Source organism: Xenopus laevis, chromosome 9_10L, assembly GCF_017654675.1.
Source record: "Xenopus laevis strain J_2021 chromosome 9_10L, Xenopus_laevis_v10.1, whole genome shotgun sequence".
NCBI lineage: Eukaryota > Metazoa > Chordata > Amphibia > Anura > Pipidae > Xenopus > Xenopus laevis.
In genome coordinates this window covers 86977276-87099171 of record NC_054387.1, presented here as the reverse complement: position 1 = coordinate 87099171, position 121896 = coordinate 86977276, and the positions used below count along the sequence as shown (strand labels likewise).

General features: G+C 38.4%; 2 protein-coding genes across 4 annotated transcripts; one reads left to right on the top strand and one right to left on the bottom strand.

Moving 5' to 3' along the window:
• Window positions 1–207: 207 nt before the first annotated feature.
• itgb2.L (integrin subunit beta 2 L homeolog) lies at window positions 208–35457 on the bottom strand. 2 transcript variants are annotated; one of them, XM_018234050.2, is made up of 16 exons: window positions 28691–28811; window positions 22614–22674; window positions 22042–22130; window positions 21070–21253; window positions 18434–18604; window positions 17338–17579; window positions 15618–15773; window positions 15283–15378; window positions 13201–13290; window positions 11926–12063; window positions 10869–11053; window positions 10202–10446; window positions 8286–8499; window positions 7408–7616; window positions 5848–6014; window positions 208–2405 (listed from the first exon to the last, which is right to left on the bottom strand). In XM_018234050.2, the coding sequence occupies exons 1-16, from the start codon at window positions 28691–28693 to the stop codon at window positions 2340–2342; spliced, it is 2316 nt and encodes a 771-aa protein (XP_018089539.1). In that variant the 5' UTR covers window positions 28694–28811; the 3' UTR covers window positions 208–2339.
• A 6774-nt stretch (window positions 35458–42231) lies between these two features.
• On the top strand, window positions 42232–113416 carry fam207a.L (family with sequence similarity 207 member A L homeolog). Of its 2 annotated transcripts, NM_001092427.1 has the most exons (6): window positions 42283–42454; window positions 43651–43759; window positions 95315–95377; window positions 100455–100617; window positions 109232–109300; window positions 113073–113416. In NM_001092427.1, the coding sequence occupies exons 1-6, from the start codon at window positions 42296–42298 to the stop codon at window positions 113197–113199; spliced, it is 690 nt and encodes a 229-aa protein (NP_001085896.1). In that variant the 5' UTR covers window positions 42283–42295; the 3' UTR covers window positions 113200–113416. The 2 variants fall into 2 exon arrangements, with proteins under 2 accessions (XP_018089833.1, NP_001085896.1); XM_018234344.2 differs by lacking the exons at window positions 100455–100617; window positions 109232–109300; window positions 113073–113416 and adding exons at window positions 97854–97922; window positions 99076–99528 and having other exon boundaries at window positions 42232–42454.
• Window positions 113417–121896: the final 8480 nt, after the last annotated feature.

Here is a 121896-nt window from a genome sequence, read left to right as displayed (position 1 = left end):
GTGAATTTGCCCCTATATATTACATGGCCTTTGCAGTCCCAGGCCAGCAGCAGCCTGATTGGTTGCAGTCAGCCAATCAGGGCTGACTCTGCCCTATTTAAGGCCAGCCCTCTGAACACTCCTTGCTGGAGCATTATATGGCCTTCCTAGTACTGTGGCAGTGCCCCTAGCTAGGTTGTGCCAGCTCTAGCCCTTTTCCCTTGATTCTACCTTGCCCTGATCTGCCTTGTCTTGCCTTGCTTTACCCTAACTTGTACCTTTCCCTGCCTTGACCTGACCCTGCCTGTTCTTGATTCCTGCTTCTTGTTCTACCTTTTACCTTTTCCTGCCTTGACCTGACCTTGCCTTGCCTGTTCCTGTTCTGCCTTGTACCTAGACTGTCTCGCTATCCTGTCCTGCCATTTCTTCCACTATCCAGTCTGATCTGACCTATGGCCGCACCGTCCTGTACTATCTTTCCTGATCTACGCCCACACCATCCTGTCTCATCCTGTTCTACACCTGCTCCATCCCCCTTCTGCCCAGTCTGCTCATGAATTGACTCCTCGCCCCCTTCACCTGTTCCAGTCTGAGTCGTCGTCCTCTTAAACCTGTTCCTGCATTCTCTTTACGTATTCCCTAGTCACATGCAGCTCCTGCCTCAAGGATTCAACCTTCCCTCATCAGCCTCCACAGCGCCCCATACCAAATCCTTGACACCCCTGAAGGCGGAGAAAGTGTAAGAAGGGGGTGTTATAGTTCTAGCAGCTGAATACTACCCCATTAGTTCATCCTAAGAGCCTTATAGAACGGATGGTACACGCTGTGATAGTTGTGAGCGCAAAAGGGAAAGTAGGTCAACATGCTACACTCAAGCTGTAATATGACATGTACCTCTGATATTGATGATATTGGTTTAAAAGTAGTATCTGACGAAAATGTATTTAAATTGGTTCATGCACTGTGGTGCTTTCCTATTTTATTTTTTCTTATAAATACTCTAAGGTATTCTTTGGAACCAGAGCTGCCATGTTTGCCATCTGCTGCCATAGTATCTACTCCTCAACCAGTATGGTTGATATTTTATTAGAGTCAAGGAATGTTTAGCATTTTGCTGGGTTAGCTTTGTATGGGACTTGCTAAAAAAAATATATATTGTCTTTCATAAAAGAGTTCCTTGGGAATAAGCAAAATACTAAATAATACATGATAGTATAACAAAAGCAAATTAATATTTTTGCATTTAAATGAGGATAAATGTGGTTGATCACAAGGTCCCATGCCAGACGCATGCACCAGTTCTATAATAATGTGTAGAAAGCACAACCATGGAATAGCCAGTGTGACTACCTTTCACATTAGAAAGAGGAAAGTTTAAAGAATGTTAAATTTAGTTCTACTCCTTGGGCCAGATTGAATTCAGTGAGAAAAAGTTATCTCACAGTTTATCACATGAAACATTATGGAGGAGATTCAATTGGAGGAGAAAAAGTTTTCTACAAATTCAGTTCGAATTTTTGTCCATAGACATAGAGTTTTCACGTGATAAACAGTAAGATAATTCTGAATTGAATCTCGTATTCACATGATAAACCTTTTTTGACGCTAAACTGAATCTAGACTTTGTCTGGTACTGACCTGCTGCATGCCATGGTTCAAACTCTACTAAAATAGGAGCCCAGCACCATAAAGATGATTTGGCCCATGTTTCATCTCTGTGTTCCTTCTTTTATGGTACATTAGGAGTAGAAATTCTGATGATTGCTGCAACAGGACAGACATAATTCTGCTTTGTAACAAATAATTAGGCCATAACACAGTAACTAGTATATATCATAGAATCAGGCGGCAACAGCTCACGAGGTACCAGGGGTGAAAAAATCTGCTCCTTGTAACTTTAAGAGCAGAATTTCCGGTCATTAAACCGGAAATTTGGCTCTTCTAGTATCACTCTCTGCACTAGTGATGTGGCCCCCCCCTGGACCAACTCCTGTGCAAAAAAGGTAAGCCCTGGGGAGCAGGGGGGGCAGCATCACAGGAGCAAATAGGCATAAAATCGCCCCTGCATAGAATGATCCTCTATAATTATTGGAAGAAATATTCTGCAATTATTCCTGCCTTTAAGAAGAGATAAAGGCAGAATGTTTTACTGTTAACAGTAGGACAGTGGGAGTAACGCATGGCACATAATCTGTTTAGTAATTCAAACTATCACTATCATTCAAAAAGGTTTTGTTTGGTTTTTTTTAAATTGTGATTTATCCTATTTCATCATCAATTGGTGTGCCATGTTAGCTATCACAAACTCATTACAGAACACATATTGATGTATTGTTGCACTCCTTTGAGAAGGTTTTCTTTCACTCTCCGCTAAAGTTGGGGTTTTGCACAGTGGTAGTAGCATTATGATACAAAGGATTATGTCCCTACAAAAAAAAAAAAAAGTATGTTAGAATGAAAAGAACTCAAAAAAATATGTTTATCAGATAAACTAAAGTTTAACTATATACTGTATAAAGTGTATATATATATATATGCAGTATTTAAAGCAAGTATTAGGGCTTATGTACAAACACAACTACAATTGCAGTCATGTAAAAAGGGATACAGTTGTTTGGCATACCCATTAAAGGATAAGTAAAGTCGTTTAGAACTTGGGGATGCCAAATGTTAGGCACCTCCAAGTGAATATATTTACTTACCTTAACCCTGGGCCGGTGCTCTTATCAGCAGAAAACTGCAGTGGGCCGGGGTTATTCCAGCGAGCACCACGGAACGATCCTCTTCTGTCTTCCTCTTTCTTCAAATTTCCCAGGGCAGACACATGCGTAGTAGAATGAAATAGCCAACTTTTTAGTTAAAGTTCGGCCTTTCACTCTAATGCGCTTGTGCAGCCACGAGAAGAAACAAGAAGCCGGAAGAGATGTGCTCCGTGGTGCTTACTGGTATAGCCGGTGCCGTTTTCTGCTGATAGGAGCACCACCCCGGGGTTTCAGGTAAGTCAATACAATCACTTGGGGGTGCCTAACATTTGGCACCCCCAAGTGCTAAATGACTTTCAAACACTTCGAGTATGTGCAAGTGTGCAACACATTTGCACTATTTGTGCGAAGCACTATTGCGCACCAGACAAGTAAGTCTGTATGGACTACACACATATTTGACTACCATGTAGGTGGTAGTTATTCCAGGATTCCCACTGCCAGCTGTTTCAATAGGCACATTGATTTTCAACAATGCAAATTAGAAGTCAGCACTCACCCATAGGGTATATTCAATGCAGGTGCAGGTCTGAGGTGGCCACTTCCACCCGTTCTGTGAACAATTTCGGTAAACAGACAGCACCACACTTGAGGTAAATTCTTAAAAGGCCTTTATTCCAAAAGGGCTTATTTCAGGATAAACACACAGCAGCGACGTTTCAGGCTCACACTCGCCTTTTTTCAAGCTACTGAGCACACATTGATGCAGGTATTTTATACCTTCTAACACACCGCCATCTAGTGGCTAATCACAATGTCAATGACACAGCTGCATTCACTTACAATGATCATATATATCTACAATGTTACAACTTAAGTATAAAACAATGTATCAAACACATCCATCTTGTTAAGCTATTGGGACCTGGCCACTGATACATCAATCCGCTTGCCTGTAACGACAAATGTATAACAAAATAGTATTTCTTAAAAATTATTATATACAATAAAAAGCTAACGAAAGATTTTATGCAATTCATGCTCTCTATTTAGTCCAGAAGGGGTGAGAGTGCCTAATGTACGAATCCACATGGCTTCCCTCTTAAGTAGTTCTTTTTGTCTATCCCCCCGTCGGTGAAGTCTGGGTACCTGATCTACCACCTGGTATTTCAATTGTTGGACCCCATGTCCTTTCTCAACAAAATGGCAGGCAACTGCCTGTTCTATCTTTTTGGTTTTAATCGCGGACTTTTGTTCGCGTATACGATCTTTTACCATGCGGGACGTTTGCCCCACGTACTGCAAGCCACACGGGCATTTAATCACATAGATCACGAATGTTGAAGAACAGGTAAAATGTCCCTTAATTTTTATCTCTCAGCAACCCCCAGTGTTTCTGCACGAGAGGGTGGGCGCTTGACTTTTGTCTCTAGATATAATCCACTGTCCTCACATATCACTAAGATCGTGCAGAAACACTGGGGGTTGCTGAGAGATGGCATCCCTAATGTCCGAGAATTTAAGTTACTGCCAATTATGGCCTTTAAAAAGAGTAAAACAGTGGGGTCTAGTGTAGTTAGATCAGATATTGGAGACATTAAGGATACGCAGCAAGTACTTAGACCTGTAAAAAATGGCACTTTCCCCTGCTTAGCATGCAATTGTTGCTCCAATTGTCAACGGGGTGAAGTGATTTACCACTCACACAAGGGTACCCCGATAAAAATTAAGGGACATTTTACCTGTTCTTCAACATTCGTGATCTATGTGATTAAATGCCCGTGTGGCTTGCAGTACGTGGGGCAAACGTCCCGCATGGTAAAAGATCGTATACGCGAACACAAGTCCGCGATTAAAACCAAAAAGATAGAACAGGCAGTTGCCTGCCATTTTGTTGAGAAAGGACATGGGGTCCAACAATTGAAATACCAGGTGGTAGATCAGGTACCCAGACTTCACCGACGGGGGGATAGACAAAAAGAACTACTTAAGAGGGAAGCCATGTGGATTCGTACATTAGGCACTCTCACCCCTTCTGGACTAAATAGAGAGCATGAATTGCATAAAATCTTTCGTTAGCTTTTTATTGTATATAATAATTTTTAAGAAATACTATTTTGTTATACATTTGTCGTTACAGGCAAGCGGATTGATGTATCAGTGGCCAGGTCCCAATAGCTTAACAAGATGGATGTGTTTGATACATTGTTTTATACTTAAGTTGTAACATTGTAGATATATATGATCATTGTAAGTGAATGCAGCTGTGTCATTGACATTGTGATTAGCCACTAGATGGCGGTGTGTTAGAAGGTATAAAATACCTGCATCAATGTGTGCTCAGTAGCTTGAAAAAAGGCGAGTGTGAGCCTGAAACGTCGCTGCTGTGTATTTATCCTGAAATAAGCCCTTTTGGAATAAAGGCCTTTTAAGAATTTACCTCAAGTGTGGTGCTGTCTGTTTACCGACATTGATTTTCAACCCATGGGCTGATCTGTCTCATATTGTATCATCTGCACACATATATGAGTGGCTAAATTGCACTACTCAAAGTGATCATATGAATTACTGCTTAAGCAAAGCATATTCCTGATGGCCATACTGATTGAACAGTTTGATATTGTCTGCTTTGGTCAAATAGCACTAATTCACTTAGTTAAACAGATGTTGCATGGTTATGTGGCCTTGTCACTTTAATGGCCTACAACCCAAAATAAGGTGATGCAATAAACAAAAATACTTAACTAATCAGTTCAATTCAATTAAATTTGCCCACTCCTCTGGAAATACCTTTATCTAGTGCTAACTTTATAGCACACATATTTTATTCATGTGCTCTTTGTCTGTTCCCAGGAACATGGGATAATGGAAAGTCACCTGCTCTGCCAATGCCCTGCCCATGTGTGACGGGAGGCATAGCCAAAGCAAATTTTCTTTTCAGACAGACAATCGACTACAATCATGACAGAGCCCATACTCGCACATGATTGGGCAGACAGACAGAAATAAGTATAACCATTTCTAAGCATATTTAAATACATTTGGTAAATGGGCCCATGTGTATGATGACTAAACTAGACTTTTGTTAAGCATAAACTTTATAATCTGTTTCAAATGGCAAACAAAATACTACATTTTGAAGAGGTACAAAATTGTACATCCTTACCGGATTCCATTTAGAGTTCATTCTTTCCTTTTCAAACCTCTGGTACTCATTTCTGTCCTTTATTTCTGTAATAATTTTCCAGATGATCAGACATGCCAGTCCAATAAATATCACACCAGCTGTGGTACCACCCACTATTGCCACAAAGTTGGGGGCTTCGGGGCATTCTGAAGAAAGAAAGAAATGTAACACTGAAGTAGCATGAAACACAGTGATATTGGTATAATTGGTTGGCATTTTGTGGCAACTATGTTACACTAGCTTTTAGCTTTACCACTATATTTGTTCTGGATGAGAGCTATTATCTTGAGGGATGAGACCGCGCAATGGTGTGGAGGAAGAGTGAAATATACTGTAAGCAGTAGAATTTCCAAAGAATGAGCACTAGTGGTTCTTGGAACATTAATCAGAACTGATTTATTAGAACAAATTCAAAAAGGAGAATATAGTAGCGATACATACTCACAATTAAGACTATTAACAGAGCAATCCCTCCAATAGAGCTTGAGAGAGGAGTATCATACAGTCCACCCTCTGGGAAAACCTCCTAAATGGAACCCAGGTGGGAATCTACTGTATCTAATCCCTATAACCTGTACAATAGTTCCCTGACTAGGGCACAATGCCAATGGGTATCTATTCCCTTCTAATAATCCTTGGTGGAGCCAAGGACTACTCATATAGGTAGCCCTAAACATGGCTATCTCTCCTAGAGAGACCTATTACAGGATCTAGCTGCCCCTTACTAGTCCTGCACTAATGATATGCTCCACAGAAAACTACCTTCCACTTAGGGGAGTCTTTGGCAAAAAGAACCTCTAGCTGCATGGCTGACCCTTTTATATTAAAGCCCACTGCCACCTAATGGTCAAACTGGGGAAAGCTAGGGGTCAGGCATTGACCCAGGAAGGGAAGAATTACTCCTTTCAATAGACTAAGGGCCTCTTTAGTGACCAAAGTTAGGGGAATGCACAATAAATTTACTGGTCCCCTACATACACATATTCTTGTGTTATCTCAGTTGATTCATCTTGCCTGGCTAGTAGTCCCTGACAACTTTACAGGAAAATCTGCACTAAGTGCATGGACAACCATGAGGGAATTGGGTGCCGCTGGCATTAGTGGCAACATGAGAGTGGTGCAGAAGCCCTGCATTAATAGGATGAAGTGCTGTGTTGCTATAAACAGCTTAGAATTCAAATATCCTATAATACTTTAGCATCTAGCTTATAAAATAGTGCAGAAGTTCTGTTTGTGTGTGCATGTGTGCATATTCTTTGATCAACTTAAGCTTTGGAAGGGGGTGGTATGGAGGCTGATCATACTAGGGGCTAGCAGTGTTTCTGTACCTTAAAAAATACACAGAATCAAGGGTGCAAGTGCTGGCATGCCAAGGGATGCAGAATGCAGATTTCCCCAATTATGGCTCCATTCACTTGTACCCAGTGGCTTCACATTTCTAAGCTCGCTCTGCACTGTGTCGGTTGCAGTAATATGAGTGTCAGTATGCAGGTATATTCCTTGATGTGGCAAAAGTAAAGCAGCAGAGCTGTCCTTTACCTCTCTTTAACGTGTAGGTAATAGTAAATTTATCTTCTCCATCATCTTCTACAATTATATACTGCATCCAGCAGTTATTGCTGTCCTTCTCCTTGCACACAGTCTCACGTTTCAGTTCTTCTACTCTTTGAGCTCTTACACCAGGACACAGATTTGAACAGTTCTTGGGGCTCTCATCTTCTTGAGTTATATAGCATTCAACACAGGGTCTGGCACAAAGTAGAAGAGTGGCATGGTTATTTTTGTAAGAATGCAGGGTGGCTTACCATCCCCAATGAATTGAAGTAGGTAGTTGGTTTGGTGTCCAACCAGGGGTGACTCTAACTCCCCTGCTGTCCTGTGGTGGCTTCCATGCTGCTGCCCCCCATCTCCCACTCTTAACATTCCGGGGGTCAAGGCTGCTATTGAAGAGAGAGCAAATTTGTGTTCTCTGCAGTATAAGAGATGAATTTCTGGTTTATTTGGTACTTAAAGTTACCAGGAGAGGCTTTTATCTCAACTCACGCATTGCCGCAGCATCCCTGGGTCCAACCAAACTATGCGATCTTTGGTTGGTTACAGGGACACAAAATAAGTGATTTAGTGACTGTATCATGGTTGTAACCAGGCTGAAGGAACAGCTTGCTGTGCAGTATGGCCACTCATGTATAAAAAATTATATATCCACCCACCAGGTTTGCGGGGAGGTAAGACATTTTTTATGCTGACCCATGTGCAGTCAGCTTTACTCTGACAATGAAAAAGGATTTGGGGATTTGAAGTCCTCCAAAATGTGGAGTGCCAAATGAAAGTAACCCTGTCCTGTGCTAGTCTGTGGCCTCCATATATAAGCTAGCTTGGATGTAAATACTGTATGCAAGGAAATAAATCACACTTACCCAAACTTTGAGCAGGAGGATGGACACCCAGGGCAGAACTCACAGAAAGGTTGCAAGTATCCTGGCTTACAAATGCAGCTGTTACATTCACATTTGCCCCTTCCACTACATACACTTCCCCTTTGATTCTTACAGTTGGATGTTGATTTTTTGCACTGACAAGCGCTACCTTCAAAACCTTCATTGCATCTGCAGACTCCACAATCACAAGCTCCTGTGTTCAAAGAGACAAGGAAAAAATCAAAGGGTTAACCATGCACATTGCGAGAATAGAAAGGGACAGGCAACTAATGGAAATACATTTACAAATAACTTAAAAACCATGGACACATTTAATAGATGTATATTGCTAAGTTGCTCAGAACTATGTTTTCTTTTCTTAGGCAAATAATGATTTTTTTGGCTTGACATTCCCTTTTTGAGATATGTGTGTATTGCAGAGTAATAGATACAGATACGAGTCATTTGTTATAATGTGCATGGTGGGTCAGTATCCACTTCTTTTCGGCTGAAATTTAATGTTTCAAAATTCAGTGCCTTTCACTTTCTTTAATGTGCTTGTGGAGCTAGTATCCACAGGGGCGCTCCGCCAATGAGGCGAATTGAGCAACTCGCCTCAGGCGGCTGCACCAGGTTACCAGAGGCGGAAAAAAGCCTGTAAGAGCCAAATTTCCGTTTTTTAAACCGGAAATTCGGCTTTACTAGTGCGAGAATGCACTATTGCGCTCTCCGCACTAGCGTTGCTGCCTCCCCCTGGAAAGGTCAGCGGGCAGGGGGGGGGGCGCATTACAGGAGCCGCCTCAGGCACTATATCTCACTGGATTCTCTGGATCAGCTAGCAATTTAGACAAAAGACTGAACATCATGTATGAGTTTTTTGTTTCAGGCTGATTTACTATTTTATTGAATCACTGCATGTAATGTGCTTGATTTGTAACTAACTCTCACTGTATACAATAGTCTTGGAATGCCAGTACCCACATCTCTCTCTCTCTCTCTCTCTCTCTCTCTCTCTCTCTCTCTCTCTCTCTCTCTCTATATATATCGCAAAAGTGGTAATTTATTTGTTTAACAATGTTTCAGTCTCAGCAAGGACCTTTCTCAAGGTTACAGGACATGAACAAAAGCAGACAGGTTGCCAACACAGTATACAATATTCTTGGGTTGCCAGTACCAATTTTCTCTCATCAGATATATCTATATATATCTATATATATCTATATCTCTCTTTCTCTCTCTCTCTCTGGCTATATATATATATATATATATATACAGTATATATATATATATATATATACAGTATATATATATATATATATATATATATATATACACACAATCTACAGTTGGTAAATTAACTCCTTGGTGACTTATAATGTCTTTGTAAATTACAGTAGGGTGTACATTATCCACTATATACTGTGACTGGTATGTCAGTACCCATTGCCTCCACTGTATATTATGTGCTTGGGTTGCAAGACTCACTTCTTTGATTGTATAATGTGATGGTAATACCATTACCCATTTCTCTCGTGGTATAATGTGCCGAAGATGACTGACAACATACACTAACTGCATGCCAGAGTTCTACCTGCATTCAGTATTAAGTTCCAACACCCACTCCATCTGAGCAGCATTGCATTTTATCTGTCTCTGTCAGTGCTCACGGCTCCATTTTCAAGGCTTAAAGGTGGCCATACACTCACTCAACTCACATGTACTGGCAAGGATACAGCAATTCCAGTGCTGCTCAATCAGAAAGTATTTTTGCACTTGTATATATTCCACAATGCCTGGCATTATAGATTTAAGTGAGCCTGAGTTAATATGCTACATTCACAATGCATACAAAATACCCAATGAAATAAAGGGTTGTTTTTGTGTCTGTAGCTATAATAAAGCTCAGACAAACTCACCCTCTCCTGCACACAGTTTGCCCTCAAACAGCTCACAGTTCCAGTTGTCACATTGGCAGTATTGACCATAGATCTTTTTTGAGGGATCTTCATTTGTATGGCAGATGCACTGTCCACAGATACAGTCCCCTGATCCAGAACAGACCGCAGAACCGTTTTCCTTCTTACAGGTCTGCTCCAGTTCTTGGCTTGTTTTCCCCCCTGTGCGGCATTCGCAATTCTTCCCCACAAAACCTTCCCTGCAGCTGGGAAGGAAAATATTACAGAGATCGAAGGATGAGCCAAGATTTTAAAGAAAAATACTAAAAATATATTTTCTGTATTAAATGCATAGCAATGTTTTAGGGCACACTACTTCTTCATTTGCTTTAAAAATAAAATGATATGCTTGGGAAGCCCTTTCCACCAGACCCCAATGTGTAGGGTGAACTACAATGCTACAATGCTATTATGGCATAGGGATATTTGGGATAGTGGGCTGCTGACTAAGTGAAGAGATGCCAAGTTGGCAGCCAATATCTGTCTGTGTATAAGCTCCTTAATTAAGACTTTTTTTTAGCCATTAAAGAAATGCACAGCTTTGTGAGACAGTTTCTATTTACTCTACAATTTGTTATTTTGCTGTTTTTCTAATAATAACATTGCAGAGCTAATTTTGGGGAATTACCTGCAGATTCCACACTGTATGTTCCCTTTTGAGTTGCAGTCTTCTGGTTGAGGAGTCTCATCACACTCACAGTCACAGAGAGTTTTGACGCTCACAACCAGTGTGTCAGTAAATCCCAATGGGCGAATCGCAAAGCTCTGTGCCTGGAGGCACTTGCTGGCTGTCACTTTCACTTTGAATTTGATCTGAAATAGTAGACAATACACATGAAAACATACCATTACAGCCATACATCAGGTGAGGAGCAAGTTGTCAATGTGTAGGCTGGAGGGTAAGTGTAAGATTCACAAATTTATGACTCCTGCCCCCTTGGCATATCCTTTCCTGGCAAAAATGGCAAATGGGGATTCTATGTGATAATCCCTCCACCCAAACCATTAAAAGTAGGTTTAGAAACACAAGGTAAAACTTGTTACAACCAGTTTTGCAGTAAACATTTAAGAAAACCTCTACCTGTCCAGTTGCCTTTAACTTAATTCTAATAGATACTGTATATCATGACCTGGATAAATGAGAATCTTCATAGACATTATAAATGTCATTTTGCAGTCACAATGTATGCTTACCATACCATATTTTCATACCACTTACTTAAAGGACAAATTTTTAGATGTTATTATTAAAGGGGAAAATGACAATTTAATATAAGCTTCACCATACTGTAATAAGAAACTTTCTAAATACAACCAATTAAAAATTCTGCATTGTTTCTGAATTAATCAAGTTTATATTCACTATTCCTCTCTCAGCATCTATTTCTTTTCATTCTCTCTTCGTGCAGCATTTGGGTGTCCTTTTGCCTAGAAGATGTATTAGAGCTCACTCTATTAAATTCACCAGAAATCATGTCTCTCTACATGCAGAATTTGTGCAAAAGATTGTTAGATTTTGTTTAAACTGGAATCAGTTATTTTAGTGAGCTCTAATACATCTGCAAGGAAAGGAAGCCCCTCCCCCATAATATATATTGGATCTAACTGTCATGTTCCTATCCAGCTCATTCAAACCCAGCTCTTGCTTTTTTTCCTACATGGCACTATTCCTGGAATAGCCTTACCTCTTCCCCAATCTTCACATTACTGCACATGCCCTTCAGCTGGTTCTCTGTTTTATCTCCGGAGCATATAGAATCATACAGAATCTCTAGAAAATCTGGTGTGGTCCCATGGTCCAGAATGACCTCTGAAGATAAAGCCTGTAAATGAACAAGGTAAGGGAAATTAACACATGCAAAGGTTTTTTACATTAAGGGGCACATTTACTAAGGGTCGAATATTGAGGGTTAATAAACCCTCGAATTCGAAGGATTTACCGCAAATCCTATGATCGATTCGAAGGATTTTAATCGATCGATGGAAGGATTTTCTTTCGATCAAAAAAACCTGAGAAAAGTAATGAGGAAGGTCCCCATAGGCTAACATTGTACCTTGGTAGGTTTAAACTACTGAAGTATGTAGTCAAAGTTTTTTTTAAAGAGACAGTACTTCGACTATCGAATGGTCGAATAGTTGAACGATTTTTACTTCGAATCGTTCAAATCGAAGTTGAAGTCGTAGTCGAAGGTCGTAGTAGCCTATTTTACTTCGAATCCTTCACTCGAGCTTAGTAAATGTGCCCCTAAAGGTTACAATTACAAAACATACTGATACAGGCAAATAAGCAATTTGTCTACTTGGTGTAATACACCATGAATCCCGTTTGTGGTTTAAGGCCAACTCCTGTTTGAGACTAGTGATTGTGACTGGATTTTGTGATAATGACATGTTCCTAATATAGGAATCTTGAGAGGCGTAAATAGAGTTACCTCAGATCCAGTGTAAAATAATTTTAGGGGTGCCAAAACTTAAGGAAGACATCTTGCATTCTCAACCAATGTGCCCTCTAAATTCTTTTCGGCTATGTGCGCAAAAAATGCTTTTGTGCGTACATCTTAAGCTTGTGTGTGCAGTTTTTAAAAAACTGTGTGCTCTGGCCTCAAAATGTATGTGTGTGCACGAGTGTGCACCTTAGAAGGTACATTGTTCTCAACATACACATACATTGCTCCTCTACACTCTTGGGTCCACCACAAGGTGCAAATGTTGCTATATCATACAAGGCCCTTGTACTTGACATCAGATAGTGTTACTCGGTGCACTATATACAAAAGCAATATATAATGTTGGCCAGGTGCACCCACAAGTGTATAGATTATAGTAGAGATCATACCAGAATGGAGTACATAATAAAGTACAATAAAATTAATTAAATCATAATGACTATTCACACTAGTGAAAATGGTTCTGGAAGTGAATCTAAGTGCTTTGAGATTGATCAGAGACATGCATTATACCTGGTAAGCATCTGTGATCAGCTGCACAACGTTTTTGGAATCTGAGGATAACTCTCCAACAACTGACTTGGGGATTAATTTACTGAGATTCTGCAAGTGAATAGAATAACAATAATATTAGACAATGACAGAACTATATTAATCCTTTTGAGTTGCAATGAATGAAATGTGTAGTTTATCTTTAAGTTAAAGGGATACTGTCATGGGAAAAAATGTTTTTTTTTTCAAAATGCATCAGTTAATATTGCTGCTCCAGCGGACTTCTGCACTGAAATTTGTTTCTCAAAAGAGCAAACAGATTTTTTTTTATATTTAATTTTGAAATCTGACATGGGGCTAGACAGTTTCCCAACTGCCCCCAGTCATGTACTTGATTCAGGATCGTAGGAGAAACATCAGCCTGCCAGAAAGCAGTTCCATCCTGGATCTTTCTGAAAGCAAATGACCAGGCAAAATGACCTGAGATGGCTGCCTACACACCAATATTACAAATAAAAAAATACACTTGCTGTCATTTGGACCAATTTGACAGCTTATCTGCCCCTGTATGGGGTCTTCCGACGGGTCTTCCCGATCAATATCTGGCCATGATATTGATTGGGAAGGTTTGATTTTTAACCGACCGACCCGTCGGAGCCCCTTGGCGTATCGTAATTCGATCGTTCGGCCATACGTTCAAATTACCCCCCATATAGCCATGCTGTTAGTGGCATATCGTGGAAAGATCCGCTCGTTCTGTTTTCTTTAAGTTTGCTTCCGTTCTCTCCTAATGTTCCAGTCTTCTAAGGTTCTCTGTAGCTCTACAGTGACATCACTGCATTCCTACCCTTACACACCCCCACTGCCTGGGGCACAGTTCCATAGTCTCCAACTGTGCGCATGCTCCTTATAATAGGCTCTTTTCCTCTTTCATTGCAGCCATGCGGGGTTAAGTATAAGCGCATGCACAATAGCTGAAACATGCCAGGAAGAGCTCACATGGAGGTTAGAGATAGAAGGGTGATTTATACAAGTTCAAATGCCTTAACAGAAAAAATGAACTAGCAATTCCCTACACTATGAGGAGAATTAACATTCTATCAAACAAGGATAAATAAGCTTTAGTTCTCCTTTAATAGAGAACTTCCCCCAAAAAAAACATTTTCACAGGAGTTCGCCATCTTGGATATGTTCAGGACATGCACCTAGGGTTGCCACCCGGCCTGGTATTTTACCAGCAAAACACCTGCCAAGGCCGGGGCCGGTATTACAAATTTACCAGCAATGTAGTTGCTGGTAATTTGTAATACCCTTAGCAAAAGCCCTTGGCCCTCCGGTGGAAACGTACCTTTTCTTCGTTGTCTGGCCATCACGCAACGTGGCCCCCCATATCTGGCACGACCACCACTGCTCCACCCCTTTTTGCAGCATGATCCGCCCCTTTAGTTCCTGCGTACACCACTGGCCGGTAAATGTTTTTTGAAAATGTGGCAACCCTACATGCACCTGTCAGTGACACGCACACGTTCAGTGTGATCTGGGAAGCTGTTGAGAACCTAAGCTTAAGGGTCAGCCCAAATCATCAAGCAAAATGAGGTTCGACTGTCATATAAGCTAATGTTGACTATTAATCTCTGATGATAATTGTGCTAGTTTCTATTCTACCATATAATGTGAATATGAATTAATGACTAATTAGCCTTGTATCGTAACATTTCTATATATATACAGCATATTGTTATTCAGTCCCAAAGCTCAGTAAGTGACAGCAGCACAGAGCATGTGCAGTGAATCAGCAGAAAAGAAGATGGGGAGCTACTGGGGCATCTCTGGAGACACAGATCTTCCCTGCTAAAGGATTGTAGTTGCCTTGGGCTGGTACAGAAGCCCAAAACATAATGTGTAGTATTTCTACTGTACTTCTTTATTAAACTTTAGTTCTCCTTTAAGAATTACTTGGCAATTTGTACTTGCATTTGTGGAATATCATCAGGCACTGATAACAATAATCTAGCTCAATAAACCAAGTATGCATTTTTTTAATGCAAAAACAAACTATTATTTCATTACAGTGTCCCTTTAACCAGTTCATATTTCATTTACCTTGTATGTCTGGACCATATTAGACGTGACAGCAAACACAGGCTGAATGTTGTTCTCTGAGAGCTTTTGGGCCAACTGCCCAACAGATGGGTAATCCTATTAACAAGAAAAATCAAGGTTTATTCTTAGGATCATTTCTGATGGAGTCTTTTAGGAAAGGCATTTTTTAATTAAGTTGTTAAACTCTTGATATTGTTGAAACATAAATCCCAGTATTATCAAAGAGGTCATTTTATACTCAGTACTAGGGCACATTTTACATAGTGAATGTCCTTTCCCTCAAACCTAAGTGAGGTCAGCGATATCATTTAAATTACTTTCTTTAGAGCACTTACAAACTCGTTACTTCTTTTGTACAGATTGTCCTCCAGGTGACATTGGCCATCATTGGGAACAAGAATGGATGCCAGTTTACCATCTCCAGCCATATGGAAACCATCGTCAGTTGCATATACCAGAAGCCTTGTAACATTTCTCCAGCCTATTTTATCCTGTGCAGAATAAAGGGGAAGATTATAATGCTGTTTTTTTGTCCTTTCTTAATATCAAGTTGAGAGAATATTAAAACACGATCTAAGCATTAGCCACACCCCCAATTTTGCAGCAACAGAGCTTTCTCTTCTGTTAGTTATCACCGCATGCTCCACCTAGTGGCAGAATGCAAAACATGTTTGTAAAAATCAATATTTTTTTTAAAGTTATATGTTCCTTTCAAAATATATACATAAATTGGAGAGGTTTCCAAACTAAGGGGCTTGCAATCATAGGTAAAGGTATGTAGGGAATAAGTGCAAAACCCTTGCACTTATCCCTGTAAGCAGAGATCAAGCAGAGAGCCTGTGTCTGTGTGCTGTAAGCTGTTACCTAGCAACCAGCTGTTCAGTGCAGTAGGAAGTGACACAGCAGCTAGTGAGTGGCGGGCAGGAAAAAGAAGTCACAGATACTGGTAAAAGAAAAGAGCCTGACATAGAGAGCCGCATGGTGGACAGAGAAAGAGGCCAGAGAGCTGCTGGTGGGCCCAGAGAGCTGCAAGGCTGCACCAAAAGCATTCATTTAGATCGCGCTGGCACAGGGAAGCCACATACTGTGCCTGGAAAGACAGAGAGTGTGAAAGGAATACAGACTGGAGGAACAAACAGCAGGAGATTCCTATCTGAGCATCCAAAGGGGTAGTCGCACTTTATGCCTGACTGTGCTGAACTCGCCTGAAGAGAGCTCTAAAGTATCAGAAGAGGATTTGTGTGAGTATCCTGTTTAAAGGGACAGTGCCCTAAAGAGCGCTGAAGATAAACAGACTGTTTATTAAAGGACATTACAGAACTTTGCCTTTTTAGTTAGATAGACACATTAGCAAGTTAGTTAGTGAGGCCCTATTGCCACCGGTTAGGAGTGCTGCATGTTCTAGTTGGCCATTTTTTTTTAGATAAACCGTTATTCAGTTTAACCAATACTGTGTGTGTGTTATTACTGTATTCCTAGCGGGGCCACCCGTAGGTGCATTCCCGGATCCCACTAGGTGGAGGCACTGCGCTAATAAGCACCAGGTACCCAGTCTCTCCCCATACCACTGCGGATTGGCTCAGGTTTGTCCTGTGTCATCAGGTAAGCGCCACACGTGGAGTGTTACACTGACAAAGGGGTGTCAAAAGGGTTACAGGTATATGGTAATTCACATTTGTGGATATTAAACTGAACAATATGGCACAGTTTTCCTTCTTCTGCATTGTCATGAGCTAACTAAGTGCCTCACTAAATGCTGCACTGCAAAGGGGATCTTGAACCCAAAAAGTCTGGCAGCTGCTGTCATATTGGGTGATGTATACATTTTTAACCTGTCTTATACTTAATATGCATACAATGTTATGTATACTCTATATTTCTTTTAGCAGTTTTCAGTAGGCCAAATAAACTCCATATTGCTCATTACAGAGAATCCACATCTGCGTAATCTTGAGATGTGTAGTTTATAAGCAATTGTCCAGATGTTTATCCCATGCCATTTTTGGAAGAGCTGTCAGGTCCAAGCTTTGAATAAGTTCTAGTTATTAAACTTACCCCACAAACGGCCACTTGCATCATAGCGTCAAGCCCTCCCTCTGGGGCATCTAGATTTCCAGAAATGCCCTGCTTGCCAACTTGATCTTGAAATTCCTTCCCATTCGCTGTGAGGTTGAGGATGTGTTTGAAAGAAAATGGGGGCTGACAATTTTCATTTTTCTCTGGGCATGGGTTCTTCAGTTTCTCGGGGTGTGTGTTCACAAACGGCAACACAGTTTTATCCACAAATGAACCGAAACCTTAGTAAAACACATAGTAACTATGTAACTATAGTAATAGGTTGTTTGTGACAGTTCAGCTACATTTGATGTTGCCTTGTTCCAACAAATACTTTAAAGCAGTCCTGCTTCTAGTACCACGGGGTGTAGTTTGCCAGGAGAAAGACCCACATACCTGCTTCAACCAAAGAGGATTCTCTGGAAACAGACGAGGACCAGAGATTGCAATGGGAGAGTGCACTTAAATGTGAACGGTGCTCAAAAGTGGTATATTGGCCTAAAAGTTATGTTTGTTTATGTTAAAGGGGTTGTTCACCTTTGAGTTAAAATTTAGTATAACGTAGAGAGTGATATTCTAAGGCATTTTGCATTTGGTTTTGGTTTTTTATTATTAGTGGTTTTTGGGTTATTTAGCTTTTTATTCAGCAGTACTCCAGTTTGCAATTTTTGCAATCTGGTTGCTAGGGTCCACCGCAGCCTTTTTGCTAGGATAAATTGGACGATAACAACCAAGTAGCAGCTGAAATTCCAAACTGTAGAGCTGCTGGACAAAAGGTTAAATCATTAAAAAAAAAAAAATAAAAGATGAAGACCAACTGCAATTTCCCTCAGAATAGAACTGTCTACATGATATTAAAAGTTAATTTGAAGCTGTACTGTTTGCCTCCATAGCACCTCTGTAGAAAGAGGATTATAAATAGAACCTGCTGTTCTAATAAATGTATATGAATAGTTTGATCTCCCTTACAGAGCTGTTCCTTGAAAATTTTAAAGAAGACACAAGAAGATGAAAACGACACTTTAAATTCAATATATTCATCTTATACCTGTATCAGTCACCCACGTACAAGATAGTACAGCCATGAAATAATCACCTATCTGTGCTGATTTTGTGATTCCATTCAAAGCTTTCAGGAGGTCGCTTCCTAAACTCTTCACATTTTGAAGATCATCTAACATAGAGTAGGAAAGGTCCATCAGGTAGTAGAGATCCACTGGATAACCTTGAGCCCGTCTAAAGGTGACATCAAATTCTGCAGCTTTGCCTGCAAAAAGAATATCCAGGTAAACAAAATTATAGAGCTCATTAACAGTGCCCCACACAATGTGCAAAGTGCAAATAAGGTCCACAACCGGACATTTTATTTGCACTTTGGCCAAAATGTTGGGCATTGTGCAAATAGCCACAAGCCTATACACTCCTTTCAGCACAAAGCCCTACTGTATGGACTGCGGTGTTAATGGAATGCTGCCTGTGTTAGGTAACGCTACATTCAAGAGGGGCAGGGGAGGTACGTAGGCATCCCTTCTCCCATTCTCTATCTGTCCTGTACCTTCTATGACATTCAGATGTGCAAAGTAGGAGAGGCAGGAGATACTGCTCCTGGCACTACATTCATCACTGAGCACTGCATTGTGCTCCCAGCACTTCTGTGCAGAGTTTAGCACAAAAGGGCCCCCTCTTAGTACTCTTGCACTTGGGCCCCCGTGGGTCAAGAATGAACCCTTATATGTTATTCTCCTTTGTATCAGTAATGACATATAGATCATAGGGAATTTCATGATAGGCTTTAGCTGTTGCTGAATGCTGGGAACTATCTATCGTTCAATACTTGTCAGTGTTTTTCAGTGCAGTACAGACATCAGATTGGGCCACCATTCAGAAAAAGATGACATACTAAAGGTCTGGTTCAATAAAGTTCAGAGTAAAAACAAAACTGGGTAAATAAAAAGGCAAGGCAAAATAAAAAATATGTTTAATTCAGTTAGTCTAATGTAAGAGCCAGAATACAAATTCAGTTAGTCAGTGATTAGAATGAGAATCTAACTGAACAGTTATATCTCATGTGTCTCCCCTTCAAGTCGCTGACTGACCAACAGGTTAGAAAGCTGCAAAGGAGGAATTTGTATTCTGGCCATTACATTAAATATGAAGGCATTAGTTCAGCAGTTCCAGTTCACAAACAGTAATGGGCCGATTCACTAAGGGTCGAATATTCGACTAGGAATTAAAATCCTTCGACTTCGAATATCAAAGTTGACGGATTTAGCGCAGATAGTTCGTTCGAACGATCAAAGGATAATTCCTTTGATCGAACGATTAAATCCTTCGAATCGAACGATTCGAAGGATTTAAATCCAACGATCGAAGGAATATCCTTTGATCAAAAAAAGTTAGCCAAGCCTATGGGGACCTTCCCCATAGGCTAACATTGACTTCGGTAGCTTTTAGATGGCGAACTAGGGGGTCGAAGTATTTTTTAAAGAGACAGTACTTCGACTATCGAATGGTCGAATAGTTGAACGATTTTTACTTCGAATCCTTCGATTCGAAGTCGTAGTCGAAGGTCGAAGTAGCCCATTCGATGGTCGAAGTAGCCCAAAAAAAAACTTCGAAATTCAACGTTTTTTAACTTCGAATCCTTCACTCGAAGTTAGTGAATCGGCCCCTAAATGTTGCTCTCAAATGTGTAAAACCTGTCCCATGGTACTAGATAGCACACTTCTCACATGGGTAAAGTGTTGTAATGAAGTGACACTGAGTCATTAATGCAGGGTATGCATTAATAAACTGACACTATGCTAATAAAGTGTTCATAAAGATAAAGCGGTCATTTACATTTACAAACACAACCTCCAGTGTGGATGTTCTAAAATGTGCACAGAGCATATTGATGCAATAAGTACAAACACACTACTGCTCCGCCAATGCATCCATTCTGCCTCTTCTGATAAATGGGGAGCAGCTGTGCCTATTGATGCTAAGTAACACTGGTGCTACAGACACCCAGAACCTGGTGGCAGTTCCAGAGATCCCACTGTGACTTTATAACATCACTACCAAAATAAGGAAATGCTGATCCCGGGATAAAAACATGTTCACTTCCCATTTTTTATTAAAAATTTTCACACAAAGAAGATAAATGATTCCAATGTTTACAAGAAGGGAATATCTCCTTGCTCTATGAGGGATCAGATCATCAGAGTCACCTGCATTATCATCTACACCATCTAAAACCCAAGTTTTTCCCCCATTCTGGTTCATGAGAATGAGGAACTAAAACTACTGTATTATGATCCTTGACTCATCCACATCCGGTTTTGTCAGAAAATAGACAAAACGAAATGATTCACTGAAATGTGTTCCCACCAACACATAGTTCATAGCTAATGGAAACAAGAGTCATACATTGTAGCTTATTCACTATAGTGGTGCTTCAGCCCTAGGAGTATCCAAGCAACCATGGCAGAACTGATCCCTGCCATCAGTGCAGCATTGTACCAAAAACAAATGCAGCCCTTCTTTTTTGCTACAGACGTGTTCATGTAAATGACAAAACATATCAGTAAATTACCCCGAAGCAGCTTCTAGCCCTGGATCGTGGAATGATGTTGTGTGTGTATATACACATATATACATACATACAGTATATTGACAGATTTTTCTTTTTTGTTAATATATAAGTGTTGGCACATAGAAAATAAGATCCTGAATTTATGATATAGTCACCTGGTCTCAGGTCAAGAGAGATCATTCTTGGTATTAGCTGTACATTGTCACTCAGCCTTGTCCGATCTGTTCCAAAAGAACGACTATCGGGATAGACAATATCCACTTCTTTACAGCCTCTCTGGCCCAATATCTCGTCAGTGTCACAGCGGACTGAGTCTGGCTCTCCAGCATTGGTGAAGTTCTTTACAGGAAAATAAACATATAGGTAGTACCAACCAATAGACAATTATACAGAACATAAAACAATTTTCAATCTGATTACATGATTTCATTGGTATATATTTAAAAAGCCTTTGGAACACCACATCTAATTTTTAGCTTTCAAATGTTTTTTTCTAAACCATAAAAGTACAAGATTATTTAAGGAAAGGGTGGAACTAGCTGTAGCAGTGTATTTTTCATCCTTATTTACTATTATATGAAGTAGAACATTTTCAATTAACAAGCGCCAAAAAAAGCATAAATTCCTGCTAACCCGTAAAATCAGGGAAAGAAAAATACAACTGTTCTACTGTAATAACAACTATGGTCTTAGTCTTCTATTTAAGTCTAAAGAAAGAGTACCCAAGTCTAGGGTAGGAGAAGTGTTAGCTCCTGTTACAGGTGAGCAGACTAAAATAAAAAACCTGCAGCTGCAGAAAATGAGGTATCCCTGTTGTTTAATGCAAGGATAATAGACTGTTACCAGATCATATATTTAACAACCAAGGAAATTTCAAGAAAATCATGTTAGCACATGGGGATTTCAATAGTTTTATTGGGTAAAAATGGCAAACTTCACACCTGTTATTTATCATACAGTATCTATTAATAGATAATCTAGATTCTAGACAGATAATCTAGGCTGCACTGAGTGTACTTTATTTCTTATAACTCATTGATTATAACTGATGACATCCCAAAGCATCAAATATAAAGATATACATGGCACCAACAAATTAAATATACAGAAACCTATGGGCTACTTACAGGTTGCTTGCACCAGGCACAGAATGGGCCAGACTGGATGCATTCCTTACAGTTGCTTACTTTAAACTTGGTGCAAACTTTAGAAGGAGCTGTAGCAGAAGAGAAATCATTTGTAGAAATTAAAGTCCAACAATACAACATGGTAAACAACGTGGTAATGTCATACTGTCGCATTTCAGATTACAAAATGATGCTGTGCTTGCATAGATCATAGATAACTTTTGTGGCAGCCCCAAACATGACAAACAGTCCTGTATGGCAAAAGGTACATGAATGTATATCAGCTGAAAAGCCACTAGTAAACACCCTGAAAATAATTTACATTAGCTTGTAGGCTATGGATCTGCACACATGTATATTTATGCAAGGAATAAATTAAATATACAACAGAGATGTCGCTGTCACAGAGCTCCAGATCCAGGGTAGGGTAACTTCCTGGTATTACTAGGAAGAAGAAAGCAACCTACATATAAGATACAAGATAAACATAGAAGTCTGATCCTGAACCTAACCTCAAGTCCCTGTTCTTCTCCATCCCTACTACCAAGCAAAATACATGAATTTGTACTCACCTGCTGGAACAATGAAAAAAACATACAGCACCACCAAGATAAGATATTTCCAGCGCATTTCCTGAAATATACAGAAATGTATTTATTGGACGGATATCTGGCACTTATCACTGGCATTGCAGAAAGCTAATGACATGCATTAAATCAATCTTTTCTCTTTCACTAAATATAGATGTTTACTTGGAGATTAGTTCTCTCTATTTAGTCAGTTTTGAATAAATGATTAATTAGTATCTGTGCATATATGAAACTATTTGGCTGATGTAGCAAGAGTAAAGCTGGGCACATAACTAGATGCCCAAATGGACAGATCATCGGCCAGGGCCCCTAATATCTTCCTGTGTGTATACTCCTTGTTTAAACACTTGACGCAGAACACCATGCAATGTTCAGGATAACCTAAGAGTTCTGCAAGAAATATGCTGTTGCTAACACTTTTAACAAACGTGTGGTTGTGGTTTACTGGTTTATAAGCTTCCTTTCTCTTTCAGTATTAAAACTTTAATCAAAATCTACATCCTGTGTGTTGGTCTCAGAAGTATATGGTTACAAAGCAATTCACTAACTGGCAAATTATGTATTTTAAATGTACCTTTACTTTCAATTTATGGGGCATTTTAGATGAAACCCATGAATGTGTTTAATGCTAGGCCTAGCAAAAAAAATAATGGACCAGATTTAAAAAAATCAGCACTGGAGAAAGTAAACCAAAGATTTCCAGCCAGAAATTGTCCCAATTATTCTCCAGCACTCCTCCCAGCTCTGCAAAAAGGCAGTATGTAGCCTTAGTAAATATTTGTTAATACACATTTTAGTAATAAGAGATTTTTAATTGTAGTGAGTATATTGTCTGACTAAGGGGGTTGATGAGAGTCTAGGAACTATGGTATATACAGTAGCAGTCAGTAGTAGTATAACACCCACAGCTTTGGGTGCCAGGACCCCTAATTAACACCAGGGATAAGGGCTATTCAGTTACAGCATCCAAAATCCCTATGACAAGGAAATTGCTGCAAATAGAGACCAAATATTCACAAACTCGTAAACCTGTGGGGTTGAGTAGTGACTATTGTGTCACTTGCTTTTTCTCCTGAATATTAAGGGAAGTGGGTGACTGTCTGTTAACCTATGAGCAAGTGCCCATACAGGCACAAATGTGTTAAGCAATTTATCTATGTCCAAATAAAGTTTTTTTTTACTTTTATCAGTACTGTTTTGGAATATTTTAATGAGTGTGTTTGTGGTGGCTCACTTTGATACAATGGGCTCAGTGCAATATCCGCTGTGTGTCCTGTCCTCCTACTCCAAAGCCCAGTTTTAGATAATTACATTGTGTTTTGCTCTTCTGTTACCAGGCATATAATAATTGTGCTATGTTATAACATCTGTGTCTTTAAGTCTCTCCATCCCACATTGTGTGACACCGGCACGGATGCACATCTGACTCATTCTACACATTTTACAAAACTGTGAAAACTCACAGTTTCAAATGCCGTATGCTCACTGTGAATTAGCTCTGTGATATAGAGGACAGAGTAAAATATACATTTCCAGTCTTTCGTATGTACCAAGCTTACAGTACTTTTGGTCTCCCTTATGACACACTCCAGTAGAACATGGGCTACATTTCTGGGCATGGTACCGACCTGGGACATACTCCAGCCCACATTTCTCAGCTGTTTCTCGGCTCTTTTACTGATTTCATTGCTGTAGATACTGGCCTCTCTCTCCATAACACCATGCAAATATTAATAGACTGTTGTCCTCCAGCCTAAACACCTCACCTGGACTGGACAAACGGGTCTTAGAAATATCTCCTTGTTTGCAGATAATAGAGTGTGCGCCACTAGATTAATGACTTGTTGTTGTTACTACTGTTTTCCTGTATATTAAATGACCAGTAATATTAAACAGTAAAAATTGTATCTGATGATCCAGCACCTAAAAATAAACTGTTGCTTGGCAACGAATATCCTATTTTGTATGTCAAATGTTTTTATTATAACCCTGTAGAGAGCATTGAATGCCATTTGACCTCTGTTTATCTAATTACCTAAGAGCTAAACCCATTGTAGTCTGCAGAGCTTTTTTGTTATCTGATATGTAAACATGAGCCTTTTTGTCATATTCAACATAAATGGCTGCACCCATGGCTAGAAGGCAATTTTATATACAAAATAATGTTTTTTAGTACAGAACAATGAACAAGGGCAGAATAACACTACTTTATATTTAAATGCATATAAAATACTTTGGTAATACAACTACTAATAAGAATAATAACATAATAATATCATAATAATATGATCTTGAAATGACTGCCACTCCTTTGTTGATCTCTTTAGTACTATATGCTCTGCAATATGTAAGCTGCATATTTCACATCATTTGCAACCAGGAAGTTTCCGGCTACACCCTGATATCCCCCAACCACACCAATTTTAACCTAGGCATGTCCCTGATACAGACCCTTTGCTATGCTTCACCACATTTCTGACCATACATGGGACTGTCCTGCTTAAAACAGGAACAAACAGAAAGGATGGAACTTCACACAAATATTGCAAAATCAAATGTTAGGTGCACTTTTGTATCCGACATAGAAAAAAACCAAAACGTAAAGACAAGGGTGGTTTGAAAAACTAATCTTGGTCTGCTCTGGGTTTAGCCTGACAATCCGAAAAATTTGGGTTTTTAGGGCTATAGCTAGAAAAATTTGAGTGATTCGGGAGCAAAGTCCAAAAAATTTGTACAATTTCAGTTTTAGCTTGAGTTTTCCCAACCCAATGTTTTGAAGTTATTTTATTGATAAATAAGATAAAATCGTGGATGGGAGTTTGGTCGAGCTTGGTTTAATAAAAATATGAGATACATTTGAGTTTTAGTAAATAACCCCTTAAATGACTTGATCCTACACCTACATGGAAAATTCCCACATAATGGGAACATGATCACCATGTTAGTCTAATAATAACAAACTCTTCCTAGCGTGGTGCAACTCACCTTTAGTCAGTACCAGGGCAAAGAAAAAGTCAGTACAGATATAAGCACACAAACATCTCTTTCCCTTAAAGGAGAACTAAAGCCTAAAAGTGAATGTGGCTAAAAATGCCATATTTTATATACTGAACTTATTGCACCAGCCTAAAGTTTCAGCTTCTCAATAGCAGCAATGATCCAGGACTTCAAACTTGTCACAGGGGGTCACCATCTTGGAATGTGTCTGTGACACTCACATGCTCAGTGGCCTCTGAGCAGCGGTTGAAAAGCTAAGATTAGGGGTTGTAGCAAATTATCAAGCAGAAAATTAGGTTTGTCTGTAATATAAGCTGATGCTACCAGGCTGATGTTGCACTGGTTTCTGTGTTGCCATGTAGTAATTAAATTACTAATCAGCCTTATACTGTGACATTTCTATTCTATGTGTACTGTATATTGTGAGTGGGTCCCTAAGCTAAGTAAGTGACAGCAGCACAGAGCATGTGCCGTGAATCAGCAGAAAAGAAGATGGGGAGCTACTGGGGCATCTTTGGAGACACATATCTTTACTGCTAAAGGGCTGTGGTACAAAACATAAGTACAATAAGGGTTGTGATAAGTACAAAACATAATGTACAATATTTCTAGCTTCTTCTTTAGTTAAGCTTTACTTCTCCTTTAAGGGTAGTCAAACTATGAAATTTATTGGTAAGGCATACTCCAGTCACTGCTTGGGTTTACAGGTTTACCTTTTAAGGCATCTGCATTTTATTAAATGGGTTACCTGATTTTATAACACATCTCATTAGAGTTTTGAAAGACAGGATAGAGAGCCATATTTAGCTTTATAGAATCAAAACATGAATCAAAAGGTATGAATCCAAATCTTTTAGCATTTCAGAAGGAAAGTTACAGTAACTGAGCAAAGGCTTAGGTGAAAAGCTAGAAAACTAATATTGCTAGAATAGCTTTAAGTTGTAGTTTGCAGAGAAAATCCAATGAATGGTTTATAAATTATAATTATAAATGCCAGTAATTGGTATACTGTAGTTCTTACCCAAACTCTTATTACAGAAAGGAAACCAAAAGGGGAAAATGGTTACCAGAACCAGTAACAGCAGAAAAAAAACCAGCATTTAGAAATGGCTTGTCCTTTACATGTAAACATTTTTAACTTTGAAGCAGATACTCCAGTTTGTATTGCTGAGTGAAGAACAGCTCTGATGTATGTAGCCATCTTTTAGATGTTGTCCAAAAAATGCCCCACCTGCTATTATGAATCTTATATTATATATTTTCTTGAAATGCCTCTAAAGGGTAGAGTGTCAATTAAATGAAGTAATAAAAATATCATGCTTTCATGAAATTAAGCAGTAGCCTTAATTTGCTGTTCACTTTGATATATGTTGTCACTATTTGTATCTTGTACCATGTAAATTGAGTATAAAGCTAGTATGATCTCTCGTGCAGGATCTTTATGTTGTATTCAGATTATGAATGTCACTTGGCTGTCCTATGGTTCCACCCCTTAAATATCACTTCTCTTAAGTTACCTGTTTCCTTTTCATCAGAGAAGAGAATGGAACAGGTAGCCTAAGGGAGCCTGAAGGTTGATTTTTTTTTGCAGAACTATCAACCTTGAACCTTTTAGATGCCACTGACATTTTATATTTTTGAGTTGATCTTTGCCATACCATAGGTTGCCAGACAACACAGTATGGAAAGATCAAAGTGGCCTTGTATGCAAACTGGGTTGTAGGGTCAGCATTCATGTCCAATGTCATACTGTACAGAGGAAACAGATTTGGCAGTCTGTACTCTGTACAAAGGTTTACATTTAAAATAAATAGAAATTGAGCACAGTACAAATTGATCTTTGTACCTTGCCAGTTTGCCATTCATTATGACCCATGATAACTATTAAAGGGGTTTTCACAATTAAATTAACGTTAAGTATGATGTAGAAAGTGCTATTCTAAGGCAATTTGCAATTGGTCTTTATTTTTTATTATTTGCAGTTTCTGAATTATTTAGGTTGTTGTTCAGCAGCTCTGCAGTTTGGAATTTCCACAGCTATCAATTTAACTTAGCAACCAGGCATTGGTTTTAAAGAGAGACAGGAATATGAATAGAGGAAGGCCTTAATAGAAAGATAGGTAATAAAAAGTAACAATAACAAGAAAATTGTAGCCTCACGGAGGATTCGGGTTTTTTTTTTTGGTTGCTGCTGGAGTTAGTGACCCCTATTTGAAAGCTGGAAGAAACAAATAATACAAAAACTATAAACAATATAAACTGAAGACCAATTGAAATGTTGCTAAAAATAGGCCATTCTATAACATAGTAAAGGTTAACTTGAAGATGAACCCATTTAGGCAGGCTAAGGCAGCGTTTTTTCGTCTATCTGGGTTTAGGGTCATCTTTGCATCTTTTGCTTTATTCAAAAGAAAATTTACAGAGCTGGGGGGGGGGATCTAATTCAAATGGGTACATTTTAACACTGTGCATTTAACTATCTCATGGGTTATTCTGAGTAGATAATTTGTTAATATATGAATTTTCCTGTACCGTAGGGAATTATGTCCCATGAGCTAAACCCTCAAAAACATTATGAATTAACTACTTGACAAGTAAAAAGCTACAAGTAAAGCAAAAAATAAATAAATAAATAAAAAAAATCAACAGCAGCAGGTGAGCGGAGTGGGGTCCTATGGTTACTGCATTTAGTGTATGGTTACTCTACTTTTCAGCAAAGTCTCAGTTCAATGGTCACCATACTATTTATTATTAAACAGAAAGTACAGTATATATTTACTAAGATGCAATCTTGAACATTTGTATGACTAACAAAACAAGACAGCAGTTTATATGCCAAAGTCCAACATACTTTCAGGATAAACCTATTTTGCTGGCTGAGAACTGCTAATGTCTTGGTTCAATATACCACCAGCCCAGTTTAACAGAATTGTTTTACTACTTACTACATATTTAGATAAACACAATCAGGAAGAATACTCTACACAAATCTGAATTTATCTACAATATAGTAATACAAGGGGCACAAAGATTGTAATGTATTAACTGAGACACACCCTTACCATAGATTGGCTGTCTGCCCATGTGTTCTTCTGCCCGCTACAGAAACACAATCTTCACAAAGCTAAAATGCTTTTAGCTAAGCTTAGACGTTGTTTGCCATGTATTCACAGTTGTCAGTTACACTTAAACCTTCCTCTTTCTGATTTCCTTTCATGCGGCAGATCTCGCAGGTCGGTTTTTGTTCCTCTCTGCCCCCACACAAAAAAACGCCTGTGCATTTTACTGCTGTTATTTTGCCATGTGTCAAAATTTAAATTGTTTCTAATGTATTTATGCCGGGGGAATATGATTTATGAAATCTGAGAAATTAGCACTCCTCAACACTACTTGTGTAGAGTTGCCACTCTTTCTGGAAAAAAACCCCACTTTTTTCATTAACTATTTTAGCTATTAATAACATTAGAATTAAGTTTTTACTGACAGACACAGCAATATACCAGTCACAGTGCAAACCTAGCAACATATTAACATCAGAACCAGAATTTAACATGTTATATCAAATTGTCAGTTGAAGTCAGGGCCGGAACTAGGGGTAGGCAGAGTCTTAAATCCAAGACTTAAGAACAAAAACTCGAATCTCATGTGACCTAACATCTATGGTTTGTTTGTGTGCACCGTGAATCCTAGGATCCCAGGGGGCAGCCCTTATTTTTTAAAATGGCAATCTTCTATTTAGGATTACCCAATTGCACATACTACTAAAAAAAGTATATTATTATGAAAATTTAAATGAAGCAGGGTTTTACATATGAGCTGTTTTATGTGATATATTTTTATAGAGACCTATATTTTTATAGAGACCTACATTGTTTGGGGGGTATAGTTTTCCTTTAAGAGTGACTAAAGGGAAACGAGCGGATCTTTACCCGATATGCCATTAACAGGCATGGCTATATCGGGGGTAATCGGAAGTATTGTGTGCCATATTCTGCCTGCCCTATGCTCCCTGGGTGTGCCGTACTATGCCTGTCCTATTTCCCTTGGGTGTGCCATAATGTGCCTTCACTATGCTTCCTGTGTGTGCCCTGATCTGCCTGTGGAATATAAGCCAGCTAGGGGTTCATTCTGGGGGTTTGTTAGCATTTGAAAATTGTTGTTAGGTGCTGGAGGTGCTGTGTTATCCACAGGGGAGGATGAGGCATATGCATTTAAGGGTATGCCTTAATATGACAACTTTTTTCAAAAGTTGATGAGTGATATCCCTGCAGTGAGCACCAACCATTTTGTTTTTTGGTGTGCCACCACAATTAATGTGGACATGGTCTTAACATGGTAACATGGGTGTGGTTTAAAGTGGGTGTTGTTTAAAAACAGGTAGTGGCTAACATCGGCTTCCATTATTGGCCCTCCACCATGTAGGCCAGAAAAATTCCGGCCCTCTGTACCAGAGAAGATGGACATCACTGGTCTATTTGTAACATATCAGAAAATATTTGTTTTAATTGAAATTTAATCGAAATAGAAATTTGACTTAAAAAAAAAGCTTATAGAAATCCAGATACTTTGACAGACTTTCAAACTTTTAAAGTAAGGTACAAAAATTCTGATAATTTTTTGATTCATTTTTTAAATAATTTCTCGCAATTTGCTAAAAATATTTCAGGAAACGGTTTGCTGTGAGAACAAAATTCATTTAAACATGACAGAGTTTCTTTTTATAATAAGAGGATATGAGAAAAAAATGGCCAGATAGATGCTCCTTTGAGAGACAATTTACTCAAAAGTGATTATTTCCCAATTTTACCCATTTTCAGTTGCTCATCTTTCCTGCTTCTTTATAAGACTTGTTGCATGATTTGATATATCAAAAAAGAGGAATAGTTGAGCTTAATTTAGTACACGTGTTCCACTACATTGCAAGCTTGTAACACATTTGTGAATTCAAAACCAAAAAATCGTGGTAAACAGCTGGACACCAGTAGTAATAAGTGACTGTTCATTTGCCACAAAGCAAGCCAGTTCAAGAAGTGATAACACTAGAAAAGTAGCAACATATAAATTAAAATGTAACTTTTACTGTCTTTCAGTGTTAAAAACACGCTCTCTGAAGTACACACCCACTAGCCAACCAATCCGTCGGCAGTGCTGGACAATGTCCTTAAAATTGACATGTAGTTAAAAATATATTAAAGGAGAAGGAAAGGTTAAAACTAAGTAAGCCTTATCAGAAAGGTCCATCTAAATATAACAGTAAACCCCCAAAGTAATGCTGCTCTGAGTCCCCTGTCAAAAGAAACAGCACATTTCTTTCCTTCTATTGTGTACTCATGGGCTTCTGTATCAGACTTCCTGCCTTCAGCTTAAACCTCATTGCCCTGGGCGTGAGCATGCTCAGTTTGCTCCTCTCCCCCCACCCCTCCCTTCTCTACTGTAATCTAAGCCCAGAGCAGGGAGAGACTCAGGCAGGAAGTGATGTCACACCACATTAATACTGCAGCTCCTATCCTAAACAAACAGAGAGTTTCTACAGCTTTTTACTCAGTTATGGTAAAACATTCTACAGAATAAATATAGCATTCTAGCTTGCACTATTGCAGCTAATCTATTGGCAATAAAATGCCTCCGTAGCTTTCCTTCTCCTTTAAGCGCAAGGTGGATCGGTGGGGTCTCTAAGAGACAACTAAGCACTCCACCGTCCACCTATGCCCGCCGTACGCGTTTCGCCGGTGCACTCGGCTTCATCACTTATGCCCCTGACGAAGCCGAGTGCACCGGCGAAACGCGTAGGGCGGGCATAGGTGGACAGTGGAGTGCTTAGCTCCCACGCAGTCCCGACGAAGATAGGCAGGTTTGGCACGGGGGAGTCTGCTTGGAAGGGAGGGAGCAGGCGGTTGTGGTCTCCCTGTTTCTGGGAGGGTTAAAATTTGCTTAAAACAACCAGTGATGTCTCTTAGAGACCCCACGATCCACCTTGCGCTTAATATATTTTTAACTACATGTCAATTTTAAGGACATTGTCCAGCACTGCGACGGATTGGTTGGCTAGTGGGTGTGTACTTCAGAGAGCGTGTTTTTAGAACTAGGGGTAGGCAGAGTCTTAAATCCAAGACTTAAGAACAAAAACTCGAATCTCATGTGACCTAACATCTATGGTTTGTTTGTGTGCACCGTGAATCCTAGGATCCCATGGGGCAGCCCTTATTTTTTAAAATGGCAATCTTCTATTTAGGATTACCCAATTGCACATACTACTAAAAAAAGTATATTATTATGAAAATTTAAATGAAGCAGGGTTTTACATATGAGCTGTTTTATGTGATATATTTTTATAGAGACCTATATTTTTATAGAGACCTACATTGTTTGGGGGGTATAGTTTTCCTTTAAGAGTGACTAAAGGGAAACGAGCGGATCTTTACCCGATATGCCATTAACAGGCATGGCTATATCGGGGGTAATCGGAAGTATTGTGTGCCATATTCTGCCTGCCCTATGCTCCCTGGGTGTGCCGTACTATGCCTGTCCTATTTCCCTTGGGTGTGCCATAATGTGCCTTCACTATGCTTCCTGTGTGTGCCCTGATCTGCCTGTGGAATATAAGCCAGCTAGGGGTTCATTCTGGGGGTTTGTTAGCATTTGAAAATTGTTGTTAGGTGCTGGAGGTGCTGTGTTATCCACAGGGGAGGATGAGGCATATGCATTTAAGGGTATGCCTTAATATGACAACTTTTTTCAAAAGTTGATGAGTGATATCCCTGCAGTGAGCACCAACCATTTTGTTTTTTGGTGTGCCACCACAATTAATGTGGACATGGTCTTAACATGGTAACATGGGTGTGGTTTAAAGTGGGTGTTGTTTAAAAACAGGTAGTGGCTAACATCGGCTTCCATTATTGGCCCTCCACCATGTAGGCCAGAAAAATTCCGGCCCTCTGTACCAGAGAAGATGGACATCACTGGTCTATTTGTAACATATCAGAAAATATTTGTTTTAATTGAAATTTAATCGAAATAGAAATTTGACTTAAAAAAAAGCTTATAGAAATCCAGATACTTTGACAGACTTTCAAACTTTTAAAGTAAGGTACAAAAATTCTGATAATTTTTTGATTCATTTTTTAAATAATTTCTCGCAATTTGCTAAAAATATTTCAGGAAACGGTTTGCTGTGAGAACAAAATTCATTTAAACATGACAGAGTTTCTTTTTATAATAAGAGGATATGAGAAAAAAATGGCCAGATAGATGCTCCTTTGAGAGACAATTTACTCAAAAGTGATTATTTCCCAATTTTACCCATTTTCAGTTGCTCATCTTTCCTGCTTCTTTATAAGACTTGTTGCATGATTTGATATATCAAAAAAGAGGAATAGTTGAGCTTAATTTAGTACACGTGTTCCACTACATTGCAAGCTTGTAACACATTTGTGAATTCAAAACCAAAAAATCGTGGTAAACAGCTGGACACCAGTAGTAATAAGTGACTGTTCATTTGCCACAAAGCAAGCCAGTTCAAGAAGTGATAACACTAGAAAAGTAGCAACATATAAATTAAAATGTAACTTTTACTGTCTTTCAGTGTTAAAAACACGCTCTCTGAAGTACACACCCACTAGCCAACCAATCCGTCGGCAGTGCTGGACAATGTCCTTAAAATTGACATGTAGTTAAAAATATATTAAGCGCAAGGTGGATCGGTGGGGTCTCTAAGAGACAACTAAGCACTCCACCGTCCACCTATGCCCGCCGTACGCGTTTCGCCGGTGCACTCGGCTTCATCACTTATGCCCCTGACGAAGCCGAGTGCACCGGCGAAACGCGTAGGGCGGGCATAGGTGGACAGTGGAGTGCTTAGCTCCCACGCAGTCCCGACGAAGATAGGCAGGTTTGGCACGGGGGAGTCTGCTTGGAAGGGAGGGAGCAGGCGGTTGTGGTCTCCCTGTTTCTGGGAGGGTTAAAATTTGCTTAAAACAACCAGTGATGTCTCTTAGAGACCCCACGATCCACCTTGCGCTTAATATATTTTTAACTACATGTCAATTTTAAGGACATTGTCCAGCACTGCGACGGATTGGTTGGCTAGTGGGTGTGTACTTCAGAGAGCGTGTTTTTAACAGTGAAAGACAGTAAAAGTTACGTTTTAATTTATATGTTGCTACTTTTCTAGTGTTATCACTTCCTGAACTGGCTTGCTTTGTGGCGAATGAACGGTCACTTATTACTACTGGTGTCCAGCTGTTTACCACGATTTTTTGGTTATGATTTGATATATACTAGTAAAACTCCTCCCTTTCCCCTTTGACTTCCCCTTTCTCCATCCCATCCTAGTTCTTGTGGGTTAGCTATCAAAGCATACACCAATAATGCTCAAGAATTAAGGGCAAGGACTTGAACTCCCCCATAAATGCTATGTTAAAAAAGTAGTGGGCTGTGGAGTGACTTTAGGTGTCCCCCCATCCTGACCCTAACTTACATGTCATTCAGGCACACAAGTTAGGCAGTGCTGGTGGGCACAGGAAGCTATGGAGCCCTATTCTTACCTCCTGCCAAGAAGTAAGAACACAGCTGCATTGCGCTTGCACGCTGCACGTAATGTTGGATTTTTAATGTGACTCAAGGTACAGAGAGCAGCAAAGCGCCAGATACAAATGCTAAGTAAATAAGCATTAAGGGGTGCACTTTTCTGCAAAAAGTTGGGGTAATATGTAATGTTAGGGGTCACGTATAAATGACCCCATAAATATTTTTTAGTTTGCAAACATCCAAAATATAAGAATAACCGGTTTGTTTTTAATGACATAACCACATCATAGAAAATTACATAGCATGATAAGTGTATACTTCATTACATTCCCTCATAAGGGTACACAAAAAGGGCTTACATACAATATATCACAGAAAAAAAACTAGCGTTGCTACTGCACCACATGATCACTTGTATTCATATTCTGGCCACAAAAATTTTTTTTATATTGATCTGAACTCACAGGATAGGAGCACAAAATTACACTAAATCAATGAAATTGAATTGCATGTAATGGAAAAAGGCCCCAGAAACTTCCAGCTAAGCAATAAATTATTTGCAGTTGATGGCATATAAATATTTCCCATCACATTATTTTGCTCAGTGTTAAAAATAACATTGTGACTTTTTTTCACAAGTTCACATGGGTATTCACACCATTTACACTTGTGTCATCAACCCAGCACACGCCCTGCTCCCCACATATGCTCTTAGACATATAGCCACAGAGAATATATTTATACTATTATACATTCCGCATTATTCGCACACAATCAATCTGATTATTTGCTAGCTAGGATGAATATGCATGCCGATAATACAGTCACAGATTAGTGTACTGACTCTCAGACACTCATATATTTGTCCAGAGTTATAAAGCCTTAACACCCTATCCCTGCAACCAAGCACACTGTACCAAAGTAAAACATCCTGTAAGAAACTGTAAGTTTAGTTTCTTCTAAACTTATAAAACAAACAGATGATCTTTATAGTATAGTCATAGTGGTAATCATTCCTGCTCTAATTCCATAAATATGAATAAAATGTAAACCAATTACATCTGAATGTATTTAACAGAATCTAGAAGGAAAAGAAATGAGTTCCACTGATAATCTTACTCATTCTCCCTGTGGAATAAGGCCCCTTCATGGATGTAGCATCTGTAACATAACAATAGAAAAAGCAAAAGCTGACTGTTATGAAAAAGTGTAAATAATAACATAAAATACCTTCATATTTGTGGGTTTTAGTATCAGAGCCAACTCTGAAGATTTCAGGTGTCTTCTTGTGACTTATCAAAATTCTATCCAATTCGGCCTTGAAAAGAGGAAGCCAATAGAAAGAGGAAATAAGTGACCAGCCTTGCCGTGAAGGAAATGCTTTTCTTTCCTAATATATCATTGCACGAAAGAAGGCGGGGTATCAATGAAGAAGTAAATCAACAACTTGACTCCTTGCTAACCATTCAGCCTGTGACATAATATTTTTGTGGAAATAAACCTAAAATACATAAAATGATTCTCAGCACAACTGCTGGCTATATGAGATCTGCAGCTAACATGCACTATATTTCAACAGTATATATATATTGTGGTATGTGACAAAAAGGTCCCCAGTTTCCTGGGGAAAAGTGATTGATAGAGTGTATGTTGGGCCACGGATTCTCAGGCATTTTTATTGAGGTGAGACCAGTAGTGTTGGTATCATGAAATAACAAGAAAGTCTGGAGAGTCTTTGCAAGTGTGTAGTTGCCATCTGGACCCATCTGGTCCTGTTAACATGCACCAGAGGAAGGACAAGATGGGTCCGAAACATGTAGTGCGATAATAAAACTACACACTTGCAAAGACTCTCCAGATTTTCTTGTTATTTCATGTTACTGAGGTGGAGATGGCTACTCCATTGGTCTGTGGAGTCTGATTTACTAAAGCTACTGGTGGATCACTGAGGAATAAATTTCCAGTTATCAGTAGTGTTGGTAGCAGAGAAAACACTTTGGGGCAAATTCACTAAGCGACGAAAATACGCTAGCAACGCTTTCATCGCACTTGGCCAGGCAAAGTATCACCAGGGCTCCGCTAATTCACTAAAATCCGAAGTTGCGCTCAGGGAGGCAAAAGGTAGCAAAGTTATGCTAGCATTAATTTGTCAAGCAAAGCGAAGTTACGCTAGCAATGCCTAATTTGCATACTGCGCAAAGTTAAGACATTTCTTTTTATCACTTCCTGATGTTTTTAAAAGGAAAACCATTTTATAACTAGCTGTATACTGTATGTGCAAATTGATAACAGTGGTCGTGGTTACATTTATATTACTTACCTCCCAAACGTCCTTAGATACTAGGATATGCATGCCAAGATTCTTCTGAACAGTTTTATATCTAATATGCATAGGATTACTAAAGTCTTCAGCACGTAAGCACACAAAAATTAAAATGTTAAAGGGGTGGTTCACCTTTAAGGTTACTTTTATTATGTTATAGACAGGCCATTTCTAAGCAACTTTTCAATTGGTTTTCATTATTGATTTTTTATAGTTTAATTGTTATTTGCCTTTTTCTTTTGACACTTTGCAGCTTTCAAATGGGTGTCACTGACCCCCTTCTAAAAAACAAATGCTCTGTAAGGCTACAAATGTATTGTTATTGTTACTTTTTATTACTGATCCTTCTATGCAGGCCTCTCCTATTCATATTCCAGTCTCTTATTCAAATCAATGTATGGTTGCTAGGGTAATGTGGACCCTAGTTACCAGATTGCTTAAGATGCAAATTGAAAAGCTGCTGAATAAAAAACTAAATAACTCAAAAATCACAAATAATAAAAAATGAAAACAAATTGCAAAGTGTCTCAGAATATCATTCTCTACATCATCCTAACAGGTGAACAACCCCTTCAAATACAAATTTCCTTCAGCTCATGCAAATAAAGCACATCTATGTGTCATAAGAGCAGGGGTGCTTCGCCAATGAGGCTAGTTGAGGCTGTCGCCTCAGGCGGCAGCACCCCACTAGGTACCAGGGGCGGAAAAAATGCTGCTCCTGGTACTTTAAGAGCAACTGCTGCTGCCTCAGGCGGGGGAGGGGCCAGGATCATCCCTGCATAAGAGTCCCTAACTATAAGGTGACACCATTAAATCATGACATTAGGCAACGTTATTAGCATTCTCAATACTTACTGGTAATAAAAGAGCTTTTAGGGCAAAAAAAATCAGAACTGTAAAAAACTTGAGAAAGTGCGTATGAAAGTGTTTGTTACCGGTGTGCAGACAGCAAGTGCATCTAATGAAGGACAGCTGGGGAAAGTACTGGAGTTAGTCTGGAAGAAGGTGGTGCAGGGGGCTCCAAATGCAAGAACAACAGTCAGTAGCATAACTAGATGTTTCTGGGCCCCCTGAGCAAATACATTTTAGGGCCCCCAAAATATCCAGAGGGTATCCTGTTTTTACCAATACATGTTGAAATTGCTTGTTAATTATGGCCTTATGGTGCTCCCTATACCTTCTGGGCCCCCCTGCAGCCGCATGGTCTGCTTCCTCTGTAGTTACGCCCCTGACAGTGTCATACTGGGGGTCCTGAGCTGAGCTCCACTGGGGCTGCTGTCCCAGGGCCCCCCTCCTCTGTGACACTCCATGCATGTATGCATGTGTGGACTATGTTTTTGCCGCAAGCCCGCAACCACCCGAATGAGGGAGGTCGCGGCAGGAAGAAGTGTGGGGATCTGGGTGCAGGCCCAGTCCGACCATGGTCCTTGGCAACAGCATACATGGGCTTTTACCATATCTGCTATTGTGCTGGGATTCTGGAGAACCTTTTTAGTTTTTTAAATGCTTTTATTTTTAATTTAACAGTGAAGTTATTATGTTATTTAGAGAAAGCACAATTTAAAAAAAAATTCTTGCAATTTGTTAATCCTTAAAACATGCTGCCCATTTCCTTTCTTACTTGAATGCATGATTTCTTCCGAGCAACATTACATTACTGCAGAGTAAATGTTGGTAAGTTCATCTTTCCACTGGAAGTTCCTCATAGCCTCCAAATAAGCAAAATGTTAAAAAAAAAAATAATTTTTCCTGTATTCAACATGAGCCCAGTAAACAGAGCGTGTGTAAAAATGTGTTCAGCCTGCCATATTATTTTAAACAACCCATTCTTTCCTATAACGAAAAAAATAATAGCCTAGAGCAGGGATCCCCAACCTTTAGAACCCGTGAGCAACATTCAGAAGTAAAAGGAGTTGGGGAGCAACACTAGCATGAAAAACGTTCCTGGGGTGCCAAATAGGGGCGGTGATTGGCCATTTGGTAGCCCCTATGTGGATTGTCAACCCACATTGAGACTCTGTTTGGCAGTACAGCTGGTTTTATACAACCAAAACTTGCCTCCAAGCCTGAAATTCAAAAATAATCACCTGCTTTGAGGCCACTGGGAGCAACATCCAAGGGGTTGGAGAGCAACATGTTGCTCGCGAGCTACTGGTTGGGGATCACTGGCCTAGAGCAAGTGAAGAATTGTTTAACTTACACTTGGTCATACATTGTAAGATTATTAAGGGTAAAACTACATGGATGATTTTGTAGCAACAGAATGAGATTTGTAGCATGCTACGAAATCTGATCCCACTATAAAGTCCGATCAGATTAAGGGCAGAACTCCACAGGGCGTTGTTATCCAATTCGTTGCGCTGAGAGGAAACGCAGGCGGCCATTCGGAGGCGCCGAATATAATGTAAATGATCACATCACAGCTACAAGCATCCGACACAGTGTGCGGCGTTCACATCCAACAGTCGTGTTGGCTGCATGTATTTTGTAGCTGCAATGTTTCAATAACTTACATTATATTCGGCTACTCCTCGGCGGCTCGACTGGTCGCCTGCCCTTGTGGAATTTAGCCCTAAAGGTTCATGTTCACACATCACACACAACAGGTCCAATTTCGTCAGGAGCCAGTTATCCTGCTTGTATGTTTTTAGAATGGATAATGTAGTGCCCAAAAAAGTGTGCCTCATCCAGACAATTCTCCAAGCATCTGTCAAAAATCTCCTGTATGTATAAACTGATCTTGGGCAAAGCAAGGAGCTGCGTCAGAGTATAATGAGACATTGTAAAAAAAAAAAAACAGCCGAAAATCGTTTTTTTAGTATTTCTCAGACTAAGACCATTTACATTTGAGAGTCTCAGGCAGTGTTTATTTATATGAATAGAAACAGCCTTATACATTTTGTGTTAAATTAACACCTAGTGCTAAGCGATGAGCCTATGACTAACAGGAAGCTTGTAAAGGCTGCTTCTGATCAGATAAATAAACTTCACGCCTGTGTGGAGGATTGCTCATTGAGAGCTTGTCCTATATAAAAGGTTGATTTCACTCCCCTAGCTGAAATCACGGGGCGGTGCACCAGAGCTCCCTTCTCACTGTGGTTAGTTTCTGATGGGATTTGCAAAATAGAGCATGGCCTAAAATATTGCAAAATAGAACATGGCCTAAAATATTGGTAAGTATCAGACATGCCAGCTTACGATTTATTAGGAGTCACCATGATAAGCCCCCTCCTCACCCACTTCCTAGCCTTCGTGTTATTCAGATGCACAACCATGAGAGTGTCAATGGGCACAAAATGGCTCTGTGTACTTACTGGTTGCCAATGACGAGACAATGGTGCACCCTGCGAATAAAACCTCGGCATCTCTGCAACTATGTTTTATATCAGCTTAGAATGGTTGTTCACCTATACATTTACTTTAAGTATGGCATAGGCTTTGATATTCTGAGACAATTTGCAATTGGTTTTTATTTTATATGGTTTTTCAGCTGTTTAGCAGCTATCTGGTTGCTAGGTTCTTGTTTACCTTAGCAGCCAGACAGTGATTTAAATGAGACATTACAATATGGATAGTAGATGGACTAAATTGAAAGATAAGTGATAAAAAGTAACAAAAATAATAAAATTGTAGGCTCACAGGGAAATAGGTTTTTGGTTGCTGGGGTCAGTGATCTCATTTGAAAGCTGGAAGGATGTAGAAGAGGAAGGCAAATAATACAAAAACCCTCAAATAATGAAGACCAATTACAAAGTTGCCACCAACAGGACATTATGCAACATACTAAAAGTTAACTTAAAGATGAACCAACCACCCCTTTAAGTATTCCTTAAAGGAGAAGGAAGGGCACTTTCTTTGAACGAGTCATGACACCCGAATGAGGGGGGAGACAGAGAATTACTCCTGAAACAGCGTGAATTAAAGTGGATCTATAAATTAAATACCCTCTCTCTTTTTGGTTTAAATGAAGATAGAGAGCTATCACTTTTCCTTTAAATCCTCTCACCATGGATAACTGAAAAGTTTCTGTGATCCAGGGTGATAGGTAGGGGGACCTCAGCCTAATGTGGGATATGGGATTGTATGGGTGTAATTCTGGTATTTTTTTTATATATACATGAATATTTATGTGTCTTCATTATTTTTCACAGACACAGATGGATGTTAACAAATTTAATTAAAAAGATAATCTGAATATCACACAACTGGACTAATATAATGAAAACTCACTGGAAGCACATAGTATATGGATATCAATGGACACTTTTTAAGAAACGACTGCACTTTCACTTTGATAATTTATGCATTTTAATAGATCTTATTTGCACAATGAATGTTCGTTTATGATATTAGAAGTTCTGTATAAAATATTGATTAGCACCAATTGATTTGGATGAAATTGAATATGATTATATGTGATAATATATATTTTTAAAAGTTATAAACTGTTTATTTTCTGTAAAAGAAAAGTATTGTTAGTGCCCCAAATGTAGTGGATAATGGAAGTATCCATCACAAGGACGTTGCCTGGTTACGATATAAACAAAAGATAGGCCACTTCTTGGGAGCGGTCTGGGGCTATGCTGCACCTCTCTTAAAAAACAATACATTTTTTCTAATTGGAGTGCCCTCCACTAGTGATGTGCGGGCCGACCCGATATCCGCGGGTTCGGGTCGACCTCGCAGTGCTCCTCGCGGTTGGCTGCTCTCCCCTCCCGCCACCTTCAAATGCCGGCATCTGAATACCGGTTTTATAGTCTCGCGTCTGCTCGCCCCACCACTTTTGTGACATCATTGTGACATCATCAGCGGGGCGGGTCCATAAAAGGACCCCGGAAGCGGGTGCGGGTTGTAGCAGGGCGGGTTAGGGTCAGGTGCGGGTCAGGGAATCCATGACCCGCACATCACTACCCTCCACCCATTGTTGTTTATTTCGTTCTATTGCCCATGTGTCTGCCCTGGGAAATTTGAAGAAAGGAGCAGGAAGGCAATCGCTCTATGTTGCTCGCTGGAAGGCTTTCTGCTGTAGGAGCAACAGCCCGGGTGTAGGGTTGCCACCTTTTCTGGAAAAAAAATACAGGCATTCATACATATATTTCTTTTTTCCCTATTAATAACATTGGGATCATTCTTTATACTGGCCAGGTGGCAACCCTACCGGGGTGTCAGGTAAGTAGATACAATCACTTGGGGTAGGGTTACCACCTGGCCGGTAAAAATGAGGGTTAATCCCAATGTTATTAATGGGAAAAAAAGATAAATATATAGGAAGGCCGGTATTTTTTCCAGAAAAGGTGGCAACCCTACGCACCCCCTAGTTCTACTTACCTGACAAAAACATCTTTTCTTCCCTTATAAGTAAAGTTTAAGCACCACTTTCAGTAATTACTCAGAAGACATTATGTAATCAATAGATTTCTGCCAGTTGCTCAATGAAAAACAACTTATACTGCCCTAGCCCCATATAAATGAAGGCTAGTCAACTATAAAACTGGCTTGAAAGTGTGGTGTTTGGTCCCCACACTGCTCGTCCCGTGTGTGTTAGCAACTCGCATATTATCATGCGAATCTTAGCTAGGCAAACAGCTAATCTATTAATTGTACTACACATATATATAAATGTAACTTTTGCACTGAGCACAAACTCCCCAGAACAAGAACATATCAATATTTGAAGTTATTATATCCATTCCGATCTGTTCTAGGAACCAAATATATCGCGGAACCTTTGTGGTTAAGTTTGTTCCTTCCGGTAATCATATCTTGGACGTCGCCGTTACTCAGGCAACCATCCATCTCACTTCCGGCAAAGTGAAAGATGGTGGGCAAAATAAAACGTGCTCGGCAAAAGTTCCATCAGGCTGCAATACGGGTTGGGGCTGCCACAGAGGAAGAGCCGCCGGTCCCAATCAATGAACCTCCTGATTCTGCAGATCTGCCCGGGGCAAAGGGATGGGAAGCTCAGGGTCCAGGGAAGGTCAGTGTTCGTGTGCTAGTAATCCAGAGCTATATGTCTCAGGGATCATCGTATGTAAAGGGACTTCAATAAAAATGGATTGCCAAGTCAAAGCTGTTTTTCGATAATCTGCCTACAGGAGGCGCTGTTGCACTGATTTGTATTATGAATGTAAATGTACAGATAAACAAGTCTCTCTGGAGAGTTAAATACCTTTTTGTTTTATAGAATATTCATATAAAAACAACAACGTAACATTATTCTGGTCAAGAATGCTGTGGTACGTGGGTCTGTGGTACGTGGCCTATTGGCCATTTACTGGGTTAGGGGCCCTGGTCTTCCACCACTTAGTGCCTCAACAGAATGTTGCTCGGTGGGACTATGAACTTTACAAATTCTCAATAGCCAAGGATCACTAACAGCAAAGAATAAGATTTAAAATGCATATAAATATTGTACACTGGTACACTATAATGGTTAAAACAGCATGGTGGCTTCAGAGACACTACTACAGTTTTATAGAAATAAGCCTGTGTTGCCATGGGGGCAGTCATTTACATTGAATAGGGCAAAAAGGCTCTTGTTTGCTTATCAGAGAAGAGATTCTGTAGAATGCAGTGGTATTAGTTCTTGCACAGGATTAAAAAAAACAGGGGTCATAAAATCCCTTTTTTGTACAATAAGATGTTTGTTGTATAGAAATAGTTTGTTTGTATGTGCTGGATGAACAGATAAAGGGGTTGTTCAGCTGACTGGCCAATTATCGAGCAGACCAGTACAGGTTGGTTGCATATGTGAATATTGTTTAGTCATTGACCACATCCAAGCACCAAATTATGTCATGATCTTAGCAAATTGTAATTTTAGTTTATCAGCAATGGTGTTATCGCAACAGAATTTAATTGGGTGTACAGCACTGGCTTCCACTTGTGCTCACAGGGTGTGCCCTGAGCTGTTGCATTTTTTTGTGCAAGAGAAGCACCAAGTTAAAAAGTAAATGATTAGAGTCCCTTTGTATGATTTTATGCATCTCTATAGCTACTTTACGCAGTCGCCGTTTGTAGCCCAATCTTGCCGGACTGTATATTTTCCTGCTATAAAGGTGAATCTGTGACAATTCAGAAAGGGCAGTCAATTTTGCTGCAGATAACCAAATACTGCATGTGCAAGTAAAGTTAAAAAGTGAATCTAAACAAGGATTAATTTTTTCTTGGCAGGACTGGACATTTTTTTCTTCTAATATTTTTTCTTCAACTAAAATCAACCCTGAAAGTTTAACACAGAAACTGGAAGTGGATACAAAAAGTGTCATTTCTGATAAGAAAGGTAAGATACACTGGAAAGCCTCAAGTAAGTGTTTACAAATCTTTTGTGTATTCAGCCCAGGAAAAATTCTGAGTGCTTGGAGTTCATTATATTGAGTCTAGACAGAACATCAGCTGTCATGTACGTGATGTGCCGATACCCTTCCTGTCATTACACTGAATGCTGTAAAGTTCCATCTGTGCTTGGACAGGGTGATGACACACCATAATAGATTATTACACTGCGGTGTGGAATGGAGCCACTGTATGGATTTTAACAGTGAGCAAATGGTTTAACATCTGCAAATTGTTGGACTTTGGTTACTGACATTACTATAGAGGGAGCCGTCGACTGCCATGTACAGAATTGACTTTGGAAGAAAGATAATTGCGGTGACGTTTTATTAAAATATTCAGTGCTACTAGGGTCTCATAAAAACTTGTCTTATATAAGAAAGTGACTGTAGACGGCTAGCTAATATCCGTGTGTGTGGTTTATAAAATTATAAGAGAAATATGATGCATTTTATGATTGGGTGTTTCTAATGTATCCTAGAGATCTGTGGGTTTCTGGGTTTGTACAGGCATAATCAATATACAAATGATCTGTGTACTATATCTAAATGACGAACTGTCTGGTAAAATTACATAGAACTATAAGCTCCCGGCTAAATTCAATCTTTCATCTTTTAATCCTTAAAAGTTATCCTTTATCTGCTCTCGCCACAAAAAATGGTACCTCCTGTTTTTTTTTGTTGTTTTTTTTTTTATACTGTTTTTGCCAAATTATACAGACAAGTTGTATAACAAACAGTGTTTTGTGCAGCTTAAAAGCTTAGTAAATCAAACAAATATTCTGCTTTGACAGTGTGCCCAGCAGAGGGCTCTGTCGTCATTGAAGTTGAGATGTCCTCTGCAAAAGTTTCATGTGCAGATAAATTTAATCCCATGTTTCCTGTTTATTTATAAACAAATTAAAGTGAATGCAGACCCTGATTATAAATATTTTTCTTTTGGAGCTAATCTTAATACAAAAAGTTGGTCTAAACTCTGTACCTCTTTTTTTACTTACCTTGGGGTCCCTATAGCAGCGAGTCAGCCCTAACATTGTTCCAGAATACTTGTAAAGTACTAACATTTGCTGCCCTGGCAGTATAGTATGTATAACTGGTCATACATTGTGCAGTTTAGCTGATTTTAGCCCGTGCACCTGTGCATGAATGTTAGTTTGAAAATATCATCCTGTTTGATTGCATCTGTCAATACTGAAGATTTCAGCTGCCGATGCACCCAGTGCAAATAAGGAAGTAAGTGGGCCTAATCATTTGGGCTGTAGAATGCAATAATTGGAAATATAACCTAAGACAACCCCTGTGTATCTTTTTGTTATCTGTCTTTATAATCTTGTGGGCTATTGGTCAGATACCTTGAAGTAGACACCTGCACAAGCGTAAATTGGGTTGACCCTGACTTGCATCCTGCAGTACCTTTATGCACAAGCCACTCACTATCTGACATCGCCCCCCCAAAAAAAACCCCAGAAGTGATGCCATTCTAGAAAGGTTGGGAAAACTTGATAGAAGCCTATTTTACAATGCAAAAACCACCCATGTCGATATGTACATTCTCACTGTCATTCCATAACCCTCATTTATTAAAAATACTGACCAATTGCAGAACAACTTTACCTTGAAGGTTTTGCCATCAGCAAATGGTATAGTGGTTTGTTGTCAGAGGTTTCTGATCTCTTTCCTAAACAAAGCAACATCAAAACAGTTCTCTGTGTTCCTTCTAAACATGTTCTCTCCCATTGTATAGTTGGCACTGTTGTTAAAAAAAATCATTATTTGCCTTATATGATGAGCAGATGGCCCTGTTAAAAAATATTCATTATATGACCAGTTTAAAAACGTTTTAATAGCTTTGAAAGTTGCAAAAGTGCTTATAAGAATACTCTGAGCAATTTTGCATTTATTATTTTTCACATTTATATCTCATTTAATGCAAGAGAATGGAGTTCACCGCCTGTAAAATAAACATTGCGTGCAACGATCTGGCTTAGTCATGGGAGAATGAAGAAGAAAGCATTGACCTAAAAGTATAATGAACAGAAACAAATAAAATTATCATTGTGTCCTGTTAGAGGGTTTGCTAAAGGAAATGACCCATGGAAATTGCAATCCAAACATTTAATTGTTTAGAAATAAAAGCAGACATTGCGGTGCACATGGAAATGTTCAATAAGGTGTGCAGTTTATAGGGAACACAGAAATTATTACAGGATGTGCAGTGTCTCTGATTCCGTAATCCATGACCTGGGGGCTTAAAAGAAACTGGGAACTGCACTGTTGGCAAGCGAGTAACATGGCTTTCTGGGATATCAAAAATTCTTATGATTAAGCAATAAAAGACCTTCCATAATAAAATGATTTCTTTATTGAGCATACCAATTCAGTTGTTACTACTCCATATAATAGTGTTTATTTTCAGAGCCAAAAGTCAAATGCAGTAATGTTATGGTTAACAGAAGCATGAGCTCAGCAAGGATGCCTTTCTGAACCTGTTTTGTTAGATGGAATCACCATGTGCACCCCACATACTATATTATAACTACTTGTTTACATGAGATCCAGCTTTTGTAGGAAACTGGACAATGAAGGTCATGCATTTAACTGTAATACTTTTGTAAGCTATCTGGATAGTTGAAGTAGTTTAGTAGAATGAATCTTGCCATGCTCCAGTGTCTCCTCATGGGACTTCACTGCTCTTTTTTAATCCATCAATAAACAGGACAGCGTATAGTTTGTTTGATGGCAACCTGGTCAATTTGAGAATTGGGAAAACAGCACAATGTTGATTGTAGATCAACATAGCAAATCTGTCATTTCCACAACAAACTTAATTTGTTCGCACCTACTTAACATTATTTCTAGATTTTTAGGCAAAATCCACACAGATTTGTAGTCACTGGTGGTTTTACCCAGGCTTTAGCAACAGGAACAGTGAGTAGGACTCTACCTGGCATAATCAAATTTACCCTCTGTGCACATAACCACTTTCCTGCTGTTATGGAAATGTTCTTGACTATTGAAGATTTGCGCACTCTTCTTACTGAAGATGATTTGTGTGCAGTATACCTTTCACTGGATTTTATCCCTCCTAAACCCATCTTTGTAGCCTGCCCAACTACTACCCCACTTCCAAACCTTTAGTGCAACCTATTGCCCTAACCCCTATTGACCTAATATATCAACATCTTTCTCTCTTATTATGCTAAAGGTATGGTTAAAGGAACACTATAGCCACAAAATGAATACTTAAGCAACAGTTTATATCATATTAATTGGAATATATATATTGAAGTAAATCTTGAATTTTTACATCTCTTGCCTTGAGCCACCATCTTGTTTGTGCTGCCTCAGAGATCACCTGACCAGAAATACTACAACTCTAACTGTAACAGTAAGAAGTGTTGAAGCAAAAGACAGAACTCTGTCTTTTAATTGGCTCATGTGACCTAAGAAGTATAGTTTGTTTGGTATGTTTGTGTGCACAGTGAATCATACGATCCCAGGGGGCGGCCCTGATTTTTTAAAATGGCAATTTTCTATTTATGATTACCCAATGGCACATACTACTAGAAAAGTATATTATTATGAAAATGGTTTATTTACATGAAGCAGGGTTTTACATTTGACCTGTTTTATGCAATAACTTTAGAGACCTGCAGTATTAATATGGTGTGACATCACTTCCTGCCTGAGTCTCTCCCTGCTCTGGGCTCACATTACAGCAGAGAAGGGGGAGGGGAAGAGGAGCAAACTGAGCATGCTCGTGCCCAGGGCAATGAGGTTTAAGCTGAAGGCAGGAAGTCTGATACAGAAGCCCATGTGTACACCATAGAAGGAAGAAATGAAGTGTTTCTTTTGACAGGGGACTCAGAGCAGCACTACTTTGGGGGTTTACTGGTATATTTAGATGGAGCTTTCTGATAAGGCTTACTTTGTTTTAACCTTTCCTTCTCCTTTAACATGCTCCACTCCCTTACATGGGAATCGCCTCCCTTTCTTTTTTGTCTGTTGTATCCAAGACAGGGCACATTAAGTTTGTGTTATTTCTACAAATACATACACTATATGACCAAAAGTGTTTAGACATTTGCTTGTCCACAATAACTTTCCAAATCTAGGGTATCAGGCCTGAGTTGCTGCCAGAATTCCAAGTCATATCACAGGTATTTAGATGGTTTGAGGTCTGGGCTCTATCCAGGCCATTTAAGTTCTTCTACTGTCATTCTGTATGGGCACAATAGTGCAATGCAATATTATAGTAACATAGTAAGTTAGGTTGAAAAAAGACACATCCATCAAGTTCAAACTTTTAAGTCTATATATAACCTGCCTAACTGCTAGTTGATCCAGAGGCAAGCCTCTCCAATTTGCCTCAGAGGTGGCAGTTTATTATCTACAAGGACTCCAAAGTCCTTTTTCATTATGGATTTACCAAGTGCATTCCTATTAAAGGGATGGTTCACCTTTCAGTTAACTTTTAGTGTGTCGTAGAATGGCCATTTCTAAGCAACTTTTCAATTGGTCTTCATTATTTATTTTTTATAGTTTTTTAATGATTTGCCTTCTTCTGATGTTCTTCAGCTTTCAAATGGGGGTCACTGACCCCATCTAAAAACAAATTCTCTTTAAAGCTTCAAATGTATTGTTATTGTTATCTTTTTGTTACTAGTCTCTTATTCAAATCAGTGCTTGGATGCTAGGGTAATTTGGACCTTAACAACCAGACTGCTGAAACTGCAAACTGGAGAGCTGCTGATTAAAAAGCTAAATAACTCGAAAACCACAAATAATAAAAAATGAAAACCAATTGCAAATTGTCTTAAAATATTACCCTCTACATCATACTAAAAGTTAACTCAAAGGTAAACAATCCCCTTAAGGGTAGATGTGGCTTGCATATTTTTACATCCCAGGTGCATGACTTTATATTTACCAACATTGAATCTCCTCTGCCATTTAGCTGCCCAGATTGCCAGTTTGTCAAGATACTGTTGCAAGGATGTTGCATCCTGGATGGAATTCATTGGGCTGCATAGTTTTGTGTCATCTGCAAACACTTATACATTACTTACAATACCCTCCCCTAAAACAGCAAAGGGTGTTGCCACATTATATGTAACATGTTATTGTAGTAGTTGTATTGTACAGTATATGTATTTAGAAACTGTTATGGCACACTATATTGACACATCAATGTTCTTATCAGTTGTAGTCATGGGAATTATACATTGAAATGTATTTGTCCCCTTCATGTTTTCTTGCTTTAACTGGCATTGCAAAACTTGCTTGTGTTAAGAAGTTGGCGATCATCTGCTTTTTCACCCCCAGTCATTAACTTTTAGTAGGATGTAGACATTGCTAAGAAATTTTGCAGTTGGTCTTAATTTTTATGGTTTTTCAGTTAATTCGCTTTTTGTTTAGCAGCTCTCCGGTTTGGTAAATCAGCAGTCATGGTTTAAACGAGAGACCGGAATATACATAGGATAGGGCCTACATTGGAAAAGAACAGTAATAAAATTGTAGCCTAACAGAACAATAGTTTTTGGCTTCTGGGTCAGTGACCCCCATCTGAAAGTGTCAGAATAAGAAGGCAAAATAAAATAACTATAAAAAATAAATAATGCAAGCCAATTGCAAAGTTGCTTTGAATTGTCCATTGTAACTCTTATGGTCAATTATCTAAATGGAGAACTGCCCCTTTAAGGATTTGGATTAGGTTCATTCTGTCACCCGGGATTTGTATATATCGGAATCCTCCACGAAAAAGCAGAGATTCTACCAAATACTGAATATGGGCTTTTAAAAAGCCTAGCGGTATAGGGCATACCACATTTGTCAAGGATTAGGTAGGTGGCGCTGTAGAGACTGAAGGGAAAGGGCGAGTCCTTGAGGCAGGAGCTGTATGTGCCTAGGGAACACTTGAAGGGAAAGCAGGAACAGGTTGATGAGGGCGAAGAGTCAAGTCTGGATCAGGTGCAGAACAGGACGGAGAGGGCGAAGATCAGGACTGGACTAGGAAGAAAGAGGGCGATGACTCAACAGGAACAGACTGGAAGGGACAGGACGGTGCGGGCGTAGATCAGATCAAACTGGGGATAGAGTGCAGAAGGAGACTAGAGTGGATAGCAAGAGGGGACTGGAGCAAGATATAGCAAGAGGGGACTGGAGCAAGATATAGCACGAGGGGACTGGAGCAAGATATAGCACGAGGGGACTGGAGCAAGATATAGCACGAGGGGACTGGAGCAAGATATAGCACGAGGGGACTGGAGCAAGATATAGCACGAGGGGACTGGAGCAAGATATAGCACGAGGGGACTGGAGCAAGATATAGCACGAGGGGACTGGAGCAAGATATAGCAAGAGGGGACTGGAGCAAGATATAGCAAGAGGGGACTGGAGCAAGATATAGCAAGAGGGGACTGGAGCAAGATATAGCAAGAGGGGACTGGAGCAAGATATAGCAAGAGGGGACTGGAGCAAGATATAGCAAGAGGAGACTGGAGCAAGATATAGCAAGAGGAGACTGGAGCAAGATATAGCAAGAGGAGACTGGAGCAAGATATAGCAAGAGGAGACTGGAGCAAGATATAGCAAGAGGAGACTGGAGCAAGATATAGCAAGAGGGGTACAAGGCAGGGTCGGAAAGCAAGAATCAGGAATAGGCAAGACAAGATCAGTACAAGGTGAAGTCAGGGCAAGGTACAAGGTGGAACAGGAATCAGAAGTCAGGAACAAGCAAGGCAGGATCGGATCAAGGTCAAGGCTGCGAAGGTACAAGATAAGGTAAAGCAAGACAAGGACAGGCAGGCAAGGCAAGGCGGAAGAACAAGGGAAAAGGGGCAAGAGCTAGAACTACCTAGTTAGGGGCGCTGCCGCAGTACTAGGAAAACCATGCAATGCTCTGGCAAGGAGTGGTCTGAGTGCTGCCCTTAAATAGGGAAGAGTCAGCCCTGATTGGCTGATTAAACTAGGCAGCAGCTGGGTTGGGGCTGAAGATGCCAAACAGGCTGCAGCTGAGCTGGGGCTGGAGAAGCCAATCAGGCTGCAGCTGGGCTGGAACTGCAGAGGCCAGGCAACACATAGAGAGCAACCCTACAGGCTGCTCACCTGGCCAAATGGTTAAGGTATCGAGCCAGAAACCCAAAGGTCCCCGGCTCGAATCCCAGCAATACCTGACAACATTGTGTTGAAACATCAGCAATTGTCTGTTAATATTTTAGTATAACCGTAGATAAGCAAGAGTTCTTTCAAGTAAAAATGCTTGAGATTAAATAAGGCATGTAGAAAGGCTTGGTTGGCTTGCCCAGACAATACAGTGGCAACATGCTAAGGAAAGTAATATAATCATAATTATAAAATTGTTATAATAATAATAATTGTGCCATGTGATGCATTTAACCAATTTCTGACATACCATATCAAATCTACTACTCATTTCTGTGTAAGGTTTGGTGCCAATAAAAGTGAAAAACAATTTCCTTCTTTTCAGCTCTGCACCTTACAAACAACTTAGTGTTGTTCCATTGATTGTGTTTGTAAGCAGAAAATGTCAGGGTTACATTTTCAGGAAATAACACAAAATAATCTCCCTTGTGGTTTGGTATGTAATCCTAGAATATTACCCTACTCTGCCTTGTTTGCAAAATATGAGAAAATACTAGGTAGAAAGGAATCTAATTCACATGTTTAAACACTCAAAGTCCCATATTGTCTTGAAATCATAACCAGAAAAACTTTACACACAAAGGTTCTCTGAGAAATAGGGCAGTTGATATACGTTTGCAAATGCACTTGATGGCAAAAACCCAGAATATCATTCCCTTAGACTCCAAGTATGGAAGAAAGAAAAAAAGATTTCACTTGATAGAAGGACAAAGGAGTTTAACGTCAGTCTGGAATGGCTTTTTACCACTTTCCTGACAATATCCAGCATGCTAAGTAAAATAAAGCACAGTTAAGCTGATTCACAAGTGTCCTATAAATGTCTCTGCAATATCTAATCAATCTGCCAGAGAGACATCAGTAAGTTTTACATTGAATGCTACGCTCTAATGATCTGGAATATAAATAGAACATCGTATTTTATGAGAGTGGTTTAAAGGAAGCAATTAATTAAAGCAGTTCAGACGTACTTGCTCTGCTGGTCATGGAAAATGCCATCCAGAGAGAACCTACTGTGCTTATTGCACTCTTGAGTAGATTTGTATCTCCACCCTATGGTCTGAACTTGGAAGTCTGATAAGAAAAAGGCTCAAAGCAAGTGAGCAGAATAAGACTGGCAGTTGTGCCGTTGTTCAAAGTGTAAGATTACAGTGGCAGACAAAGCTGAAATCAAGTAAGTCAGGCTGGTAACTTTGTATCTGCTTCACCATGGCACTGCTGCCCTTTAGCTGAGAAGGTGCTTTTGTTTTTGTACATGCTGCTTGCCAGGGGGTGTTCGCATAAGTGTAATCTTGGAGGTGTATTACATTAACAGTAACATCTTTTATTTGTTTCTTTTGGTCAGACATGTATGATGGATCATTTTTATGACACATATGAGTTGGGTGTGGGTAAGCATAATTTCTGCACTGAGCTGCTCTACAATAAAGTACAGTGGACCACTGCATTTTCATGAAAGGTGTGCACCATCCCGGGAAAGAAAGTTGGCAATTAGTCACACTGGAATGGGTGTCCAACAAATTGGCACCCCCTACCACAAAGCTGATCACAGCTATAGTTTCTCCTTGATATATTACTTCAAGGACATGTAAACCCCTCACCACACAAAAATGTAACAAGTGAACAGCCTCTTTGAAATCTTTAAATACTTGCCACTCTGGTTGTTAAAAAGTTAACAGTAAGGCTTCAGCATCCCCTTAATCACTTAGAATTCCTTCTGCTCATCTAACTTTCTCTGTCCCCACCCTCAGGAATTTACTTTGGCTGTTGGCTAATGAGCATGCAGGGTTCTTCTCAGCTCAGATTACTAAACACACCCTCCAGTCTAACAGCCAATGAAAATATAGCATTGCTGGTTCCCATAGAAACTCTAGCTGTCTGATCCTATTTTTTCTCCTAACCACCTCTCCTAAGCTCTACATAACCATTACAGTACTCAGTAGAACTTTTTATCAATGTATGTTGTTTCTGTGTAAACCTACATTCTCCATTGCATGAACCTTACAGCATACATGTCCTGTTTGCAGATGTCATTGTAACTGATGATGTGTCAGAGGGAAAATGGCTGCCGGGTGAAAGCTGCTATTTGTTTTAGGAAAATGTGATGGTGCTGGTAAATGGAGGGAGTATATGCAGTACAAATGATGTGGCTTGGATGGGTAAGATATGCCCAACTTATATACATGGTAGGAAAATGTAGGCTTTACATGTCCTTTAAGCATTGTGTTACTTTGAATGTTTATTCCTATCATTTCTTAACTGACTGCTGAAAAGTGTTTCAGAAATTGTTTGACGTATCAACTTCCCTTTGTTGGGGGGGATCTGTTTCCCTACTGGGATCTAAAGGTTAAGAGGGTTACATTACTGGTATGCTGTGCTCACAATATAGAGAGATATGAGATTGTTTTACTCCTCAGGGACATGTGTGTGTAGAAACAGAGAGGGAAGCTGAGATATGCATCTTTCTTGTATGCAAGACAAAGTGTCTTTGCACATCCTGCTCAAACAGTATCCCCTGTTCCACCACCTGCTTGAAGATTCCAAAGGCATTTGGGCTCTTCATTTGTAGCATCATACACTTTGAAGTGAAAGATACAGCAAGCTCAGCTCTATTATCCCACAAAGTGCTTATCTTATTTCCATGTTGCTAAGGTTCTGCTTGGAAGGCTAGTTTAAAGATCACTAATGAAAAGAATAATGCACGAGATAGTTATATGCATTTGCCATCTATTTGGAAGAATCGGACCGCTTATATCTTGATGCCACTTATTAATTTTGAAGAATGCAACTAAATATTCGTATGAATTGACACCAGTGCTTGTTGAGATTTACTCCCTTATACATATGTTAAGGCTTTAAGTGTGCTGCCAACCACGCAAGGTGATGAATCTTTCATATGTTGTTTGACCTGCAGACCTACAGGAGGTAACTTTTTTTTAAAATTAGGTTTTGACCCAGAGTTGCTGGATGATTGTTCGTTCACATTTAAAGTGTCTCTCTAAGTATGTTTTGAGTTTAGTCACATGCTGAAGTTATTAACACAAATACTTGGAAGTTTAACATATGTTTAACCTGACTATCATCCTTAATAGCTGGTTTTTGGGGGTGGTTCTATTCTGGGTACCACTTTTACATCATTATGGACAGTTTAAAGAGCAGTTTTCTTTTTTGTTTTTTTTAACTCCAATTTATAAACCAATAAGTTGGTTTGGGGCTTGGATACACCGTAAAGGAGACCTTTATTTAATCATATGCTACACAGATTGACCCTATTGCCAGTACTCCTGGGAACTTTCCCTTTAAGAAGGAAGAATTACCCTCGCACACCCTGGCCGTCCAAATAACCGCAAGGCTTTTCCTGCTAGCATTACCCATGATGTGCCGGTATGTTCTTTTCCAACTTTCCCTTTAAGGATTTTAAACGATATGACACCCATACCCAATAATAACTTTACAATAGCAGCTGCAGCTATTAAAACAATGATTTGGCAATTTTCCCAGTTCTTATAAACTTGCCATAAATGGGCATATGTATTAACCTGAGGGACCCCTCCAAGTACTGTGCTTTGTTGTTATGGGATAAGGTATTTTAACTTAAGCGGTGCATACGGTAAATAAAATCTTATGGGTTTTGGTGCACATAGTTAATTATTGTGCTTTGTTTTTCAAGAGGGGAGTTGTAGTTCATCTTCAGTGTTGTTTTAGAGCAGGGATCCCAAACCATTTTTACCCATGAGCCACATTCAAATGTAAAAAGAGTTGGGGAACAATACAAACATGAAAAAAGTTGCTGGGGATGCCAAATAAAGGATAGAATTGGCTATTTAGTAGCCCTATGTGGTCTGACTGCCTACAGAAGGCTCTGTTTGGCCATAAATCAGTTTTTTATGCAACCAAACATGGCCTCCAATCTAGCTCTTGAGGCCACTGGGAGCAACATCCAAGGGGTTGGTGAGCAACATGTTCACGAGCCAGTGGTTGGGGACCACTGTTCTAGAGTATCAGAGGAACACTATTTTTAAAAGTGTGAGAGTAGTAATCATCAACCCAACCACAGAGAGAGCATGAACAACCCCTTGAACATATCAGTTTTTTGAAGTGCTGCTCTGCTGTTGCTTTTGGTCACTAGTCCCACCACAGTCAGACCTTGACTGACTTGACATGTTTCGGCATGTTACGTTTTCCTCGACTTTTTTTTTTTTCTTTTTTAAAGGTCCCCTTAGAAACTCACAATCGAGATACATCTAGAGCCAGGCCAAGAGGTACTTGCACCCTTGCTCTTTCACTGCTGTCTGCTCACTTACCACAACAGCCTTCCCTTCTGCTTGTAACTCCAGACTCCCCACAATCCACCTCATTATTCCCCCCACACTAACTTACTATGTCCTGCTCCATTTACCCATTCAGGAAACTTTAAGAGCAGATTCAGTGGTTTTTTTTTTTCTTCTTTAATTGCCCTCCCTAGGCAGCTGCTTCTGCCTACCCCTAGGTCCAGTCTTGTGTCGACTGTATAAGAATGAATAATGTCTGATGCATACAGGCCTATTTTCCATTTTGTTGTACTCAGAGCAGATAATGAGAGATTAATATTCAGGAATAGATACATTTGAGTGTGAATAAAAATAGCCTTGACAGACATGCTTAGAAATACTCATACTAGAAAAAAACAAGATATGTTGTTGCCCATAAGGCATTGCCTTATTTTTGGTATCGATATCCTGGACTGATCTATATATTTTTTTAAGGCACGCCATTTTTTTTGCTTATCTGAATGATTACTATTTTATATTCATTAGTGCTTTTACCAGTAAATGCACATTCTAGCAATGATTAATTGCCTTCTTATTTAACAGCTTGGTGGAAATAGGGTATTTCTTTAAATCTGATCCCCCCACATGGCACAAATCAATGTTTGAAGGTCAAGTGATGCTTGCAGAAATCAACTGACGTGACTTGCAATCAATGCAATGTATTAGTTTAGTTAATGGGCCAAAACCACATATTAATTATTCATACAAACACTGCAGCAATAGAAATCTCTCCCTTTTTAGCTATGTTTAATGGCTGGGGAATAGATTGTACAAGAACATTAGGATGAGATATGACTGATCTTTATCAGAATTTAAATTCATTTTGTAATGATGGACATTGATTGCTCTGTCATTTTTTTCCATCAGACAAGGAGGAGCAGGCATGTTCTAAGAAATCTTTAGGAGTCTAGGAGAGTGTGGTTTTAAGAATCTTTTCCTTATACTGAGCTCAACGTCTATTTAACTTCATACTCCTCTTATAATGCTCCTAATATTTAACAATTTCTGACTTCTAAAATACCATTGTAGCACACCCTTGAGTGCACTTTTACTGTGTGGGCTATAATGTATGACCAGGACTATCGCTGCTTGTATTGTGCCACTGACTCACTCATGCCTGAGTGACTCCCAGCAACTCTTGGGACATTGTGGAGTTCTGTGTAGCAAAGGATCCAGTCACAGAGAGGTTTTCTTGCAGCAAATAACTTTGGTTTTTATTTTAACAGAAACGAGGTACAGGTATGGGATCCGTTATCTGGAAACTCGTTATTCAGAAACTTCAGAATTATGGAAAAGCCATGTTCCATAGACTCCGTTTTATCCAAACAATCCACATTGATTAAAATTGATTTCCTTTTTCTCTGGAATAATAAAACAGTACGTGTACTTAATCCAAACTAAGATATAACTAATAACAAGCAAAACCAGACTATTGGGTTTATTTAATATTTACATGATTTTATAGTAGATTTAAGGTATGAAGACCCATTATCCGGAAAACCCCTCGGTCCCAAGCATTCTAGATAACGGGTCCCATACCTGAAGTAGAAATATTCAGTCGCTTTAGACCCTAACCCGCCCTCCCTTAGCCTGCGCCCACCTGCATCTGCGCTTCCGGGTTGCTTGTATAGACCCACGTCGCCCCACCGATGATGTCACAAAAGGGGCGGTTGAGCAGGCCCAGCATCTATAAAAGACGAACTCAGAAGTTGGAGAAGAGCTCAACCCGCACCTGCCACCCGCGAAGAAGCCAGCCCGCACATCACTAGATCTCAGCCTACGGTCTTGTGTCTTGGCACCCTACCTGGTCCTCAACTCACCCACTAGTTGTTCACATAACACAGGGTCCTAACGCCACTATTTCTCCTTGTTGAAGCAAAAGCTGCTCACTACCTTCCCTGAGCCTGCCTTCTGCTGCTAGAGCAACAAGGAAAAATTTTGATAGCATACTCTGTAAAGAAAAATAGTTTTATTGGTCAAATTAGTTACATAATCAAAGCATTTGCCCTTCTATAGCAACTATGATAACACTTACTACCACTAAATAACCTTTCTAAGTCTTGAACACTGTAATCCTGGGCGTGGACCAATCTCCCAGAGAGGTGAGGTCCCAGAAAAGACCTTGAGCACGTGGGGCTACAACCCTTTATACTTTTAAATGCTGCTACCTAGTGGAAAACCTTGAACTACAATGGACCCTGGAAAAGGGACATAGCTGCTTGGGTTAAGTAAAGGGCCACTTTAGGCATCCCAAAAAACAAAGGGAGAAATACCTGAGGATGTCTAACCCCCAGGGTCCCTACACCATAATTATATCTTTGCTGTCATTTTAAGATTCTTTATCAATAATATTACAATTTACCATCAGACACAGCATCTTCAGATGGATTTGATAGGATGAATAGATGGTGAAATTTCCTCAAATTGATATTTACCAGTTTGATATGAATTTCTCAGATTCTCAGATTTCCGAGGCTTTTTAACTATGGTGCTTAGTATGTGTTTGCTGTGGTTGTGTAGCATGAAGGAACAATGGTCCTATTTCCACCAACCTCTCAACTGAAGACCTACCTTGTGCTTAATTAGACAGGTCAACATCTCTCCCACATCAATAGTAATAGAATACCATGCACACAGGTAAAGAGAGGACAACCCCTGCGCGTTTATTGTGTCAATAGTTTTGACGTTTTGGGGGAGGAGCCCCTTGTCAGACATACAGATCTGCATACAGAGTAGTGCTTTATACCCTCATTACCATAAATTGTAACTTCACCCCATGTTGAACACCAGCATTAATAAAACATTTTCACAAAGTTATTTGAGAGTCCACATACCCAGTCCATGTGAAAAAGTCCAGTTCTATGGTTTAGTGTATAGTCCAGCTTACGAAATCCAATAGCAGAAAAGTGAAAATGTGCAACAAAACAATGTTAACACAATGATAACTAGCAAAAAAAAATTGAGCTATTAAGATCTACTGACTTACCCTATCCTAAAGCTCTCCCTGGATAGTGACTTGTTCATTGAAAGACTCTTAACAGAGTGAAAAATGTGGTTATATGTTAAAAGAAACATTACTGCAACATATAGAAACAATTGTAGCATTAGAGAGAACGGTATATTAAATGCCTCATTTACTCCTCGAGGTTGTTTGGTTTGTAACAGCCATATCCAGAAGCACTCTCTCTGTAACAATTGCCTTTTTTACAAATTTTTGGCCTTAAAGAAACAGTTCAGTGTAAAAATAAAAACTGGATAAATAGGCTGTGCAAAAATAAAAAAAAATTCTAATCTAGTTAGCCAAAAATTTAATCTATAAAGGCTGGAGTAACTGGATGTCTAATATAATAGCCAGAATACCACTTCCTGCTTTTCAGCTCGCTAACTTCGTGTTAGTCACCGACTTAAAGGGGACCACATGGGACAAAACTTTATCAAGTGTCACTTGATAAAGGGCTTTACCTGAAACATGCTGTGTGTATCCACTCCCCAATAAAGAAATCGCAGTCAAAGTTTACTGCCTTGGATTTGTCCTACACAACATATTTTCTACAGATAACCCGTGGGACAAGCCGCTAAGAACATTTGGTGAGCTACACTTGTTTTTCAGTTTTGATTAAAATGAACTCTCTCCAGGATTTGCCAGCTGAGACACCCTATGAACTTGTTCATAAAAGTGTTGTGCTAGTAGGGATGTTTCTCTTTTCTTTTTCTCTTTGTTAGTTCTTCCCATTCCCTCATCCATTCTTTTAAGGTTTGTTATTATGAACAGTGGATATATCTTCGTTTAACTGCACTTTCATGCTTCTACTTGTCTGGCCTATGTAGGCCAGCCCACATGGGCATTTAATGCAATACATACACTATATTTCTTCTGTCATTGGAGAACAGTCACCTTTTATGATTCCATTGCAATGGCCACAATTTCTACAGGGATAAGTACCATTAGATTTTCCTGCTAGGGTCTACTCCTCCTTTCTTGTTTGCTTTCTAGGTTGAATATAATCTCCTATACACCTCCCTCTTTTGTATGAAAACAATGGGGTAAACTAAAACCTTTGCCATATTTAGGATCAGATTTAAGACTTCCCCAATATTTTAAAATCATTTTCTGGACAACCTTAGCGTTTCTATTATAGGCAGTGACAAACTATATTCTATTTTGTACCTTAATAGCATTACTTCTTTTTGTCAGTGTGTCCTTTCTGGGGATATTTTGCACTTCACTTCTGATGTTTAATAGGTTATTCCTATCATATCTTCTTTCTGAGAATCTCTGTACCATTTGTGTTGCTTCTGTTTCATACAGGTCATCTGTAGAAGTTATTCTGCGTACCCTATTAAGATGGCTTCTGGGTAAACCTTTAATCAAAGCCGGTGGATGGAAACTACTAGCTTTCAACATATTGTTTCTGTCTGTTGGTTTCTTGTAAAGTGTTTTAATAAATTTATCACCAGAATGGATTACATTAACATCAAGAAAATGTAATTCATCCAAGTGTGAATTTAATGGAATGGTGAACCTTATTCAAATACCTCAGAAATTCAAGCAACTTGTATTTTTTTATTTTTTTCAGAAAAAAAGTTATGTGGACTCTCAAATTACTTTGCAGAAATATGTTTTATTAATGCCAGTGTTCACCATGGGTTGGAGTAACTACTTTATGGTAATTAATGACTGTATAAAGCACTACTCTGTATGCAGATCTGTATGTCTGATGAAGGGGTGCACCACGAAATGTTACACCTATTGACACAATAAATGCACAGTTCTCTCTGCTTCGCCTCCCTATGTGTGCATGGTATTCTCTTGGTTACTATTGCTGTGGTTGTGCCTAACCACATCAGTAGCCAAGATGGGAATGAAGAATAAGTCATCTGACTTTCTGTAGGAAATATTTTATGTTTAGTATTTAAGTACATCTTCCTTTCTCTTTTTCCAATTACCTTGAAAGTTTTTAAGCAGTGCTAAATGAACGAAACACTACTAACTTGTGTAAGTAAACTGTAATATGAAATGAAGGGATAATGACAAATATTTTTCTACAGAATGCAGCATTTCAAAAAGGATGTTCCTCAAGCTAATTATTGTCTCATTTTACTAAAATCCATAGTTACAAATTTCTGGCTCTAAATTCCCTGGAGCATCTGAACGCTATGCCATGTCATACTGCCCACTGCCATAGCATCCAGTTTTACAGCTTTATTCTTTTTTATTTTTAAGCAATGTTGATGTCATTAACGGGAAAAATCAATTACATATTGACTATTTCTGCATAGTCTCTTCAATTGCATTTGGGCAGAAGTAATGTATCATACCATACGCGTGTCCTTCTGTGACTCTTAATATATCCTGTCTCCAATCCTTTTTCTACAGACCATCATTGCCTTTGGTATCTGATTTTTAAGCCCAGTTTTAAGTTTTGATCCATTATCCTTGGAAATGTTCTTCATAGTAAATGTTGCATGAAGTATTTTAAAAATACAAAAGACAAATTGCAATAATTTAGAATCTTCTCTTAATCTGCATGGGGTATAAAAGTGGGAATTTACTATCCTTGCCCTTTTATATGTCTTGTATGGTAAATTTCTGTTTCCCCCCCTGTTTTAGTGCAGAATAGGATCTTGCATTCAGGAAGGTTTAGTGTGTCTTTGGAAACTCATTTTCAAGTGTTGGCAACTATGTCAGACCTCAGAGTAACGTAATACCCTTTCAGCAATTACACAAAAAGCTCCTCGCTTTTCTCAACTGTATTTAAGAAACACAAATACTTAAGTGCAGCATAAAGGAAGGACCTGGAATGAGGCCAGAAAGTCTTTGAGCTGAACTGTTTGGCTTATTTTATATGTATCGTGTACTAACTTTATTAACCCAAGCTTGAATTTCCATATCATTTATGTACTTGGATATATGAAGCTGAGCATAAAACAGCTTCACTGGGTGACTTCACCAAACAAGCAAATCTGCTTGTATATGACCAACATTCACTTTTAGATGACACATTTAGATTTTGATTGTCCAGTGCCCAAGATTATCACATGCACGGTTTCAAGTACACCCCTCCCTTCACCCTTTGTCGTGACTGTTTTGTTACCAGGAGTCCATTATGCAGAGCGACGGCACTGTACCTAGTTGCAAGGACAAAACGCGGAATAGTTTCAGTTTACCAGTTTGCCCTGTTTAGCTCAAGAAATAACAACAATCCATAGATTTTAATTATTAAAAGGCAAAATATGTTTCCCTTAAGCCCTATTCATTCAACTCATGCTTATTCAGGAAAAGTCTGAGCAGTACCATCTTCAAGTTCTAGTTTGCATGTCTCGTCCATTCCTAGCTCCATCCTTGAAAAAGGTCCTAATGAGGACCGAAACTTTGGACACTGATACAATGTAATAAAAAGATAGTTTTTTTTTTTGTTTTTTTTTTTACAATGGGTGTGCCAGTTGGAAGATTTTTTGTATATATGTTATAACTGAGCACCCCTACCCTCAAGGATACTTTGAGCCTTGGCGTGTGGATACTTTATATAGTGAATAAAGTACCCCCTCTTGTAAATTATGTTACCGAGGAGTTTCTTGACCATATAAAAACACAAGGCCGAAAGGCCATGGAACTCCGAGGTTACTTCTAATATCCTCATATTTTGCAACAGGGGGTACTTTATTTATTATAATACACAAGTTTCAGTGAGTCGTGACAGAAATGACATCACTACTCACAGTTTTTAACTGATGACATCAGTACTCACTTTATAAGGATATAATTTACAAGATATTCATGGCTTTTGTGTAATATATACAGAAGAAGGGAATCCAGTTGATGCTTTGCACTGATTTTTATGTACTTCAGTTTGCTGATGGTAATGTTACTGAACTACAGTAAGTAAACATCTGTCCCCTTAGAATTTTGATGATTTTTGTTAAACCGAAAACTGCCTTTTTGCTGTTGGTTTAAAGCCAGTTCAGTGCTTCTTTTGTTTGCTTGGAACTGCATTTAAAAGTGTTTGTGTTATCCAGGAAACTTCCTATAGAGTTTACTTTAAGTAATTCTTCATTTTTGACTGCTTTGCTTATTCTCTGTAATTAGACAGGAAAGGCAGCTGTTATAGGAGCTTGCCAGAAAGCTCTGAAATATGGCAGTGGGATCTGCCATAGTGTTTAGTACAACATTTTGGGGATTGTGTGTTGTGTTTGATTACACACACAGTCCTATTGGTTGAGGAGGAACTTTTTTTCTCCCCACTTGGACAGATTTTTTCCTGTTTGGAGATTTTTTCTCTTCTAGGGAGAATACTTCAAGGGTTGCTTGTACTGTGGACCATCTCACATGCCGTTGTGGGTGACCAGGAGAGGATAGTTTTAAAACCGGGAGATTAAAGAATTTTTTTGCTCTGACTTTGTTTTAGCTCTTACCATGGCTGGGTGGATCTGCAAGCAAACACCTGAAAAAAGGGCACCAGAGAATGATGCATGGTTGTTTTGGTGGAATGCAACACTGCTAATAGCCCTGTGCAAGTTTTGCTTTGCGTGCATAGTTAATATGTGAATTCCCTTGTGTCTTATTATATTCATTACACTTTAATGTGTGTTTTAGATAATAAACTGCTTATTTGTTAGTAATAATATCATCCTCAAATATTTTACATAAATATTATTTAACTAAAATAATGAGCTTCATATGCCCAACGATTGGATCACAACGTTGCTGTTACGGGTGGTCGGATTGAGGACCACATTAACAAACCGATTCGGTCCTCAGTCTGACTGGAGCTTTAACCCTGCCCAATCGACATCTGGCCGACTTTTAGCCCGGCTGAGGGCACCATACACTGGTCAATAAGCTGCCAACTTAATCTGTCAGCAGCTTATATCTGTCCGTGTATGGGACCTTTAGACTTACTGTATAACGTATTCCTTGCTAAAACTTGAATCATGTTAAAACCATTTGAATACTGTCACTGTAGATGATTTAGCAGAATTAAATGACATAATACCAGGTTTTGGGTTGTGTGGCTGCCCTTTCTATGTGTGTATAATAGGCAGTAAAAAAAGGTTGATACTTTCTGTAGACCCCAATAATTTCTCCACTTTTTTGCACTTTGCAGATGACTGTGGGCAAAATCCCTTTCTCCAGTGCAAGCATTGTACTCCTTTTCTGCATTCTCCAGAAAATGAAATGTATATCTGTCTCTCTTAAGATCTCCAACTATTATAGATAAATAGCAAGAATAACTAAATTGCCAATCCCTGAATATCCCATCACACTCTGAAAACTTGTATTTTGTTGGAGTGAAACATTTCTTTCAGCAACTGTTGGGTCACCTAATGGTGTTGCAAAATACAGATACATTCAAATTGAAACAAAAAGACAGCAATTGTTGGGCATCGTTACCCTGTCTAAATACACACATGGAAAGTGTGTAGGAGTGACTTTGGCTTGTTTTTCCAGACAAGACACCTCCTGGTCTTGATTATCCAGCCTGGCTTCTCATATGTTCTTATTATAAATTCTTCCCCCACTCACATGGCAGCATTTGAATATAGCTGGATTAGGAAAACTAACAGCAACTCATGTATATCTGTAGATTTATATACTTTTTACATTTATTTCTGCTATGCCATGTGTTATTACTACATAATACACAAGGGCCATGAATATCCTTAAACTAGAAATATAGGAGGCTCTTTATCAAAGGTCGAGTTTTAGAGGTTTATGAGTGTTTTTTTTTTTTTTTATACTTTGAATGAACTCGCAACTCCAATGTTTTCTAATTTAAGAAAAATCTCCAATGGCAAAAAGTGAATTTGGGTTGAAAACTTGAATTAATCAAGTTTTCTATGGGGAAAAAAACTTCAATTGCTCGAATGAATTGAGTTTTCGAGCGAAACCCACTGGGTAAAAAACCAGAGCATAGTGAAAGCTATTGACGTCTTCAAATGGTTCAAGGTACCTCTTCCATTGACTTCTACATGACCTTGCCAGAATTTAGCTGGAGTATTTTCAGATTTTGTTTTTTTTTTAACCCTAAAATTTGAAATTTTGACATAAAACTACCCTTAAAAAAATCAAAATTTTTGGGAAATCACAACTTGACCTTTGTTAAATCTTCCCCATAGTCTTTATAGCCCCCCACCCTCTCTGTGTTGGCACGCCCATCCACTTAGTGCTCAAAACCTCCTGGCTTGTATACGCAAGAAATAGCTTGATGACTTTCAGTAACCGATCTTACAGACATGACATCTACTTCTTGTTTTGAAGCTGGACAGTGAGGAGAGATGTCAGAACAGCTTATTTAAGTAAATACTGATGCATTACATGTGAATGGTGTACTATGGAATAATGAGCAATACCCTATATGTCCTCTTTAGAGTATATCTTTGTAAATGCTTAGTGATGTAATTGATGACACATGATTCACTGAAACTTGTGAATTATAAAAAAAAATGTTTGTCCTGGAGCCTTTTATCTTTGTGTTTGTGTAATTTCTTAGTCCCCTCTCATAATAGGGGGTACATTAAAGGCATCATTTTATATTAATGTAGAGGTCAACTGTAAGTTACCAATATTTTTATCAATATAGATATAAAACCCATTACAGCCTGATTTCCATTGCCTAGTCATGTGTGGAGCAATTGGTGACAGAGGAAGCTTAGTATACTTGCAATGTACTTGAAAAAGATTCCTCTTGTAGTGTAAAATGTGTGGCCTAAAATGTGTCTTATCAGAATAGCCAAGGATATTCTTTGCACAACGTTGGATAGATGTTTTTTTATTTAGTATGTTTTTCACAGCACTGTACTACCATACATTAGCTGAAAACATCTGCGCTTCAGTCAGTTTGCACAATGACCCAGATACTAAAGCAACAGCTTTTTGCTTTAGAGGGATTAATGTAGCCGTTTATTTATAAATTTGCAACTCAGCAGGGGCAACCAAACAGAGTGTGTGTCAGAGTTAGCTGCACTCTAGCGGGAGGAAAATACAAGCTTCTCCTTATTTATAACTGTGCACGATCGTCATAGAAGAGCCATGTACTATTTGGTGTATACAGTATAATGGCTAGCACAATGTACCGGAAGGAAGAATGGACACTACTTTTTCCTCTAATCCCCCGGGAGGAACCATTTGCTAGGCTTTACTTGCCTTTAATGGTATATATTGGTTCCATAAATTAAGATACCCCCCTGCTGTTTGCAATCTGTCATTCTTTGCATTATTTCCGATTCGAAGGAATCAACAGGAGATAAGACTTAAAGAGAAGGAAATATTTATAGAATACCATTACATTTTCCAGACCCGTCGTAGAACCTTTGCCTTGCAGATCAGCACGAACAGGGCATTGCTCATCTCCACTTCAGGCTTTAGGGTAAGCACAGTCACAGCACACTGTAAATCTGATATTGCTTCCAAGGCACAGAAGGCTCCATTAGTGCCAGTCACATGGACCCTTGGTGGTGGTAGTGTTCAGCATATTGTATATGTGCCACAGGGTTACAGGGGGTCGGCATTGACCCTTTCCAAATTTCTATAGTCCACTCAATGCCCCCTGACTCTTGGATTCAATCTGCTGCATGCTGGCTTGATAGGCAGTGCTTACATAATTTGCTTCATAATATATTGCAGCCTGTTGCAATGTATAAATTAGGACATGATAAAAAGTATTTCCTGTCACTCTGCAGAAGCAGCAGCAAGTTGATTGCTATTTTACATTCACTCATGCGTGCTCTTTATCACTGTATTAAATATAACATTATGCACACACAGACAATTTTATGACACAGAATATCTATAGCCTCAATTTGTGTGCCTGCGCTGTTATAACGAGTATAGTCAGTACATTGAGAATTATTAAATTTGATATTTCCAAGGTTTCCTGCCTCTGGTGAATGGGAAACAGGAGATTAGGGGAATGTATCTGTGGAATCCAATCACATTTAACAAACTGCTCAGTTCCTGGGGAACAGCAGCATAAACTTTGATTTTAAATGGTTTGATTTCAGTTATAAATATATAAATTCACATGTTCACTGCCTGGTATCTCTGGATAAGTTAGTGCCATGGGGGTAGTTATAGGTCCATGGTCCCCTGTGCAAAGTTTGTTGCAGGGCTTACACCCTATCACCCTCTAAATGGCAAGATACCAAATGATTTCCCCTTAATACCAGATGTTACATTCACCTATATCCCTTTCTCCCATAGACTTTTCTTTTTGTAATAGAATCTCAAATTGTACACACCACAAACAGCAATTTTCCAGTACACGTTATATGTATTTTCTTCTGGGGGGTGCTCGCAAAAGACGTGTGAACCTTCACATACCTTACAGCTCAAAGTCAAAAGATAGCAGCACTCCCATCTTGTAAAGATAAAACTGCCTTTATTTCATACGGCAACGTTTTGGACAATCCAGGTCCTTTTCCTTTCCAGAAATCCTCAGGCCCCAAGCAATATATCTGGGGTGCTCTGCCCTTGTACATAATTAACAAGTATATTTTCCTGTCTGTGCTTGCAGACTACTCATGTGGCGTATCACTGTCCTGCACTGTACTTGCGTGCACATGAACGTTGCATTTTACTGGGATGGTTCTACAATGTGTTGTGTTTTTAGATCTCCAATAGAAACATAATATGATAAATATAATGGCTAAATATCTGTAAGAAGCAATTAGAAATTTGTTCCTTTAATAATGAATTATGTAAATGTAATTTTATGGAGCTGGAGAAGACGTGTATTTTTGTTTTTTTACCACCAACCAAATGACAGTGAGTGAGTGCGGACAGAATTTTTACAAGACACACAAGCACATAAAGGGTATGAGTTGATCCTGACGGGCGGTCCATTTTGCCTGAAATCTAGCAGAAGAATGACTCACTGCTCTCTGGGGGCTTTGGTGCTCTGTTGCCATGGAAATCCTTAAATATTTCCATACCAAGACAGGTTTGCTGCACTTGGCAGAGACGTGGTCCTGTTTCTCCATCTAACCCCCTCCTTATTATTGTAGATTTATTTGATTTCCATCCTACATGAAGCCGACGTCATTGGTACTTAACATTTTTACAAAACTCAAAGCAGGTGCATAAGGTAACCGACATGTTCCAACCATGATCTCTCTCAAGCAAAGGCGTTTCATGTGTTTTTATTCCTACATGTTTTCATGTTATTTGGGCTGCTATATCTTTATGTTCTGGCCCTCTCCCATTGATATTCCAGCAGTGCAATAAGTGATTACTACTTTACTCTAAAAGATTTAGAATCCCTACCACCCTTTGTGAGAGTGAAATACTGTAAAACCTTATATGTAAATCTACTTGTATATATTTTGGATCTGTGGGTTTACCCTAAAATACTATACATTTTTGGAAAGAACAGATTTTGACAAGTACAAAATAAGTAAATATGTCTTTCTATTTCAAATTACCCAACCACAACACTTTCATAAATTTACCAGTTTTTTTTTATAAAATTTTCTGACATTTTTGAAAAATGACCTCAAAGCTTCAAGTTTACATTATCTTATATCCCACAAAACATTAACAATTAAAATAAATAATCCTAAATATGAAGGTCAGGGGTCCACTGAACAGTTTGGTGCCCAATTACCTAAGTATTTGGCCTCCACTGACCCCAAAATGAAGACACCCTATATGCTCTATCATTTTACATTTACTGTATTTTATGTGGGGTAAAGCTACAAAAAAGTAGACTTAACCCCAGAAAGTCATATTTTTGGAAAGTACACATTCCATGAATCCAAAATGGGTAGCTATGTCTATATACCAACCCGCAAAGCTTTCCTAAATTTGTACATTTTGATGATTTTCAGAAAATCACCTCAAAGCTTCCATTTTGCAGCATCCTATCTCCCACATACCATTAGGTATCAAGATAAATAATTCTAAACATGAAGGCCAGGGGTCCACTGAACAACTTGATGCCCAATGTGCATAAGTTTACCTAAGTATGGGGCATTTACAGTCCACAAAATGTATCTTGTGCATACTAATTTCATGCTTACAGTTACACTAATTCAAAAACACACTGCCAATTTTATGTGTGGTAAAAGCTGTAAAAAAAATACGGTGACCCCAGAAAACCATATATGTTTGCAAAGTATGCATTCTGACAAATTCAACAAGCGAAAAGACACCCTTGTATAACAAAGTACCACACTGCTGCTTTGCTAAAAAAAAAAAACACAACAAACAATAATGCATGGATACAATTACAATAAAACCACAAAAAAATCGCAAACCAATGAACCAACAGCATAATTAGTGATCAAAATACCCAATAGTCAAACCGTTTTTAGTTGAAAAACAAAAAATTAAATAGTATAATGAATAAGTAGGAAAAAAAAACATTGTTTGTGAGTTTTTGTGTATGCATGTGTTTACACTTCTAAAAGTTTTCCGACTGTAAGAGTGTGTTTAAATCTGCAAATAATTGTGCAAAACGGAGCAAAATTGTGCAAAAAAATAAGCAATCTTCACTTAAATGTGTGTGTAAATGTTTGTGTGAATAGTGTTTAAAAAAATGTAAAAATGTTACCACCATAGCAATGGAATTGAGGTCATTACGTGTCTATTGCTAACACCTTCAGCACACAGGCAGCAGTATAGACCAAGTGGCAGGCAGATCATTTCACTTATGTACTCAAATATTACTGCTACGGCTACGCGATTCCTGATTGCATTGTGCTGGCGGGCCGCATTATTATTAATTTCATGATGGAGGCTGAGGGCCAGTGTAAATTTGAAAAACGGGCCGCATTTGGCCTCCGGTCCTGACTTTGGACATGCCTGGTTTACCTGCTTGCCGGATATAGTGTTAAATGATAACTTCTGAGTGTGTAAAATTGATTTAATTTCAACAGCTACCTACATTCTTAGAACTTCACGTGTTAAGCTGGCCATAGACGCAAAGATTTTCAGACTGTGTGTGGAGAGTTCCGTCATTTTTCGCCCAGCGGAGATCGGTCGATTGGCCAGGTTAAAAGATTTCTGTTGGCTGCCGATAATTTCTCTGCATGTATTGCAGATATATATACCTTTATTGGCTTTTCCTTGAGTCATCACTACATAAAAGTGCAACATGGGATCTGTTTAGATATGTGAGTTAAATCCTCACATTTCTTGGGCCTGTTTATTCCTTTTTTTATTCCAAGACTTGGCTGATACAAAAGACATACAACTAGTCAACTTGGCATTTGCAGACAACTGAAAAGTTAGTAGCATGTGCTACTTTTTATACAGCATTTCAGTTTCTTATTTGTCCTAGGTTATGTTGATTATGGCATAACTTTTTAGCAATGTACTACAGAGCTTTCATAGGGCCTGAATTGCTTTATGCTTAAATAATGATTGGTATTTTTTAAAGTTCTAAATGATTGTGTTATTATGCAATGTTATTATAGCTAAGGAGAATTTAGGCATTTCCGTGAGTTGTATAGCATTCTAGGGATACCAGATGGACAGTGCTGCTCTCCAGATAAATATTTATTTAGCTTTATCCACTATTTGTGCAAAGAAAATCCTGTATCGATAACATGTGTGCTATGTGTATTGCTTTCTGTACTAAAAATCCAATTATCTGTAAAGCATAATGTGTAACTGAAGCTTCCCACAACTAAGACAGAAGTGCCATTTTGGTGATTGATAGGGATGGGCAAATTTTTTCGGAAATGAAGCCCATAGATTTGTATGGCATTGTGCGTCAAAAAAAAAGACGGGCACCAAAAAATTTTGCCACGCGTCAAAAAATCTTTGACACCCATAGACTTTAACCCTTTGCCTGCCAAGCACGTACGCTGTACGTTCTGGCAGGCAAGGGCTCAGACTGCCAAACACGTACCTCGTACGTTGTTTGGAATTTCCAGCTTTCTAGTGTGATCTGCGGCTCGCAGGGGAAGGAAACAGCCGCAGATCACTTTGCAACCCCCTAGGCAACGAGCACCCGGTCCTCGACCCCCTGCTGGCCCCACCGATCGACCCCCCACCCGACCCCAAGATGCGCCGACCCACACACACTTACTGTGTCGGGTTTCAGCCAACTTTGTTTTCTTCTGTGATCGCGCTCCTGGGAAAAGCCGCAGATGACTTGCCAGCCCCTTAGGCAACGAGTTCGGGTCCTCAGTCGCCTGCTGGCCCCACGATCATTCCCCCACGTGACCCCCAAGCAGCGCCAACGTCAGCTGACACGTGGCTGCTTCTGGGGTAAGAAATCCTGCCTCCCAGCACCGCCCCCCTTCTTCTCTGCTAGTGCTGATCTGCCTGGGAGCCTTCCTGCTGCGGACCTCCAGTGGTGTTCGAGAGGGGGAGACTTTGCCTATCCCCAGGTACAAAATTTACTTTATTACACTTTGTTTTTATCAAACTTGTTTTTTTTTTACTTTCTTCAATTTCTCACTTCTTTCCCCCACTATATTTGTATATTTGTATAACCATATACCCACACCAATACTCACATATATACACACACTCCTTTGCAAGAGTATACACCTGCATAATTATATTTATTTGCTGTCATTTTATTATTTTTGCTTTTTCTGTGATTTTTTTATTGAATATTCTGTTCTGTTTTGCTTATGTATCTTTAGTATTGTTTTGCTGTTTGGTGCTTTGGTATAGAAATATATATTTTACTTTGTTTGATCTGTCAGAATATGTACTTTCCAAAAATATGTGGTTTTCTAGGTTTTTTTTACAGTTTGGGGGTCTTACGGCACATAACGCACAGTTGGGGTTCTCTTTTCAGCAGATGAGTTGGCCGGCTTGAAAATTCATATGCACATTTTTCATTCTAGGTCCGTACACACCGCATACTTTGGTAAAGCTATGCATATTGGTCATCAAACTATTCAGTAGACCTCTGACGTCCATATTTAGGGTGATTTTTCTTTGTACGTAAAACATTGTGTGAGATAAATGCAGAAAACTGCAACATTTTTAGGCGATTTTCAGAAATGTTGTAAAAACCTCTATGTTTAGAAAAGCTTTGCAGTTTGGTAGTTTGGTGTAGAAAGAGATCTTTATCTGTGTTGGATTCGTCAGAATGTGTACTTTCCAAAAATATATGTTTGGGGGGGGGGTTTTTGCTGTTAGGAGGGTCTTGAGGCACATAATATGAAGTCAAGGGTCTATGTTCACAGAAGGCGAATTGGCAGCGGAGAAAACTCATATGCACTATTTTAATTTAGGGTCCGTACATGCCAGCTGCCTTGGTATATCTATGCATATTGGGCATCAAACTGTTCAGTAGACCCTTGGCATCAGTATTTATGGTGTTTTACAATTTTATGTAAGAAATTGGGTGAGATAAATGCGGCCAATTGCAATATGTTTAGGCAATTTTCAGAAATGTAAAAACTGTTGCTTTTATCGCCAAATTTAGGAAAGGCTTGCGACTTGGTACTTTGGAGTACAAAGACATGCATACCCAATTTGGATTTGTGGAAATGTGTACTTTCCGAAAATATATGGTTTTCTGGGATGAATGTACTCTTTCTGCCTTTGCTCCCCCCCAAAACTATGTATGTGTTAATTTTTCAGTACCTGAAATGACAGACCATATGGGGGTCTTGTTTTGGGGCCCCTATATGCCATGTGCTTGGGTACACCTATACATATTGGGCATCAAACTGTTCAGAGGACCCTAGGCTTTCATATTAGGGGTGATTTGTCTTGATACCTACACGTATGTGGGAAATACGATGCTGCATGTTGGAAATTTTGAGGTGATTTTTGGAAATGTCACCAAAGTCACCAAATTTAGGAATGGTTTGCAGCTTGGTGCTATGGAGTCAAAAGACATACATACCCAATTTAGATTCGTGGGAATGTGTACTTTCCGAAAATATATGGTTTTCTGGGGTGAACTTACTGTTTTCTACTTTTGCCCCCCCCCAAAACGATGTAAATGTGTTGATTTTGCAGTACCTGAAATGACAGACCATATGGGGGTGTTCCTTTTGGGGCCCCTGTATGCCACGTTCTTGGGTACACCTATACATATTGGGCATCAAACTGTTCAGAGGACCCTAGGCTTTCATATTTGGGGTGATTTCTCTTGATACCTAAAAGTATGTGGGTAATACGATGCTGCAGGGTAGATATTTTGAAGTCATTTTTGGAAATGTCCCCAAAATGACCAAATTTAGGAATGGTTTGCGGCTTGGTACTTTGGAGTACAAAGACATGCATACCCAATTTAGATCCGTGGGAATGTGTACTTTCCGAAAATATATGGTTTTCTGGGGTGAACTTACTTTTTTCTACATTTGCCCCCCTCAAAACAATGTAAATGTGTTGATTTTGCAGTACCTGAAATGACAGACCATATGGGGGTCTTCGTTTTGGGGCCCCTATACGCCAAGTGCTTGGGTACACCTATACATATTGGCATCAAACTGTTCAGAGGACCCCAGGCTTTCATATTTGGGGTGATTTGTCTTGATACCTAAAAGTATGTGGGTAATAGATGCTGCAGGGTAGATATTTTGAAGTCATTTTTGGAAATGTCCCCAAAATCACCAAATTTAGGAATGGTTTGCGGCTTGGTACTTTGGCGTAGAAAGACATGCATACCCAATTTGGATTCGTGGGAATGTGTACTTTCCGAAAATATATGGTTTTCTGGGGTGAACTTACTGTTTTCTACATTTGCCCCCCTCAAAACAATGTAAATGTGTTGATTTTGCAGTACCTGAAATGACAGACCATATGGGGGTCTTCCTTTTGGGGCCCCTATACGCCACGTGCTTGGGTACACCTATACATATTGGGCATCAAACTGTTCAGAGGACCCCAGGCTTTCATATTTGGGGTGATTTGTCTTGATACCTAAAAGTATGTGGGTAATACGATGCTGCAGGGTAGATATTTTGAAGTCATTTTTGGAAATGTCCCCAAAATCACCAAATTTAGGAATGGTTTGCGGCTTGGTACTTTGGAGTACAAAGACATGCATACCCAATTTAGATCCGTGGGAATGTGTACTTTCCGAAAATATATGGTTTTCTGGGGTGAACTTACTTTTTTCTACATTTGCCCCCCTCAAAACAATGTAAATGTGTTGATTTTGCAGTACCTGAAATGACAGACCATATGGGGGTCTTCCTTTTGGGGCCCCTATACGCCACGTGCTTGGGTACACCTATACATGTTGGGCATCAAACTGTTCAGAGGACCCCAGGCTTTCATATTTGGGGTGATTTGTCTTGATACCTAAAAGTATGTGGGTAATACAATGCTGCAGGGTAGATATTTTGAAGTCATTTTTGGAAATGTCCCCAAAATCACCAAATTTAGGAATGGTTTGCGGCTTGGTACTTTGGCGTAGAAAGACATGCATACCCAATTTGGATTCGTGGGAATGTGTACTTTCCGAAAATATATGGTTTTCTGGGGTGAACTTACTTTTTTCTACCTTTGCCCCCCCCCCCAAAACGATGTAAATGTGTTGATTTTGCAGTACCTGAAATGACAGAACATACAAGGGGGGGTCTTCATTTTAGGGCCCCTATATGCCAAGTGCTTGGGTACACCTATACATATTGGGCATCAAACTGTTCAGAGGACCCTAGGCTTTCATATTTGGGGTGATTTCTCCTGATACCTAAAAGTATGTGGGTAATACGATGCTGCAGAGTAGATATTTTGAGGTGATTTTTGGAAATGTCACCAAAATCAACAAATTTAGGAATGGTTTGCGGCTTGGTACTTTGGTGTAGAAAGACATGCATACCCAATTTGGATTTGTGGGAATGTGTACTTTCCGAAAATATATGGTTTTCTGGGGTGAACTTACTGTTTTCTACTTTTGCACCCCCCAAAACGATGTAAATGTGTTGCTTTTGCAGTAACTAAAATGACAGAATATATGGGGGTCTTCCTTTTGGGGCCCCTGTATGCCACGTGCTTGGGTACACCTATACATATCGGGCATCAAACTGTTCAGAGGACCCTAGGCTTTCATATTTGGGGTGATTTCTCTTGAGACCTAAAAGTATGTGGGTAATACGATGCTGCAGGGTAGATATTTTGAGGTGATTTTTGGAAATGTCACCAAAATCACCAAATTTAGGAATGATTTGCGGCTTGGTACTTTGGTGTAGAAAGACATGCATACCCAATTTGGATTCATTGGAATGTGTACTTTCCGAAAATATATGGTTTTCTGGGGTGAACTTACTGTTTTCTACTTTTGCCCCCCCCAAAACGATGTAAATGTGTTGATTTTGCAGTACCTGAAATGACAGACTATATGGGGGTCTTCCTTTTGGGGCCCCTGTATGCCACGTGCTTGGGTACACCTATACATATTGGGCATCAAACTGTTCAGAGGACCCTAGGCTTTCATATTTGGGGTGATTTCTCTTGATACCTAAAAGTATGTGGGTAATACGATGCTGCAGGGTAGATATTTTGAGGGGATTTTTGGAAATGTCCCCAAAATCACCAAATTTAGGAATGGTTTGCGGCTTGGTACTTTGGCGTAGAAAGACATGCATACCCAATTTGGATTCGTGGGGATGTTTACTTTCCGAAAATATATGGTTTTCTGGGGTGAACTTACTGTTTTCTACTTTTGCCCCCCCAAAACGATGTAAATGTGTTGATTTTGCAGTACCTGAAATGATAGACTATATGGGGGTCTTCCTTTTGGGGCCACTGTATGCCACGTGCTTGGGTACACCTATACATATCGGGCATCAAACTGTTCAGAGGACCCTAGGCTTTCATATTTGGGGTGATTTCTCTTGATACCTAAAAGTATGTGGGTAATACGATGCTGCAGGGTAGATATTTTGAGGTGATTTTTGGAAATGTCACCAAAATCACCAAATTTAGGAATGATTTGCGGCTTGGTACTTTGGCGTAGAAAGACATGCATACCCAATTTGGATTCGTGGGGATGTGTACTTTCCGAAAATATATGGTTTTCTGGGGTGAACTTACTGTTTTCTACTTTTGCCCCCCCCAAAACGATGTAAATGTGTTGATTTTGCAGTACCTGAAATGACAGACTATATGGGGTCTTCCTTTTGGGGCCCCTGTATGCCACGTGCTTGGGTACACCTATACATATCGGGCATCAAACTGTTCAGAGGACCCTAGGCTTTCATATTTGGGGTGATTTCTCTTGATACCTAAAAGTATGTGGGTAATACGATGCTGCAGGGTAGATATTTTGAGGTGATTTTTGGAAATGTCACCAAAATCACCAAATTTAGGAATGATTTGCGGCTTGGTACTTTGGCGTAGAAAGACATGCATACCCAATTTGAATTCGTGGGGATGTGTACTTTCCGAAAATATATGGTTTTCTGGGGTGAACTTACTGTTTTCTACTTTTGCCCCCCCCAAAACGATGTAAATGTGTTGATTTTGCAGTACCTGAAATGACAGACTATATGGGGGTCTTCCTTTTGGGGCCCCTGTATGCCACGTGCTTGGGTACACCTATTCATATCGGGCATCAAACTGTTCAGAGGACCCTAGGCTTTCATATTTGGGGTGATTTCTCTTGATACCTAAAAGTATGTGGGTAATACGATGCTGCAGGGTAGATATTTTGAGGTGATTTTTGGAAATGTCACCAAAATCACCAAATTTAGGAATGATTTGCGGCTTGGTACTTTGGCGTAGAAAGACATGCATACCCAATTTGAATTCGTGGGAATGTGTACTTTCGGAAAATATATGGTTTTCTGGGGTGAACTTACTGTTTTCTACTTTTGCCCCCCCAAAACAATGTAAATGTGTTGATTTTGCAGTACCTGAAATGTCAGACTATATGGGGGTCTTCCTTTTAGGGCCCCTGTATGCCACGTGCTTGGGTACACCTATACATATTGGGCATCAAACTGTTCAGAGGACCCTAGGCTTTCATATTTGGGGTGATTTTTCTTGATACCTAAAAGTATGTGGGTAATACGATGCTGCAGGGTAGCTATTTTGAGGTGATTTTTGGAAATGTCACCAAAATCACCAAATTTAGGAATAGTTTGCGGCTTGGTACTTTGGCGTAGAAAGACATGCATACCCAATTTGGATTCAGAGGAATGTGTACTTTCCAAAAATATATGGTTTTCTGGGGTGAACGTACTTTTTCTATCTTTGCCGCCCCCCAAAACGATGTAAATGTGTTGATTTTGAAGTATCTGAAATGACAGACCATATGGGGGTCTTCCTTTTCAGGCCCCTATATGCCACTTGCTTGGGTACACCTATACATATTGGGCATCAAACTGTTCAGAGGACCCTAGGCTTTCATATTTGGGGTGATTTCTCTTGATACCTAAAAGTATGTGGGTAATACGATGCTGCAGGTTAGAACAAACGGGGGGTCTTCCTTTTGGGGCCTCCTATGCCACGTGCTTGGGTACATCTATTCATATTGGGCATCAAACTGTTCAGTGGACCCAGGATTTTATATTTGGGGTGTTTTACATTGATACCTAATGATGTGTGGGAGATATGTTGCTGTAGAGTGGAAGCTTTGAGGTCATTTTTCAAAATATTCACCAATTTCTATAAAACATTATAACTTTAGGAAACAATTGCAACTTGGTGGTTTGGAGTACAAAGATATTTCTACCCATTTTTGATTCACCAGAATCTGTTCTTTCTAGTAATGGGTAGTTTTCTAGGGTAAACCTACTGTTAGCGGAATGTTTGGCCTTGAAATCAAAAGTATGCCGTTTGGGGAGTGTTGCTTTGGAAATTTGGTTGTGTACTGCTTGTAGATTTTGAGCTATACAAGTGAGAAATCTCCATAAAACTATATATATTTGGTATTGTCACGTTCAGGAGACATAGACCTTTCTAAATCGGCTGTGTTCTCGTACATAAAATGAATGATGTTTCTGATATATGTGATTCTTCTTCGTGCAACATGATTTTTTTCATTTTATTTGACACTTAGAATCCAATATTTTTTTACAGAAGTAGAATTACACCAAAATTCTTGCATATTGTGAAAGTTCAGGTTGTCCTGAAAAAAACAATATACTGTTTTCCTGGGTTAACTAAAAGACCACCCCAGGAAAGGCCCTTAAAGTGAAAGAGTGCAAAATATCTAAAAACTGCTTGGCAGTAGATGTTCGCATCTAGGACAAAACGGCTGGCAGGGAAAGGGTTAATTTCGCTCATCCCTGGTGATTGAGATTTGTTTGTATCTTTTTATTTTGTCACACCTATATCATTTTAGTTTAGTATTTTATTGGATGCACTATATTCAAGCTTTATAATCCTAATAAATGATTAAAACACTTGTAGGTCTGTAAATAAACCTAATAATTTCAGTACAGGTATGGGACCTGTTATCCAGAATGCTCGGGACCTGGGGTTTTCAGGATAATGGATCTTTCCGTAATTTATATCTTCATACCTTAAGTCTACTAGAAAATCATGTAAACATTAAATAAGCCCAATAGGCTGGTAATGCTTCCAATAAGGATTAATTATATCTTAGTTTGGATCAAGTACAAGGTACTGTTTTATTATTACATAGAAAAAGGAAACTGATTTTAAAATTTGGATAAAATAGAGACTATGGGAGACCGTCTTTCCGTAATTCGGAACTTTCTGGAAAAGGGGTTTCCAGATAACGGATTAAGTGCATCAGATGTGTTGCCAGAGACCTTGACTTGAATTTCTTTGCTAGTGTGCGATCATGTGCATAACCTTGTGGGGACTTATGCCTGTGTACTGGCACCAACGTTGGCCGACACAGCTATGCTCAGGCGACAGAGAGAGGCGACAAAAATGATACTTTTGTAGGCCAAGGTGTAAGAATACAATATATTAATAATATATCTCACCCTTTTACTAGGGTTTCTTTTGAGCAAGCAGACCAAGAATCTACGCCAATAAGTGAATATTAAAGTGATTATATTGTATAATAAATCAGTCGATTGTTACACATAAATGATTACAATTAGACTAAAACAATATTTACAGTATTAACAGTTACAAATGTTCTATATGTTTACATAGTTGTTACCACCATAGCAATGGAATTGAGGTCAGCTTCACTATGGCTTAAAGCACTGCGTATCTTGACAGCGCTATATAAATAAATAATGATGATGATGATGATGGCTTCCCTCTGGCCTGCAGTCCTCACATGGTGTCTTGTACAGCTCCTCAGTTTCTTCTCCCAGGCTGCTCTCTCCTCTCCCCTCACCTCACTAGTGTCCATGGTTCTTTTATCCTGCATTGTGACGCCTGCCCCCACAGCAAACCTCCCAACTGATAAGATGCCGAGGTAGACCCCTCAACTTGTCTACATCCTGTTTGTATCCAGTTTAATCAGTTTTCTAGCTCCTTTAGAAACCAACTACAATTCCAAGACAACCCTTTAATATGGAAATTTGATGTGCAATGTAAGCTACCTGGGGGACTAACTTTGCAGACAATGTAGAACACAAAAATATGCACACAACAAACAAATACATAATGGCATTCCTAAAATGGCTATTTCTTGCATAGCCATTTCTAAAAATCACAGTGGATTATATAACATAATTAAGAAAATAAAAGTGGATATAGTAATCTGGATTCAGTAGAGTGTATCTTTGCTACCGTGGTTTTTTTCTCTTGAAGATTTACGGGGGAATGTAATAAAAGTCGCAAAGTGCAAAACATTTCGCACCAATAAGAATAAAAATCCGCATCTCGCAATGTAATATTGTTCCTTAAACTGTTATTACATTGTGAATTTTAATTGCGCGTTGCGAATTTTAATTGTGCACTCTGGTAATCTTTTGGAGCAAAACTCCAAACTGACTGCGCATTAGCACAAACTATAAAATTCGCAAACGGTCTTCCACTGTCGGAAGTGGTCAATAAACCGTTTCTGGGTTCACAAAAGCGATAATAATTTCGCGCAAGGCAAAATTAGTTTGCGCAAAGGCATAACTTTTCACATTGTAAATAGTTTTTCTGTTACTGGCTTTTATTACATTCCCTGTTGGTGTGGTAGTAGACCTAGTTAGTGATCTAATTCTGTTTATAAATCGTTCCCTACCTCCTATTTCCTAGGTTTTTGTGACTCCTAATCAAGTAGAATTTCCTATTATTTTTACAGGTTCCTGCAGAAGATAAAAATGGGAATCAATAAGAAATGATAACTTGCTTATCTTTTATATTAATGGCTATTTGTACATACAGATGGGAGGCTTAATTACTTTGTAGTTTATATGAAAGAACAGTGCTGTCTTTACATGGTGGCAAAGAATCTGCAACGGTGTAGGTGTATTTTTTTGTTTTTTTCCATTTTATTTTAAATAACATTTTTGCTTGACAGATGTTCCCTCTTTTGGATTTGTGGGGGGGGGGGGGCACTTTTTATAGTGTAATCTTATACTACTCTTGTGATAAAAATGTGCTCCCCTGGGCTGGATCTGCTCCTCTTTAAAAAAAAAATACTCCAACCCAGGGTAGTTTCTGCAGAATGCACTGCTACCATATTATTATCCCTACTGCATAGCTGTACAGGGGATGCCTGGAAACAGACAGAAAGAGACTGCCAAACTAGTACCAAACAGAGAGGTTATATTATGGCAGGAGGAAGCCTATTTCTTTCCACATCTCAACTCTTGTTAGCAAGTCCTTTACTGTGTTTTAGTAAATTTATTTATTATTCTGAATGAGTGACAGTATTTAATGGCTGAGCCGCTGGAAAAGCAATATACGCTCTATTAAGAAACTCAATAACAATCTGTTGCCTAACTACATATTGTATAAAATGTCAAGATCCGCTTCAACGGTGCAGCTGCTCTGGGCAAAATAGTCCTTTTTTTAATATAAAATATGAAAATAAAACTATGCCTTGTTGTACAGGTATGGGACCTGTTATTCGGAATGCTCAGGACCTGGGGGTTTCCAGATGAGGGATATTTCTGTAATTTGGATAAACATACTTTAAGTCTACTAAAAATTTGATTCAGTTTCTGAAATAATTATTCCCTATAGGGTTGCGGCCTGTCTAGTTTTGAACCTTGGGCGCACAGCTGGGGGGCGCCAGGCACGTACCTTCTCTGCTGCCTACCCCATGTCTGGTCCCTGCTCACCCCGACTCGCCTGTTCTCTCTCTCCCAGTCATTTTGACATTCCGATCGCACGTCGCAGAGATTAGCGCATGCAGCATGCTGATTCGTGCTGCAGTGGTTTGCACATTTGTGTGCCAGTTTGCGCATGGCAATGTACGTGCCCAGCTGGCGGCATGACCAGCCAGGTTGCCTTGGGCGCCTGGCCGGCCTTGCCTGCTCTGCAGGGTCAAAACTGCGAGGCTTGTTTTCTGAATTTGGAAACTGGGCAGGATTGACTAAAATTGACATGGCCATCATAGCCCCGCTCACTGACCGACTCTTCAATGTCTTTGACCCTCCCACAACATCATTACCCCGCCCCCGTGAAGTCATCGCCCCCCCTCCCGCATGCAGTTACAGTAGGGGAAAGGTGGCAACCCTAGTTCATTATCCTGTCTTTACATGCAAATTTGTGTTTGTTTTTTGTGTAATCTAGGTAAAGGGAGAACACATTGACGTGTTTGACCTAACTGTCAATCAAGATTTTCACTGCGACTCCTTCATAAGAGAGACTGATTGCTAACAGGGGAAAGCTGAATTTATACTTGCATCTTTTTGAGAGTGGGCCATTAGACACACAGCAGGTTGAACTACCCTTACAGATTAAAGATCAATTGAGATTGAGTGCACTGCTGCCTGTCAGATTTGCTATAAGACTTGACAAGATATGAAGGCTTTTCCTAACCAGAACAGTGCTTTTAACCCTTTCCGTGCTTGAAATCAAAGAGTCTACTACGTTGACATGGAAGATTCTGTATTTTCAGTTACATGATACTCTCTATGGGAATCTCATGGAGTCCATGAGAGATTCCTGTAATTCAGAGTTTGCTGGATAACCGGTGTCCAGATAATGGATCCAATACCTTTCTGCATTTCCTCTGCATATACAGATTTTCCTGTGCCACTGTCTGCCTCACAACCCCAAGGCATAATAGATCCCACCCCTTGTTTACTAGTTGGGAAGATATTTTTATTCAATCAAAATATTGTGGCCGAAGAGTTAAATTTTGAGTTTTTTGAAGTTTACGCAAAGCTGCAATGGAATGGAACACCACTCTTTTGTCAGCCAAACCTTCCTGCAGTTCCTTTGCTGTGACATGAAGGTTTCTGGAGAGCATTTAAATGGTTCTCTCTGAAAGTTTTTTTAGTCTTCCAGCCCTGGAATTGACTTCTGCATTTGCCCTCGACTGCAATTTCTTGATGACATTATAAACAATGGAATTTTTTTTTTTTTTATAGCCTTCCTCTACTTTGTAGGCATCAGTTAGCTTTATTCTCATTGATTAGAGAAGCCTATGGTTGTTCAGTGACAGCCTAAAGTTTGGGGTGTCAGAGATTTTAAAAAGTCTTTATTTCAGGAAGTTGAATAACTAGGGTTGCCACCTTCTGGTTTTGTGGTTTTGACCCGGACAGGCCTTTTTTTTTTTTTTTTTTTTTGAAGCACTGCCCAATACTGCCTGCCTTGTTTTTCTAAATCAGGATTTCCTATGATTGACATGGCACCCCCGTAGCATCACAACCCCTCCTCCATTGCATCACAGCCCGTCCCCTGGCCGTATTCAACTGGGCCAAAAGGTGGCTATGAACAACCCATTTAAACTCTGCAATTGTCAACAGTTTTTTTGCGAACACTGTTTATCACCAGACAAGTTAAAGGGCAGGAATACCTGTGCCCAAATGCCACAATTACTGTGTACTATGTTTTAAAGTTTGTGAAATAAAATATAACCATGCATTAACATTTACTGATATGTTGTTTTTACTCGTTGTTGTGGTTAACACACTGATTCCTGCCATAGTTGTTTCCTATTTTTCACTTGCAAAAATTAGTATTAATTTGGCATGCCCAAATGTTGACATTTAGCTGTATATAGATGTTTTTAATGTGCAATCTTCAAATATTTGGGTAACACCAGCCCTGCAGAAAAATCTCGACACTCACATTTTTTCTTTTGTTGTACTGACAAGTCCTTATCCCAGCTAAGTTCTCATGACAATTTGTGGGAGTAAAAAAAAAGAAAAGAATAAGAATAAGTTGTTTTAGGTATGCTATGAAGACACTAATCCATCCACACGCAATTCAGTTTGCACAAGGGTGCTGAATGAAAATGCTGACTTTCTATGACAGCAATGAAACAGGTTAAATGAAGCATAAAGAGGGAATTTGTGTTGGACAGTATGTCTTTAGCTTCTACTTTACTGTTTTCTGCCCTCTATTTGGCTGCATGTTTTCTTTCAATACGCCTTCATTGATTTTCTGTGGTTAGCGCACAAATCGTACCTTTAAGGTATCGTGCGCTACATTATTAAATACTCGCATGCACTGAGCAAATATCAGGCCTCTGCGCTCTTTTTAGCGCTGTGCTGCGTTAATAAATGAGCCCCAATGTGTTTTAACACATGGGACTATAATGGTTACCAGCTAGATGGCAACCCTAACCCAGCTTGTAAAATTATTTATGCCAATGTTATGAATGGGAAAGAAAACTAAACTAGCCAATATTTTTATACAAAAGGTTGGCGAGACAGGATTTTCATGTTCATATTGGTATAAACAATTTTAGTGGCTCCCTTCTTTTAAGCATCTCAAAACACTGCTGTGTATATTTTACATTCCACCTAATTAAAATTGAAAAATAAGTCTCAAAGTTGCTGTGTGTTCACAGTTTTCGAAGTCAGGGCCATGTTTACCATATAGGTCCCATGCTTAGGCGGGCAGCTTTATAGGGACAGCCCTTAGGTGCCTACGTATATAGTCATTTAAACTGTGTAGAAAGAAATTGTGAGGTACCTGAAACACGGCCACCTGCGTAGCTTACTAGGTCGTATCAAAGGGTGAGGTCCTATGCCCAGGGCAGCAAAAGGCTATAATACATCCCTGTTGATGGCACCATCAACTACACACAAAAGTTTACTTATTGTCTGTGCCCAGGAGGGTAGAAGGCTCAGTTGAGGCCCCATGTGAAACGTCAGGATTATTGGACACAATACACTTTAATTACACCTCTGTTCTTAACAGGCATGTAAGCAATGGGAAAATTGTAGTGAACAATATGCAGATTATGAAATATTGTTTCAGGTAGACCTGTATAACATTTTACACAACATAGGCACAAAATGAATCTGTGTATTTTCCCCTCTGTTTTTTCCCCTCTGCTGTTTTATTTATTGTATTAAACTTTTTAACTTTTTAACTTGTTAAACAAGAACTGACCGCATCATGAGATTTTATCAATTAACAATGATAGGCTGAGTTTCTGCCGAAATGCCTATGTTTTTTTATATTTCTTTTTTGTACAGCTACTGTACAAACATGCTTGGGGTTTGGTGCGTATAGTAGTGACATTTGAATGCAGTGTATATATGTAAACTGAAAAATGTGTTGTGCCCAAATTATCCAACAATCTCTAATGCGCTTGGTGTACCTACTTGGATGTAGCATTTGCATGTAAAAGTCATCAAACAGGCAACAATCTTCACAAAACATTCAGGGAATAGAGCAGACCCTGACCATGAACTAAAAGTTCTTGTTTACTATGACCTTTGACACTTATATATCATTGTTTAGAGGCTTTCTCCTTCCAAAAAAAAAAAAAAAAAAAAAAAAACCTAAATATTTTTCATAGACTGCATTATATCTCCTCCTATTTCTGAAGTTACATTTTGGCATATTAAATTTAGCATATTTCTTTCTACTGATATTTTGCTTTTTTTGTTGCTTTAGTAATTTGCAGAGGTTTCATTCTATACATATATGGCCCAGAAAACAGTGTAACTTTAGAAAGTCCCTGATGCCAAACCCATTGAGCATCTCGAATAACATGTCCTGCAATGTGAGATCCTTCTCCTTAAATGAAGCAGAGATACTGTATACAGATCTATAGAACCTGATGTATGTGCTGATTTTGCTATTTGTAAATTGAGCCGGCCATTTTTAAACAGTTCTATTTTCACATCAATTTTAAATGTTTGTTTGTACCTCAGATATTTGTGAAGAGCTTCTTATATTTAATCACTTTTACACAGTATACATTTGGGGCACTTTTATCAAAGGTAGAACAGACCATTTTCTGCAGTTCACCTGAAGAGATTTTTATAGTCCAATATTAATAAATACAGATATGGGACCTGTTATCCAGAATGCTTGGGACCTGGGGTTTTCCAGATAAAGGATTTTTCTGTAATTTGAATCTTCATACCTGAAGTCTACTAGAAAATCATGTAAATATTAAATAAACCCAATAGGCTGGTTTTGCTTCCAATAAGGGTTAATTATATCTTAGTTGGGATCAAGTACAAGGTGTTGTTTTATTATTACAGAGAAAGAGGAAATCAATTTTAAATGCAGTCTATGGGAAATGGCCTTTCTGTAATTCGGAGCTTTCTGGATATCAGGTTTTTAGATAAAAGATCTCATACCTGTACCAGTTTTTTTGGTAAAATATGGAAAATTGTTTTTGTAAAATATGGAAAATTGTTTACTCCTGTATATAAATGACAATGTTTATACTGTATGTGTCTATATATTGTTAATGCCCTCAAAATGCCTTTTATAAGGCCTTTTGAGAGCTGTAACAAATCTGTCTATGAGTTATTACCTGATCCTATGTCTGCTTTAGGGATGCACCGAATCCAGAATTCGGTTCGGGATTTGGCCAGGATTCAGCTTTTTTCACCAGGATTCAGGTTTGGCCGAATCCTTCTACCCGGCCAATCCGAATCCTAATTTGCATATGTAAATTAGAGGGTGGGGAGGGACTTTTTGTCACAAAACAAGGAAGTAAAAGATGTTTTCCCCTTCCCACCCCTAATTTGCATATGCAAATTAGGATTTGTATTCAGTTAAGTATTCGGCCGAATCTTTCACAAAGGATTCGGGGGTTTGGCCGAATCCAAAATAGTGGATTCGGTGCATCCTTAGTATCCTTGCTCGTCAACTATTCTTGCTCATGTTGTAGCTTGATTTTCTGGTACAGGTATGTGATCCATTATCTGGAAACCCATTATCCAGAAAGCTCAAAATTACAGAAAGACGGTCTCCCATACACTCCATTATAATCAAATAATCCAAATTTTTTAATTTTTTCTTTTTCTCTATAATAATAAAACAGTAGCTTGTACTTCATCCAAACTAAGATACAATGAATCCATATTGGAATCAAAACCAAACTATTTTAATTTAATGTTTATTTAATGTTTGGATGATTTTTTAGTAGCCTTAAAGTATGAAGATCCAAATTACGGAAAGACCCCATTTCTGGAAACCCCCAGGTCCTGAGCATTTTGGATAACAGATCTCATACCTGTATATACATGTTTTAGGGATAAAATGTATAGTAAAATTGTGTCATACAAGGAAGTCTGTGGAGCCATTGGGAAGGTTGAGATCCCTACCCAAGGCCTCTTATTTATTTTAATGTGTTCATAAAACTACAAATTTATTATAGGTATACATTGAGGGGCTGTGAGCAGGTTGACACCTCAGTTCTGTTGAGTGTCAGCAAGCACGAGTTAAAGTGATACTGATACTAAAAAAGTACATTTTAAATTATGAAAGTGCATTAAAAGTTTTACCAACCCATCTCAGCCTGTCAGTTAGAGATTCTAATGCTAACGGACTCCTGCTGCACAAATATGGCAGCCCCCTCATAGAGGAACATGGGGCATCAGACAGGTAATGTGAAAGCATTGTGCAAATACTTTATGGCAAAGGTATAAGTAGCTTTCAAAGCCAATATTATGATAGCTGTAAAAAAAGTGTTTCATTTCTGATGTCAGTATCTCTTTAAGAATTGTGTTCTCCCCAACCCCTCTTAGCCAGGTGCATCACCTGGCATTTTTTGTAAGCTGACCGACTCTTCTCCTGCCTCAAAGCCTGCCCCAATCTTGCCTGAAATAATAAATCATTTTTTAGAAAAGCTGCATGCTTTTGCAGTTTCACTGTATTTTCAGAAGATCACAGTCCTTCCGGCTTCTGCAAAAAAGAATTCTATTACAGTCCTTCCGGCTTCTGCAAAAAAGAATTCTATTACAGTGGGCAAAGTTGGGGCAGTCTTTAAGGCGTATCAGTGATATGTATTTTTTCCCATCTGGCTTTTTCATGCCATTTTTCTGTTTTCTGGGGAAGACACTTGTCCAGTTCTGACTTTTCACAACTTTGTTTGGAGTTTTCTTATGGATTCACCTGTATGTAAAATAATAATATTCGATCTTACTGAAAGGAAAAAAAACTTGAATTTTTCCACTTTAAAGCTTCTTTCACAACCCTGAGATAAATTCTTCTCTCATGCATTCAACATTCTAAGAGACAGTTTAGTTACAGTGTATAACCCCTTTGTCAGAGAGAATGGAATATTCATGAAAATAGAGACACTTAATTATCAATTGCAGTTGTCCAAGTACAGTAAATTACAAGCCAATGTGAGAAGAGATGAGAGTATTTGATAAATAATGTAGACTCTGCAGGCTCCGGCTCCTGATTTCCAGTCTGGCTGATGACGACAGTTGTCTGTTATCACAGGATTTTGGGGCACATGCCAATTCAGCCTGCCGTTCTCCTTTTCCTTCTTTAGTCTCAGCAGAAGACTACGCTTCCATAAAGGCTGTCCTTGTAGCAGTTAACTGCTTCACTGAATAAGGATTTCCTAGTCTGCTTTCCAAACGCATCTCAATGCAGAGCTATATAAATAGCACAAAGGGTCAGCAGCACTTGGAGGACTTGTTACAAGCCTGTTATTTGTTATAATAAACATTTTATATTGCTTAAAGCCAAACCTTGCAACTTTAAATATTAATATTCATCATGAAATAATGACACTATTGTTTCAGAAGATTAAAATAGTTACTGGTTGACAAAAATCAAAAGCATTTTTGTGATTAATATTAGAGTATAGTGCCATTTTTCATGGACTATTGACAATGTAGAGTGTGGGGGAAAGCTCACTTTGTTTAACCTTCACATCCTGCTGCTGATGGGTTAAGGCCATAACCTGCCTATTTCAAAGATTATCATGACAAATGAGGACATTCACTGCTCCACTAATCAATTACCAGCCGTCCTCATGTCCTTAGCGAGACTGATAAATATATACAGACCCTAAAGGCACGAGAGGGGATGTCAGGTAACAAGCACAATGGGGCCATCATGTACTGTATGCAGCTTAAACCAAAATTCGCTTAAATACAATAAAAAACTGCTCTGGTTTTCAGCCATGTCCTTGAAATGCTCCTGAGAGAAGCTAAAAATCTGCAGCTTCCCTGAAGGCTGTACAATTTCCCTGCTGGTAGATAAACCAATTCAGTCCATCCGGGTTGCAAACCGAGTACTTTGCATGCAGTCAGCATTTGTTTGGAAAGCCATGACTTGCGCATTTCTTTTCAGTTTCAACGGCTGGCTTTTTTCCCAATTAGGAAAAAAAAATGCCACTTAATAAGATTTAATTTTTACAAACCTTGACCGAAGTAATAGTGATGCTCTGTTTGTTAGAGGGACCATATAATATAATTAAATATCCTTTTTATTGCATCAGTTGCTAAACAAGACTAACGTGCTCATTGCTGACAGAGGCTCCGTAGCACTGCTGCTAAAAGAAAAAATGTACAGTTAGGTCCATAAATATTTCGACAGACTCTTTTTTTCTAATTTTGGTTCTGTACATTACCGCAATGAATGTTAAATGAAACAACTCCGATGCAGTTGAACTGCAGACTTTCAGATTTAATTCAGTGGGTTGAACAAAAAGATTGCATAAAAATGTGAGGAACTAAAGCCTTTTTTTAATTTTTTTATTTATTTTTTTTAAACAATCCGTTAATTTATATATATTATCCAGAATGCTTGAGACCTGGGATTTTCTGGATAATGGATCTTTTTGTAATTTGGATCTTAGTCGCTTTTCTACTAGAAAATCATATAAACATTAAATAAGCCCAATAGACTAGTGTTGCTTCTAATAAGGATTAATGATATCTTCGTTTAGCTCAAGTAAAAGAGAGTTTTATTTTTACAGAGAAAAAATAAATCATTTTTAAAAACTTGGATTATTTGGATATAATTGAGTCTAAGGGAGACAGCTTTCCTTAATTCTTAGCTTTTTGGATAAAGGGTTTCTGGATAATGGATAACCTGTACTGGAAAAAGGTAAATAAGGCCTGATAAAGCATAGAACAATTAAATAAACCCCTTTGGATAGAATATAGCATCTTATTTTTACATATTTTCCAATAAAACTATAGACAACCTATGACTGCAAAGTTTGTTTTTACTATATTTGTATAAATAATTTTTTTTACTTATATTGGCAGAGATGTTTTCTGTAAGCTTTAATAGAACCGTTGTATTTTTCAAGAAAGGGTATTCATAAACACAAGGGACACACAATAAACTGTACATTGTATAGATCATGTTAAGTTAAAAAAGATCAATTTACTTACAAATAAGCTATTTAGTCTTAAAAACCTACTCCTAAATCGGCAGTGGTTCAGAAATGAGCACCGTAATGCAAAATCTGCTTCAGATTATTCAAATGAAGTAATATTGAAAACAGATATAAACCATATGGTCTACTAATCCTTTAAAACACACTATATAACTCATGATCTTTAATACTTACAAAAGCTTTATGTCTGTTTCAAGCATTTAAGCAATTTTACTGTTTCATCTTCGGCGGTCTTGGATGTTCTGTTTCTGAAATTTATCATCCTGATGCATGTTTTGCAGCATTTTACATTAATTTATACTGCACAGGGGTCTTACAATAATTTAAAATTCTAGGCTTACAGAACCAAAATAGGATTAAAGGGCCTTGCTCACAGGAGCTTGCAATATACTTAACCTTACCTAAAATTTATTGCCCCACTTGCTTGTTTTGCACCAATTACAAAACTAAATATGTTATAAAATGGGGTTTTCCACCCAGTTCCTCCAGATTTCCTTGACTGTCGGTCAACCTAAACTTAACCTGTATAAGGAAGTTTGAGCAGCAGCAGACAGACTGTCAAATGGCAGGCATGAAAGTGGAAGTACAATCGGTACAAAATATAAAACAGAATTATAAAAGTGAAAAAGTTGTGTTCTATAAAGGTCTGTACACTTTTTTTATAGTGATTTTATGACCACAAAGGAACATGAAAGGAAGGCAGCTAAGTGATCCTCTAACTAGAACCTAGAATATGTGACCTGTATAGAAATAATGTTTTTTTTTTTTCCAGGGTATTGAATTATAAATTATGAATATAATTTAGAAACTATATGATCAAAACTAATTCTTAACCAACAGATGATATAAGTGACCTGTTAAAATCACTTTGATTTTGCAGGCAAAGGAGTATCCAGATCTGAGGGAATTAGGTTCTGGCTAATGATGTTAGGTCAATTTATTATTTTGCAAGGAACCTGAAATTTTCAGACCCCATATAATGTACTTGTCAGGCACACCTGAGAGGGAACACATGCAGAATTGTAGTTTACAACCATCTGTATCAGAATCCGAGTCAACCCTCTGTATCTCCACCTCCTACTACAGTAATCCCTATACCTTTTCTGATGGATGCCCTGCATTTTTAATTGAAGTGTGCTTAGCTAGAAAATATGAAAGTTACATATAATAAAGCGACAGGTGGGTTGTATAGGATTATGTGTAACAGGTCATAACATTCAATCAGATGTTTATTTCCTTTATTTTACTATTCTAACAAATCCAATATGAGGGTATACTGTATGTGGAAACCTGAGCTTTCATCAATAAATTATTGGGTTTATTTACTTGTAGGGAGTGGGCAGGATGGACTCCAGGTACCCACTACAAGGTATCTACCGTTGCTGGCTTGATCCTGGTGTCTTGAGTCCTTTAAGTTCCTTTTATTCAGCCTCACACTTTTGTGAAGTTCTACACTTTTTCCCCTCCTCCCTTACCTAAAAATGACTTTCCTTAAAGCAAGGAAACGTTGGTACAGGACTGAGAAACCATCAACTAAAAGTAACAGTAGCTAAAAATTACTTTTTCTGTGCTATGACTGAATTGAATCGGAGGATTTCCTGTTTATAGATGATCATGTTGTTGTCAGTGAGCTACTTTAAAGTGATTTCCTTTATCTTAACATATTTTTTCTATGTTGCAAGAACAATAAGGTTTATATAACACATGGTATTTTCTCAGAGAAAATGCCAATCTGCCCTGATCTGCTCTCTGTTGTTGGAGCATTGACAGGAGCTCTGTCTGCCTGTCTCACATGGGGCCATTGAGACATGCAGACGGAGCTCCTGTCCTGTAATGTTTTTGGTCTGAGAGTTGCCCCAATTCACTTCCAGTTCAGGCTCACTGAACACAGGATGGAATGGGGCATATTGGGGTTTTCTCCACTACCACAGAAAAATGCCAAATATGACAAATCTTAGTCTTGGTGCATGCTGGGCATTTTGATTGTTGTTTAAAGATTTGAGTACAAAAATGCAGGGAAGCCCATGGCATAAAATGCAATGATTTGAGGATTATTCCACAAGTTGGAGTTTCAGTATATTGTACAGATCGGAAAAACAATTCAGTGCACTGTGCATTTTTAAATTCTGCCTCCTTTTCTGATACATACATACATACATACATACATGAATTATGGAGCTCATTGCCTGCACAAGCATACCTTCTTCTATCTGATACCATTATATCATTTTGGCTAGACCCCCAACTTGACCAGGACATGTACCACTGGCCATGCCTTCTGTCAGCGTTCACCAAACCTCATTCCCTGTGTAATACGCCATTACACACATTACATTCCACCAAAAAATAATTTGATGTAATGAACAAAAATGTGATTCTTCAATCTTGCAATATACATTAACTGATTCATTTTGGTTTTATAGTAAAGAGGGTGTGTCCCTTTCTAATCTTTACGCTGCTAATTTTGACTCTTGAAACAATGTAGGCACAGAATTTCAGTATTGGCTAGAGCAGCTAGCTTTGGCAACATTGTCTTTGCACTCAGAACCATTATTGTAGAATTAATAGATATTATTTCAGATGCAATTACATTTACAGACACTAATAAAATAATTACAAAATGTTTTTAATATTGTGTAATAATTGCTAATAATCTCATAATTTAGGTTGGCGTTCCCCCTTTTCATTTTCAACAATTTCCAACCTGTGGTTTGGATGGTTTCTGAAGGTAAAAACGGGAATGCAAGAAATTCCCCAATGAAACATTTTTTTTGCTGAGTTAAAATAATGGTGTATGAGACTGTTCTAAAAATATGATACCAATGCTATAATACCTTCCAATTTAAACAAAGAGAGTTACCTGACACATCTTCTTTCATCAGCAGTGTTATCTTGTGATTTTCACACCTTCGCTAATTATTCATCTTTTGCAACTGAACTATTTCTGCTTCTGCTCAGTAAAACGCGGGACATTTACTATTCTCTTCATATTTACCAGCTGATATGAATTGAGCGCACTTCAATTTAATTTGCTGTTAGAGGCTTTGGATATCTTTTAAAGGCACACACTGAAGAGCAGGAACATTTGGAAGCTGTGTTTGTTGCTGAAATGAACCCAGATGTTTGTGGTTTTCCTCTCTCTGGGTATCTGTGCAAGCATTCAACATTTCATTCCTAGTAATATGCCCTATCTAATATATCACAAGCTGACACAAGGTATTTCAACCACTTAACATTATTTCTCCACAAGGTTATGAGACTGATAAAGACGTTTGCTGTCACTTAATGCTTAATAACAGTGTATTGTAGAAACACTCAGGTGTTTAATGCAATATGGCAACAGTCAAATTGACACGATGATGAAGTTGAGTCCAAGCGTAGTACTTATAATAATCTGACTCCTAGCGGTAGCAGTACAAATCCTACAGCCCGTAAGTCTGGCCTAATAATAATCAAGACTCCTACATTTGATGCACCTAGCACACCTGTCCAGTGAATCTTTTTATATGCTTTTGCTTCACTCTTGATAGGCAAGTCTAATGTAGCAATCTAAAAGGTGGGAAAAAACCCCACTATTGGCGCCCCTTTCACTTTGAATAGGAATTGTCTAAAAGGGCTTCTGCAGTCAAATGGCAGACACTTAATCATTTAAAAATGTGGTACTGAGTTATAGGTGGAGACATGAAAAACTATGTATACTGAACTGTTGGTTTAATAACCCAGAATAAAGCATGGGAAGAAACACATTCATGGTCTCAACCAGCTTTAAAGATAAACAGAAGCCTGATACACCCATATTTCTCCTGCATGGGCATGAAGCCATTTTTATTGTAAATTATAACCATGAAGAAGACATTAGCTGAATGCATATTAGAATTTTATAATTATTACCATGAATCTATATAGCATACTTGTATAAATTATCCAGCAATAACAATGTGACATACTGGTCTGAACTAAACTTGTCAGCCCAACTCCAATGAATGTCTAGATATTTTAATATGGCCCTTTAATATGGGGCAAATAGTGTATGTTGAAATAAACTCTCACACAAAAGTCCTAGAAGTCATATTAGCATTAAAAGTTCTAGAGTAATGATGTGCTGTTCAGCCTGAAACCTTATTTTGCCACCACTCCCTGACCTTGCCACACCATTCCCACCTTATCAATATTCCCTTGTACAAGGAAATGAAATCAATACAAATAATGGTTGTGTTTTTATCCAGAGAACTGGACAATTATTGATCCATTATGGTTAAAGAAAATCAAAAAAGGTCCATTAATGCTGGAGGAACCCCTTGCACTTCTGCATGTATCAACCCATAGACATTGTCAGTTGCAATCTCTCCAAGGACTTCTTGTCAGTTTGCTTCTTAAAGGAGAATTGGCCAGCTGCTTCTTCAGACTAACTAATGTTGTGTCACTATTTCCTACTGAAAGTTGCCTGAGGGGATCATGCCTTTTGGTAATAGAACCCAGGGAGAAAAAGTGCAAACATTTTTTATATAATGCAGAAAGTACTTTTTTTTTTTTTTTACTTTTTGGATGAGAATTACAATTTGACCTTGGATATATCTGCCCCTGTATGATGGCTGTCATGTTAGTAAATCTTTTTGATGTTAGGGATAGTATTTCATAGTGAAACTCTCCATTGTTGTGAGTAGATACAGATATAATTCAACACGGTCGTACAAGAACGCAGTTAACCTACACTTTTTGTTAAGCAGCCAACTGGATAAATAGGCTGGGCAAAATAAAAAATGTTTCTCATATAGTTTAGTTAGGCAAAAATGTAATCAATAAAGGCTGGAGTGACTGGATGTATAACAGAACAGAATACAACTTCCTGCTTTTCAGCTCTCTTACTCTGAGTTAGTCAGTGACTTGAAGGGGGACCACATGGGACATAACTGTTCAGTGAGTTTGCAATTGATCCTCAGCATTCAGCTCAGGTTCAAAAGCAACAGCCCATGTGCCCCCCTTCAAGTCACAGATTGGTTACTGCTTGGTCACCAGGGCAACCAGAGCTGAAAAGCAGGAAGTAGTGTTCTGTTCTGTTAGACATCCAGTCACTCCAGCCTTTATACAGTACAATACATTTTTGCCTAACTATATTCTAAGCATTTTTTATTTTGCACAGCCTATCCATTTACCCATTTTTTATTTTTATGCTGAACAATTCCTTTAACCATTGTATGGTTCTGTCCGCTGCCTTGTCCCATGCAGCACCTGAAAACAGAAATAAATGAACTGGAAACATTACCGTATTACTTTAGCATGATTATTTTATTTCCTTGAAGATGTTTTTTTAATGTTTTGGACAAAATACTTTTAATAAATCATCAAATATTTGTACAAATGAAGAATCTCCATTGATATATTTCCCTTAACGTATGTAGTATATTTTAATAGCATCCATAATGTACTCTCTCTCGCAGCTTGTATCCTTCAGGCCCACCTTCAGTTTATTTTCCTATGTCTGGTTCCTCTGCCTGTTGGATTTGGTTTGAAAATTGCTCTATGGATTTCTCTGATGTGCTATGGGAATCTCTCATCTGTGTCAGTTTATTAAATCTGCTGTTAGAACAAGCAATAAAGAAATGTGCCAGAGGGTTCAGAAATTATTATCCTTGACATTCCATTTTAATAACAATGGTTTTCATGAAAAAAGCTGGAATGGATAACCGGTATGAATACCCCAAGCTCAAGGTTTTTGCTAAAGCAAGTGATCTCACTGTCCAAGATATGTTAGTTTCAGCAAGGGTGCCAAAAAGTCACGTATACAGTGTCTCTTTCAGCCAGTTGTATTTTTTTGTTAAAAATCAAACCTTAAAATGAATTTTTACTAAAAAGCACTGTTTGCGCAGGAGCAGTAACCCTAAGCAACCAATAAGATGTTTGCTTTTAAACAGGTTACCAGTAAATGCTCCCTGCTGATAGGTTGCTATGGGTTGCTATGGGTTACTGCTCCTGGGCAAACATAGTGCCTTTCATTATATAACCCCATGTGATATGTAAGCAATATGAGAATTCAATGGTTTTATTAAACCTTTGTTGAAAACGTACTAGTTTTTTGTATATTATTTAGCATTCTAGTTCTAGTCTACCTTGACTTCCTGAATTCTAAACCGTGTCTGTCTAATGTACATTATCCCACAAGAAATTTCATTTTAGGAGCTTATTCACCAAAAAAGTGTTTTCCTGGACACGCTTCTTCCTCCTCTAACCTTAATGGCCTGTTTATTGCTGCTCCATTATTGTAAGCTTCAGTTTTTTAGCATGTCATGGGTAGCCCTGACCAAAGGTTGGACCTCCAAGGCTGTTTTGGTAAATTTCCAACAACCACTGCTATCAGGTTTTGGTAAGAATATGCCATACATAAAATAGGGCTTTTTTCTACGTATATACAGTCTGGAAGAGAATACAAATTTGTTAGCTTCTACTGTAACCATTAAACCATTATCGTATTTAACTTAGCTTTGTCTCTCTCGTGTTTCAGAAGAGAAGATACTTGTGCCAAAAAAGGAAAAAGCTAAGCAAAGACGGGAACGATGGCTGCAAAGTATGTATGGTCACCATACACAAACAAATAAAAAGTGTGTTCATTGTGTGTGTATCTCTGCCATTGAATTCTACATGACCCCGACAGGTTTTAGCTGGAGTATTTTGGGATTCAGGCTTTTAGCAGCTTCGGGGCATAATAAATGTCGAAAAATTTGAGTTTATTTTTTTCTCCAAAAATGAGTTTTTACTGAAACTACCCTTGAAAACTCGAAATTTTCAGGAAAAACACAACTCGTCCTTTAATATAATCCTTTCATAAATAACCCTCTAAATCTCTCAACAAAACATTTATGAAACACAAAGTGATGCCAGTAATGTACACCTACAGTATACACAGCTGATTAGTGTGGGCATCAGAATAAACATGAATATGGATAAGTTGCTGTTGCTATTTTTTCTGCCTCCTCTCTCCATGAAGTGCCATAAAGTCCTGTGAGCATTCCCAAGAGAAATTAAAACATATACTGTTTAGATTATGAATGCATTTTACTTAGATGAAATCATGGATGAAATATTCTGATTTTTATATCAGCCTTTGTGTAAAAGGTAATCTTGTCTGTTTCAGTCATCCAACCAGAAGAATGCAGCTGCCAATATAGCTATGACATGAATACATGTATCCTATAAATTCATTCATGCTATCTATTGTTCATCCAAGAATTCACATTAGAGTAAAATACAGTGCTGAATTTATCAGTCAGTATTTCCATTATTTCATTGCATATAATGGATGCTTTTAGATTACTAACCACCTTGTTATGAGGTGCAAGCTGAGCTGAAACCAGTTCTTTTACAGTGATGTTTGGATAAATTCCTGTATAAAAAAAAATCTACAGTTTGCCAAAGCAGTTATCTATTGTTTTGTGCCAGTCAATAGTAAAGTATCAGGGAATCATTGTTTTAATGTTTCTGCATTGTTGACCGTATCAATATAACTCCATCTCAAACTGTTTTTTGTTTTATGTCAGACATCATGTGCCTAAAGTTGCGGCACTGGCTCATTATGCATATGCGTGTACCGCAACATGGCCACCTACTCCAGGAGCTCCCTCCTGGTGCCGTCGGTCCAGAGCTTGAGGGGGCAAATTTTTTTTTAAAAAAAAACGATTGTACCCCCCAACGGGAGTGTAGACTCCGTTAGTCCGCACCCCTGGTAGGGTGAAAACAAAGAGTGACCGGTGCCATTTAACTCCATTATAATTTTTAATGATACCACAATGCTGAAATGTCATAATATCTTGTACATTTGCCCCCAGTCTTTGACAAGGGAAACAACATGTTTATAACTCTGGGGGAACACACATAAGACATATAGCACAAACAGATTTAGTAGACTATGCCTCCCATTTACATGTTTATGCCTGCTTTTCTTGAAAACAGTCACTTTTAAATGTTACCCTTTTTAAAAGACTACAGTGTTGCACCTGGACAAGCAAGCACATAAATTGAGATTAATGGTTTATTGTTGGTTCTGTACATGTGGAAAGGAAGCCATGTAAAACCTGGCAATAATAAATGCTTGCTGAATAAACATGTATTGTGCAGTTTTTTTTTTTTTAATGACTTTTTAATTTTTCCATTTTATATTCTTAATATTCTGGATTAATAGTCCATAGCTTCTATGCTGCAGCTTGCACCTTTAGTCTTGCCAAAGATGTCCCTGTTTTATTAGCTGGCTAGTCACAACTTCACTTATGTCCCACAGCACTCTGTCCAATGTAGGTGGCTAGATGGGGCATGGCATTCACTTGTTTTCACCTGGCAACAACCCAAATGATTTAATATAATGATAAAGGGCCTGATAAATGGAGCCATAATTTTAAGTTGTTCTAGCAGGAACAACACAGTTATAGCTTTTGTCTGTGCTTTCCAGATACCATAAGAGTATGGGACAGATTCTCTAACTTCGAGTGAAGGATTCGAATTAAAAAAACTTTGAATTTCAAAGTGTTTTTTGGGCTACTTCGACCATCGAATGGGCTACTACGACCTTAGACTACGACTTCGAATCGAACTATTCAAACTAAAAATCGTTCGACCATTCGATAGTCGAAGTACTGTCTCTTTAAGAAAAAACTTCGACCCCCTAGTTCGCCATCTAAAAGCTACCGAACTCAATGTTAGCCTATGGGGAAGGTCCCCATAGGCTTTCCTAAGTTTTTTTGATCGAAGGATATTCCTTCGATCGTTGGATTAAAATCCTTCGAATCGTTCGATTCTAAGGATTTTATCGTTCGATCGAAGGAATAATCCTTTGATCGTTCGAACGCACTATTTGCGCTAAAATCCTTTGACTTCGATATTCGAATTAATTAACCCTCGTTATTCGACCCTTTGTGAATCGGCCCCCAAGCATTGGTAAGTACTAAGCACAATTCGAAGGGAGAATAAATGGTATTTTTGCTCTTTATCCACCTCCTGCTTAGCATATTTTAGCTGATTTATTTGCTACTTAATCATCTTTTTACTCCCAGGTTTCCAGCCATGGAATATTTTTGCAGAAGTCTTCAACATAATAAATCTTTCATTAAATAATCCCTGGAGTATCCTTTAAGTGGAAAAAGTTATATTATTTATGGCTCCAGCTGAATGACTGTAATTCAACAATGCTGTTAAAGTTGATGTGAATATTGAATAGAGATAAGCCTTAGAAATGGCTTCTATAAACTGCAGTCTCCGATTTACTTTCAGAGAGCATTTTTATTGTTATCTTCAGTCTTCCATAGTCACATTTGGAGCCATTCTACTTGCATAAGAAAGTCTTTAGTGAGGGCTATCATCTTCTTTTGGTTAAAACCAGTGCTGACAAGTTTTAGGGAGAGATGTAGTATGCAAACTAAAATCTGTGTGCTCATACTACATATTTTCAATAAAAGTTCTAATATACAGAGTCATAGACAGAGAGTGATTTTTGCACTTGGGGAGGCTAATTAAGCACTGGTCTCTAAAATTTGCTTTATGTCATGATACTGATATTCCAAATACATGAAGCCAACTTTTTGTCTAGAATACATAAGCAAAGGCCATTTATAAAACATGACCTTGGAACAGAAAATATGATTGATAATTCACTATATAACCTTCATTTGAGAGCTGTGTACAGCACTTTTAAGTGCTATTTCTGTAAAATATTTTGTAATCGAAAAAAAGACCATTGCAAATGTTAGCGTCCTTTTTGAAGTATTACAGACCAACAACTTCCTTGCACAATTTGTGACCAATGGCTTTTGCAAGCATTCACAGTGTATGTAATAAATTATGCAATCACAAAGCATATATTGCGATGAAATATTTAACGAAACTCTAGAGCAGGTGTTAACACTAACCTTTGCTTAGCAATGTAATATTCGCCAGGAAATAATTTTTCATTGCGAGCAACTCTAAACATTCACAAAAATGCCATTTCAAACATGCTTGTGATTTTTAATTACATTCCCCCTAAAGAGTTTACTTCCTATGGGAAGGTTTAATTATACATGCTTGCTGCTTTACAGTACAATTGCATATTCTGCCGTCACAGCATAGATAACCATGTGCAGTAAGTAACTGATAAAACGCTAGCCATAGCAGCTGGACTATTGCAAAGTTATAGTGGGGATGGTAATTTACTCCACTTCAGCACTATATTTCTGTTGCTCTTTGGCATGTGCCTTGTTTCTTTTGGTGCCTGGTTTCCCTCAACTTAAGCTCAAACAGGTTCAATTAAAATCAATGCTTTCAGTTTTTTATTAAACCACTGTATAATATCAGTGCCAAAAACCAGTACAGTGTATAACAAGTACAGTTCAAACAGCAAATACAGGTTCTTATCTTCTCCAGCAACAGTATATAAAGATTATGTAGGTATGGATATCTTATCTAGAGACACAATATACAGAAAGCAGTACATTACAATAAGGCCATCTCCATTACAAGAGTCTATTTTAGGCTACTAAATACATTCTTTTTCATTTCCTTTTCTTTGTACAAAATAGCACCATGTACTTGTCCGTAATTAACCTGCATAATTCCTATTGGTAGCATAACAATCCTATTGGGTATATTTACTTTTTAAATGTTTTTAGGAGACTTAAGGTATAATGACAGAGAAACCCCTTATCTGTAAAATCTCAGGTCCCAACTTTGTTAGAAAAGCACACCATTATTTTCAGCTCTTGCCTTTAAAGCATTTATTGCAGCAGAAAAGCGGCACAAGCTTTCGGGGACAACTCCTTCCTCAGGTGCATGCTGAGGAAGGGGTTGTCCACGAAAACTTGTGCCACTTTTCTGCTGCAATAAATACTTTAAAGGCAAGAACCGAAAACAATGGTGTGCTTCATTTCCCTTTTCTAGAAAAGTTCTTACAGACAGGAAGTACACCTATAATTCTCACACATCCAGCATTATTATATAAGCTAAGGGGGTCCGCAAGATTTTGCCAAATTTTTATCTCCCTTTGAAAACACTTATTCTTCAGAGGACCCACCAACTCACAGAAATGGGTTGCCACTTGCCGTGTTACTGACAGGGGAAAAAGTTAAAAATGTAGGATGGTTTTTATTTTTTCCAGAAAAGTTGGCAAACCTTTAACACAAACCTCCATATCATCCAATTAAGATTCATCAAGGTGTGATTTCAATAATGAGATGGAGCAGACAAGAACTATGATAAGCTTAGCACTGGCTCTACATATTGTAAAATTAAAGGCCCTTATTAAAAAGTTATACATTTTGAATAATCATTCCTCTGTTGCTGCTCTTCAGAGACTAGCATTCTACACATTTTCTCACAACGTTGCCCTTTTTGAACTGAGATTAGGAAGATTTGAAAAAGAACATCCCTGACAACTGCACATATGTATTTTATTTAATAAACCTTTGTATACTTTCACCCTATCTCTTCTATTAATGCCAGTATGATATTTGTGCATTTCATGAGGAAATACTTTATTCTTATCACAATTTATTTGCTATTTTGTGAAGTGTGATATTTTATTGCATTGCTTGTTTACTGAGGCAAGGTATTTTCATACTGTATTTTTGGGTAGATGAAGTAGTGGCTTTCTCTAATCTGCAATGTGATTTTATTTTCTAAAGAAATTGAAACCCTGGCCCTAGCCCAACAAGCCAAGAAAGCCCAAGCTAAAAGGAAAGCTACTCCTGTAGTTGGAGACATGAGACCACTCGTTGATGCACTTCCTGAACTGTCAGAACTGACCGCTGTTCGCAAACCTAGGGCACCAAGAAAGCAGCCCAAATGGTTAGTAGTGTAAATGACTTTCAATATATCTTTAGCTTTCCATTCATCTTACTGTACCTGGGTTATTTTATGGGATTTTCAATTTTTCTAATTACACCATCATTTCGATAACAGTACTAGTAATTATTCTTATCACAATTTATTTGCTATTTTGTTAAGTATGACATTTTATTGTATTGCTTGTTTACTAAGGCAAGACCTTTTCAAACTGTATTTTTGGGTAGTATAATGGTATGGCCCTATTACTTCATGACTTCATATTGGCTTTAGTCCCCAAAATATGGCACTATAAGCCAGCATTTCATATCACAGTGGCCCTCAAATTTGATAGCAGATTGTGGTATTAGCATTTAGGGAATGAGGGAAGGCACTGAGGGCTTTGCTGCCATTTTACTTACCTCTTATATATCCCATGCTTGGGCTTGGACCTGCACAGGTAGGTAAAGTTTACAATTAGCTTTCCTGGTAATGGCAGTGTGGTCTCTGGGCCAGTGCATTTCTTTTCTAGAATAAAAAGACTTTCTTGCCAGATAAAACAGCACAATGTCCGATTATAACTAAGATGCTACAGTTCTACCATTGAGTCACTGCTGCACCACCAACAGAGGTCTAGCTAGGCATGCAAGCAACCTGGAACACAGGCCTACGATAAATAAATAATAGTTGTACATAATATGTGGAACACCCTACTCACTTTCTTTTGTTGCACCATGCTCTCTTCTTTCCCTTCTATTTTTGTTTGTCTTTTCTCCTCCTTCTTTCAGTAATTTTTGTTTTTAATCCTCCATTTTGTCTGCCGTGGAGGTCACTGCTGTAAGAAGACATGACACAGAGCACTGGTACAGAGCCATTGGCATCTTCTTTCATGCTGCATGATAGGATTCCGATCAGTGTGCTGTAAATCCCAGTACAGCGGCATGGGGATTACATGCAAGGTTCAAATTTTAATTTTTTTTTTTTTTATTAAAAATGGGGTCTATGGGAGATGGCCTTTCCGTAATTCGGAGCTTTCTGGATAACCGGTTTAATGGGTTTCCGGGTAGCGGATCCCATACCTGTGTGTGTATATATACTCGAGTATTTACTTAATAGTGATACAAACCTGTTTTGGGCTCTTAAATAAAGATGTAAACGGGTAAATAACTGGCAGAGGATTATTCAGAAAGCCTTTGCACGCAACAGCTGTTTATTATCAAATTTGAAAGAAGGTTGCTATCTTGCTATTACTGCTTGATCTTGGGATGGAGCTGGCGGTCCGCCGCTAGGCGAGTTACCGTCTGTCCCAGTCCTGCATCTTGGTGCCTCCCTTGACTGAATGTCCCGATGGCCTGAAGCATTTACTTAAAAAAATTAGTGTTCCAAGCAGGCCGCTTGGTTCACCTACATAAACCTTGTTACAACTTTTACTTCCTCTAGATAGTAAAGTTTGATTGTCTTCTTGGTGCTGCACCAGGGCCGTGGCCAATCCGAAGACCTCACTAAACCATCCAATCAGTAGTAGCAATGGGCGGGGTGTGCAAAGGGCACGGACTGATTTGCTATTACTGCTATTCCCTAGTGTATATACTGCTTTTAACTTTGGGGGAGTCGGTACTCTCGTCACTAGGTTCAACTTGCCTGGGTGCAATGTCCAAAATTTTGAAATAATTATTCAGTAAAGAAGGTCCGCACTCTCAGGACTTAAAAATTACATAATGTTTTATTAACAAAAGACTAACGTTTCGGCCTCTCCGAGGCCTTTCTTAAAGAGGCCGAAACGTTGGTCTTTTGTTAATAATCATTTTTTTGTTTTTTTTATTTATTTCGATATAGGTGGTTTCGGAAATGGTACACTGTTTTTTATACATTGTTAAAATTCATCACACCTTCTAAATTTTGCCTTTTTTTCCATAGTAGTTGATCTCAACTAGTGGAGCATGAAGAACAGGTGCAACTCTGTGAAAACAGAACATTATGTTCCCCCGTGACAGGCATATGGTCCAGAATCTTTTTTTTTTTTCCAGGAGTTTTTAGGTAGTTATTGTATAATTAATCTGTGGCAGCTATTGTTAACCTATGGGTCACCATACTGGGTTTGGTCCACATAATCTCAATTGATAATGTGAACTTTCTTTCTACAATAGAAAATGGTAATTTAAAAAGGTGTATCACTGCTTCTATCACAAGTCTTGGGCTGTGAATCTGAAATTACCAGGCGTCTTAAAGGAGACCTGTCACCCTAAGAAATAATTCCAAATTCTTTTCCATCATGTTAGTTGAGCAAAATAAATTTTACTTATACTATATTTATTATTTACATTTTGTTTCCTTCAGTCTTGAAATTGACAATTTGGGGCCACTGATAGTAAATATAACCCCTTATATCAGTTGACACCTTCAGTGTTCACATCAGGCATCACCCAGCTGTCTTTCCCTGCCATCTGCCTCTGCTTGGCCCTTTTCTGCCCCCATATCATGCTCAGCAGATAACTTTTTTTACATAGAAGCCAGCAGGACTGTGTTTGCTAAAGGGCACAGTCCCATCAGCATGTAGGGAAAAAAAAACACTTATTTTAGAGTGGGGAAGAGGGGGGAAGGCATTTATTTATTTTTCTTCCCACCCAGCCAAATACATTTTTTCCCGCCTGGTATTTTTTTCTGGGGAGAACACTGTAAACAGAAGACTTTTAAAAAAATGCTTCACTTTTAGGTGATTGTAACCATTCAATTTAATAGCATTTATAACAAGGCTGTCCAGTTGGAGCCTCATGGGCCAGATGTTGCTCTGCAATAGATGGCTTCCAGTCTTTACATGGGTTGAATAGATGTATATAATAGTTTATATGATATAATTTCAATATAACCCAGCGTTCAAATGTGTTTTGTGAAATAATCAGTCTTCTACACATTTAAAATTGCACAGCTCTGAGAAATGCTTAAATTCCTTTGCAAAACCTATATTAACGTGCAGATGCAGATCTACAAATTGTCCCCTTGTTTCTTCCTGTTTTTACTGACGTGGTGGCATCGCTTAACATGACTGAAATTGTTTTAAATAGTAGAAGCTCACATATATAAATGTTTGGGAGCCAATCCTAAACTTTCAGCTAAGGGGAATGGAGCACCATAGGAGCAAAGCCGGGCTTGTGCCATGCGGGCACAAAACGAGTTAGGCTTTCCTGTCAACATGTTATTTGAAAGAAATATTTTTACTTCTTACCTGTACATTGGATTTTTTGCATATCTGCTTTGTTCCTGCCTAAGACTAAATTCTGTCACAAGGTTTTTTTAAGTAGCTTCACTCAGTTTTTAATTACCAACAATGCTGTTGTGTTTAACTCTGCTTTTCTGCTCTTGCTAGAAATGCGTTTCCTGGAAAGTAAATGTAAAAACAAATTAGAACATATGAATTCAGTACACCTACACATGGAACGGGCAACATTTACATCACACAGTGTTGCGTCATGAGTACGTGTGTATCAGTGCTTTGATTAAAAAGTACATAATATCCTACACTCGGCAAATGCAAGCATTTTAGAGAACATAAAGTTACTTTTTAATCACTAGTTTTCCTTGACTTAATTACCCTTCATTGACAATCTCAGTATGTGTGCGGTGTGCTTTTTCCCTACAGACCTGAGCAATCTATGCTATGCAATTATAATTCCCTTTATATCCACTTCTGTTTTATGTCAGAATGCTGTCAAGCTTCCCAGCAAGCTAAAGCTGGGGCTTCTTTAAGCACAGTCTCCAGCATATGCACAGAACAGATTTTAATTTTGTAATGGAGTCGGCACAGATATTCAAATTAACCCTTTAACACCTTTGAACTCAACACTGTTAGGGGCAGATTTATCAAAATGTGAGTTTAGAGCTTGATAAAAAAAAAAAAACTCATCAATGTTCTATTCGTAACTACGGGATTTTTAGAACCGTATTTATCAACTTTCACCCATTGATAAATGCAATTCTAAAAATCCCATGGGAATGAATAGAACATGGGTGAGTTTTAATTCATTAAGCTCTAAACTCGCATTTTGATAAATCTGCCCCTAGGTGTAGTGTGCAAACTCTATCTTGTAGGAACATAATTAGTACTTCTGTACTATGATAACATAGGAAAAGGCAGCCAAATAGTATTTTGGTATTCCCTGAAAATATCATGGATAGGTGAGCTGACTGTAATGTTGCATATACACAGCCCTAATTAGCTGCCAACTCAGCCACTCATGACTTACTCAGCAGCTTATTGTCCCTTGTATTGGGCCAAAACGTCAACTAAGCATCTGACAAAGGCAATTAAAAGCACTGGGAGAGGCTTGTAAGCATCTGACAAGCATCTGGAGCAAGGTCAAATATTGATCAGGAAGGATGCAAAAATCCATCTGCAAGAACCTTATCAGGCTGTGAATACAGTTTTTTTCCTAATGAGTCTGCATGGGGCAGTGAGATAATACATGACCGTGTCCTCGCCAAACTAGCAGATTTTAATATCTGTAGCCAACTTAAATTATAGAAAGAATCACTCTAATCTGTAGTCTTGTAAGTATGTATAAATGCATCAGTCAGTTTCCTTTTTCTTTATTCTTCTCAAGTTAATGTAAGCAAGTGAATGTTCCCTGAAGTTACTGTAAAACTCATAGCATGTTAAAGGGGTTGTTCGCCTTTACATTAACTTTTAGTATGATGAGACAATTTGTAACTGGTTTTGATTTTTTATTATTCATTGTTTTTTAGTTATTCAGTAGCTCTGTAGTTGGTAATTTCTAGTTGCTAGGGTCCAAATTGCCCTAGCAACCATGTATTGATTTGAATAAGAGACTGAAATACAAATAGGAGAGGGCCTGAGTAAACCGATAAATATAAAAAAGTAGCAATAACAATACATTTGCAGCATTTGTTCTTTAAATGGGGGCAGTCACTCCCATTTGAAATTTGGAAAATGTTGGAATAAGAAGGCAAATGATTCAAAAAGTATACAAAATAAAAAAAAGCCAATTGAACAGTTGCTTAGAATTGTTCTATAATATACAAAATTTTAGCATAAAGGTAACCATCCCTTTAAGAGGCTATTCAAAAAGAAGGTATAAGAAGGTACAGTTCAATAAGGAGTAAAGTAAACTAAAAAGCGTTACTATAAGAGCCAAAATAATGCAGAGCATTGTCTATAGACAGTACTCCTGGCAAACATTATAACAATAGTTAAGCCCTCTCCAGAATAGGCAATTTGGAATATGTAGCCAAACAGTGATTGCTCAACATATGCAGCTCCATTAGCAGTGCATTAGGACCTTGGTAGAACACCAGTATCAAGATCATGGGGGGGGGGGATCAGAGCAAAGATACTTGGGTAATGGCCCCCAGTGGAAACCCATTGGTCATCACAACATCGTTTTGGGGCAGATTTATCAAAATGTGAGTTTAGATTTTAATAACTAAAAACTCCTCCACGTTCTATTCATTCCTATGGGATTTTTGGAAGCGTATTTATCAAATGATGAGTTCTGACTTTCACCCATTGATAAATATGCTTTTGAAAATCCCATAGGAATGAATAGAACGTGGGGCAGTTTTTATTTATTAAAATCTAAACTCGCATTTTGATAAATCTGCCCTTTAAAATCATATTGACCTGTACTGCATAAATGAGTTCATAGTGGGTGGGACAGATGGCAAGATCAAAGGTGGCACAGTCATTTAGTTGCAGAAAGTAGTAGTTTTATCTATTAATTTTGCCAATATTTTGTTACAGGGTTTGAGTACTTCTGGGATTACTTAAACTCACAGTATTTGACAAAGACAATGGATTTCTTTTTTCCCATAATAAATCATTTTTATTGGGCCATTGAGTGCAGTTTTACATTGATATCATTGATAACACGTTATTGCCTGCTCATAGGCCATTACCAATTACAATGAATGTACTAACATACTTCTGAGAATTCCTGCACACCATATGTACTTGCTCAATAAGTAGGCAGAACAGTTTTGAAGGACTGTTAAACCGATACCAAAACACCATTATGCTGACAGCGTGGAACAGCTTAGGTTTAGAACAGGAACTAAGGACTATGCAGAGCTGGCTAATTAACTACCTGTGCTGGGGGGGGGGGGTTAAAACATTGATCCCTTCTTAATGGCTTCAAAACAGTATTTCCTGGAGGGATGTGATAATGAGGATTAACAAACACATTCGAACAAATAAAACACACGCAGTTTCTTTTGATGAATTATAAATGGTTTGATGGGAGCTGTGTGTTTCAAGTGTTTATTTCAGAGACAACAAAAAGCTTAACATGACAGGTCTTCCATGCTTCTCATTAATGTATAGTGTAGAAACTGACACGAGAAATGCCTAGTAACTGCTTAGGTTAGACATGTTTTGTAGTTACACAATTATTTGGGATGAAAAAATAAACGTGTCTTTTGTCTAGCCTTTAGCATTTTACTTTGTGCTCTTGGTTCAGACAAAGACCTTAACACTTTATTTCAAAACTGATGTGAAGTTCTTACATATAATATATATTGCAGACTTTCATCTTTAATTCAGTGGGTTGAACAAAATTATTGCATAAAAATGTGAGAAACTAAAGCCTTTTTTTTTTATTATTTTTTTTTTTAAACAATCGCTTCACTTCAAAGGTAATTGGACCAGGGGTTCAAAAGTAATTGGGCCATTGACTCAAATGCTATTTCATGGGTAGGTGTGGGCAATTCCTTTTATCTATCAATGAAGCAAATAAAAGCCCTGGAGTTGATTTAAGGGGGGGGGGGGGTGCTTGTATGTGGAAGATTTTACTGTGAACAGACAACATGTGGTCAAATGAGCTCTCCATGCAGGTGAAACAAGCCATCCTTAAGCTGCAAAAACAGAAAAAAAACCCATCTGAGAAATATTAGGAGTGGCACACATTTAATGTGTGTGTGTGTGTGTATATATATATATATATATATATATATATATATATATATATATATATATATATATATATATATATATATATATATATATATATATATATATATATATATATATATATAATACACAAGTTTCAGTGAGTCATGTGACGGAAATGACATAAGAACTCACCGTTTATAACTGATGACATCACTAGTCACCGTTTATAAGGATATCATTTACAGGATATTCATGGCTTTTGTGTATTATATACAGTATATATATATATATATATATATATATATATATATATATATATATATATATATAATATATATATATATATATATATATATATATATATAACCTGAAAGTGATAGCAAGTGAATGTTGCAGAACCTCTTTGATGTATTACACACCACTTCTAGTGCAGCAAGCTATATTATCAAGGATTATGGCTTTAATTGTTCTTTGGTGACAGGGATTGGCTTGCTTAGCTCATAGCTATTGCTCATAATGTATAAACATTGGATGTGCAAAAAGACATTAAATCCTTAAACTATTTGTCAGTGCTGTTAATAAAAGATGAGTCCCTTCTGGAAGCCCAGCAATCAGATGCCTTCTGTGTGATTGAGCTGTGTTGTGGGAGTGGGCATGTACAGATGAGATTAGGATTTATATAAAGTGATGGCAAGACAATGCACAGCAATATGGGCCCCTTTGGAACATGTTTTGACAAAAGCAGCACAGGCACCCAGCTGAGTGCAGTTTCAAAAAGCTAGAAACAATAGTGGGATTCGAACGATTGTACATCTTACTCTTTTTCCCCCAACATCTGTCAGAAAATTTATTGGCCAGGTTTAAAAATCTTTATCTGTCTCAGTGCAATCTATCTATGTTTGCAGGGCCAAGCAGGCAGCTACTCTTCAATTTTGCTGGCAATATCGGCTGAAATGGTCTTTTTAGTTGATGGACACATCGTACATTTAAACGATCATTTCAAGATAATCGTGGTCTCACGATAATGATTGGATCTTTTAAAAAGTTTAAAGACCCTCATTTTCACACCCTAGTAGTAAATTAGGTCCTTAGTATTAATTTCTTTGATGAAATGCAATTTATATTTTACCTATATTTTAATTTTGTATGTATCTATGTAAATAAGTCAAAAGTATTATTTTTCACGATTACACAGGATCGTCCAATCGTGTGAAGTGTTTTTACATGCTGTGATTTTAATGGTCTGGGTGACCAGGTATTTTCTGGTAATTTTTAATGGGTGACAAATTGCCATTGCCTTAGTTTTTGACATTCTCTGTTACATATGTAGATTTTCTTCCTTCCTTTTACCAGGAAAATAAACTTTTGCATACCATGAGATTTGTCATTTAATCCTTGCATAACCTGTACCATCACAGTGTTGCCTGTGGAGACTCATCAGAATTGGGCAGAATCAACCCACCAATGCAGTCCACCCTGATTTTGAAACCTGTCCCATAGTCGGTTGTTGCAAGGTGGCCATACTTTGTGTGGCTCCTCATTAACTTGGCCAATCTGAAGGGTCTACCTGATGGACCTGTCTGTGGCTGCATTTAGAATGGGCATATGAAGCTTGTTTGCTCCTTTTAGATTGGATGCAGCTATGCCAGTGCCAGTATGCCAGCTGATGCACATAGATATAGATTCATATAGATAATTTTATTCTGACCAGTTCTCCAATTCTTTCTGTCTTTCTAGCAGTGTGAAGAAGAAACCAGAACCAACAGACTACAGCAAAATGAGACCTGCCCAGAAGCGCAAGATCATGTAAGTAAAGTAATTAGTCTGTTCCCCATCTATCGACCTGCCTGTGCTCTTGGTACCAAGGGGCTAAATGGGGACAATGTAGATAGCGAAGAAGCACGCACTCCATGGGCCAATCGATATAATAAAAAGTCTTTATTAGAACAGCTAAAACAATAAACCTTATGCGTTTCGTATCCGAAGATACTTAGTCATAGGCATAATTGAAAACAGCCGTGAACTGACATTTAAACAAGTAAAAAGGATATGACGTACAAATCAGTGATCCTGAATTTTAACCCTAAAATTTAAATTTTCAGCTGAAATGAAACCTCTACTCTTATATTTTTAAACCAATTTAAATCATTACACACAGTTCTAAATTACTTTAAATCATTTCAATTCTTTCAAAATCATTATTGAGACAATTTTTCTTAAGACCATTTTATAAGACTATTTTTTAGGACAAGACGGAATGCTGGAAAATAGTAGAATTAGTGGATAAATCATGAAGTACATAAACAAATATTTAAGTTAACTATAATACTCAAAAAGTCGATGTATATAGCTAAAATACTGCTCTTCTTGAGTATATTCACTGTGGTTGATTTTGATTTATCCTTTTATTTATTTATTTAAATTTATGTTATCGTATAAATATAATATAAATTTTGCGATTCTTTTGGAGAATTGGTTTCATAATTAATGTAGTTTAGTTTTTACTTGTATAGTACTTTGTTTAGAAGGTAAACGAATATCGTAATGGATCATACTTTTAACATTGTAATCTAACCGGTAGACATTAGGATGTTAATGAATTTTGTTTGATCGCTGCTTTCTGAGCCTCATTGTGGTGATTATATACACTTCAATAGTGACATTAGGGTGCTTCGAGCTATCTGAATGAACCAAAGTGGGCCCAAAGAGAGAACTCCCAGGCAGTTGCGCTGGGGAAATTTCCTAGAGGCAACTTAGGAATTTAGGCATATACAGAGAAATTATAGGTTTAAGGGAAATGGTTAATTAAGTAGAGTGCCTCGGGTTGATAGTACGTGTCCTATCTGTAGTTCGATTTAATCAATTAGAAATATATCTCCGTTCTCCCGTTCTTTAGTTCTCTTTCAATGTTTCCAATGATAGGAATGTAATGTGATATGAATCCATGTTTATTTGGTATGAGTTCCACGACGCAAATGAATATTCTTGAATCTAGATGTTGATTTTGAAGCGGTTAAAAATCTCTTATCAAGAAGAGCAGTATTTTAGCTATATACATCGACTTTTTGAGTATTATAGTTAACTTAAATATTTGTTTATGTACTTCATGATTTATCCACTAATTCTACTATTTTACAGCATTCCGTCTTGTCCTAAAAAATGGTCCTAAAAAATAGTCTTATAAAATGGTCTTAAGAAAAATTGTCTCAAAAATTATTTTGAAAGAATTGAAATGATTTAAAGTAATTTAGAACTGTGTGTAATGATTTAAATTGGTTTAAAAATATAAGAGTAGAGGTTTCATTTCAGCTGAAACAATTTAAATTTTAGGGTTAAAATTCAGGATCACTGATTTGTACGTCATATCCTTTTTACTTGTTTAAATGTCAGTTCACGGCTGTTTTCAATTATGCCTATGACTAAGTATCTTCGGATACGAAACGCGTAAGGTTTATTGTTTTAGCTGTTCTAATAAAGACTTTTTATTATATCGATTGGCCCATGGAGTGCGTGCTTCTTCGCTATCTACATTGAATTACTCCCCCAGCTACGGGTTCGGGGCGCTGCACCCGGGCCATCCAACATCTTCGATGAGTTCTCATATATACAAAGATTGCTGTGACTAAAACCTCAATGCTGTGTACTGGTTGAAACTACACCCTCTAACGATAGACCTAGGGTTTCTACACCTGGGTCCTATTCTGCGCTGGGTGAGCAGTTAACTTTAATTTTATTTGGGGACTGAGACGATAAATTTTTTTGTATGCTAAATGGGGACAACCAACACAGTGGCATCAGAGCTTTGTATTAGAAAGACAATTGTCACTTTAAAAATCAAGTTAAGGAAATGGTAAATGCCAAATAAAAGGTATTAGGTTTTCTAACTCTCTGTTTTAGCCAAATGTTAAATGGGTGTTGGTTAATCTGTTAGCTCTGTATAATCAAAAAGTTGGAAGTGTTCAAAGTTTACCTGGATTTCTGATATGGCCCCAAGAATCTGTTCAGTTACAGCATGTGTGGGCTGATAGGCGTGTGCTCCCTGCGCCATCTTTGCTTGGAAGCAAATGAGATGGATCAGCTGCTCGCCATGCTCCGGGATATACTGCCAGCCTAGAATCCTGAGAAGACATAGCAATTGAAATGGTAAAACATATTCAGTTGTGAGTGTATCTCCATCGATACAAAATCACAAATAGAAATATGTGGTTTTATACAGATTGTTTGATGTAATGTCTCCAAGTAATGGCTTCCTGACTGAGCCACAAACACCTTGGCTAGTTTGCCTTATACATTCTGTTGCAGTACTCCTTTCTGATCAACCCAACAACCATATGCTGCACTTTACCAGGGCATAATAGAGAGGGGGTGAGGGTAAACAGAATGAAGCCCTTTGCACATAATTAAATCAGTTCTCAGAGCATGTTTAAGAAAATATAATGTTTATTAGTAATAGTAATATTATGGGGTTGACAATTGCTTCTCCGCTTTGCTAGTTGCTAGCTCTGCATTCAGTCCCCCAGAAGTTGTGTGTGCCTCAACCACCTTATAGGAACTTTTGAGTTGGGTGCAATGCAGTCCAGAAACACTTGCCAGGGCTTAAATAGACATAGGAGAAACTACACTGTTGCAGCACTTAAGTCTTGCCCTGTCTCACGACTTAGCCGAAATGTTGACTCTCTGCATTCATACGTTCCAGCTGTCTTTCTTTGTTTCCCTAAGCTGGTTTTCTACCATACTTATGCTGCCTCTCTCGCTGTCCCACACTAATAGTAGCAGATAGTACTTCAAGTTACTCATTTAGTCACCCTGCCATAGCAGCAGCCATAGCTACTATAATCCCAATTTCTTTATTTGCAGAACAGGTTACAATAGCAATGATGCTCAGGATTGTGTTATAATTGTGTTCAGGCTTTTTGGTACCAGCAGCAGTTAGCTCAGTGACGTCTGTATCAACGATAACCATTTCAGAGTGGGATGACTATTGAGTATATGAAACCAAGAGCCTATGAACTACACATTTGCATCTATTCAGCAAGCCTAGTTTCCAAATAATAACACAAACGTCCAGTTCTGATAACTCTTGGATATAAAACACTTCATGGTTCACATCACCTCTTCTCTCTCTCTGCAGTTTGGCTTGGAACAAACATCATTTTCCTTGGCTGGCAGCCTCTGATTTTACGAACGTTATGATTCTGCAGGCTCTGGGGAGCCATAACTACTTTTCAGTCATAATAAACCCTTTGCAGAGATAGTTGCCACAGCTGCCAAACCAAGAGACCTGACATGCCACATGCATATGCATGCTTTGTGTGATTAAAGTGTAATATTAGAAAATAACTTAATTCCAAAAGCAGTATTTTAAAATATAGAAAAATAAATACTTTCTACTATTTCTTAACCCATCCTCTTACAACAGTACCAGTAAGACATTTGTGTTGTGATTATTAAAGACTCTAAAGACTGTTGCCCACTCTTACTCCCACTTCTTGTTTTTCTCCTTTAATGAAGGAGAGAATCTTGAAAACAATTTCACCCTTTTCAAATTGAACCCATTTTCTAATGTCTCATCTAACAGAGAGGAGGAAATGTCCCGTGTGCAGGAGCTGATCAGGAACCCTTCATACAAATCAAACCCACTGGCAGCAGTAGGGCAGCATCTTCTGAAACGGATGAAGGAAGAGCAAGAAACTGACCCCAGATAGTGGAAAAAAATATACCAGAAAATTTCCAGCTATTTCTACGCAACACCAGATAATTCGTACTGTGACCACAGAACAGCAGATAAGAATCACAGTGACTATGGGACACAACAACAGGGAGTTCAGGGTCAGTCACAGCTGCAGATACACTTTGTATTTCTAAGCAGCTTGCTAAAGTATTTTATTTCTGTACGGAACAGCGATTAAAAAAAAAAAAAAAACCTTCCAAACTGCCAATGACAAGGAACCACCAGAAACGCTTTAGTTAAGTATGGAAAAACAAATGATGTATGTGGTTTTCTCCGAAAGTTCAATAAAAATAACATTCTAAAGATCTGTGTGTCTTCGTGTGTAATGATGCGGATCTATTTTATACAGTTTTTATAAGCTATGGCTACAGTACTTTATTTGTAACTATTTAATAACACTAGAATTGCAAACTTGCTTGCCTTATACAGATAACCTTTAAGAAATAACTAGTATACCTTATTCCAGTATCCGTATGTATCTGCACTAAATTTAGACATTGGTACATGGCAGTGCACTGATCCTGTATGATTTGGCCACGTGTTAGATGGGTGTAAGAAGCCGATAACAAGCACGCTTTGGGCTAAAGTAATTGCTGTTGTGGAGTGTCTGTACTCCAGATACAGTTGGTGTCAGTAGAGAAAATTTTTGTTCCAGGCAGCCAATCTGCTTTCCATTGGGGCTGAAACGAGACCTGTTATTACTAATGCCCTTGGGGCCCCCACATGAAGCCAAATTTAAGGTACCATCTACACGATTCATTTGTCATCAACGATAATAGCTTGTGTCTGAATTAAGGTATGAAAATAAAAATACCTGATATGAAAGTAAGTAAGCCTTGTTTGGATGGACCAGACAGCACCATCACCTCAGTAGATATCACACATTAAAGCTGAAACACACACTACACATTTTTATTTGGTCTGCATTGATTCATAGTCAACTCCTCAGATTGTACTGGGAAACTAACATCTACATGTATGTGGTGTCAGCATTAATCACAAAAATAGGCTCCTGTATCCATATACAAAATCTAGAAATCGGGTGTCGTGCAGCTCTTATAAGAACACATTCAGTATATATAGGCAGGGCAAGAACATACTGTATCACTTATAAATATGAGTGTTAATAAAAAGTGTGTTTTCTGCGTTTTGTTATGTTTTAGATGTACTGTATAACTAGCAGATTAGAAGGCAACATGTTGAGAAGAGTATGGTGCTTACTGTTATTCAAATAAATGGGAAGTTTGCTATGAATGATAAAATAGTATGCTAAATGTAAGAGCAGTATCAGGCTCAAAAGGTCAGTGTTCCATGTTTAGAAAATATTAAGTTTTATTTATTACCCCGGGGGCACAAGTGCAAGAGCACTAAGGGGCTCAAGAACACGTCTCTTATTGCTCGTTTGGGAAACAAACCCCTGGCTGCTGTGTGAGTGCCTGATGAAAAAGCCAGTACTTAAGGGAAAAAAATGGCATCAGAAGGTGCAGCCCGGTCCTTGCTGCCAACAGTTCCGTGTGCATAACCTTAAGGAGGCCTGTAGCTATTGGCACAAATCCCCACGCACCCGCTTATGACCAATTTCAACATTTGTAGGTGCAGGGTCAAATAAGTGACACACTAATGTTTCAGCTGTATACCCAGCCTTCCTCAAAGTTGAAAAAGGCTGGGGATACAGCGGTCGGATTGCGGGACCAATGCACACACACATGCAGCCGTGATCCAACTTTCGGCCAGATATCGATCGGGGGAAAGCTCGTCGGGTTGGCCCCACAAACGGGCCAATAAGCTGCCGATCGGTGATTTCCCCAATCATAATTACTGCTCAGTTATGTAATTTCTGTCCCATAAATCACTGGAACTTGTGCATTGATCGATATGTACTATGAATATTGGTCAGCAATCAGGCAGGGGTTCTGTTGATGCACCATGTCAGCTAATGTATAGCACGTCAGCAATGGAGGAAGTACAGAGAAGTCACAGATCCTCTTCTCTTCCTGCAATTCTGATTGTTCAATCTGTCTGCCTAAATGAGCAAATAAAAAAGGCATCCATTCCTTATAGGGCCCCTTATGCTATGTCTATGCATTTGGCTGACCTGAATTGACCTGCATATGGATGCTTTAAGCATTATCAGCCATTTTTGTGTTTAGGCAGAATCCTGCAACACGTGTTGGAACTAGGCTGACTCCCAAGTTATATACACACAAAATTCTGGAATAGGGAGAGAAAAAACATAGACAGGTAGTGTCTAAGAATACCAGTAAATAAATAATGACTAAGATTGATAGATAATAGATCGATGTATCCTTATTATTGATACTTAGTGATTTCCCCAATCATAATCGCTCCTCAGTTATATAATTTCTGTCCCATAAATCACAAACTTTTGCATTATAAAAAATGATGTACCCCTTGTTGTAAAATTGAGGATATTATAACTTATCTTGAAGTTCCATGTTTGAAAGCTCTCTGCCTTTTAATTCATGGTTTTATATGGTCATGGAACTCTTTGATGACACCTTACATTTTACAATATGGGGAACATTATTTTTTAGCTGGGCTTTCAGGTTTATTCTCCCTAATTCTCATACTGTTATTCATGCAGAGCCCCTCCAGCCCCCACTTACGGTAACCTCTGTAACAATTTTCACATTATTAAATTGCCATAAACTTATGTTCCAGGAAAAGCTGTTGTTAAACATTATTAGCCACTGAGCAGAACAATCTTTTTCTGCTCTCTGACTGTGAGCAATAGAAAGGGTGCAATTACTGTATAAGAGAAGCTGTGTTTAGAGTGATTTTGTTCCAAGACAGTTAAGCATTGTCAGTCTAGTCATTACAGACATGGAATGTGTTTACGTATTATGCAGGCTTAGTCTCGACCGTCACAGTTTGGGCATCATTTCTGGAAAAAAAAAATGTTAAAAATTATATTAATGTTATATAGCTTTGTGTCATTAAGATACATTATCGAACGTTCCCAAATGATATTCAAAATGCAATACAAAAAAAGAAGAATGCAGTTGACTTTGTTGCTAATTTTCTAATGTTCCGTGGAAATAATGGAACCTGAGACTGAATGGCTGGGTGATTGTTTATGCAGCAGCTAAATGGAGCACATAACGCAATAAAAACACAAAAAAACTGTTAAAGCTATTCACGTGATTTGTGTGATTCTTTTTTGGTTTTTGGTATTATCAGCCTTCACCAAGTACTTTGTTGGTTGTTTTGTTCTTGAAAATTGAACAAAAGATCAGAATAATTATCTGGAAACCAGAGTCCTAATACACTGTAATAATCTGCTGCCAAATCCCAAATAAATGTTGTTAATCATGATTTCCATGTAGCTTTTGCTTTCTGAGCTAAATCTGAACCTGGGATTTGTTAGCTTGAGAGCAAGGCACTGCAGGTGGGCATAACAAGTCCTGCAAGCTTATAGACAATTGCCTTGCTATACCTTATGCCATCAGTATGAATTTATTTTTACCCCTTCTTCCTGCAGGAGAGTTCATATATATATTACTAATGCTCTGGAAAGCTGCTCAAAATTATTGCATTTGGTGGTTTGTCACACTAATTATTCACTCTCTTCAGGATATTATCTCCTATACGGTTGCACCTGTTGCAGTAGTTATTTTAAAGTGAAATATGCCCTATTAATAACTGTGTCTTATAATTGCATGTATCCTTTATTAAAATATAAGTCTTATTCAATGCCTTGAACATTTGTCATAAGTGCGTTTGTCATGTGTTATGTTGAGGGATTCCGCATAAGACCATATTATTTAGCAATAATCTGTGCACAGAAAAACGATCTGGCAGTTGGAATGGATCCATTGGCTTGTCATTGCCCTTACAGCTTGTGCCATTCATCAATAAAAACATAAGGTCTATAACTGCTAATATTTCTGGAACTAATAGAAATATAAAATAAATATTATGAATCTTTGTTTGGATAGATAACTGATTTCTATTGTCAATCACAACGACTTTCTGTACAGACCAAGAAAAGTAAGAACAGAACGTGGAACAACTCATTTTCAAGCTGGGGAAAGGAGTTGACTAATCTACACATTTCTCTACACATTCAAATAACGTGCCTTTCACAGAATATCATGCAACTCATACAAAATGCTGGACTAGAAGGATCCGATTATGAATTAAAATTGTAATGTGAAATATTAATCAAGGGGAGAGAAGAAAGTACAAATGCTACCTTGCTGCTTAACTAGTAAGGTCAACTATTGTTGTATAGATGAGAAAAAGGCAATTGCAGATTTTATTGTCCTGGGCTCAAAGATCTCTGCAGCTGGGAACTACAAGCATGAAATTAATAGGTATTTGCCAGTTGTGAGGAAAGCTTTGGCAAAGCTGTTAAAGATCGTAAAGAGCAGAGATATTGCATTGTTAGCAAAGGTTTGTATAGTCGGTGTTATGATCTTCCCAACGGTAATATATAGCAGAGAGAGCACTGGAAAACCACCACTCTAGAAATGTGGCGTTGGAAGAATTGTCCCATGCTCTGCAAGAAAAATCTGTTATCAAGGAAATAAACTGAGATTGCTCATTAGAGGACTGATAATAAAACAAAGGCTTTTCATTGTTGTACATTGGGGAAACTCTGACGTTAGCAAAGATCACAGGCAGAAGATGAAGGGGACAACTGAGGCTAAGATAGATAGATAGTATTACTGATGTTTTAAACAATATGTAAAAGTAGTGGTGCAAAAAGATTTATAATAAGGTAATTTAGTTACACAATCTTAATTTGAGAAAGAAACAATGTAAATAAATATCACAATCCCCTATCTGTGTTCATGGAATTCCAATTTTCACAACACACAAAGATCGCAAATTTGTACAAATATTTACCACAGGTTATCAGAGGAAAAATCTGTCTTTCTCTGTGCTCTTGAATGATTTTTTTAGGTGCATATTTTTTAAAGGGCATTGTTAAAAGCCTCCTTTGGCCTGTGATGAGCTCTTTTTCAACTTTTGCCCCTATGTGTCCAAAAGCTTCATAATTTGGTGCAGTTGGTTACTCGCTGTGGGGCTCAGCACCAAAACAAGAAACTGTAGAGTCACCAAAATCATTCAAAGGCAGCCGCTTAACTAGTATTTGTATATGTATGTTACCAAGGACCCAGCCCAGAGCAAAATGTTCCATTAAGGCAATTAGTGCTTTTTCCCTCCAGCTCTGTTCTTGTGTGACAGATGACACATGAAGCTGATGCTTCCAGCTTAAGTACGATCAACATATCCATGAAATGTGGAATAGAACTTTTCATGTAATAATTTTGAATATACAGGTATGGGACCTGTTATCCAGAATGCTCGGAAAAAGTATCTTTCCGTAATTTGGGTGTTCATGCCTTAAGTCTACTAGAAATTCATTAAACATTAAATAAACCCAATAGGCTGGTTTTGCTTCCAATAAGGATTAATTATACAGGTATCTTAGTTGGGATCAAGTACAAGCAACTGTTTTATTATTACAGAGAAAAAGGAAATCATTTTTAAAAATTTGGATTATTTGGATAAAATGGAGTCTATGGGAGACAGCCATTCCGTAATTCGGAGCTTTCTGCATATCGGGTTTCCGGATAAGGGATCCTATACCTGTATTCACAATTCAAATGGGAGGTGATTTTATTAAAAAATTTGAACTCCTAAAATGAATGTTACTGACCCGAAAACGCAAATCGAATTTAATGAAACTCGAATTGAGTTTTTTCTCCGAAAAAAACTCGAATGTCAGGAAGGCTATTTACATTTCCATATGGGTCACTGGACCTCTGCCATTAACTTCTAAATTAACTCAGCAGGTTTAAGGTGGCGAATAGTCGAATTAAAGTTGTTCCCAGGGTCAAGGTATGATACATCTCAAATTCGAGTTTGGATTATTCCCAACTTGAATTTGTGAATTTTAACCAAAAATCTAACTTGAAAATTCGAACCTTATTAAATCTGCCCCTTTCACTCACTGGTGCCAAGCCTCTAAATCTCACTTTTTCTGTGCCAAGATGAAATTTATGAGTTGGCTACCGCTATGTGATCACGTCTCCCTTAAACTTTCTTTTCCCTTAGCAAACTGATGAAAAGTATTTTAGAAGTAACTAAAAACACTACCCCCCTTAAAAAAAAAAAGATTTTTCTTATTTCTCATTAATATAACGTGTAAATGGTCTTCTCATGGTGCCAATTTGCAATTTGCTTGACTGGGGGCATAGACTTTAAGTTGTGCATATTTAACAGAATCCCAAAAAAATTAGAGGTTTTAAAATCTCACTCAAGCAGTGTTGGGACAAGACATGCAAATTGCTCCTTTTATGTCCTTTTGACCAACTTTACATGTTGAACCACTGGTTTACTAGCTCAGACACAGCCAAAGTTATTGTTCCAAGCCTGTATGTCTGTTTTGATTCCCTTTTAGCACTCCTCACCCTAACTCAGTGCCCCTCAGCTGGACTGACCCAGCTCAGAACCTTGGCCCAGAACCTTGGCTAGTGTGGCCAGTCTAAAGGCCAGGTTAACATTTAGGGAAAGTCTATGTGCTTACTCCTTGTTCCTGGAACCCCAGCATTAAGGTCAATTAGATTGATATTTTGAAGAGAACACGTTTGCTCTATGTTGTTATTATTGGAACTATGGCAGTGAGTGGCTTATGCTGTGATATTTACATCTGTATGTAACTTCATGAGTTAATGGAGTCCATGGGCATGTGCTGGGCTTCAACATATAAATCCACTGCCCTAACCTCTCTGGTTCTTTCATGTGGGTACTCTCAAAGCCCTACTCCTCAGGAGTAAGGAGTGAAAGACTCTTGTTTTTGGTTTTAGGGGGATAATAAAGAAGCACAAAGATGGCTTTCTCTGCATTTATTGCACATGGGAAGAGCTTTTTGCTCCTTCTAGCCCTCCTCACCCTAACCTCTCTCGCTCTTCTGTCATGCAAATGCAGTCATTGAAGCATGGCACCTTCTTTAGTCAAAAGTGCAGAGTCCAGAGTTTAAAGGACCATTAGCCCCATTAAGTAATAATATTTTTAGCTACTATTGAAGTTTGTGTTTGTCCAACAAGCACCTACAAGTTCTACAACTCTTTTATATAAGATAGGTTTTCATTCTATAGTTCTGCATGAAGCCATTAAAGACATTTGATCGCTGTTTACCTTGCTAAGTACTAATAGAATTGTATTCTACAGAGCTTATCTGCTGTTTTCTATGTAAATGTATGCCCAATGGCTGCGAAACAGCTTACTTATACGAGCTACAGTTTATGCCAGTGAAGGGTAAACAGATATTACATTAAATGTATAGAACCCATACTTCTCTTATGTGGCTGCAGATATTGAATCAGATGTTTAACAGCAGTTAAACTATTAAACAAATATTTGAACTACATTGCCATGTCTTTCAAAAACTAAATTACTGTCCATAAGATGGTATTATTTAGAGTTTAAGAACCATGATGCCATTATTACTGGTCAGAGTCTTAGAACTACTGGCTACATCTCAGAGGATATGTCATTTAAATATAAGGAAGAGTGCATCTCCCTGGGCATTCCTATACATCTGTGGAACATTTTGCAGGCACCATTATAGATGTTATCATTGTCATTGGGCAACTAATCATTCTACTCGTGTTCATGCAGCCAAATGATACAGGACCAGCACTGCTTATATTTATCTTATGACAAATGCTAGCTATTGTGTCTCATATCTCATGGCCTGTGATCAAAATTTGCTTGGTGACAAAGCTATCAATAATATTTTACTATATACTATTTAAAAATAATAAAATATAAAACAGAGGGCTATATCTTACACATATACACACACCAGTAATTCCCATTTAAATGGAATACTATGGGTTTCTACATTGCTAATTAAGTGAGTGGTTGCTCAATAGATCAGCATTACTTTCTATTTAAGTGTCTCATTACACTCCAGTTCATCTTGCCACACAAGACTCCACAATAAGAGGCACAAAACAGCTTTGTGTTTGGACACAGCATAATGCTGGAAGAATTGAGGATCTTACTTATTGTGTACTAATGGATTTTAATAGCTGGCTCTTGTACTCCTGCAAGCCTGACTTTAGATCTAGCTAAAACTGTTCCTGATTTGCCTTTTTTTTTGTGTTAAAGAAGTATATTTTCATTTAAACTAAGTTACATAACAAACCATAACAAACTTTTCCAAAAACATGTACAGTATCTTCTGCAACATAGTGCAATTCTGTGTAATTGTAGGTGGTTTCACAAACCCAGTAGAAGAAAGGTTAGGGGAAATGTAGTCCTCTTGTTCCTTTAGGACTATCTTTGATGTTGCAACCCTTAAGCAAACTATGGATCAGCATGTAACATTCCTGAATAGACATCCTGGAGATTCCAAAAGATTCCTGGTGAACCATAAAACATCCTTAATACAACACATAGACCATCATGGATTTGCCGCTTGAGTAAGAGGGCCTGGGAACAGTTTCTAAAGTTCTGTGTAGTTCATGAGTACGTTTCTATGCATGCAATATCTCTGCTCGTGTTTCAGGGCATCTAGCAGAACCATGGAGGAGTAGTGCCAGAAAAGTCTCAGAGTGGTCTCCTTCTCCACAATGCTCCCGGGACTGTGCCTGTACCTGTACAGGTTTCAAGCAGGATTTGATTTGCTCTT

Excerpts from the sequence above, each read along its gene's own strand:
- itgb2.L (XM_018234050.2), bottom strand. Across the intron at positions 11,054-11,925 it reads ATGTGAAGATTGGGGAAGAG|ATCAAATTCAAAGTGAAAGT; the intron begins GTAAGGCTATTC and ends CTACTATTTCAG. Across the intron at positions 8,500-10,201 it reads CAAACTGTGTGCAGGAGAGG|GAGCTTGTGATTGTGGAGTC; the intron begins GTGAGTTTGTCT and ends CTTTGAACACAG.
- fam207a.L (NM_001092427.1), top strand. The coding sequence starts at position 42,296 with ATGGTGGGCAAAATAAAACGTGCTCGGCAAAAGTTCCATCAGGCTGCA. Across the intron at positions 95,378-100,454 it reads ACGGGAACGATGGCTGCAAA|AAATTGAAACCCTGGCCCTA; the intron begins GTATGTATGGTC and ends TATTTTCTAAAG. Across the intron at positions 109,301-113,072 it reads GCCCAGAAGCGCAAGATCAT|AGAGGAGGAAATGTCCCGTG; the intron begins GTAAGTAAAGTA and ends CTCATCTAACAG.